The 143,777-nt window shown below is 46.8% G+C and overlaps 4 protein-coding genes across 9 annotated transcripts; 2 read left to right on the top strand and 2 right to left on the bottom strand.

Moving 5' to 3' along the window:
- Window positions 1-67,047: 67,047 nt before the first annotated feature.
- On the top strand, window positions 67,048-74,813 carry FICD (FIC domain protein adenylyltransferase). 3 transcript variants are annotated; one of them, XM_033098339.1, is made up of 3 exons: window positions 67,048-67,143; window positions 68,639-68,993; window positions 73,698-74,813. In XM_033098339.1, exons 2-3 carry the CDS (start codon window positions 68,693-68,695, stop codon window positions 74,771-74,773), a joined length of 1,377 nt encoding a protein of 458 aa, XP_032954230.1. In that variant the 5' UTR covers window positions 67,048-67,143; window positions 68,639-68,692; the 3' UTR covers window positions 74,774-74,813. The 3 variants fall into 3 exon arrangements, with proteins under 3 accessions (XP_032954230.1, XP_032954231.1, XP_032954233.1); XM_033098340.1 differs by lacking the exon at window positions 67,048-67,143 and adding an exon at window positions 67,168-67,639; XM_033098342.1 differs by lacking the exon at window positions 67,048-67,143 and adding an exon at window positions 67,968-68,398.
- A 3,135-nt stretch (window positions 74,814-77,948) lies between these two features.
- On the bottom strand, window positions 77,949-108,426 carry SART3 (spliceosome associated factor 3, U4/U6 recycling protein). Of its 3 annotated transcripts, XR_004422077.1 has the most exons (20): window positions 107,711-108,426; window positions 99,768-99,894; window positions 99,378-99,482; window positions 96,100-96,284; window positions 94,912-95,017; window positions 93,521-93,645; window positions 89,709-89,864; window positions 88,833-88,971; window positions 88,238-88,345; window positions 87,485-87,562; window positions 87,308-87,366; window positions 86,249-86,358; window positions 85,149-85,261; window positions 84,114-84,190; window positions 83,368-83,536; window positions 81,266-81,720; window positions 80,611-80,763; window positions 79,587-79,777; window positions 78,668-78,918; window positions 77,954-78,170 (listed from the first exon to the last, which is right to left on the bottom strand). XR_004422077.1 is itself a non-coding variant. In XM_033097558.1 (19 exons), the coding sequence occupies exons 1-19, from the start codon at window positions 108,020-108,022 to the stop codon at window positions 78,744-78,746; spliced, it is 2,943 nt and encodes a 980-aa protein (XP_032953449.1). In that variant the 5' UTR covers window positions 108,023-108,426; the 3' UTR covers window positions 77,949-78,743. The 3 variants fall into 3 exon arrangements, 2 of the variants coding, with proteins under 2 accessions (XP_032953449.1, XP_032953451.1); XM_033097558.1 differs by having other exon boundaries at window positions 77,949-78,918; XM_033097560.1 differs by having other exon boundaries at window positions 77,953-78,918; window positions 94,912-94,963; window positions 107,711-108,425.
- A 988-nt stretch (window positions 108,427-109,414) lies between these two features.
- On the top strand, window positions 109,415-117,218 carry ISCU (iron-sulfur cluster assembly enzyme). Its single transcript, XM_033097561.1, has 5 exons — window positions 109,415-109,618; window positions 111,206-111,319; window positions 112,229-112,339; window positions 114,144-114,222; window positions 116,689-117,218. Exons 1-5 carry the CDS (start codon window positions 109,505-109,507, stop codon window positions 116,769-116,771), a joined length of 501 nt encoding a protein of 166 aa, XP_032953452.1. The 5' UTR covers window positions 109,415-109,504; the 3' UTR covers window positions 116,772-117,218.
- Window positions 117,219-136,534: 19,316 nt separating this feature from the next.
- TMEM119 (transmembrane protein 119) lies at window positions 136,535-142,891 on the bottom strand. 2 transcript variants are annotated; one of them, XM_033097129.1, is made up of 2 exons: window positions 142,808-142,891; window positions 136,535-138,594 (listed from the first exon to the last, which is right to left on the bottom strand). In XM_033097129.1, exon 2 carries the CDS (start codon window positions 138,580-138,582, stop codon window positions 137,737-137,739), a length of 846 nt encoding a protein of 281 aa, XP_032953020.1. In that variant the 5' UTR covers window positions 138,583-138,594; window positions 142,808-142,891; the 3' UTR covers window positions 136,535-137,736. The 2 variants fall into 2 exon arrangements, with proteins under 2 accessions (XP_032953020.1, XP_032953021.1); XM_033097130.1 differs by lacking the exon at window positions 142,808-142,891 and adding an exon at window positions 138,943-138,961.
- Window positions 142,892-143,777: the final 886 nt, after the last annotated feature.

Raw genomic sequence — 143,777 nt, 5'->3', positions numbered from 1 at the left:
TTAGATCCTAACAGACTAGCCATGCCACATATAACAACTATGAACTCTGAACAAAATACAAACAGCAATTACCCGAGGTCTCTGGAGAGTGGGAAGGAAAGATAGATTTTTGGAGGAAAGTCAAATCTTGGAGAAAGGGACTAGTATGAGATGGGTTTCTCCTTTTTGCTTCTCTGGTCTGAGGGCAGGTCACAGGTACAGCCCAAGACAGGGCAGCTAAAACACCCAGAGAAATCTTGGCAACTTTCCAGCCTGAGGAACCCAAGGATGCAACCCAGGCCAAGCCTAGTCATAATGAAGGACAATCCCAGGGGGCACAGAGCAGACAGGGACCCCAAACTCTGGGTATAGGCTCAGTCCAAATCTCCAGCTGACCCCAAGATCGTGCATGCACAGGAGAGACTCAAAGTATCTTACAGCAAAAGAGTAATGATCTCAGCTAAGATATTAACTTCCGTGCGCGCAGGGGAGACAGACTTTGCAGTCTAACAAATGTAATTGCCTGCTAAAACAAAAACATCAACACTCTTTGGAGCAATATAACAGAACCCATAATCTCCAAACCAAAACATTCACAACATCCAGAATAAAATCCAAAATTGCTCAACATGCAGAAAACCAGGGAGTTGTGACCCATTTTCAAGGGAAAACATATTCAACAGAAGCCAATCCTGAGATGACCCAGATATTGAAACTATGAGATAAAGATTTAAAGCAACCTTATGTCCAATTGTGTAAAGGAAAATACGCTTATCGTGAATGAAAAGATGAAAAATCTCAGCAGAAAAATAGAAAACATGAAAAAAAACCAAATGGAAATTTTAGAACTGGAATATACAATATATATAAATTTTATAAATTTATAAATATATAAATTTTAGAACTGGAGTATATAGAACAGAAAGCCAGGTAACTTGAAGATAGATCAATAGAAATTATCCATTTTTAAGATGACAAAAAAATTAATAATAAAATGAACAGAGCCTCAATATCCTGTGGAACAATATCCAAAGGCCTAAAATAAGGGTAATTGAAATCCCAGAAAGGAGAGAGAGAGAGAGAGAGAGAGAGAGAGAGAGAGAGAGAGAGAGAGAGAGAGAGAGAGAGAGAGAGAGAGAGAAATATATATTTGAAGGAATAATGTCCAAATACTTCCCCAGTTGGAGATTTGGTAGATCTTTCTACGAAGCTCCTAGGTGATACAGAGGGACCATATTTTGAGTGGATAGGGTCTAGTCCAGGACTGTCCCATAGAACCTTCTGCAAAGGCGAGAATGTTCTCTATCTTCACTGTCCAATACGGTAACCACTAGCCACATGTCGCTATCAAAAACTTGACCTTTAAATTAAACTTAACAGAACTTAAATTTAATTTTAGTTAATATAAACCTAAACGTTAAAAGCCACACGTGGCTAGTGGCTGCATATTGAGCGGTGCAGGTCTGAAGGATTCAGGGAAACGGTACTTAGGACGCCCAGCACAGAAGAGCTCTCGATATGAACCCACCATCATCGTCAACATCATCATCCATCCACTTCACCCCCTTGCTCAGGATTATCCCTGTTTTCCCCCATCAGCTGGGACAAAGCACTGTTTCTCATCGCCCCCCCGCCCCCCCGCCCCCCGCTCCTTCCACCACCTAATCATTATTGACAGTTTTTCTCAGCCTCTTCCACGCTCTCCTCTGGTGTGGGTTTTGCTTCTCTCTCACCTCCACTCCTTTAATTCCCCTGTGAGTCAAGTAATAGACCTTTCCCCTTTGGAGACGCCGAGACCACTCACTATGTGTTCCTTGTACCTGAAAGGACCCTTCAGCCCTTCCGCTGAAAATGGAATAAATATTCTTTGCTTCAAGAAAGATTGGTGAAAACTTGGCAGCCCTCAGGCTTTGGGAAGCACTTCTGTTCCATCTCTGCTAGTATGCTCTTGTCAGGTCACACACACACGCAGCCTGTGCACTCATAAGGATGAAGCCTGCATGTGAATATATATTAACTTTATGGGGAGGAGGGAATATCATCATAATCAAGCATTTCTGTACAGCAACATGGAGTGGCAGCTACTGGGAGTACCTCTAATGGATATGTCCCTTCTCCAGCTGGAAAAAGTATACCAGGATGCAAAGGGACCACACTCCCCTTTCCCTAGACTGGAAATAGGGAATTACCCAGAGGTTACTTCCTGGTTCCATGTAAATTAGAAGCAGAAGAGCCGGAGCCCTGGAGCAGGCTTCAAAGGACTCTGTTCTGTACAAGCTGTGTGACCTTAGGCAAGTTCCTTAACCTCTTTGAGTCTCAATTTAGCATATAAATGATAGTACCCTTCATACAGAGTTGTTCTTAGACTTTCAGTGTGACAGTGGGTGTAGTCTCATAGTGAGAAGTCGACGTGAACATCCCAGCAATCCTACAGAATGATTACTGAAGCTCTTATTTTAATCAGCAATAATCAGAAGCTCTTATTTTAATCAGACACTACCAGAGTGTCTGAAATTTCACTACGAATTACCTTGGTTTAAGGCTATAGTGGAGAATTACCCTGACGTGGGGCCCTAGGCTCAGACTATTCTAGTCCAAGGCTTCTCAAACGTTAAAATACATGCATGTTATCTGGGGACCATGTTAAAATGCAGATTTTGGTTCATAAGCCTGGGGTAGGGGCTGAGAGTCTGAATTTCTAACAAGCTCTAGGGCAATAACGATGCCGCTGATCCCCAGACCACACCTCAGGTAGTGAGGTCCTAGAGATTGTGCTGCATGTCAGAAAACCAGTTTCCCGCATGGGATTATCTCGTTCAGAGTGACATACCAAGTATCTAAGTATTCAGATAAAAACTTGGAAATGCCAGATAACAATAATGCCAACGACAGCTAACAGTGGTGGAGCGCTTAGTCTACACTAGGCATTGTGCCAAATGCTTTATATACAAAAGTTCATTGAATCCCAATGACACCATCATCAGGGAGGTTCTCTTATGAACCCAACTTTATAGACAAGGAAGCTACATCTCAGAGATGTTAAGACATTTACCCAAAGGCACACAGCAAGTGAGAGGAAGACCTGGGATTTGAACCCAGGGCTACCTGGCTCTCTATGCTTTGCTACCATAAAGGTACTTCGAAAGGTCCATGACAAGGCTACTATCCCAGAATCTTCCTTTTCTAGAGGAGGGACACCCAGCAACGTGGAGTACTGGCCTATAACCGGTCAGTGGTTCTCATTCCTGTCTGCATATTAGAATCACCTGGGGAGATTTTTAAACATACCAATGCCCAAACCTGACCACAGACTAATTAAATCGGAATATCTGGGTGTGGTACACCAGATCGCAGTATTTTAAGCTCCCCAATTTGCAACCAAGGAAGCAAAGTTTTGGCTTAGAGCCTGAGCTCTGACCCCTAAGGGGGAGGGGCAATTGAAGGAGCCAAAGGAGTCAGCAGAGAGGCAGCCGATGCAACAGAGGTTGGATGTGGTCCAGGAGGCAGTTCCCGCCTCAGCCTGATTCCAGAGGCCACTCTGCCCACTCCTCAACATTATTGTTTTATAATTCCAACATCTCTTTACCACCCGCGTGTAATTCAGGCTGGCCAGGATTAAGATGGATACAGAATAATGGGGGTGGGTGGGTGGGAAGAGGATTTCTACAGGCATACAATAACCATTACTAATGTCCAATGTGAAAGATCCTTTTCCCATATCCCATCAAGATGTTTGGCAAACAAAAGGAGAGGGGAAGATCGAGGTGACAGCGGCAGCCATGTTTCTCAGGACTGCACCCAAGCAGGAGTCTAGGAAACCAACACTCTTTGGTGGTGGTGCTCAGTGAAGGAACCAGGGGGTCTTAAGTGACAAGAAAGCAGGATGGGACAGAGACCCTCTAACATGGTCATTCTCCAGATGGAGAGAACCAGCCATCACTATCCCAGCTCCTAAAAGAGCTGCCCTAGACCCCGGGGCACCTGTCTATCTCTAGGAAGTCCTCTAGAGCGCACCTGGCTGACATCCTTTCCTCTTCATCTGCTACCAGCACCTTCATTTGTATACAGGGGACCTGTTCCCCCACACTCATCCCCATTGAATACAGATCTCCAGGAGCTGTCAATCAAATTGCCCCATCACCTCTTGGCTGAGGGGCAGGTACAAGAACTGATTGGAATGAATCACTCTCTTCTAGGAATTTGGATGTAAAGCCCAACGAAGATGGGTTAGAAGTAGGTGGAGCTGATACTTCATTACCACCCCACCTTGAAGCCATTGTTTTCTTTCACTGCCTGGATCCTCAGGATGCCAAAGCCCTTTCCATTCCTGGACTGTGGTTCAGCTATTCTTTGGTTCTAGGAGTTCTTCCTGTCTATTCTTTTTTGCCTAAGTTAGCCAGGAGCTCGATGATGCTGTGTCCAATGTGTCAGGAGCCAGAGCCTGGAATTGAAGCAATGGAAGCGAAAGGCTTTGCTTCTATTGTCACAGGACTTTGAACTCACAGAATATTAGAATGAGGGGATTTAAGTGACCAACTCCCTCCCTGCTGGGTAAATCCTCTGCCTACAAACTGAATCTGCTTCGGTGGGTTTTGACCAGCTCTGCCACTCACTCACTACTAGCGCTGTGATTTTAGACTAATCTCTTAACTCCTTTGAGCTTCCGTTTGTGTGTTATATTGTGTGGGCCAAACAAAACAATACATGTAAAATACTTTGTACATAGTAAGTGCACAATTAAAGGTGGCTCCCATAACTGAATGAAATCTACCCATAATGAAATGAAATCTACCCAGTCTCTGAGCCCCCACTTATTTCACAGAACCAAAGGTCTTTGACAAGGCAAATATTTCTGGTTCTTTATATTACTCAGGAAACAGGCCCAGAGAGCCTTAGGAAGTAACCCATAGTCACACAGCAAACACTGTGATGCAGGGTTTGAGTTTCATAGTCTCTTGGCAGCTGGCTGGTCTTTAAGCCACACCTTCAACATTGTTTCCAGCAACCAAAGAAAGAGTCGAATCCACCAAGACAGTCAACAGGATAGAAAATTGTTTCTTGTGGCAGGAGAAAGAAAAAAAGGAAATTATTTGGTCCAGTGCTCCCCGATCCTATCTTGAACATGTCCATCACCCATCACTTCACTGGGTAATTGCACACACAGTTACTAAGTTACAGCTCAAATTAGATGCTGCGGCCTACATTTGAGAAACAATTCACTCTGCTAAATTTGGCACTGGGATTCTGTATTGATAAATCCAGCCCAGCATGGGATCCAGGACAAATAAAACTCTCTTCCCTGGACAGATTCAGATGAGGCATCCATTCTTATTACCAACCCAATTAAAGCTCCCTAAAATTGCAAGACTTGTAAAGGGGTGATGAGGCATGTCAGAGATCTCAAACTCCCATCCCTGCAGAGGCCAGGCAAATAATATCACTTAATGAAGAGGGTCAGGCAGGTGCTGTGGTGAACTGAAGGGAATACATGCCCAGTCTCACGGAGGCAGCTACTATTCAGGCAATAATTGCCACGTGGGAGAATGGACCGCGGGTTGTCAGTCTCTGCTCCGTCACTTAGCAGCTGTGTAACCTCAGACTAGTCACTTAACCTCTCTGTGACTCAATTTTCTCCTTTACAAATGGAGATAATACTAATGTCTCCCTTTTAGGGTGATGGCGAAAATGAAATGCGTCAATATATTGAAGTACTGAGAGAACTGCCTATCTCGTAGTAAGAACTCGATAACGTTAGCGGCTATTGCTAAGTCGATGGTTTTAAACAAGGGATTTTTGGAGCCAATAATGGGAGAAGGGTATTCAAGGTACTTTCAACAGAGAGAGGCTAATGGTGTGAGATAAGACCAGTTTGATTAATGAATCATTTATTTTGGCTGGAATGCTGGCCACTCCGTGTGGTCAAGCCAGGACTCTCCTGCTGATCGTAACCTTAAGTGACCCTTGCTTACGTCTTTACTTTATTCAAATGTGGGCAACTAATTAATTCTTATTTTATGCAGTGGATTTGGTGAGCCAAATGTTTTCAATTAAGGCATCTAGTGACTAGGCTAGCCGGACTCTTGGTGAGAAGAAATTTGCGTACCATTGTTCGAAACCCAGAAGACAGATCTGTGTTTGACACAAATTATGCTTAAGTCCTTGACTTCATAATGATTCCAAATGAAACTCACTGGATATGGATGGCGGATGCCAGTAAACCAACTCTTTATTGTGCAAAATAGAAAGTAAAGGGGAAGGAGAAGCATCTGTCTTGCCTCTCCTGAAAGAACTGTTAGCCAAATAGCAGAGGACACTTTGTAGATATAGTCCACCTAATGAATAAACCCAGAATTATAGCATCCAAATATCACCCTTTTGCAACCCCTACAGAATCAATAGGTTTGGGTCCTGGGCATCTATAGGCAACTAATATTACAAAAAAATACAAAATACTTGCTCTGTAGTCTTACCAAAGGAAACGAACATAAATCTGATACTTCTAGATCCAACTACCAATTTACAGGAGAAAACAGAGAACAGAAGAACACTTTTGAAAAACCCCGAGGCTATAGCAAAGTCAAGACTGGGAGACTCCATAGGAAAAAGAACCTGGTTTCTTCAACAATGAATTGCAAAGACCAAAAAAGTTATAGAGGAGAGACTATAGATTTTAAAAGACTTAGGAGATATATCAATGAAACACAGTATATGGACTGTATTTGGATCCTGTGGTGGCAGAATAATGGCCTCCAAAGAGGACCATGTTCTAATCCCAGAACCCGTGACTATGTTACTTTATATGGCAAAAGAGACTTCGCAAACACATATGATCAAAGTTAAGGACTTTTAAGAAACCTCCTGCAGGACTCACAGATTTTATTTCACTTTTTTTTTTTTTTAAGGAGGGCGCAGCTCACGGTGGCCCATGAGGGAATCGAACCGGCAACCTTGGTGCTATTAGCACCAGGCTCCAACCAGCTGAGCTAACTGGCCGTCCTGAAGGCTGAGGACTTTGAGATGAGGACGTTGTTCCGGATTATCCAAGTGGGCCCAATCTAATCACTCGAGTCTTTAAAAGTGGAGTCCTTCCTGGCTATCGTCAGAAAGAGACGTGACACCAGAAGGGTCATAGAGATAGACAAGGAAACAGCCTCCCCAAGAGCCTCCAGAAAGGAATGAAGCCCTGCTGACACTTTGATTTTACCCCCATGAAATCCGTGTCTCACTTCCGACCTCCAGAACTATGAGATGATACATTTCTATTGTCAAACCACCACGTTTATGGTAATTTGTCACAGCAGGGACTCTAGTCCTGCTCCCGGCACAAGAACACAGGACATGGTGAGGTCAAAAAGGAACACCCACGGAGCCATGGATGGTGGGGGGAGGGTTCATACCACTATATTCTCGCTGGCGGCTGGGTTGAAGATACAAGAAGCAGGCTGAACAATCTGCCGTCCGCTTCTCTGCCGACCAACCAACCTTGCTAGCGACCCCTTGCTAGCTGCAATCCGCTTACTAGCTTAGCCATGGCAGTTGTATTAGAGGCTAATGGCTAACTGGTAACAGCTGATGGCCAACTAGTCACAGCTGACGGCCAGCACCTTTCCGTGTGAGGTCGAGAGCCTGGAAACCACTCTCTGGGACCCTGTCCCCACAAGCGACAATAGAAAATTAATACAAATACAAACAAGCAAACTCTAAAAATTAGAATCATCATCATTTGATGATTTTTAAGAAATAATATGTGATGAAGGAATTATTTGATAATACTAAAAAGTACCTGATGTCACGATCACCGTAGTTCACGTCTTTGGTTAGATTCATTCCCAGATTGTGTGTGGGTTTTGGTGCTATTCTTAGGTAAGTGATTTTCTTTTTTCCTTGCGTGAGTGAGTACTTGTAGAAGAAAGGGGTTAAAGGGGACTGTACAGCACAGGGAGTAAAAGCTAAGCGAGGATGTGGTCTCAGCTGGAGACCAGCCTCAGCCTGACCCCACAGGGTGCTGTGGAGAATGAATTACCTCGCAGAGATGGTCCCCTGGAGGCAAGGGGTCTAGATTTGATTCCCCTGTATCAGTCTGTCATTGGCTGCTGGCTATTCCGGGATGGATAGGGGCTTCCTGTTGGCTGGAGTAAATTCACCAGAGAACGAGGCAGCTGAGAACCGTGCACCAGCACCCACAGGACCTGGACGCTGGGTCCACCAGCCCCAAACAGGGATCACCAGGGACACAAACAGTGTCTACGACAAGTCCATCCCTTGAACTGCTCTCATTCATTGCTTCTCACATTAGGTTCACTCCACGCAGACACGGCTTCCATCGAACTCTGCTTGGTCACAATTTGGGGGAAATTTTAACAAGAGGAAGATGAACAGGATGAACCAGAATCTTCCACGGCAGCAGTCAGTCTCAAAGCCAAATGCATACTCACCATCTTCCTCCTCTACCATTCATTGTAGATTGCCGTCCCCTGTTAGTGCTTCTGCGGGGCTAAGTGCCCGGCCTGATGGGGTGACACAGCCTCTCAGCTTTCAGAATCCAAACCCATGGTTACCATGCCCCTATCAGGCAGTGGTTGTATTGCCCATTCTGGGGTACCTAGAGATCCCCCAGGTGATCCACCTGAGCGCCGAGATGATGTCTCACTGTTCTCACTGTGTAGCTACAGCCCCGCCTTCTTGCGGTGCTCAGGTCCGTTACCTCTGCTGGGATGGTGACTTTGCTTTCTGGTCTACCCAAAATGTCCAGGTGGCAGACGTTGTTTTATGTTAGTGAGACTCCTATTACGTCCCCGGATGGAAGCAGCACCTGCTCTGGAAACTAGGGCCTCTACATTCCCAGAGCCTGGGGACACCACAGAAATCTTCCAAATAACTCACAGGGCGTTATGGAGAGTGAGGCCATTCCTACTTTCAACTCTCGGTTCCCAGACCCAGTGACACTGCAACACATAATGGCCATTGATTTAAGGAATATTCTGTTTGCTTCCTTCAGGAGAGTATGCCAACCTCACAGGGTGTCATCGCCAAGCTAACACACCAGCTATTCCCTCAAGAGGCCATTCCACTGCTTTAACAGACACAACGTCCGGAGAGCATTGGATATGGTAGGACCAGTGGGTTCTATCTACGGTCATGTGCTCACAGCGGCAGCATTCCGCCCAAAGTTATATTGTGCAGTGTCACATGACGGTACATATATAGGAACCCTCAAATAGTGGCTCTAGCTGAGGCCCTGAGAGCAGCGAAGGCAAACACACCCCTGGAATACGACGTCTGACAAGTTCGTGAACTTGTCGCAATGATGTCGCTAACCTTTTTTGATATAACAGGGATTATTCATTATGAATTTGTACCAACTGGACAAACAGTTCACCAAGTTTACTATTTGGAAGTGCTGAAAAGGCTGAATGAAAAGTTAGACGACCTGAACTGTCTGCCAGCAATTCATGGCTCCTGCATCACGACAATGCACCAGCTCACACGGCACTGCCTGTGAGGGAGTTTTTAGCCAGTAAACAAATAACTGTATTGGAACACCCTCCCTACTCCCCTGATCTGGCCCCCAATGACTTCTCTCTTTACCTGAAGATAAAGGAAATATTGAAAGGAAGACATTTTGATGACATTCAAGACATCAAGGGTAATACGATGACAGCTCTGGTGGCCATTCCAGAGAAAGAGTTCCAAAACTGCTGTGAAGGGTGGACTAGGCGCTGGCGTCGGTGCATAGCTTCCCAAGGGGCGTCCTTCAAAGGTGACCGTAGTGATATTCAGCAATGAGGGATGTCGCACTTTTTCCAGGATGAGTTTGTGAACTTAATTGTCCAACCTCATATAAGTCAATCCCAACAAGGATGTCCATGGTGTAAGGGTCTGATATAGTCACTCTGTCACCAACGGATGTGCTTGGTGAACTCAAGGAATGATACTATACTGGGGACGTAGCATTGGAACCCCAGAGCATGCGTGATGCCACAGCCTTTGTCCCACCTCCATCCGTCAGTCATTGGCTGCCAGCTGCCTCTGTGGGAGAGGGCAACCTCTTGGAGGAGGCAGCTTTCTCCTAACAAAGGCAATTCAACAGAGGACAGGGTCGCTGTGAGCCATCAGCCACCAACACTAACTGCAGTGGGGATGAGTATACAGGGATGGTGAGGAAAAGGGATTCTCCAGGCAAAGAATAGATACCTTAGGCAGAAGGTAACTTAAGAATCATCCTGTATAACAACTACGTGGCTTTATCATTTAAAAAGTATTTTCCACACCTATTACCTTATTGGAGCCTCACAAAAGTAAAACCCGTGTAGGAGTCAGAGTTGGTATTATTATACACAACAGCATGGATGAATCTCAAAATAATTACGCGAGATGAAAGAAGACAAACAAAAGAAGCACATACTGTGTCATTCCAATTACCCAGAATTCTAGCAAATGCAAACGAGTCAATAGTGGCACAAAGCAAACCAGTGGTTCCTTGGGAAGAACTGGGACAGGGAGGGCAGGGAGAGATGATAAAAGGGCACAAGGACACTTTTGGAGGTGATGGATATGCTCCCTATCTTGACTGTGGTGACGGTTTCATGGGTGTAACCATGTGTCAAAATTCATGAAATCATACATACACTTTAAATATGGGCGATTAAATGTATGTCAATTATACCTCAATACAGCTAGGGAAATGTTTGTGTAAAAAAGAAAAAGCACATATTGCAACTATCACTTTATTAGAGCCTCAAAAAAAAAAGGAGAGTCAAAGCAGGCAAGCTCAAGGTCACCCAGCTAGGTCAACCCAGCTCTGCCTCCAAAGCTCTGCTCCTAACCGCAACCTCGTCCTGTGTCCTATGCACATACAGTCACTCTGTTCCAGGATGTCATGGGCCACAAGCCCACGGTGACTCCAAAGGCACCATTTTTCCATTTCCCTTTTGCTGCCTTCGGTGTCTGAGATAGAAAGGCATACCAGCCCCCACTTGAGGCCATGACAGGGGTCCAGGGGAAGGATTGCCCCCACCTCGCTTCTCTCCTGCTGTCGGGCCCAGACGTGGAGCCATCACTGACATCGTCTTCCCGAGCTGGCGTGTTCTAACAATTTTCTGGTAATTGGATGCCACTGGCAAATCATTAGCCCCCTCCGTGCCCACCACACATGGCCCAGCGTGGCTTGTCGCTGCTGAATGCCTGACACATGTCAGCTCTGGCTGGAAATTGGATCCAATCTGGAAAGTCCCTTGACCATTGTCGGGGTGTGCAGGGAATAAGCGAAACCCTTGCCCCCAACTCCTGCATTCTGTCCTTCCCTGGGGCTTTGAAGGGGTTCCAGGCATAGAGAGGTGAGGAGCAGAGAAGGCAGAACTGAAGGAAGCAGCTCGACTCCTCGTCCTGCTTTGGCTGTACCACTGTGTGCTGTGTGACTTTGGGCAAGATATTCACCTTCTCTGGGCAATGTGGTGTAGACCAGATGCTCAGACTTTGGTGTCCAACAAGCCTCGGGGAGAATCCCAGCTCTGACACAACCAGATGGATGATGTTGGGCAAGTTCTTTAACCTCTATAGGTCTCAGTTTACTCATCTATGAAATGGAAGTAAACAATAGCACTTATTCATAAGGCAACTTTGATCATCTCATGAGAATGCAGGCAATATGTTCGGCACAGTGCCTGACAGACACATAGTAAGTGCTCAATCAATAGCAGTTATTGTTACCTATATCAGCACCACTTGATGGACAAGCATATTTCTAATCCACCTGACACACCCCATCTCACGGAGCACGGACGTTTGGAATCAGCATGTTTTCAAGTGCTCATTGAATGAATGCAATCAATGGTCACATACCTAAAATGATACGTAATACCACCACTTATTGGAGACTTAGTAGGTACTAGACAAATAAAGACAACTATGACCCAGTATCTGCCCTTAAGGAGTTCCCTGAGCCTCAGTTTTCCCATCTATGAAATGGCACAGAGACCCTGCCTTGCCTTGCAGGCTTCTTGTGCAGATATAACGAGATAAGCAGCACGACATATGCCTTGCCTCATTTAATCTTTGTGGCACCACTGTGAGGTAGGTAGTTTTCATCCCCATTTTACAGACAAGGCGACTGAGGCTCAGAGAGATAGAGCAATTGTGCTGATGTCACACAGCTGGTTAAGGGAGTCAAACACAGGGAGTTCAACCCAGGCCTTCTGGCTCCAGAGCCCATGCTCATAGCCACTCCAAGATGGAATCACCCATAACCAGAGGACAATGCTCTCTTTTCCCAAATGTCCCCTGCATCCTTCCACCCTGGCCTGCCTATTTCAGTCACAGCCAAGGCGAAACTGGTAGGTCCTTGCTCCCACAGCTCTCTGAAAACAGTTCCCATTTTCCTGGCCCCAGAGAGCTGGATTCTCAGAAGTGAGGGGCCAGGGCTTGTTTTGCCCACCAAACTGAATGCATTTAAATATTTCATGGGGCTGCCGAAATCTTGCCAGGAAGAGCACCTGCCCCTTGCTGCCACAATAGCAGCCCTCAATGTCCCTGTGCATTTGGTGGCTCTTGCATTTTCCGGACAGAATCATGATTCCTACTCGTTCACCCATCTGAGTTCTTGCTCCCTTCCCACCTCCACGAGTCCAGGGGGTGCTGAAGGAAGAGAGAGCCCCGTTTCAAGGGCCCGGCACACAGATGCCTCTTTGCAGTCAAAGGTGACGCTCTCAGCCCCCAGGGAGGATGGCACATTCCTGTGCCTGTCAGGGTCACTGCTAAACCCCCAGAACCAAGCACAGGGCGTGGCTTCTAGAAGGCACGAGACAAATCATTGTTAAATGCAAAAGGAAACATCAGACTAGGAGAAGGAGTAGTAATATTAATTATAATTGTTCACGTTTACTAACTACTTACAACCTGCGGGATGTGTTACATGCAAGGTCCCATCTAATTATTTTCCCTCCTGACAGAGGAGGAAATAGAGGGGCACAATTCTCCTTCATCCTTCCCCCCATAAAGAATTGGGGGCAAGGACAGGAAGTAGTCACCAGGAAAATTCTTACGACACCAGCAGTAGCTGTCGTTTCTTGGGCATCTTCTACCTGCCAGGCTCTCTATTAATGACTTTACAGACATTATCGTCCATCGACACAATAACCTGAATAGGTATCATTATCCCCATTTTACAAATGAGCAAACAGAGTCATGGAGTTTAGGTAATGTGCTTCTACGTGGCAGAGCCAGGGTTCACACCTAGGTCAGTCCAAGTCAAGTCTCTGCTTAGCCATGTCATACTGCCTCCGCCCTCCCTTCCTGAGGCCAGCAGGAACATGAAGTGCAAAGGACCTTTGCTATGGTCAGCTTGTGCTGGGCACTTACTTAGGTCACTATGAGGCCGAGGATTCCCTGATCAGTCCTCAACGTCACCCCAGAGAGATAGCCCCGCTTCCACCCCACAGCCCTGTTTCTGCCCTCTCCACAGTCACTGACTCCCCTGGCCAAGCCTTTAGGGGTGACCGTCCATCCTCCGGGGCCTCAGGAATGAGCAGGGGAGGAGGGAGAAAGAAGTGGTCCTCTCCTGAAACCGAAGTCTTGCCTGAGGAAGAAAAATAAATAGTCTCTAACAAAGAAATGGAAGAAGACAAAGACACAATTGTCCTTGACAACTGGGTCAGAGAATGGATTGTTGCCAGGGCAACAGCAGAGAGCTGGGGGTACCAGACAATGGAAATCACTGGCTCTACCACCTATGCTGAGAGTCACGGTTCTATAGTGTGATGGATAAAATCATGCACTTCGTATGTGTATCGAAATAGAAAGACGGTCACAATATGTTAAGTGAATATCTTAGGTTGAAAACTGTTATGGATAGTCTTTGAGTTGAGACTCATGGAGAAATTCATTGGTTACCCTCCCAGTACCATTCCATCCCCTTCTTCCTTACTCACGGGGCTCTGAGTTTGCACTATTGAACATATGTGTTCAACCCCAGGGACAGAGGGAAGCTCAGAGCTCATCCATTTTCCCTTTTCCAGTGAACTGGGCACACACACCTGACCAACGAGACATAAGTGAATTCTGCTAAGAGGCTTTCAGGAAGTAATCATCCTCCCTTCCCCCCCATAAGTGAGAGATACATGCAGAGAAACCTCCTTTCCTGCTCTGTCTTCCCTTTCTTGTTTTGGATACCATCTTGTGAGGATGTGATGCTTGGAGCTGCAGCAGCCATTTTGTCACCAGGAGGAGAGCCACTGCCTACTCACAGGGCACTGATTTTGCACTATTGAACATATGTGTTCAACCCCAGGGAACGCGGGAAGGCAGGAAAAAGAGACAGTAAATACCTATGTCTTTAATGACATCCAACCACTCCAGAATTATCTTTCTCCAGCCATCTTGGTAAACAAACAAACAAACAAACATCTTTATGGTTTAAGCTACTTTTAGGGTGTGTTCTGTTTTGTTTTGTTTTGTTTTGCCACGTGTCACAGGCTTCTTGGTTGCAAGTAACAGAAACCTTTCCAATCCAGTGGATTTGGAAAAGGGAGTATTGTGGTAAGGATACTCAGAGAACTTAAGGGTAAGATGTGGCTGGATTATGGGAATCATCTCTGAATTCTCTTTCATTTGGCTTCCTTCCACTTTCTCCCTACAGCCCACTCTCCTCAGCTTCCAAGCCTACATCAAAGGTGCCCATTCCAGGGTCTCACCAGCTCCATCTCAGGGATCAGCAAGATGGAGGCTGGACCCTCGGGGTCTCCATTCCAAGGCACTGATACACTCAGTGTGGCTCAGCTGCCCCTGCCTGACTTAATCCACCATAGCCAGGACTGAGTCCTGCTGCCCTGACAAGGCTTCCAGGAGACCCGCCACGGAGCAACACGGATGGGAAGATGGCCATTTCCTAAAATGGCAACAGGGCAGATTAAAAAAAAAAAAAAATTGTACACTGTAAATTCCAGAGGGATTACATACCCAAATTTAACAGTGTTTACCTACGTGCGGTTAGATTATCATTTTCTGTCTTCTTTAAACTCATCTGCATTTTCTCACTTCCCGACAAGAAGCATGGAAAAAACGAAGCAGCAAGGCTTGGCCGTGCTGTCCCCCAGCTGTGTGACGTCCCCTTTCTGAACCTCCCTGTTCTCATCTCTAAAAAGGAGCATCCTCCTTCCAATTTCAGCAAGTTGCAGGAACAATTCCAGGGAATAAATCAGGTCTCCAGCGTGACATGCTGTAAACAGACAGGTGATTATATATGTGTGTGTATATTCGGAACACACGGCTTCTCTTATCTCCCCTGCTCTCCTGTTAGCCCCCGAGGGGCAGGCACCAATCTGTATTTTCCCCACAGTGCTTGTACTGGGTTGAAGTGTCCCCCCCAAAATGCACGCCCATCCAGAATCTGTGAATATGGCCTTATTTGGAAAAAGGGTCTTTGCAGGTGTTACCAAGTTAAAATGGGTTGGAATGGGCCCCCAATCCAATGACCGGTGTCCTTATAAGAAGAGGGAGATCCAGGGACATAGACACACAGGACAGATAGTCAGGCAAAGATGGAGGCAAAGACTGGAGCGACACTGCCACAAACCAAGGAATTCCCAGAGTCACCAGAAGCTGGAAGAGCCGGGGAAGGATTCTTCCTGAGAGCCTCCGGAGGGGGCCTGGCCCTGCCAACACTTGATTTTGGACATCTGGCCTCCAGAATGGTGAGAAATACATTTCTGCTGTTTTAAGCCACCTCGTTTGTAATAATTTGTCAGGAGGTCCCTAGGAAACCAATAGAGAGCGTAACAGAGTACTTTGCACGTGGGCGATTCACAATACGTGTTTGAGTGAGTGAGAGAATGAATGAACAAATGAATGAATAAAGGAGTGAAATGAATTGGAAACAGAGTCTGACAGGCCTGAGCTAAATAGCCGTGCCAGCCTCTTTGGCGACCACAGATAACGTTCCCTAGTGTCCCCGAATCCTGATCCAGTCACCCATTCATTCATTCATTCATTCATCTGTCAGTCATATTTATTGAGTTCCTGTTTGGGCCAGACACTAGGCACTGAATAGCAGTGCTCATTTTAACTACAGCAAGAATTTGGGACCTGGTCTCTTTTTGCAGTCCCCACCTCCGCACACACCTGTGTTTTGATCGATGCCTCCCCAGAAGCCACCCAACCATCTCACACAATAAAAGGAGAGAAGAAAATTTAATAAGATTCCAAATTGCCTTCCCTTGAATTCAAATTGCTTCATATATTATGTTCACTCTAACTACTGTAGTCTCTATTTTTTTCTCAAGGCCCCCTCCCTTCTTTTCTAATATCAGACAAGTTCTTGTGTTAATGAATTCTAGATTTTCATTTAATAAATGTTGCGTGGGAAGCTTCATTATTGGCAAGTTCATCAATCTGAAGCAGACACATAAATGCCCCCTGTCTAAGTACCTGGGATCAATAGAGCATGATTCTCACGTACTCGGGCCCTACACACTGCCACCAAGAAGAATTCAGTAATTGAAACGACCTTATAAATCAATACAGCCAAATTGAAAACTCCAAGAGAACTTCACATCATTCACTGAGGTGCTTGTTAAGACTTCTCTTTACTTTCAAAGGGTAAAAAACAACACTGGGAAAAGGTTGGAGTGGCGGGGGGCGGGGGGGGGGCGCGAAAGAAAAAACATCTTTGTATTTAGTTCTAATCACTTTGGAGAGCTGGTGGAGCTTCTTCTTAGCATGTGGTTTTAATTTAGTTTTGATTACTTGTCCTGATGATTATAAGGTCTCTCTACTCCAGACCACGTAGGGATGGTTTTCGAGTCTCTTCCAGGGAGGCAGAGAGAAAGACAGAATTCCAATGTACATCATTAAGCTTGCCATATAACAGGCCCTCGGTAAGTGTTGTGGATTTCACTGAAATTGCATTGAAACAAGTGACTGCTATCCTAGACTCTTTGAAGGATGGAAATAGAGCAGAACCTCTTTCTCTCTGTTTCCCTACACTCTTCCCTTGCCTGACAATTCTCTACCATGGCTACAAGAGTTTAACAAAATTTATGTTGCGTGTCCACAGTACAGTTGGGGTTGTTTTCTTCCTCCCCCCTCACATTTGCTTCCTGATTGCAATCATAAAATCAGCTTTAGGAAGTGTAAATTACCCACCCTGCAGGGAGAGGAGTGATCTGTCAGTTGATGGCAGGGCCTCCATGTTTGGATGTTTCAGAGATGCCTCAAATGAAACCTGCACAAACCTAAATTGATCACCTTCACCCCGACTCCGGACCTCCCTCCGCAATGTGCTTTCCTTCCTGTGTCCATGTATCCATGGAGTTGAGTCGCTCCTCTGCCTCCCTCTATATGCAATCCACAACCAAGTCCCCCTCTCCACTCTGCTTCCTAAATGTCTCTGGACTCCAGTCACCTCTTCCTGTCTCCATTAGCAGCTCTCCTCCTCGTGAGCCCAGGGGATCTCCCGAAACCGCAGATCTGATTATGTTGCAGGCCTATTTTAAAATCCTTCGGTGGCTTTCCATTGATTTTGAATTAAGGACAAATTCTTTACACTTCATAAAGTAGAAAGTGGTCTGGCCCCTGTCCATCTTTCCTGCCTCGTGTTGTTCCATCCCCCCAGCCCCTCAATCTTGCTCTCTGCACTGCAGACGCACTGGCCTTCTGTTTCTCAGACAGCTCTTTCCTGCCTCGGAGCCTTTGCACCTGTGTTCCCTCTGCCTGGAAAGCCCTTCCTCCCACACTTCTCCTTACCGTTTTTCCCCGAAAATAAGACCTCACTGGACCATCAGCTCTAATGCGTCTTTTGGAGCAAAAATTAATAAAAGGCCTGGTCTTATTTTAATATAAGACCGGATATAATATAATACAATATATGATATGATATGATATGATATGATATGATATGATACCAGGTATAATATAATATAATACCGGGTCTTATATTAATTTTTGCTCCAAAAGTCGCATTAGAGCTGATGGTCCGGTGAGGTCTTATTTTCGGGGAAACACAGTACTAAGTCTTACTCATCCTTCGAGTCTCTGTTTCATTGTCCCCTCCTCAGAGAGTTTGTTATATATTCTCCAAGGTCCATTTTTATTTTTCGTAACGCTTATCACAAGTAATTTTGTGCATGATCATCTGGGACCCCTTCTCCATTCCTTTATTCTAGCACCAGATTCTGCCTCCCGACCACTGTGATTGATGGCTCTTGAGAGGGGCTTTTGCTGCAAGCTGAGCCAATCAGAATCCTTCCTTGTGATTTTTGTCTCTGAAACTGGAGGAAAAGGGCCCTTCTCTCCTTGTGCAGCTACTCTTTCTAGAAATTTCTTTTCCACCCATTTCCACAAGACTGTGGAGGGAGCAGCCATGTTATAATATGACCCTGCCTCTGGTCACAGTTGATGAAAGTGGGTGAAAACCTGATCCAAAAAAGATTAATCAGTCCTGTAGGGGTTTCACTACATATCCACAAGTTCTTCGATACTCCTTCTTTCAAAAAGTGAAGCCTACTTTCTGTCCCCTTGAGTGCGCTAGACTTAGTGCCTTGTTTTAATGACTAGAATGATGGTATGTGACTTCCAAGACTAGTCATAAAAAGGATAGTTTCTGCCTCGTGCACGATCGTGTCTATATTGTGTGACTTTAGACAAGACACTTAATCTTTCTGTGCCTTAGTTTCTCTTCAATAGGGATTAGGAGGCCTTCTCAACAGAGTTGTTGTATTTATTAAATTAGATGATACCTGCAAAGCACAATGCTCAGCCACATGAAAGTTTATTAAGATCTTCACTGCTACAAGTAAACAAACCTCATCTCAAACGGGCATTTTTAAAAAGTAAGATATAATTGGAAAGTCTCATGGCCCGCTCTTTATTTCTAATCCACTTGGTCCTTACTTCCTCATTGTGGTTGACTTCATCCACAGAAAGGGTTTCCTCATAAAAGACCTCATGTTTGAAACCCACACAATCCACAAAAGAAGAATGTCTTCCTTCCAACATTACAAGCAAGAGTCCTGACATTCACTCTGATTGGATTGACTTAGGTTACATGCCCACCCCTGAACCAACCAGTGTCCAGGGAAACGGAACATGCTGATTGGCTTAAGCCAATCAAAATCCATCCCCAGTGGTTGAGGGTGGAGTCAGTCTCCCAGGAGCGCAAGGTAGGTGGAATGAAAATCAGATACTATAGGAAAGAGGGTAAGAAAGAATGGACACCGTAGGCCAGGGTTGGCTGGCCTGCCAAATGCAGCCCTCTGCCTGTTTTTATAAATAAAGTTTTATTGGAACACACCCACACTCATTGATCTATGTATCATCTAAGGCTGCTTTTATGTTACAACAGCAGGGTTGAACAGTTGCCACAGAAACCATATGGCCTGTAAAGTCTAAAATATTTACTCTCAGGTTCTTCACAGAGAACATTTTCAGACCCCTGCATGTAGGCAAACATAAGATTTCCATTGCAATAGTACTCAAAAAAATATTTCTTTCACTCCCCATTCCCTTCTCTGTTGAATGGCATCATGACAAACCAGCAGAGCAGGCATCTGCAGGCAGAAGAATCTTCCCAGGGTCCATCAACTCCTACTCCATACCCAATGACTAAACACGAAGCCTGTGAATTCACATTAGGCAGAGGCTGGCTTGGGAAGAGCTTTCACGGCTACTGGAGCATATGGGCTCGGACTCCATTACCCACCGCAGAACTTCACCATTCAAAGATCAATGACATGCAGCCTAGATGATGTGAGCAGCCCAGGGGCTGCGGGTCCCAGTTTTTCCTCTGTGATAAATGGGAAGCAATCTCCAGGAGCTCTAGCCTGGAAGACAGCCCTAGTTAAATTACTTTATCGCCCAGCTGAGAGATGGCCAGCTTGGAGAAATTGTACTCAGGCAGCATGCTAACAAAAGTGAGCCTCAGTACCAGCCCCCGCTCCTCAGAGCAATGCACTCTCCCTCCTACTTCCCACCAAAAAGCAGAACTCCATCCTGGGATTGGCCTACGGAAGCCACTCTCCCTGACACTTCCATTGAAAAGAAGACGGGGGCTCACCTAGAATACACTCACCTTACATGCACACGTCCAGTAGAATCATTCCTTGCAACCTTGTCGAGTGGCAGAGAACTTGCACATCACGGTATCCTTGCAGGCACTTGAAATGCTGGTATATCAAGCTTAAAAGAAAACTCGAGTGCAGCAGCTGAGAGAGGCAGCACAGGGTTCAAATCCTGCTCCTCCATTCACTCTTCACCATGGGCAAGTGCCTCAGTTTGAGATTCCTCAGAAACTTACTCTGAGACAAGGGTGCAAGTAACTGCTTTAGAAGGTGACCTCTCGAAGCACCAGCAGGAGACTGGGGAAGAGAAGGAACCCATGTGCGGTGTGTATAAGGAAGCTATCAAGGTAGCTGAATCCTGCCGGGGACTCCTGGGAGCCACTGTTGAACACTGCCTCAGTGGTAACTCATGCAAGGAGCGAGGGAGCTGGGGCATTTATAAACCAACTCCTGTAAGTGATTATTGAGGGCTGCCCAGAGAGGCATTAACTCCCGGGCATGTCTGGCCTGCTGAGCATGAGGACTCGGTGGTCAGAGAGAGCCCTCAGGCAAACAAATGCAGATTTGGGGGGGGTTGGGAGTTCAGTCCATGAACCGGGAAATGGTGAGACCCAAATGAGTAAGTGGGGAAGGGTACCAACAATAGATGCTATAGGGAGCAAATTAACCTCTCTGAGACTCAGTTTCCTCATCTATAAAATGGAATAATATCTAATATTATTGGACCAGCTGAGTAGTCATGTGACTTCCCTAAACCAATCATTGTGCTGGGCGACGCAATAAGTGCTCTGATTGGCCAGGCCTCATGTAGCCTATCCAGGGAGTTTTGAACGGCGCTAATCCAACCCCCATTGACTCAGAGCAGAGAGGGCTCCCCATGATAAATCAGAGTGACATTACCAGAAGAAGAGAAAGTATGCCAGGCAGTCGTGCACAACTGATGCCCCTGCAGAATCCCCAGCTACCATCTGATTCTCAAGGGGATCTATGATCCCAACAATAATCATTTGGGTTTTTTACTCTTTTTAATATTGAAGTCATACACACTCATTATAATAGTTACTTTCACTTTATAGACAAAGAAACGGAGGTTCAGAAGGATCAAGTAAGTAACACCCAAATTTTCAGACTGTCTGACTCCAAAGTGGGGAGGAGAGGTCCTCGAACTGCTGAGCAGATTTGCTCACTGTCTTTTCTTATAAAGTACATTTATAGGCCCAGGGGTCATTTTTAGGATCGTCTAAACTCTTCTACTGTACAACAGTCCCCCCTTATCCATGATTTCAGTTACCCACAGTCAAGCATGGTCAGAAAATATTAAATGGAAAATTCCAGAAATAAACAATTCGTAAGTTTTAAATTGTGCACCATTCTGAGTAGCATGATGAAATCTCATGCTGTCCTGCTCTGTCACACCTGGGACATGAATCACCCCTTTGTCCAGCATAGCCACGCTATGTATGCCACCCACCTGTTAGTTACTTAGTCGCTGTTTCGGTTATCAGATCATTTACTAGGGAGAGAGAGACCATATTCACATAACTTTTATTACAGTATATTGTTGTAATTGTTTGATTTTATTATTAGTGTAGTTAATCTCTTACTGTGTCTAATTTATAAATTAAACTTTAGCATAGGTATGTATGTATAGGGAAAAACATAGTATATATAAGTTTCGGTACTATGCAGCTTTAGGCATCCACTGAGGGTCTTGGAATGTACCCCCCACAGATAAGGGGGACTACAGTATGTATAAACCAAAGGAACCAAACAGAGTTCCTCACCCCTCACTCCCACATCCCAAGGAAAGAAAATGCCAGGAGCCCATTTGCAGCCACCTGGAAGGGAAGTGATCACTGAGCCAGAAATTCTGTGTTGGGCTAACGCAACAGAGCATCTGGGCACTTGTGTAAAAGATGGATCCCCGAGTGCTTCTCCGCACACCTGTGAAATCAGACTCTGCCAGGCTGTGGCATCCAGCTTCCAGGATGGTCCCCAATGATTCCTGCCTCCCAGGGAATCCCCAGTACCCGCACTTTTGTCCCCTCCCACCTCGAATAGACCTGACCTGTTATCTTAGAATCTACTTCAACAAACATCCCATAGACTGGGTGACAAACAACAAGCATTTACTTCTCACAGTTCTGGAGGCTGGGAATTCCAACAGCAAGGAGCTAGGGCTCACTTCCTGGTTCATAGATGGCTGTGTCTTTTTGCTGTGTCCTCCCACGGAAGAAAAGGGCAAGGGAGCTCTCCAAGGTCCCTTTTATAAGGGCACTAGTCCCAATCATGATGGGGGGCTCCACCCTCATAACCTAAACACGTCCCAAAGGCCCCACCTCCTAATACCACCACCCTCTGGCCCTCAATCCCCAGTGAGCAAATGTTAGGATGAGAATACACACCCCATCCATCTCTCAAAAGCAAACAAACACAGTCAGGGCGGCAGCAACCTAACTCCAAGTCTGGAAACAGATTTCTCTCCAACCCTGCAGGGGCACGTTCCGCCAACACACATAGTTTGCATTAGGTTCTCTTTAGAATACTTAACAGCTCCATCTGCAGCTTTGGCATTCGGGCTTTCAGAGCTTCCCCAAGAACTGTGGGTAGGTCATTTTTCTTATTTACCACCCATCAGAATCAAGGGATGGTCTTTCTCAAAAGTATACTCCAATCTCCTTCCAGAAAGCAGAAAATGCATGTAATGCATTAAATGAGGGTTTTTCAAGCTTTGGGGGAAAAAAAAAGTGCAAGTTGACTGTACTCCAGGAACCCTACTAAATACGTATTTATATATTTTCATCTATTCAACAATATTTGCTAAGCACCTAGTCTTGTAGGTGCTGAGAACACGGGTGGAGAAAGCAAACCAGGACCCTCTAGGGATTATGTTCTAGTGCATATACGCATAGAAAAGAGCCTAAAACTATTTAAAGTGGTGATGGTTATCCTGAGGATTGTGATAATGGCAGATCTTTATATATATATATATATATATATATATATATATATATATATATATACACACACACACACACACACACATTGTGTTGACATTTTTCCATTTGGAAAAAAAATCATGGTTTAGAAGAATATTTATAGTTGTGGGGGTATGCTCACAATATATTGCTACATGTAAAGAACTGACTACAGAAAAATATGCAAAGTATGCTATTTTTGCTACATCTCTATGGAGTGTGTGTGTGTGTGTGTTGCTAGTGGTAATTTTTGCCTGGAGGAATTATAGAGAAATTTGTTATTTAATTTTCTTTGTGCTCTTCTGTTATGCATTGAGCACACACAACCTCTATAAATAGGGGGAAAATATGATTTATTAATAACAACCGGAACGGTTATCTAGCCCTAGTTATTCCACCCGTTGGTCTATCAGAATACCTGAAATTTCTCCATTAGGGTTACTCATCTGATTAAACATTGTGTTCACAGGGGCTCCTGTTAAAATACTGAAGAGAAATAGCACACTGGCCTCTCATCATCTGTGACATGGAAACGTGAACAGGGAACCTAAAACTGAACTGTCACATTGGAGAGCAGAGCCCTCGTGGCTCAGTGCACACACACACACAGACAGTGAAGGGGATGGAGGCACCAGGGAGGGAAAGTAGGGTGGAGGCAGCCACGCCCCTTCAACTACCCCATCGTCCCAACCCCCAAGGGTTATCCTGGAGGCCAAGTCCGAGCCGTTGAAGGCTAATGAAGAACCTGTTTGCTGAAAGGAAAAGGAAACCTGCTTGTAAGAGGTTTTCTCAGTAGAGAACGGCCCTTCCCACATTTCAGAAGCTCCATCTGGGGTAAATCACTCTCCCTGTCAGAGCTGAATACCCGAGGCTTCGCTCACCCCTCTCTCTCTCACTGTAACATCCGCATGGCTTCCAACATCGCCCTGTTTTGTACCATCTGACAGAGGAGCAAAGCGTCCTCGGAATCACAGGGAGACAGCACAGGGAGCGGACGGGCCAGCCGGCAGAGAGAGGAACACTTCCTGGTAGACGCCTACTACGCGCACTTCCATTTTACTGCTTTCTACCCTTTGGGTATTCGTGGTGCTTGAACTCAAGTTCTCCTCAAAGCCTTCCTCTGCCAGGATCCTGTTTTCGTGCAGATTTAGGGGTGTGGGTTGGATGTGTGATTTAGCCAACATCACTTAACAAGACAGTAGCAGACACAGGCCAACAGACCCAGATCTCTGACATTCCTTCACTCTGAGTCTCCATTACAGCTCGTTCTTCCTGCCCTCCGAGGAATCTGAGGCACAGTAATAGTAATCATCATAGGAAGGTTAATATTAAAATGGAACCGGACCCAAATTGAGACAGACAAGTTCAAGTCTATCACCCTTACCCCAATCCAACCCGTCAGCAAGTTCGATCAGCTCTTCCTTCAGAATATAGTGGAAATTCAGATCTTCCTTTCAACTGAGGCCACCCCAGTCCGAGGAGCCAGGTCTCTGTAGCCACCGCCTCCCAGCTCTCCTCCTGACGTCTACCCTTTCTCCTCCACTCCCACAAAGCAGCTGGAGCCCTCTCTTCAAAATATAAATTGGATTGTGTGTCTCTCCCCAGCTTGGAGCCTCCAGCAAATGACCTCTGGCTACACTTAAAATCTCTGTTTCTCACCCTGATCTACAACTGGCAAGACCTGATTTGTCTGCACGTCACACCTCGTCTCCTGTAGCACCCCCCTCACTCACCCTGACCTTCTTTCTATCACTGGAAAACCCCCAGCTCGCCCCTTAACCCACCCTGTGGCCTTTGCACTTGTCCCTCCTTCTCCCTGGAATTCTCAGCCCCCAGGTGTCTGCACAGCCGGCTCCTTCTCCCCCTGCAGGTCTCAGCTCAATGTCACCTCTTCCGAGAATTCCTCCCCGGGTCCATCCAAAATCCCCCAGTCATGGCCATCTCATCAGCTGGGTTACTCTTTCAAAGAATTTGTCACCATCTGAAATGAACCTGGTCACCTGTCTGTCTATTTGTTGATTATCCGTCTTCCTAGACCATGATACACACACGACCGGGCAAGAACCAGGTCTACTTTGTTCAAGCCCCAAGTACACAGTAGGTGCTCCATAAATATCTCAGAAGAAAAGAAAGGAAGGAGATGGGAGGGAGGAAGAGAGGGAAAAGGAGACCTGTGTGGGCTCCACAAGCTAACATCTATACCATGGCGCCAAATATGCAAGGGACAGTTAGCTAACCCACAGCCAGCATACCAGGAAGCTGGTCCCACCCCTCTCCCCACACCTCCACAGTGGGTACTATTTGTCCCCTGGCATGAGTCTGGTCATGGCATACTCTTCTAACAAGGTGTGTCGGGACTCAGCCACCAATTTCTCCTTGAAGCTTATCATCCCATTGTGAATGCTTCTCCTTGAGTCAGGTTGGTGGCTCTTTCTTGACTCTCATTCTACAGCATCATAAGAAGTCTGAGAGAAATAGCCGACACCTATAGAATTCTGTCTTCCAGGGCGTGGCCCAACACTAACACACTTCACATGTCCCATACTGATGGCTGACAGTGAGGGATGCACCGTTATCCTTCCCATGTTACAGATGGGGAAATCAAGGCTCAGAATGTCCAAGGTCCCAGGGCTGCTCGGCAACTGAGCTATGATTCAGACCCAGGGAGGCCGAGTGCAAAGTCGGTGCTTTTAATCACTGCACAGGACTTCCCCTGGCACTGAGGTGCCAGGGGGTGAGTGAAGTCTCTGAGAAGTCTCCCAGCTGGGAGGTTCTGGGGTACATGCATGGCCAGATCACAGGCTCAGCGGTCCACACTTAACTGGGGAGAAGGTCAGACCTGCTCTGTGCCAGAACCCCTCCCCCTTTCTCTTCAAGGAACAGAGGCCCAGATCAAACCAACCAGTGCTGATTCCCCCAAATCCCACTTTCTCCCTCAGGCAAAGAGAAAGCAATATTCATTCTGCAGGCTCTCGGAATGGTGAATTTGCCCATCAGGCCGGCTCTGCAGGCTGGGGAGAAAACAAAGCAGTCCAGCACCTCCACCTAATAAACCTGGGAGACGTGGCAGCAAGGATTGCTGCTGGGAGGGAGGGCAGGGGCCGGGAGATGTATGGGGCACCAGTGGGAGAGACATGCGGGTGGTGGAGCCCATTCTTCTGCCAACCTCAGAGTTATACACTTCAGGCCCAGTTCGTTGTCCCCACAGGACCTCAGGGACACGTGACCTCTCCTCCTAGCCTTAGGGAGATTAGTCACACACAGAGAGGAGGCAAGTGTTAGTGTATCATTGTGAGTATGTCTACATGTGCTTGGATATGTGTGTGAATTGTGTGTCTTTGTGCATGCATGCATTTGTGTCTTTGTCTCTGACTACACCTTTCAGGTATATGATATCAATATTCCTTTCAAATAGCCTTTGGAGAGTTGGCCACAAGGTCCGCATTCCCCTCCATTTCTGAGTGTCATCAAGCCTCATCTTCCTTTCCTGAATGTCAAGGTGCCTTCTCCATTGCTGACCACAGGGCAAATCTTGGAGGTGGGCTTGGGTTATATTCAGGGATAAATGAAGATCTGTGATTGCGATACATGAAGAAAATGAAATGGGTGGTCCCACGCCCCTCACTGATGAATACTCTCCATTCTTGCAAGTCAGCTCTTGTTTAGAGCAAAGATTTTAAAATTCTGTATTTATAATCGTTTTTTTTCTTTTTTTTGCAACATGTGTAGCCCTTCAATGTCCTTTGCCTCTGCTTCCATAACCTGGAAGCTATACAAGGAGATGGCAGCATCACAAAAATCAAAGCAGCCTGAGTCCTAGAACCATTGCATGGAGGAACACCTCCCTAGAGGGTCTGACCCTCGTCAGAATTTGCATAGGAGAAACAAAGCTTTGTGATGTGAAGCCACCAAGTCCCAGAAGGCTTTGCTTCTTACTGCAGCATTAGTGAACTTATCCTGGTTAATACAACACCTAAGTCATCTTACAAATCCCTGATGGTAGATACAAAAACACGTTGGGAGACACTGGACGTGAGTATTTCTAAGGTGCCATTCATCGCTGAGACATGCAGATCCTAACCTCTTATGATTGCATAACGCTAATACTTTCCCCAGATCACAGCGCTGGAGTCTCCGTAAAGATAAAATCTCATCCTGACATAGCCACTCCACCCTCTGGAGCATGAGGAAATACATCTGAAGATGCCGTCAGGCCCTCCCAGAATGGCAAAGCATGAAACAGAACGTTTTGCTGTGAGTTTCCTATCTTTACCACCTCCCTCGGGACTCAGACAACTGCATGTCACCCTGTGCTGGAGCAGTTCTGGCCAAGAAGTACGAGAAGCCCTAAGCACCGAAGAGGCAGCGTGAGAGGAATGCATGAATCACTTCTCCACTGGAGATCCCTGTTTCTTTCTGAGTAAAAGCCAAAGGCTGCATTGAGGGTCTAAAGAGGCTGTCACAAACTTTAAAGTGCAGTGGACCTGTGAGGTTTTATTGTTGCCCTTATTATTACAAAACCACCTCCTCCCTCAATGCTCCCCACACCTTCTCTTTTCTGGAGCCCCGCACTACATGGCTAGATAAATCAAAAACCAACACTCTCCAATTTCCAGGACTCTCCTGGAATCATTGTTTGTTTTCCAAGAGGGTGGCTTTTAATTCCTCGGTAGGTGAGACCCTGGCTTTTATTCCCTCTCTCTGCTGTCATGGAAACCAGCACACTGGCAACTTGGCACGGAAATAAGAACACGGTTTTCTTCTTGCACCAAGCAGAGGAAAGGCTGGGACAACTTCAGGGCAGGAGGAGAGACCTTACAGTTGTTTTGCTCTCCCTTTGTGACGACAACAAGGGGACATTTCTGCAGAGCCCTGGGACTGACTCCAGGACCACGGAAAGCTCCTTACGGAGTTCAAGGTCGAGCTCGGAGGCTCCACCTCATTCTTGACTTCTACAGGAGGCAGAGTACTTAAGGTAGGAACTGTGCTGTGTTTTTAAGAGTGCCAGAACCACAGAGAGGAAATTTCAAGTATCATTTTGTTCACAGTTCCTCCAAGTGTGCCTAGAGGGTCCGCATCAGAATCACCTAGAGCACCGTTCCTTCGGACATCTGAACCATTCTCTTCAGGGCAGAGCCCTGAATTGGGATGATGTATTTTAACGCATAACCCCAAATAATTCTGATGCACATTCAGGCTTGAGGCGAAGTGGATAGTGTCACACCCGCATTTTTCAGGTGGGAAAATGGGCGAGTAGAGGTAAAGTATATTTCCCAAGTTTAAACTCAAAGTTGGAACCAAAGCCCACATCTCCCAACTCCCAGATTTATCTAAACCACTCAGCACTGCTCTGGGTTGTACCCCAAAATCTTACCCCAAGGACCTGTGCTGGTGGCCCCTGGAAAGCACATGACATAATCATGCTTTGGATCATCTCTCTGAGGGTTCTCTCCTATGTTACCAATTCTTCCTGGGAGAGGCAAATCATCTTACCATCATATTCACATCCCCGGAACCTATCGCACACAGATACTCAATATATGTTGTTGAATTAACTGATCAGTTCACGTGCCAATGAACAAACGAACCGGTGCTGCTCAACAATGGAGAATGATGTCTCTTAATGGAGCTATAGGAAAAACTCACATTTATTGAGCAAGTACCATGTTTCCCCGAAAATAAAACCTAACTGGAAAATAAGCCTTAGCATGATTTTTCAGGATGACATCCCCTGAACATAAGCCCTAATGCATCTTTTGGAGCAAAACTTAATATAAGACCCCGTCTTATTTTTGGGGAAACACGGTACCATGTGCCAGTGACAGGACTAAGAAACTGACATTTACGGGTTCACTGAATTCGCACAACAATCAGGGGAAATAGAAACAATTATGACCCTCAATTCAAAGACGAAGAAATGCAGCTTGGAGAGGTTTAGTGACTTACCCAAGGGGCACACAGCGAGCGTGGCAGAGCCGGGATTCAAACCCACCCAGGTGTGCTCGGTACAAAGGCAGAGTTCCAACCCACCTTCTCTGGGTGTACTTGTCCTTATAAATGGCCAGGAAGAAGGTTGTGCACCAGGAAGAAGGTTAAACAAAAGGACAATCAAACCCCTCTGATGTGTTTGGTTACTAGCCATAGTCTCTGCGTGGGGTTTACCAAAGAAAGTTTCCATTCGCTCATTCATTCATTCATTCATTCTGCAAATATTTGTTGGCCACCTACTGTGTCAGGCCCTATTCTAGAGACTGGGGTGCAGTAACGAACAGACAGACAGACAAGGTCCCTGCTCTAGTTGACGGAGACAATCGATAAACAATGAACTAACCGTAGGTATTGCAATATTATATAGTGCTGTGTGCTAAGAAGAATACAGCAGGGTAAGGGGACAGAGAGCAATAGGACCTGTTAGGAAACAGAGACGAGAGCCAGATGCACAGCAGCTGTATCTTCAAGAACTCCTAAATGAAAAGTAACCTGTCAGGCAGCCCGCTGTTTGGCATCAAAACTACCAAAGCTTTTGAGTGATTTCCTCCATTGGACTGATCTTATGTAGTCTTTTTTTTTTTTTTTTTTTAAACAGAATTGTCCATGGACAGATGGAAGCTGAGAGCTGGAGGCTATGATGGATGCTCCAGTTCCTGGCCTGCCTGGGCCTTCTTCTGGTAGAGACAGCACTGCTGTGAACAGCGCCTGCTCAGGTCTCAGAAATAAGGACAGACGCTTGTCCGTTGACACTTGGGTTCGTTGGGACTCTGGATGCAGGTAACAGAAACCTTCTAAATCTAACACTAGGAATCAAACGGGACGCTGGTATAAGGACACAGAAGTGTTTCAAGGAACGGGGACTTGCCAGGTCTCGGGAGACCTGAATGAGCAGGCAGAAGGCCCTCAGGATGCCTGCTTCCTCTCTACCTCTGCTCCTCTGCTGGTTCTCTCTCCGCACACAGGCTACCCAGTGTATGTGACAGGGGATAAGACTGCTGCCTACAGCTGCTGAGTTTGATGGTTTTGCTCAAAGCCATCTCTCGGACACGGATCCTTCTAGTCCCAGTGCCAAATTCCCAGGGAAGTCTCTGATTGGTCCATTTGGGGTGAGGGGCTCCCCTTTTGGCCAATCAGTTCTGGGCAGGAAGATTGGAACTTCATTGCACATATATGGCCCCTAAGTGAGTGCATATTCCAGGGACCCTGTGCATAGAGGATAGGGGTGGGCGTGGTTGTAGTTTTCAGGAAAAAGGGAATCAGTGTGAACTGTGCAGAATCTCATAAACTTGCCATGACAGTGATACACCTTAGGCCCTAAAACCAAAACAAAAAATGTGTATACTCTGAGCACTGGACAATTTGGTCAGGGAGGAACTTGGGGTCCATCCTACATGGAAACAAGTGATGGATGTGAGGGAGTTAAGCCAAACCCATGAACTTTGAAAGCACCCAACTCTATTCAGTAGGTTATTGAAATGGTCTCCATACAGCTCTGAGGCAAAATTATAGATCATCATTTTAATTGAGCGAAATTGGCTATACATTAATATTCATGATTATTAGAGCAGCTAATTTTCCTCTTTATAGAAAGTGAGTGGGGGATCATTTCAGCTGCTACTTACTTTTCCTCTCTCATATTTCTGCAGGGGAAGTGAAAGAGAATAAAAGACATGGCACTCAGAATCAGCCATCAATTTCTAAACTCTGGGTAATAATTAAGGATTTTTAATTGCTTTGACCTCTTAGAGGGGGCTGGAGAGAAGAAGCGTTTTATGAATATAAAATATACAGCCATGAGCCTCTAGGATTGGCCCTTTTGGCTGGATACAAGCAGAGAAGTATCCATTCCACTGCCCCACCAATCTACCAGGGATGAGAATAACAACAAACAGAATAATAATAGTATCCATCAGAGCCCAGGCAGGGTGAGGAAGGTACAGCCAAGATGGGATAAGAGCACAGGCAGGGAGACAAGGGCATCCATGCAAGGGAAGGGTGGCAGCAACAACAGGAGAATTGTTTCAGTGGTTGAGCAATTAAATATATTAATGATAATGGGAGTCAGATTTCTCACCATTGAAGAAGGGAGTTGCAAATATCAAAGATGAAAAGAAGAAAAACCGGAATGAATTCTATGGTGATGGATTAGAATCAGAGGTATCGATGTAACTTTATGGTTTTCAATATATAGAAAAAATATAGAAATGAATAGAGATGTGTGTATGTGTGTATACACACCTGCATGCCAGGGCACACGTGTGCACACACACATACCCTGTGTGGTACTTGGAACTGTGATACTCAATAGCGATAAACACACTTACCACCCATATCTTTTGTTCTAGATGTCCTCCACGAAATTGAATGAGGGCTCCTTTGAGAAATGGTTGATTCCAGGGCTGGCTCAGGGAAAGTATAAGATAAACCCGGAAAGTCTTGTTCCAGAAAGTAAACAAGTAAAATGGGGGTCTTGTGGAAAGCAACTTACAGGGGCTCTCACGGGCCAAAAATGAGGCGACCTGAGCATCAAAATAGATGAGAATAGTAATGGATTGTAACCTACTAAGTAAAATATGAAATGAGTTCATATTGGTATAAGTAAAGGAATGACTAAATTAAATGTTGGATGATATTTACTTAGTTTCAAAGAACCTTCCCACAAAAAGACTTACTAACAAAGTATTTTACAAAGAGAAAAGGAGTAACTTCACCGCAGAGAAGCTTGACAGAAACCACCTTAGTCACATGATCAAAGTGAATGGCACGGGTAATGGGACAAATGGAAATCGCGCATCACCTGACGGGATTCAATGAGGACAGAGTATTACCCCTGTGCTATTCCTACCAAAGATGCACAACCTGAATCTATTCCTGAGGCAACGTCAGACAAACCCAAAGTGAGGCACATTATACAAAGTAACTGGCCTGTCCCTTTCAAAAGTGTCCAGGTCATGAGAGTCAATGAAAGACTGAGGAATGGCCCAGACTGAAGGAGACTCAAGAGACAGGACACTACGTGCAACAGGTGATCCTAAACCGAACCCTTCGCTGCAAAGGACATTGTTGGGACAAATGGCAGGTCTTGAGTGGGGTCTAAGAATTAGATGGTTAGTAATGTATCGGGGTTAATATCCTGATCCTAATCGTTTGATTGTGGTTATCTGGGAGCATTCCTTGTTTTAATGAAATTGTATCCTTGGGGGATTGGTTCCAGGACCCTTCTCCCCATCATGGATATCAAAATCCACAGATGCTCTAGTCTCTTACAGAAAATGGCATAATATTTGCATAAAATCTATGCACATCCTCCCATATGCTTTAAATCATCTCTAGGTTATTTATAACATCTGATACACTGTAACGTAAATAGTTGTTACAATGTATGTAAATAGTTGTTATACTGTATTATTTAGGGAATAATAACAAGAAAAAAAAAGTCTGTACATGTTCAGTACAGACGCAACCATTGTAGGCCTAACTACGTAGCACACGTCAGCAACAACGTAACTTATTTTTCCAAATATTTTTGATCCACGTTTGGTTGAATCCATGGATACAGAGGGCCAACTGTATTCAATTCGGGATGACGGGGCATCAGGTTGGCAACTCCCTTTGATGTGGCTCAAGAAAAAAAAAGTTACTTGTGTGGAACTTGCAACTTTTCAATAATAATAATATCTGCCAATTTGAGTGCTTCCTGTGCACTTTTCATAACTCTGTGTCTACCTTACAAATAACCTTACAAAGTATTTCTGATTTATTCCCATTTTACAGATGAGGAAACTGAGGCTTAAAGAGGTTAAACATTGAGGACAAGACCATTACTTCTTTTATCCTACAAGTACTTATTTCATCTCTGGGGACTGTGCCAGGCATTGGGCATACAGTGAGGAATAAAATAAGCACGCCTTCCCCTCCTGATGCTTCTAGTCTAGGAGGGGCTATCAGCAATGACCAGGAAGAAAAACAATGTTGGGGAACAGGGGGTGAGCCAGGTCATGTGGGCCTCTGGAGACCTTAGTAGAATATAGATTTGATTCTAAATCAATGGGAAATCATAGATATGATTAATACAGGAGAGTGACATGATCTGATTCATATCTCAAAGGAACTCCCTAATTGTGGAGAGAGACTTAATTGGGCCAAGAAGAGAAAGTGTGGGGGCCAAAGAGCTAGTAAGTGTTCCCCCATCTTGGGATCTACCTGGCCACTGTAGGAGCCACTCTGGGGGCCCTCCCCATCCCTCCACACTTTTACCATGTCTAGGAACCCTGGCCCGACTTCCAACTGCTGTGCCAGCTCTCCCATCCCTGCCTTGGGCTTTCTCTGGTTGCCCAGGGCAAGTCGCAGTGCCTGGAATTCATTCTACTTATGCCAGCGGGAAAGCACCCCTCACCCGATGACTTGTCAGTTAGTGGAAAAATTCCACAGCTCCCTCGCTCAAGAAATATTGAGCAAAATGAGCCATTGCAGAGCAGCCTCCAACAGTCCATGTTACATGTCAAAGTTGGGGGGCTCTGGAAGTAAATGAGGTCTGGGTTCTAACCCCAGTTCTGTCACTTAGTGGGAGACAGAGGTGAGGCGCATACAGGCTCCTTAAACCAGAGCCAGTAAAGACCCCTATTTTGTGTTTGAATATCTTCCACTTTAAGTCTCCCCAACAGTTGACACCAGCGTTGTCCAGGAGACCTGTCTGCAATGATGGAAAGTTCCATATCTATGCTGTCCAGTGTGGTCGCCACTAGACACAGGTGGCTACTGAGCACTTAAAATGTGGCTAGTGGGGCTGAGGAACTGAGTGCTTCCTTTGCTTTCATGTTCATCGATTTGAAGGTGAATAATCACGGGGCTAGCGGTTACCACACTGAACAGCGCCGGTCTCCATCCTGGGACACACACTAGGGCACAGCTCCCTGGGAGGGAGTGGGAGCCACAAACCACACATCCATAGCTGACCTGACCTTTGCCACATGACCCTTGCCTTCTGGTCCCCAGCACCAGCCGCAGGGCTTCTCTCACCTTGGTCCTGTGGAAACAGCTGCTGCTCCTTTACAAAGATGCACAATCATTTTAATGAGAACATACAGTGCTAAATTGCATCTCTCTCGGTCTTCCTTGTCTCCTGACACAATTCTCCCTCTAATAAGATTCTCCCCAGCTAACCCATTTTCACAGCAGCTATTCTAAATAGCCATCTTCTGGTTGAGCCGTGACTTAAGCGAGGTGTGGGGGATGGGAGAGCATGAGGCACAAAGCCAGAGGGATTTAGGTCTATTTTCTCACCTCCTTGGGGACAGGCAGGTAATATAATCAAGCCAAAGGCATTTCCCTCACGCCTGCGGCTGCCCGCTGCGAGGCCAGCTGACCAGCACCTGTCGAGTTCCGAGTTGACAGCAGAAAGTGCTTTGGCTGCGGGAGAGACAGGCCTAGGCGTCTCGCTTCTCCGGAGTGAACTTTCCTTTGCCCTTTTTGCAAAATGAAAACAGAGACCATTTCTTGAGAGAAGAGGAGCGGAATTTATTCTCCAACACGAGATTGTGGGAGGAGCTTTCAGCCCAATTTGTGGTCTGACAGCTAGCTCTTCAAGTGGTGAGACATACGAGTAGTTAAGCCTAACATGACTAATTGTTTCCCTTATCCGTTGTATCCACTCACACGTCATGGCCTCTTTAGCTCCATCAGTAACTGACGCCATCCTTTTCTCCCCACCTCCACAGATTCCTCCCGCCCAGCCAGCATCAGCTCTCACGGCGAAGGAGGAAACAGCCTTCTCAAAGGTCTCCTTGCTTGCTTCCTGCTCCCTGACTCCGTCTCACCCAGAGAAAATGTAGCAGGTGGGACAGGCCACGTTCTGACGCCGTTAACAATCGATCCCCAAAAAGTTCATTATGTAACAATCAGGGCTTATTTCCTGCTCACTCTCCATTCAGCTAGGACATCAGTCCATGTCCCCACTGGCAGGATTCAACCCCCCTAACACTGATGGTTGCTCCTGAACGAAAATGCTAAGCCAACCAGTGTCTCCCCCAGGCCAGCCACCCCACAACCCCCAGCACGCTGCTGGCAGGTGCTTATGTCCTCACTCTGGGCCCTGTCTCCTCCTGGGCCAGGTTGTGACACAGGTCAGGGGACTGCGGAATCTCTAAGGGGGACAAATTACCATTTCTGTCAACCGCCTTTCAGCAGTTTATGTCAGGAGAGGAAAAAAACCACACGGGGCCGTGGTCTATTCCCACTTCCCTTGGGCATCCACACCAAGAATGGCAAAATGGTGAGTTCTCAGCATGGATTAATTTGAGATTTTACTTCATGGCTCTCAGAATTATGAAAAGGCAGTGTATGCGGGATAGGCCATCCTGATTTTTTTATTGTTGAAATGATTGCATACCAGCAGCAGAGTCATCTGGTAAACAGGAAAGAGAAATATTTTCCTTGCATGGCCAGTGCCAATTTCACCCCTCATGGGCAATTTTCCTGGCCAGGAAGAAGGAGATTAAAAAGGAGGCTTTTTAGTTTTTTGTGTTTTTTTTTTTTTTTTTAAAGAGCCCGAGCAGAAGCCAGGGTCTGAAATCCTGAGTTCCTCTCTGGTGGGGGCAACAGGACAGGGGTGAGGGAAGCTGCAGCCAGGGGCCAGGGTTACCTGTGTAGGCACCAATCCCGGTTCAGCCAATTAACATCTGCAAGTGATTTAGCTGAGCCTCAGTCTCCCCATCTGTAAAATGGGGCTATAAATAAGGTTGTTTGAGGATTGAATGGGAGAGTGAAGGTGCCTACAGTTGGCACTTGATGTTATGAGGAGCTTTTACGTTTGGGGGTTGCTTTGGCTCCTCATGTCCGTGTCTTCCCTACAAGCCCACTGCTGCTCTTCTTTCAGGGCCAGCTCCCCTGGGAAGCCCTCCTGGACTTGATTTCCTCAGCCTCCGAGGGTGTCGGTCACCTCAGAATCTCTGTACATTATTTAGGCCTTAATTATGAACTCTGGATATGTCTTGTCTCCCCAGAAAGACCACAGTGTCCCTGGAATTGGCACCCAGCTCTGACGTCTTTGTGTCCCTTGCTGCACCTGGCAGGGTTTGGACACATGGTGCAACACCATCCCCTATGATCAGTCGTCAGACCACCCTGAGAGGGCTTCTAAGTGCCAGGCAGGCCCTGCCCCTACCCCTGCTAACACCTTCCGGGGACCCATGCGTCCCACCAGATACTGTCTAAGGTGTCACCTCTCAGACAAGCTCCACACCTCGGGGACCCCACCCCGCCCTCCCTACCTGCTCACCCATCCTCCAGTAGACACAGCACTCAACCCTTATGCATTTTCCAGACTCTAGCCCATCCCTGGCCACAAGCTGCCCCGCTTCCAAAACTCCCACCCTCCTCCCCTTACCTCACCTGCCGTTGCACGTTGCACCCTCTCCTCCTTTTGGTCACAACCTCCTTGAGAGCAAGGGCCTTGCCTGCCTCGTTTCTGTGCACACCCCAAGGGCCTGGAACAGTGCCTGGCACAACTGTAGGCACTCGATTATTATCCAGTGAATGAGAGAATGACTACGTGGACATCTCGACACTCCGTTTTACTGTTTCCCCGAAAATAAGACCTAGTCGGACCATCAGCTCTAATGGATCTTTTGGAGCAAAAATTAATATAAGATCTGGTCTTATTTTAATATAATATAAGACTCAATCTTTAATACAATATAATATGATATAATATAATATAATATAATATAATATAATATAATATAATATAATAAACAACTGAGTCTTAAATTAATTTTTGCTCCAAAAGATGCATGAGAGCTGATGGTCCAGCTAGGTCTTATTTTCGGGGAAACACAGTACCTAGAGAATGGGAAATCAAGCTCCCTGCGTGGCTAGCAGAAACAGGCGTGGCAGACAAGGAAACACCCTTACAGACATTCACTCCAGAAATTCACAAGAGGGAGGCATGGGGACACAGGAGTGACTGCTCAAGGCAGCCGCCAAGTACTTACTAAACATGTGCCGGACTGCTTGGCTTCAAATCCCAGCTCTACCTCTTACTACCATGTAACCTAACCTCTCTATGCCTCAGTTTTCCATCTGGAAAATGGGGATTTAACCTCCCCCCCACCACCACCAAATAACATTTGTCCCATAGAATTATTGTGGAGGTTAAATGAGATAATACATTTAAAGCAGATAGCACAGTGCCTAGGACATAGTATGGGCTACATCAATCTTAGCTGTTCTCATTACTATTATTTTTAATGCTATGAAAGGAACAAACTGCTTTAGGGGTGAAGAATGAGAGAGAGAATGTATTTAGTTAGGGTGATCACAAAATCCTTCACCAAAAATTCAGTTTGGCTGAGGACTAAAGGATGAAGAGAAGCCAGGAGGGAGAGCTGGAGGAAAGAGCAAGCCAGGCTGAGGGAACAGCAAGTGCAAAAGTCCTCAGGTGGGACAGAGCCTGATGCTTTCGAAACATCGAAAGGAGAAAGACTGAGAGGAGCTGTGGAGGAAGCAAGGTGAGCTGCCCCACCTCAGTGCCTTTGCTCATGCTGTTTCTTCATAAAACACTGCCCCCCGTCCTTACTCTTATCTCTAGCACAGCTCCTTTTGCCAACTTGACTCTTATTTATCCTACATTTGCCAGCTCAGAAGTTACTTCCTTACAGAAGCCTTCCTTGATTTCTCAGATGGGGTCATAACTTGTTATTCCACCTGTATTCGTTTCCTAGGGCTGCCGTAATAAATTACCACACACTTGTGGCTTTACTCTTTCACAGTTCTGGAGGGCAGATGTCTGAAATCAGAGTCAGTAGGGCCCTGGTCTCTCCGGACACTCTAGGAAAGAATCCTCCCTTGCCTCTTCCAGCTTCTGGTGGCTGCAAGTGCCCTTTCGCTTGTGCCTGCATCATTCCACTCGGTCTCTATCCTCACACGTCCTTCTCTTCTCTCTTACAAGGACACTTGTCATTGGACTGAGGACGCACCTAAATAATCAAGGATGATCTCATCTCAAGATCCTTAATTTAATTACGTCTGCAAAGACCTTTTTTCCAAATAAGGCTACATGTACAGGTTCCAAAGGTTAGCATGTGGACATAGCTTTTTTTTGGGGGGGGGCACCATTCAACCCACTCAATCTTTTCATATCATCTTGAACCTTTTCCTCACTCCCTTAACCACAGTTTGCAATGTCGTATTTATTTCTGAAATCATTTGGCAACAAGAAGGCAGATCCCACGTCTGCTCTACTCACCACCGCACCCCCAGCACCCAGCACATAGTAGGTGCCTGGCGTGTGTTTGTTGAACAAACAGACCGCTGAGCCCTGAGCTCCTGAAAGATGCCTCTTGTCAAGGACATGGGCCTCCAGCCAGAAGTGTGTTCCAGACTTTACAGCCCCATAAATCCATGGCTGACGGTGTGATTAAGACTGAGTCAAAAATGCAAGAAATTTAATGTCCCAGTGCTCAGCCTGCAGGACCTTGTAAACTCATCCCCCGTCCCCCAAACCGATAGCCATGACCGTTTGATAAAACACCATGTGGCTTCCTGTTTCCCAGAAATGGTTACTGGGCCCAGGGAAGAAGCCACACTCGGTCCCCTAGATGTCAAGTGAGCATTGTAATCAATGTTTGGTAGAGCTCTTTCTAACGGCCTGGGCTCTCTGTGGCCATGTCAGTAACAATGACAGTCACCCAGCCAGTCTGCTGATGAGTGCAGTTCAAGAGGAAAGGAGAGAGGAGAATCTCAGAAGCAACTTCACACACATTACAGGGTAAAGGAATGTGGCCGTGGATTTGTAGGATGCTTCAGGCTTTTCAGTGCACAGCCATCCTTGACCTCACGTGACTCTTGCGTTGGGTCTATGAGAAGAGTAAAGCAAGGATCACTCACTCTGTTTAATGGAAGAGAAAAGTGGAGCCCAGAAAGGGAACTTTCCAATTCATGCAGCTCACAAACGCTCCAGGACCTGACCCCACATCTCAGGGCCCCTGATGCCCTCTCACAACATTGATGGTGATGGTGAGAAGGCCAGTATGAGGGCAACTGTACCTAAGCAGTAGGGCATGTTGAGGAAGACCTTCTAGAGCATTCTACAGCACGTAACCATCTACGAGTTCTGCCAATTTAGTTGGCAAACTCATCCTAGAAAAAGTGCTACATATCTCATTGCTGAATATCACTAGGGTCACTTTCGAAGGACTCTCTTTGGGAAATTATGCACCGATGCCAGCGCCTAGTCCACCCTTCAAAGCAATGTTGGAACTCTTTTTCTGGAATGGCCATCAGAGCTGTCGTTGTATTACCCTTGATGTCCTGAATGTCAAAACATCTTCCTTTCAATATTTTCATTATCTTTGAGTAAAGAAAGAAGTCACTAGGGGCCAGATCAGGTGAGTAGGGAGGGTGTTCCAATACAGTTATTTGTTTACTGGCTAAAAACTCCCTCACAGACAGTGCCGTGGGAGCTGGTGCATTGTCGTGATGCAAGAGCCGTGAATTGTTGGTGAAAAGTTCAGATCGTCTAACTTTTTCACGCAGCCTTTTCAGCACTTCCAAATAGTAAACTTGGTGAACTGTTTGTCCAGTTGGTACAAGTTCATAATGAATAATCCCTCTGATATCAAAAACGGTTAGCAACATCATTGTGACAAGTTCGTGAACTTAATTGTCAGAACTTGTACAATGTCCTCCTCTTCTGCAAGGTCGTAAGAGAAGAGGGCCCTTTTCAGCGTGGACTGGAATTAGGTGTGACAGTGGAGCGTCTCACAGGCACCCAGAAACCTGTTGCGCACAATCACTGGGGACCTCGTTCACATGCAGATCGCAGTTCAGCCCGTCTGGGATGGGGCCTGGGATTTTGCATTTCTACCCAGCTCTGGCTGATGCTAATGCTGCTGATCTCTGGACCACATCTGAGTGACGGGTGGTAGACAATCTGTGCTAGGATGCTGCAGGCTTGCAAGGGCCATTGTTAAGTAAGGACCCTCCCATGGGGCATTGGATGTGAGCCACTCAGAGATGCGGAGATCAGCTGGAATGGTGGCCACTCGCCCTCTGAAGCTGTGAAGGATTTGGATGTTTCATACACAGGAACTTTTGGCAAATGGTCCCATCTCCTCCAGCCTCAGTTTCTCACCTGTGAAACGCAGGCTTGGGAGGAAGGGGGTCGAGACTCATAGTACCTGAGCTTTCATCTAGCTCCGACATCCCAGGACTCCAGGAATGAAAAATGCAAAGTAGCCTCTGAGGCTCCATCTATAATATCCCGGCGTGGCCCTGGCGAGGGGCATCCATTGCTTAGGTCTGCTCAGCGTCCATTCCCCATTTTTCTGGCTTCAAGTCTTCATTGTCCTATGGGGAACCCTAGCTTTCTCACTGGGTGGTGTTTAGATAGGCTGACCCTGTCTCCAGCTCCAAGGTGAACACATGGCCCACGTCTGTCCAATTAGAGTGGCTCATGAAGGACATGTGACTCAAGCTAAGCCAATGAAATTCAGCCATGGGACTTTTGCTAGAATGTCTAAAGAACAGGCTCTCCCCTTTCTATCAGGGTTACTAAACTAGTAAGATAAAGGTCTGGTATTACTGGTGGTCATCTTCACCACTGTGTGGAAAAAGCCTGCCTAAGAGCCCAGGTCACCCTAGGGGAAAGCAGAGATGACAGACACAGACTGAATCACAATGCCTTCTGGTGGATACCTGGATCCAGCCATGCCTGAAGCCAACATCTAAATTTTTCAGTCCCTTGAGCCAGCAAATTACCTGGCTTCAACCAATTTGAACTGAGTTTCTAAGGCTGTCAATCAGAAGAATCCTGATTCACACACTCTGGATTCAATTCCGAAGATGAAGGCAGTAAATTGGAAGAAAATCCCTTCTCACTCACACAGGGAGGGCCATTATTGGCTTCCACAAATTGCAGAATGTCAGAGCTGCAAGAGCCACCTCATTATACAGAGAAAGAAACTGAGGCCAAAAGAGTGGACTTGATTTTCCCAAGTCCACACAATACAGTTACCAAACCAGGACGCACGCCCGGTTCAGCGTTCCTTCCTTTCCATGCCAACAACGAATGAAGACAGCCAGCTACCCCACCTCACAGCAACCCCCAAACACACACATCAAATCAAAATGACCTTCCACTTCCCATCACACTGCCTGAACTGCCACCATTAGGGACCCATTCCTCACTGTCTTCTGTTTCCAAGATGTGTCTATAAAAAGCATAAACCTAGAGAAGGATGGCAGCTAGACTTATTAGTAGAGTGATGCAGGTAGAGAGGTTGCGAGTTGTCACTGGGTAACTTTCCAGACGGGGAAACTGGGACTAGGAATGGGACCATGACCTCTCCACTTTCACAAGGGCATTTGCCAACAGCAGGCTGAAAGCAGAGCTGACGTGTCTCTGGGAATGAAGGGAAGAAGGAGGTGGAAAACACCTGGGGTCAGATGGTACCAACTTCTCTAATTCACCTGAACTCAGATGGGCCAGCTGGAAGCATGAAGACCACACGCTGAACAGGACACAGGCTCTAGACCTGGCCCCCCTTCATTTAAGAGTTTAAAGAACCTAGCAAGTTCTAGTCATTCTTTCTCTGTGGGGAGAACCTCATATTTGACCCTGAAGAAACGGGTGTTGACATCTCTTTGCCTTATCAGAGAAAATGCCCAGCCAAGAAATAAACCGCCACTTTTATTTACAGTACATTTCTCAGAACTCCGAGAAATGCTGTGCTTTTCTGCATAGACCTCAGACCAAAGTGTAATTTGTCACAATACATCAAACTGTACAGTACATAAACCTTTCCCTACCTTATAAAAATATACGAAGAATTGCTCACTCTTTACATAAATTACTTAGGAATATCCAAGTTGTACACATCATTTTGAAAGGATTTCAATTACCGGGAAGAATTGTTTCTACCAGAGAGAATTTTTGCAGTGGCTGCAGGAACAATTAAAATAGGATAGAGCAGGGGTGTCCAAACTTTTTTCAACGGTTTCCACCAAGGGCCGTATGCAGTAAAATACACACACAGCCGGGCCACTCACTCGAGGTGAAGTACGTATTGCCTCACCTGGTTTATTTAAGTAAACTAAATATATTTTTGGAATTTGCTGCGGGCCAATAAAAAATGGATTGCGGGCCGCAGTTGGCCCGCGGGCTGCAGTTTGGACACCCCTGGGATAGAGACAAGTAGTACCAAAACGCTCTTGGGGGGAAGAAACCCATCCAGATGAGCAGAATGTGTTGTTCTAACCATGAAATGTCACTTTCATATTGAAGTTCAGTCTTTCAAAGTGTGTGATAGAAATAGAGTAATATTGCAAACAGCCTAAGGGCAAGGACTATATCTAGTTTTGTTCACCACTACATCCCTGGCACATAGTAGATGCTCAATAAATAACAGCTGAAGAGGAAGGGAGGGAGACTGGGAAGGAAGGAGGTAGGGAGTTGCTACAGAATGTAAATGTATCAGTTATGTACTGCTACAATAATGCTGTGTAACAAATGACCCCAAAACTCAATGACTTTACTATTTTTATTACTGCTCACAAGTCTGTAGGGTGGCTGGCAGTTCTTCTGGCCTCAGCTGAGTTCACCCACATGTCTGGCACTCAGCTGGCTGTTGGCTGATGGACATAATTGGGAAAACTGGGCTCTTTCCCACATGTCTTTCACACGCATGTGTCTTTCATGTTCTGGTCTGGACATGTTTTCTGGCTAGCCCACACACATTCTCGTGGTGACTGCTGAAGTCCAAGAATGCAAGTAGAAATATGCAAGTACTTTTTCCAGCCTCTCCTTGCAATGTTTGCTAACATCCCATTGGCCAAAGAAAGTCACATGGTCAAACCCAGGAGGAGGGGCTAGGAGGTATAGGACAAAGGGCATGAATACAAGAAGGACACTAACTGGGACCATCAATGCAACCAGCTTACTACAATCATGATACCCGATTCCCACCAGCCTCTACTCCACATTCAATGAGCTAAAGCCCATGGAAAAAGAATAGAAAATGAGATACTACAGGGGCGGCTGGATGGCTCAGTTGGTTTGAACGCGAGCTCTGACCAACAGGGTTGCCGGTTCGATTCCCACATGGGCCCGTGAGCTGCGCCCTCCACAACTAGATTGAAGACAGCGAGCTGCCACTGAGCTTCCAGAGGGGCAGCCGGATGGCTCAGTCGGCTAGAGCGCGAGCTCTCAACAAGGTTGCCGGTTCAATTCTCACATAGGATAGTGGGCTGCGTCCCCTGCAACTAAGATTGAAAACCCTGACCGGACATGGAGCTGAGCTGCGCCCTCCACAACTAGATTGAAGGACAATGACTTGGAGCAGATGGGTCCTGAAGAAACACTGTTCCCCAATATTCCCCAATAAAAAATAATAATAATAATAAAAAAGATTCTACTGACCCCATTCTTAATATGGGAAAAGTCAGGGCCCAAAGTCAGGCTCTTTAGTGAGAGTCATATTTTTTTAAACCAGCAGCTGCAAATCTACAGGAGACAGACAGATAATAATTACTGAACCAGACCAGGCAGGGCTGGGGGGAACCAGAAACCACTCCCCCTGCCTCCCCAGGGATGATGTGACAGCTTAAGCCAACAAAGGCCACACAATGTAGCCCCAAGGCCGCCAGCTAATTATTTCAAGAGAATCTGGAAATAGGCATTTTGAAGTGAAATCATATTTTCAAGTTAGGCACTATTTTTAAAGCCATTTACCCACATTCAGGACCCGACCTGACTATCGCCTGAGGGTCCTCGCCCTGATTGCAAACACTGCATTTGGGGGATCTCAATCCCAATCTTGAACTGAATGACATTGCTTCTCCATATGTGAGAGGTCAACTATTTTCAGAAGAAATGAAGGCTGGAACCGTGTCGGTCTTGTTTACTCCTCTGTTTCCCAGCCCAGAACAGGGCCTGGGATGTAACACTGGTTAGAAGGAAGGAAGGAGACAAGGGAGGGAGGGTGACGGGAAGAAGAAGGAGGCGGGAGGGAGAAATTCACGTTTATGGAGCATCTGCTGAACATTATGCAAGCATTTTATACACATTTTATGGACCGAGCTGTGTCCTCCTCAGATGCGTATGTTGAAGCCATGACCCCCAAAGTGACTGTATTTGGAGATGGGAACTTTAAGGAGCTAATTAAGGTTTAATGAGGTCATAAGAGTGAGGCCCTAATCAGATGGGACTTGAGTCCTTATAAGAAGAAACAGACCTCCCTCCCCCTCCCGCTTTCCCTCTCCCTCTCTCCTGATGTGTGCACAGAGGAGACGTCATGATGAGGGCACAGCTAGACGCTGCCAGCTGCAAACCAAGAAGAGAGGCTTCAACAGAAACCTACCTGTCGGCAGCGTCTTCCTCTTCAAGTTCCAGTCTCCAGAACTGGGAGTCAACATCTCTGCTCTTTAACGCCCCCTGTCTGCGATATTTTGTTATAGCACCTCAAGCTGACTAATGCAACGCACAATCCCATTCAATTTCAAATATAGAACAAAGACAGGACATCAATAAATCCCCAACCCAGAGAAAGGTAAACAAACACCTCACATTTGTGTATTATTTTACAATTTACAAGCCCTGGGGCGGAGAGACAAATCTTTGCCTCTATCTGTCAAACGAGAAGACTGGGGCTCAGAGAGGCTGAGAAACTTGCCCAAGGTCACGCAGGAAGAACACCAAGTCAATCCCGAACATTGAGAGCACTCTTCCCAGGGCATCCCAGCACGTCCCACCTTACACCAGGTCTGTCTTGGACAATACTCTGCCCAGATCCACTCAGCTCCACTCCAGCCTCTCTGTGTGGCCACCACCACCAGCCAGTCCCTGGGCCTCTTCTTTGGGGCACCGCCCTTGACTGCTGGAGGCTCTCTGCTGCCGCCCAGAGGGTCAGAAGTGCCTGCACATTTCTCCCAGGCATCCCTTCACTGGTGACTGTCAGGTGCTTGTGTCTGAAAGCCCAGCTTCCTTTCCTAGACTCTGGGATGTGACACACTGCAGGACACGTCCCCAGGATCAGGCTGAGGCTACTCTCTCTGAAATCGTGCTTTGTCTGGCTTTCTCCTTTTCCCTACCTTGCCTCCTCCACTTCCTTATGTGTCTCCCCGGGACACAGAAATCTGTGTCTCAGGGTCTTCTTCTGGGGAACCCAACCCAAGACCAAATCCCAATGCCCTATAACAAGCCTGCTTTTCTGCCCTGGGCCCCGGTACAGTGGGAGCCAGGCAGAGCCTGGGGCCTGAATGGAGAATCGCACCTCTGTGGACATCCCAAAGGTAGCAGCCACAGAGCTTTGGGGACAGCTGGGGGTGAGAGTGGAAATGGCGACAGGGATGAGGAGAAGAGAATGAGGCCCTTTGGCCTTGTTTGACTGTTAGTGTGTGTGTGTGTGTGTGTGTGTGTGTGTGTGTGTGTGTGTGTGTTTAGTGTATAAAAATGGTTGAAGGCAGATTTTTTTTTTTTTTTAAAGATCACCCAAACATAAAATAAGCAGTCAACATATTGGGGGTCTCTCCAGCCAGACTGTGTGCGTGTGCTTAAACAAAAATAGGGCCGTCCCATATACAGAGTAAGTGGCATGCTGAAGAGGCGTCAGGAGTATGGGTTCTAAAGCTGGACTGCCAGGATGTGGGTCTTGACTCCACACTTACTCGCTGTGTGACTTGAGGCAAATCACATCACTTCTCTGTGCCTCCATGTCCTCATCTGCGAAGTAGTGGGATAATAATGTCTACCTTGGAGAATCCAACAAGTTCATGCAGATAGGGCACTCAGCACAGACCCTGACATACACCAAGTTCTGTAGCAATATTTGCTGTCACCACCACCATCTCGCCATCAGCATCCTCAGAGATATTATAACTAGCGCAGCTTCTGGCAGGATCCAGCCTGCAGATGTGTTTTGTTTAGTCCAAGGAATGTTTTTTTTTTTTTTCAGATCTATTCTGTTGCCAACATTTCAAATTCCAGAGACTTCACATTAAAAGGCAGATTTCTGGCTTATTGAAAAGCAGGACAATTGGGCAACAGATAGCCCATATTGCCACAGGGTAAAAGCAGCTAGAGGTGGTCATGGCTGCCCCTGGCTGGAAGGCACGGGGTCCCCACTTGCTGCAACACCGACTCGGGTCGCTTCCCTTACACACAGGTTGCGTCTCACGGGCACACATGGCGTGAGCCCTGTGCTTCTCAATACACAGGGAACGTATCCTGTGCGTACATTTACACAGCACGGTTTTTTGCAAAATGATACTTTTAAAATTATTTATTGTTTTCAGTTATAGTTGACAGTCAATATTATTTCGTATTAGTTTCAGGTGTATAGCATAGTGGTTAGACATATAATTTATGCAGTGATCCCCGTGATTAGTCTAGTATCCACCTGGCACTATATATTATAGTTATTGCAACATGACTGACTGTATTCTCTATGCTGCATTTACATCCCATGATTATTTTGTAACTACCAATTTGTACTTCTTAATCCTTTCACATTTTTCACCCAACCCTCATCCCGTTGGCAACCATCAGTTTGTTCTCTGTATCTATGAGTCTTTCTGTTTTGTTTGTTCATTTATTTTGTTCTTAGGTTCCACATATAAATGAAATCACATGGCATCTGTCTTTCTCTGTCTGAATTATTTCCCTTATCATCATAACCTCTAGGTCCATCCATGTTGTCACAACTGGTAAGATTTCATTCTCTTTTATGGCTGAGTAATATTCCATCATATATATGTGTCACCTCTTCTTTCTCCAATCCTCTATTGATGGGCATTTGGGTTGCTTCCAGATCTTGGCTATTGTAAATAACGCTGCAGTGAACACAGGGGTGCAGATATCTTTCTGAATTAGTGTTTTGGATTTCTTCAGATAAATACCCAGGGGTGGAATTACTGGGTCATAAGGTAGTACCATTTTTAATTGTTTGAGGAACCTCTATACTGTTTACCATACTGGCTGCACCAATTTGCAATCCCACCAACAGTGCACGAGGGTTCCCTCTTTTCTCCACATCCTGCCAGCACTTGTTGTTTGTTGATTTATTGATGATGGCCGTTCTGACAGGTGTGAGGTGATACCTCACTGTGGTTTCAATTTTCATTTCTCTGATGATTAGTGACAGTGAGCATCTTTTCATATGTCTGTTGGCCACCTGTGTGTCCTCTTTGGAGACATGTCTATTCTGGTCTTCTGCTCATACATAGATTGGATTGTTTGGGGGGTTTTTGATGTTGAGTGGTATGAATTCTTTACAAATTTTGGATATTAACCCCTTATCAGATGTATCACTGGCAAATATCTTCTCCAATTCAGTAGGTTGTCTTTTCATTTTGTTGGTTTCCTTTGCTGTGCAAAAACTTTTTAGTTTGAGGTAGTCCCATTTGTTTATTTGTTTCTTCTGTTTCCCTTGCCCGAGGAGATAGATCAGAAAAAACATCCCGAAGAGCAGTGTCAGAGAGTGTACTTCCTCACTCAGACAGCATTTTGATGACTCTGCAATTCCAGCCCGTGGTTCCACCATCCCTTATTTCACAGGACTGTTACTATTGAACACGGGAAATATTTCAAGTTTCTCATGTTGATAAACAACTGCGACAAATGTCCTGGGACCTACAACTTTGGGCACTTAGAAGAAGGTTGTTGGGAGGGCAAGAGCTGAAACATCACAGACACCCACAGTTAAAAAGATTTAAGACAGGAAAGAGAGAGTAGATGACAAGAGAAGGAACGGCGCTGAAAAGGGGGCTGGGCATTTCAGGAGTCCTCAGGATAACTGTTGGGTCTCCTTTCTCTCTTCTGTACTAGCAGTGTGGTTATTAAGTCATCCAGGGAGGACGTAAAGAACCAAAATGCATTGCATGAACCCGAGATGCAGGGTCCTCAGATCCAGACACAAGCTGAGGCTCCAATACCCAAGTTTGAGTTCTCAACTCATCCAATACCCCAAGGCAAATCTCTTGACCTCTGTCCTCCAATAAATTGGGACAAAGGGCCAAAGTTCTTCCACCCCAACAGCAACAAAACCACTGGGCTGTGGTGAGGGTTGAAAAAAATAATATCCAAAATAAATCCCAGTTGAAATGTTAAAAAAAAAAAAAGTGAAGGTATAAACATCCTATAAGAAAGCCCCAAAGAATATTTTATAATCATTTAAAATTTAAACCCCTATGGAGCAAAAAAATAAATAAGTGAAACATAGTACCAAACAACAAACTGAGAAAAAATATCTGCCACATACATGACAAAGGGATTTTTTTTTTAAGTTTTTACAATCCATAAGAAAAATGACAAAAACCCAACAAAAATTACTGAGGAAGGGACGTAAACAGGCAATTTCAGAAGTATACAAATGGCTTCTCAACTCATAATCAAAGACCCATCAATTAAAAACTGTAAAGTGCTGTTTTCCCCTCTCACTTGTCAGAAATCTTAAAGGTTAATAATATTCAACATCTGGGAAGCTCTGGAATGCAAATTGCTACAGTAGCTTTGGAGGGTGATTTGGCAAGTGACCAGATGGGTAGAGTCATGGGAAGACCTTGTCATCCCAGCGGTTACCCTGCAGAGAACCTGTTCCCCAGAACTCTTTGCACGGCCTAAAATGTTTTAGGCACAAGGATGTTTATGCCGTGCTGTGCGTTAGAGTCCTGATGGTTCATTTTAGGTGTCCAATCAACTAGCCTTGGGTGTCCAGATTAGACGTGACTTCTGGGAGTGTCCGTGAGAGTTTCCTGATGAGATTAGCTGTGGATGGGGTGACTCAATAAAGCAGATGGGCCTCCCCCATGGGGGTGGGCAGCTTCCAATCTATTGAGGGCCTGAGTAGAACAAAAGGCCACGGAAGGGGGAAGTGGCCCCTTTATTCCTGCCTCTGACTGAACTGGAACCTCTCATCTCCTCTTCTTCTGCCTGGAACTGGATTTCTACCATCAGCTCCCCTGGTTCTCACTCAGGCATTGGACTCAGGCTGAATTGTATCACCTGCTCTCCTGGGTCTCCAGACGGCAGGTGGCAGATTATGGGGCTTCTCAGCCTCCATATTGTATGGCCAATTCTTCATGATAGATTAGATAGATGATAGATAGATAGATAGATAGATAGATAGATAGATAGATAGATAGATGATAAATAGATGACCGATAGATAGATAGATAGATACAGATGATAGATAGATAGATGATAAATAGATGATAGATAGATAGCTGGATAGATAGATAGATAGATGGTAGACAGACAGACAGATAGATAGCTCTACTGGTTCTGGTTTTGTTTCTCTGGAGCAGCACCCTAACACAATAGTGAAAGTTGGAAACGATTTCACCAAAAGCAGATTAGATGTGACTTCTGGGTGTGTCGCGGGTAGTTAATTGAGGACCGTGCTCTCCGGAGCAGGACCGAGGGGCCGGGGAGTGAATACGGAAGGAGGACGAGCCTGCACAGGGATGCGTTATCAAGTCGGCCACCACCACCTGTGATGAGGGGCTCACTCCACGACATCTTTAGAGCAGCCCTAGGAAATGCAGCTCAGAGCCGTCCTCCAAGGGGAAGAAGGGGGCACACGGCTGCATCAGCTCCCATTGGTCAAGGACCAGGGGCATGGACTCCCTGGCGCCTCCAGGTGGCACACTTAGAGGTTGCAAGCAGGATTCCGAGGGCGCGCGTCAGAGAAGCCCCCAGCAGGGTTGGCGGAAGCCTGCCCAGTGTGGCCATGGCTACAATAAGAATGATGGCGACATGGCCCTCTGTGCCAATTTGCTTTGAGGCAGGGGCTGGCTGTGTAGTTCAAGGTTGGCCTTACCTCTCTCCGATGGCTTGTCATGAAGATGTCACCTCCCATGGTCCACGCCCCCTTGAACTGTCACAGGGGGGCTGTGGATCCACTCAGCTGTGTATGGTCCTGCCAGTGGTGTCTCCTCTCCAAGGGGCAAGACCTCTCTCCCACAGTGAGGACCAGGCGTCATGCTGGATGGAATGACTAGAATTACAGCTCTGCAGCTGTGTCACCCCTTTTCTTCCCCTGAGCGGACCTCTTTGTCTGATGCTCTTCCGCCGGATCTTCTCGCATTTCCTTGGACCGCTGCAGAATGAGCTGTCGTCTTAGGGATTTCCCCTCTGCTCCCCCTCCAACAAGCACGAAGTCCTCTCAGGCTTCATAAGGCCTCGTGCTTGCTAGTAACCCTGGGAGGGACTGCAGCGGACACCGTGGCCATGCCTTCTCAGGACGCTCTGTCCTCGGGAACTGCCCTCTGTTCTGTGAGCTTCTAGTAGAGCTGTCAATCATAGCTCTCCTGGCAACAGGTGTGGCTATTAGAGAAGCCAACCCCCAAGGCCTGCCCGGTTCAGGGCTATGCATGCAACTCAAGCACAACCAATCAGAAGTCTTCCCTGGGAATGTCCCTCTAGAGCCCTGGAAAAGAATACATATTAACCCTGGGGTCGAGATGCTGGAAGGACGAAAATTTGGATTTGCCAGCCACATGTTCCTGCCACTCAAAAAGAAACCTGAAAGAATAACATCAACACATAAAAAGAAACAGAGCCAAGACAGGGAGAGAGGCCCAATGGCATTGCTTGATCCCTGGCTTCAGTTGTACCTATCGATCTCGCCACTCCTATCTTTCCCAGATACACGAGCCACTGAAACACTTTGGAGCTCTAGCTGGTTTGGCCGAGATTTTGTCGTCTGCAACCAAAAGGGTTCTGAGTTCATCAGAAATCGCAGTGGGGTGGGGCAATGAAAAGGAGGTGAACACGGTTTCAGGACTCAGAGTCATCTTTATAAGAGGAAATTGAATTGTGTCACTCCTGCTTAAAATGCTCCAATGGCGTCCATCACCCTGAGAACAAAATCCAGATTCCTCACCATTGTCTGGAAGATCTGTCAAGGTCTGTCCCCTCACTCTGCCTGCACTCCAGCACCTCCGGCCTTCCCTCAGTCCTCTAGCATGCCTCAGGGCCTTTGCACGTGCTGTTTCTTCACCTGCCAAGCTCCTTTCCCTGCTGTCTACCTGGCTCACTCCTTTTCCTCTTTTAGGTACCAACATAAATGTCCCCTTTTCAGAGAGGTCCTCCCCTCCCCCAGTCATCCAACAGAAAGCCTGTCAGCACATTTAGTCTCTCTCATAGCACCCTGGTTTGTTGTCATCATAGGACATCCTCTAAGTTTATTACTTAGTGTCTGTCACCCTTGCCATGGCAGATCCATACCATGTACACTCGTGGACCCTGCCCTGGACCTGGCACAAATTAGATTTGTTGAATGAATGAATAAATCAGTGAGATTATCTAGCTCAGAGGTCAACAATAGTCCCCTGGGGCTGCCCTGGGTTGGATTATCTGGAAGCAGGCCCTAAGAATTTGGGTAAAAGTGATCTATTAGGGAATGTTCCCATGACAAACCAGCAGGCAATCGCACAGACAGTAGCCTCTACTCAATCCCCAGGGAGCTCTGGGGACAGTGTCAGTCCCATGTTAGAGGTGACCAGGTCAGAGGCAGGGAGCTGGAACATTTATTATTATTATCACTGATGGCGATTGCTACAGAAGCGTTAGGAAGTGTGTGGAGGTGGTTTTGGTTGGCAGTGATTCAGGGGATGCTGGCATGTCATGCCTAAGGACCAGGGATGCCAAACACTGAACAGTATCACGCAGTCCTGCACAATAAAAAATTGTCCCATTACAGATGTCAAAAAGCACCCCTATAGATGAACACTCATCTACTACCGATCCCTTCTCTGACAGATGAGGAAATTGAGGCCCAGAGAAGGAAAATGACTTGCCTGAAGCAACACAGCAAAAATGACACAAAGCTAGGGACTAGAACACTAGTCTCTTCACAGTAGGCCTTGAGTCTTAATTCCTCTTGAAACCTAAAAGAGAATATTCTAAGCCCCAAGTGCAAAATCCCTTCCAGGATTCTCGAGGGGACAGCCAAACCCCTGTCCTTCTCTGGGTGAAGTGGGGAGAAATCAGACTTTCAGACATTAGAGGCCAGTGCCGAAAGCAGATGAGCAAACGAAGAAGAGGGAGACAGTTTTCACCAGACAAATTCGCACCCTGCTCAGTTTCGACATTAAAATGAACTAACTTAATTTCATGCCATATGCAAATCCTTACCAGCTGTCGGCTCTGTAATCACAGGAGACAATGTAATAACTAAACAAGAACAAAAACGCAGCAAATACAGGCTCTGGGCAAGTCCATTGACAGTGGGTTGTATGTCCCTGGGAACTCAGCAAGTACAGAGCATTTAGGGGGACATCTGGAAGAAGCTCTGTGCCCAAACGCCTCCCATCTCCTTCACAAAAACGCCTGCAGCGATAATAAATAACGGCTAAGGACTGATCTGGTCCTTGCATACCCTGAGCCCCCATGAACTGTGAACATCTCTCTCTAGACCCCACAGCTTCTCTCCAACTGTCAAGGTGCAGCTCAGTCCAGCCATCTGGACCAAGCGCTCAGAAGTAGCCAAAAGATGTCTCCGGCTCACTGGGTTTGGATTCCCCTACCCGGAACCAAAAGGGTGGAAGGATGGCTGCTGGCAGCGGTGGAGGGGGGAGCCAGTCTTCCAACCTGAAGACACCACGTTCCTCTGCCCAAGCTAAAAATCATAGCAAACATTTATCAAGTGCTTACCATGGGCCAGGAGCAAAGCACACCACGTTCTGTGAATTATCTCAGTGTTTGCCAAAGCATGGAGGATGATTTCCGGTCACCTGTTCATTCATTTATTCATTTATTCACTCATTCAACGAACATTTATTAAGCATCTATTATGGGCCAGGCACTAGGCTGGGGATATAGCAGCAAACAAAACACACAAAGATCCCTGTCCTTGTTAAGCTTAATTTCTGGTGAGACAAACATTTTTAAAAATACAGTTACGATGTATATTAGTACTTTCCACCTATGATGGCACCAACATTCGGACCTTAGGGGGAAGCTCTATGTCTAAAAATTGATTTAGAGACAAATGTCAAGTAAATATTATAATAAAACAGGTGATGCAGACAGATGGGTTAAAGGCACTGTTGTTTGTCACATTTTACAGCTAGAAAAACAGGCTCAGGGAGATGGAGTCATTTGCCTGAGATCACATAGCTAGGACGTCATGGAGTTCAGATGTGAACCCAGGTCAGTCTTCAGATCTGGCGTTTTAACCACCAGACTGAGCCAAAGGGATACATCAGGTGGCCCATTTCAGTCGAACACTTGGCTTTCTGCCCCCAGCTACCAAACATCATTTTGCACATGGCTTATAGACCCTCTATGAAAATCCCACCAAGAGGCTATGAAACTTCGCCTTGCACATGTTTTAGGGTTGAGGAGGATTCAGGCTATCTCATATCCTTCTTTAATTTTGCGGGCCAGGCCCCGCATTCACACAGCAGCCTGACGCTGGGCCTATGGAAATGACCAGGTTTCCGCTACAGGGAACAACCCCCGATTACTCATAGCTAATCCCCCAGCCCCACAGGGCCAGATCTCAAGTGCAGTGTTTGTGACCATGTCTCTTACTGGCATACAAGCCTGCCAGCACCCCAGCCAGGAAAGCCGCTCAGAACATTTTCTTTTCCAACCCCAGTGGGGCCAGCTGCCCAGAGGAGCAATGACACCTCCCATGTATTGCATGCCAAGAGCTCACTCACTCCTCCCTCCCTAACCCATGTGGTAACCACCATGATCATTCCCATTTCACAGATGAGAAAACTGAGGGAGAGAGAGCTAAGGAACTTGCCAAAAGTCACACAGTGGCTCAATGGCAGAGATGTGTTTCCAACCCCAGACAGTCTGGCCCCAGAGCACTTCTGTAAAGAGCCCAATAGTAAATATTTTAGGCTTTGTGGGCTATACGGTCTCTACTACAATTAGTCAATTCTCCTGTTGTAGACTTAAGCCACTGTAGACAATATGAAAACAAATGGGCATAGCGGTGTTCCAATAAAACTTTATTTATAAAAACAGGTGGTGGGCCGGATTTGGCCTACAGGCCGTAGTTTGTCATCCCCAACTTCAAACCTCTGCACATGACCGCCTCTAGTCATTTCTAAAGTACACACCCCTGTCACCCTCTGGGAGTTTGATCTTTAAGTCAGGAGGCAAATCCTGTGGGGCCCTGAGATTGTGTCACTTCCCGGTTCTGTCTCTTCCACTCTAAAAAGGAAACAATATCTGCATGGTACACAGAGGCAGACAACGTACATGCACACACACATACTCTGAGAGTTATTATTAGACAATCCAGTGGGACAATGCGTGCAAAAGGGATTTATGACATCGTCCCCGCATAAACGCTATTATTGTGATTACTATTATTGCCAGTGTTACTATTATTGGGGCTTCCAGCTACTCCGAGAGCCACAGGCAATACTGAGCTTCGTTGTGACGAGGCTCTGTCCACAATTTCTGAGGTTGCCTCCATCCCTGCCCCTCACACTGGAAACTGTCACTTGCCCTCCGTTCCCGTTCCAGTTGAGCCTCTTCATTCCCTCCCTGTTGAAAGTTGTAAGGGCCAACACAACACTCCACTCCCTGCAGAATTCAATCCAGCCACCTAAAGGGAAATGTTGAACAACTTTTCTGCAGGGCTCTGAGGTGATATGGCAACAGCAGGAGCAACTCCAGCCAGTAACCACTCGTTTGTTCTCACCCGGAAATTTCTCTCAGTTGACTCCTCATTTTCAGTTGGAAGAACTCTTGAGGGGCGGGGGTGTGCAATCAACATCCCCCCCCCAAAAAAAAAACGCGTCAAGAACAGTGAAGGAAAGCCTCAGGGAAGACTTTTATAAATGGAAGTTGTAAGGTTCAATAAGCATCTAATCAGCTCTAAAACAAGGTGAGCTCTCCATACTTACAAGAATGTTCCATTCGTTCATGCTGGAAATATTTGGGGGGGTGTGCATGTGTAGGCATTGTACTGGGGGCTGCAGACAAGGGCAGCCCCTCATGAGTCCATGGCCTGCAGAAAGACAGTAGACAAATAATTTGGTACAAGAAGGATGGACGCCCAGGAAGGGGGCAGGGAGTCCTGACCACACAGGGGACGCCCTAAAATCAGGAAACAAACACTGATACATCATTAGCATTTAATCCGCAGGTCCTCCATTTACATTTCACCAGTCGTCCCAATAAAGTCCTTTTTTTTTCTTTTTTTTTTTTTTCCGTTACAGTTGACATTCAAGATTATTTTATATTAGTTTCAGGAGTACAGTAAAGTCCTTTTTAATAAAAGGATACAATTCAGAATCAATCACACATTCAGTTGTCACATTTCCTCGGTGTCTTGCAATATGTAACAATTCCTCAGTCTTTCTTTGGCTTTTATGATCTGGGTATTGTGACAAGTGCTGGCCTGATAGTTTGTACACTTTTGCTCAATTTGGATTTGTCTGATATTTTCTTTTAATTAAATAAAGCCATGGCTCACCCAACACCAGAGACCAGTAAACCACTTACTGTCACCAACTGAGCAGTATGCTTACCAGACTTAGCTGTTTGCCCCCAAACATGTCTGTGCCAGTTGCACTTGCTTCTGAAATTACATCTTTTAGTTACATGCTGTGTAGTAGGCTAAAAGTTGAGGGAAAAAGAAAGTTGTTTCTATGAAAACGAAGATAAATCTTTTGGAAAGCCCTGAGAAAATCAAGTTCCCTAATAGATGTTGATGTAGAATTAGTTGTAGGGGTAGACAAGTATAAAAGATGCAAGGGATTATAAAAATCTGGAAGGGCACTATACTCTGTTTTGCAGGTGTCTAAATTTTCATTACATTTAAAATAAACCAAGAGAGACAATCTTTTGATTTGTACAGAAAAGACGCTATGAGGCCTTAATGAACACATTTTACTTAATTAAGCCAATTTTAGTTAATTAGGTTCATCAATTGACCCAATCGTAATTGAATAATGAACCCAATATTAATATTGGAAAATTAATATACACAATGCAAATTCATACACAAAATAAAAGAACAGATACATATTCTAAGATATAAAACTTTCTGTTTCTCTGCTCCAAGCTAATCCACCAGATACCTGTCAATGGGAAAATGATGTTGGGTTCTATATTATATGTCAACGGGGAAATGCAAGTTAAAATAACAACAAGATACTACTACGTATCTATTAGAAGAGCCAAAATCTGGAACGCTGACAACAGCAAATGCCGGTGAGGATGTGGAGCCACAGGAACTCTCATTCACTGCTGGTGGGAATGAAAAATGGTACAGACACCTTGGAAGCTAGTTTGGTGGTTTCTTACAAAGGTAAATATACTCTTACCATGGGATCCAGCGATCGCGCTCCTTGGTATTTACGCAAAGGAGCTGAACACTTCTGTCCACACAAAAACCTGCCCACAGAGGTTAATAACAACTTTATTCACAATTGCCAAAACTTGGAAACAACCAAGATGTCCTTCAGTAGGTGATGGATAAATAAACTGTGGGGCACACAATAAATATCCACACAATGAAGTATTATTCAGCAGTAAAATAAAATGAGCTATCAAGCCATGAAAAGACACGGAGGAACCAGAAATGCATATATCTAAGTGAAAGAAGCCGATCTGAAAAAGCTACACACTGTGTGACTCCAACTGTATGGCATTCTGGAAAAGGCAAAACTATGGAGACAGTAAAAAAATCAGTGGTTGCCGGGTGTTGTGGGAGAGAAAGGGATCCACAGACAGAGCACAGAGGACAATGAAAATACTCTGTATGATCCTGTCATGGGTCATACATGTCATTACACATTTGCCCAAACCCATGGAATGGACAACACCCATTGTGAACCCCGATGTAAACCATGGACTTGGGGTGACTACACTCTGGTGAGGGATGTTGAAGGTGGGGGAGGATGTGCCTCTGTGGGGGCAGGAAATCTCTGTGCCTACCTCTCAATTTTGCTGTGAATTTAAAACTGCTCTAAAAAACATAAAATCTTAAAAAAAAAAAAAAAATTATATCAGAGACCCAAGCTGGTGGGGTAGATAAACACTGTGCTTGCCTCATCCCGTGAACACATAAAAATTACAACTAAATTATAGAACAATCAACCTAGAGAATCATCTGAAGTCTAGCTGAACAGAAATTTTATAATTAAGGATATAAAGAAGCCACATCGAGACTGGTAGGAGTTGGCAGAGATGCAAAACGGGCTGGTCCCACACCGACGTGTGGCAGTTGAAAATCAGGAGAGCTATCTTTGCCACAGAGGTTCCCCATGAAGGAGACAGGGATCCCAGCTCCCCTCCCACACCCGGCTCCCCAGCAGAGATACTGGTGCCGGGAAGAGGAGCCCCCACAACTTCTGGCTGTGAAAAAGAGTGGGGATTCCAACCATCCAGGTGAGATAGAAGGCTGCAGGAAACACAGATTCCCTTTTAAAGGGCCTGCACAGGTACTCACCCTGGGCTCCGGTGGAGGGACGGTGACTCTGGGGGCATTGGAGACAAATGGGGAGTGCCTGAGTGGTGTAACTTCAGAGCAAGGACTGCAGGGACAGCCTCCATTTTTCCTGTGTAAGGCCTTCCTTCTGGGCAGCCAGCAGGCAGGTGCCATTTCCTGTGTTGAGCCTGCCCCCACAGGCCAAATCTGCATCTGATTGGCCTGGTGAGCTCTGCTGATCCACCCTGATGACTCATTGAGACCCTGCCTCACCCAGTTTGCATATCCCAGCAGGCGGTGTCAGCAGCTGAATCTTCTGGGAGCCGGCAGGTGGCAGCAGGCCTCCGTGTATCCTGGCTTTTTTGCGGAGCTATGCTGGTACTGGTAGCAGCCATCGTCAGTTCACAGCATGGCCTCATGGTCCAGCACAGGCAGTGACCAACCATGGATCGCTTTATAGCTCCTACCAGGTACTACCCAGCTGGTCACAGGCAGTGGCTGACCTGGGCCTGCCCTGGAGCCAATCAACATACTTGGAGGTTGGCTTCAGACCACAGCAGAGCACCACCCATTTAGCTCCACCAGCAGTACACACAAAGGGTGGTCTCAGCAGGCACCAGAACCCACTGGGGCAAATCCTACTCCATGGGGTAAGCCTCCCGCACAGCAGCCCATAAACTGTGGATGTGGCCAAACCCCACCACAAGTCAGCGTGAGGGTCAGTCCCACCCACTGATGTGCCAACAGCAATCAGGGTTCAACTATAACGTGAAGGCACACTCCTGGAACACCCGGAGCAGGTGACCAGGGAGACTGTGCCACTGGACCCCACAGGACGAGTACTACATAAGCCACCTGGCAAGCCTGGGAGACATAGCAGCCCTACCTAATACATAGAAAAAAACACAGAGAGGCAGCCAAAATGAGGAAACAATAGACATGTCCCAAAAGAAAGAACTGGAGAAAACTCCAGAAACAGAACTAAACAAAATGGAGACAAGCAATCTACCAGATACAGAGTTCAAAACACTTGTTATAAGAATGCTTAAGGAACTTAGAATTTGACAAAGAAATAGCAAGCATAAAAAAAGTCATAGAAACCATAAAAAAAGAATCAGTCCGAAGTGAATACAATAACTGAAATGGAGAATGCAGCAGAAGGAATCACCAGCAGACTAGAAGAAGCAGAGGATCGAATCAGCGATTTGGAAGGCAAGGTAGCAGAAAACACCCAATCAGAACAACAAAAAGAAAAAAGACTCCAAAAAATGAGGATAGTTTAATCCTCATTTTGATGACCTCTGGGACAACATCAAGCGTAACAACATTCACATCGGAGGGGTACCAGAAGGAGAAGAGAGAGAGCAAAGGACTGAGAATCTATTTGAAGAAATAATAACTGAAAACTTTCCTAACCTGGTGAAGGAAGGAGACATACAAGCACAGGAAGAGCAGAGAGTTCAAAAAAAGATGAACCCAAAAGGCCCATTTTAATTTGTAATTAAAATAGCAAAGGTTAAAGACAAAGAGAGAATCTTAAAAGCAGCAAAAGAAAAGCAGTTAGTTACCTACAACAGAGTTCCCAGAAGACTGTCAGCTGATTTCTCATCAGAAACTTTGCAGGCTAAAAATTGGCACAAAATATGCAAAGTGATGAAATGCAAGGACCTACAATCCAGATTACTCTACCCAGCAAGGCTATCATTTAAAATCAAAGGACAGATAAAGAGCTTCCCAGACAAGAAAAAAACTAAAGGAGTTCATCACCACGAAACCAGTACTACAAGGAATGTTGGAGAGACTTCTTTAAGATTTGGGGGAGCTGAGAGGGAAAGAAAAGATAAACAACATGAATAATAAAATGGCAATAACTACGTATCTACCAATAACTGCTTTTAATGTAAGTGCATTAAATGCTCCAATCAAAAACATAGGGTGGCTGAGTGGCTAAGAAAACAAAATCTTTGCATATGCTGCCTACAAGAGACTCACTTCACATTGAAAGACACACACCGACTGAAAGTAAAGGGGTGGAAAAAGTTATTTCCTGAAAATGGAAACAGACAAACAAACAAAAAAGCTGGGGTAGCAATACTTATACAAAATAGACTTTAAACCAAAGGCTATAACAAGAGACAATGAAGGACCCAGTAATTCCACTTCCTGGTACTTACCTAAGAAATCCAAAGCACTGCTTCAAGGGGACTTGTGCATCCATCTGTTCATTGCAGCATTGCTTACAATGGCCAAGGTGTGGAGGCAGCCTGGGTGTCTGTCGATGGGGGAATGGATAAAGAGGAGGTGGTACAATGGAATATTGCTCGGCCATGGAAGGGAATGGGTTCTTGCCATCTGAGGTGGCATGGATGGACCTGGAGGGTATTGTGCTGAGTGGAGTGTCAGACAGAGAAAGACAGATGCAATGAGATTTCACTTATATGTGGAATCTAAGAACAAAATTAACAAACAAAACAGAAACAGACTCACAGATACAGAGAACATTTTGATGGTTGCCAGATGGGAGGGGGGTTGGGGTCTTGGGAGAAAAAGGGGAAGGGGTTAAGAAGTACAAACTGGTCGTTACAAAGTAGCCATGGGGATGTAGCATATAGCATAAGGAATATAGTCAATAATATTGTAATAACTATGTGTGGTGTCAGACGGGTACTAGATTTATCAGGGTGATAGATGGGAGGAGGTCGGGCGACAGGGTGAAAGAGGTGAAGGGATTAAGAAGTGCAAGTTGGTAGTTACAAAATAATCATGGGGATGCAAAGTAAAGCATAGGGAATATAGTCAATCATATGATAATAACTATATATAGTGCCAGGTGAGTACTAGATTAGTCGGGATCACTTCTTAAATTACACAACTGTCTAACCATATGCTGTACACCTGAAATTAAAATAATATTGAATGTCAACTGTAACTGAAAACTTTAAAAGGTGGGCGGGGGGGAAGGTGAAGGGCAATAAGTGGCCCAAATGTCCAGGTATAAAACAATAAGTCCTGGGGATGTAACGTATAGCATGGGGAATATAGTCAATAATATTATGATAGCGTGGTATACACACAGCTGCTGGACTTATCACGGGGATCACGTCTTTAGGTTTAGAAATGTCGATTAACTATTGTGTGCACCTGAAGCTGATATAATATTGTATGCTAACTATATTTGTAATAAAAATCTTTTAGCAAATGGTATCAGGCTGGCCTCTCAGCTGTACCCAGGCTATGTTAAAAGTGAACACTGGGTGGTGGGGGGAGGGTGGCCGGTTAGCTCAGTGGGTTAGAGCACAGTGCTCTTAACACCAAGGTCGCTGGTTCGATCCTCACATGGGCCACGACTAGATTGAAACAACTACTTGACTTGGAGCTGATGGGTCCTGGAAAAACACACTTAAAATAAATAAAAGTTAAAAAAAAAAAGTGAACACTAGGAATGTTATTCAAGCTTTAAAAAGAAAGGACATTCTGACACATGCTCCCACATAGATGACCCCTGAGGACGTTGCGCTTCCTCAGCCTTTGTGGCTGAAATAAGCCAGCCACAGAGGCACATACGGTACTGCGTGGCTCCACTTAGAGTAGTCGGAGAGACAGGAAGTAGAAGGGCGGTTGCCCAGGCTGAGGGAAGGACAGGATGGGAGCCTCCTGTTTAATGAGGACAGAGTTTCTGTTCGGGAAATGCGAAGAGTTCTGCGGTTGGATGGCAGTGATGGCAGCACAACACCGTGAATGCACTTAACGCCACCGAACTGTCCACTTCAGAACGATTAAGATGCTCAGTTCTATGTATGTGTATCTCACCACAATAAAATCGTAATAGTAAAATAAATAAACAAACAAGCAAAATATCTAGACTAGCAGAGGGTAAAAAGTGAGGTTATTTCTTCATGCATCGTTGATAGCTGAAAAATAGAAAACTGACCCAGATTTATATCCTCAGCAAGTATCTTCATGAAGTAAAAGAGGTGGCTTTTAAGTGAATCCCATAAAAAGAAAAGGAAAAAAAAAATAAAAAGATCTATAACAATGAGACAGTCTTACCCCGTGTGCTGTCTGGTGCCTGGCACCTGGTAAGCAATTGCTGGTTGTGATCATAACTCTCCCACCCCAGCCTCAGAAAGCGGGAGTTGTGGAAAGCAGGTCAGCTCATGCTCCAAAGGAGCCACTTTCCCCACTACAGTCTCAGAGCAGCTGGGAAGGCTAAGATGGAAGAGGGAAGGCCAAGGTGGGGGGTCCTGGAGGAACCTGCTCCTTTCCATCCATCTCAATCAAGCTGCACTCCCAGCCAATGAACTGATCTCAGATTGGAGACACCTTTATCGGAGAAACTATGGGGAACCCTAAGGAGGTAGAGAACAAAAAAGCTGAAAGATGCCAGTCACAAAAGACCACCTATTGTATGATTGCATTTATAGGAAATGTCCAGAACAGAGAAATCTATACAGGCAGAAAATAGATTGCCAGGGGCTAAGGGAGGACATTGGTGGAGAAACGGGGAATGAGAGCTAAAGGGTATGGGGTTTCTTTTTGGAGTGATGAAAATGTTCTAAAATTGATTGTGGTGATGCTTGCCCAACTCTGTGAATGTACTAAAAACCACTGAATTGTACACTTTAAATGAAGGAGTTGTGTACTGTGCGAATTATATCTCAAGGAAGGTGTTAGTAACAACAACAAAAAGTTGCCTTGGCTCTACACTTATATTCCAGCTGCTCTAAGAACTCCAAAGCTGCCACCGTCTCTGACTAGTGCTGCCCTCATCTCACAATAATTTTTTAAAGAGCATTTCCTCAGCACCTGAACAAAGACCCTTTGATGTCCATCCAAAGCCCTCCTAGGAATTCTTATCTATTTAAAAGGAGGGAACGCTGATTAAAAGCTTGGATTTCTTGGCTAGCCAAGCACCCATCTTAATTTCCTTGTCTGCAAGTTACTATGGCAACAGAAAGCTCCACTGAGAGCTTCTGGGGTGTGTCCAAAGGGACTGCAATCTGGACCCAGGGTGAACTGCATCCCCTCTGCACAGCAGCCCCCAAGCCCTGTCTATGTGGCTGATGGACGCTGCAGGAAGGGGCAGCCTGCAGTCCAGCAGAGCAGGGAACCCTGAGAAGGGGAAGGATGCAGACAGTGGCTCCTCTGAGCCCGAACGCCATGCTGGCCAATTGCCACCCTGAGTCACCATCCCATGCAGGTAGAGGAGAGGGTGCTAGTCACAGCATTTAGAGGCTGTGATCTAAAATGGCATCTTGAGCACCTGAGCCAGTCTCCATGTCAACACGACCACATTTCTAGGCAGGAGTAGGTGGCATCTCGGGCCAATGAGAATAATGCGGCCTGAAAGCTTTCATTAAACAGCTGGGGCAAAGGCAGTCGGCAACTGGGACCCCACCATTCTCACAGGTAAGTCTCATACCTGCACAAGCTCCTTGCCTCCAGGCCCTGAAGACTCAGCCACAGAAAGCCAAAGGGGCCTGAAGTGTACGCTGTCGGGCCATTGGGCAGAACTACTGGGACTAAGAAGGGGCAGGCACAGGGGGTGTGAGGCAGGCAGCCTCCAACATGGCCCCCAATGACCTTCCCCTCCTGGTGAACCTTACGTAGTCCCCTCCGACACTGTACCAAGGTTGGTCTATGTCGTGACCCATAGAGTTCAGCAGAGGGGACAGTGTGTGACTTCTGAAGCTAGGTCATAGGTGACATTATGTCCTTGGATCACGCACACTGAGGGAAGTGGGCTGCCGTGTTGTGAGAACGCTGAAGCAGCCCTATGGAGCAACCCACATGGAGTAGAACTGAAGCCCCGTGCCACCAGCTAACCTGCCAGCCACCTGGGTGAGTCACCTTGGAAATGGGCCCTGACGAGATTTCAGATGACTGCAGCCCCAGCCTCACCACCCCTCGTGACTGCAGTCTCAAGAGAGACCTGGAGCCAGAACTACCAGGCTAAGCTGCTCCAGGATACAGAGTGTACGACGTGTAAAAATATGCAGAATGTTGCTACATATTATTTAGGAATATATACACATGGGTAACAGCAAGAGGCCATGCATGGATGTAATAAGCATCAAATTCAAGGTGATGGTGGTGGTGACCTCTGGGAGGGAGAGAGGGAATATGATAGGGGGAGGGGATGCCCTAGGGCTTTGGTGCGTTGGTAATGTCATATGGTATTTCTTAAACTGGGTGGCAGGCACACAGGTACCCATTGTATTAGCTATGCCTTCTGGATGTCTGAAATATTGCATAATTTAAAAAATAGATGTGGATAGCAAAATATCTAGGACAGTCGTGCATGGGTATTTTTCCTTCTTGTTGTTTATTTGTGCCTTCTACTATATCTATAATGATCCCGTCTTGCTTTTAAGAAACAGAGTAGTTGGTTATTTAACAAGAAAAAAAAGCAGTTATGTTTAATTTTTTTGAAAGAAATATCACTTCCCCACACGACTTGCTGTGAAAAGAACTTATTTGCATGTGTGAGATCGCAATAGATTGGTGACAATCAATTCGACACTGTATGACATGTGCATCCTGAGTCCAGAGCACATCAGCTCAGTGATAACCACACGAGGCCCCAAAAACTCTGTTTCTTGGGGGTGCCTCAGAAACTGGGATGGACCCCACTGGGTATGCATAATAAGGAGGATTAATAGGTAGTTAGGGAGAAGAGCTGCTGGGGCCTCTTCTTCTGTAGCAGCTTTAAGTTAGAAGGAGAAAAATATATATATCCAAGCAGGCTGGGAAATGAGGGGAACCTGGGAGTGAAGGGAGAGAGAACTGGTGTGTTTTCTTTAAATGAAGTTCAGCCATTCAGGAGCCATCCCAGTGCAATATAGCCTCAAGTTGGGGAGTTTTGTGTTTCCTAAGCTATTGAATCCGACTCCGCCAGCAAGAAGTGCTTGAATGCTGTTTCTTAAAGATGCATAAGGGTTTTTTGTTTTGTTTTGTTTTGTTTTGTTTTGCATAATGGACACATTTCCCATGCAGCCACTTTCCAGGTTCTTTGTCAAGTGTCAAGGTAAGCTTTTAGAAAACTCCTCTGTGGGCCATGGGGAGGCAATTTCCACCGATGCAGAATACTTAGGACGGAGAAAGCCAACTTTTCAATATCACTTCAGGGACCATATTTTGTGCATTTAACACAGCTGAATGCAGACAAAGTCGAGAAAGAAAATTGAGTGTGCTCTCCTGACAAATGGGGATTGAATGGAGGAAGTGATGCCAGGCGAATTACTGCCCCCTGGTGTCCACAGACAGTAGTGCCATTATTTGCTGAGAGTCATGTGTGGTACTGCTTCCTGCGACCCCAGCCACCATCTCCTGCCCATTTTAAAAGACTTTAAGCAGAGAACCGGCAGCCCTCTGTCGCCGGCTGAAAGACCTGCCAACTGTTTAAAAGTCTGGAGATTTTGCTTAAAAATCCAGGCCTGACATTTCTTTTGAAAAACTGGAAACTCTGTCAACTGCTCCCCAGCGTCATAAATGGAGGCTACAGTCGAGAAGCTGCTGCCCACTTTGGACAAGCCAGGTACCGTCACATGCTCCACCCTCCCCAGCTGTCCCTATTGGCTCTTGCCCAGGCAGTCTTACTCAGTAACGGTTCTTGTGTAGCTTCTGGATTTGTTCCCATGGCCTAAACTCATTCAGGAGTTTACACTGGAATCCCAAGAAGTAGAGATGGGATGGCGCCTTTAAAGGTAGATGGTTCCATCACCTTCTGCCTGGGAGGGGACAGAGGTCCACAAGCCCCCTGGTACCCAGTGAGGTAAGTGGCCTGCTCAAGGTCACACAGCTGGTAAGAAGTGGGCCCTGCATTTGAACACACATCTGTGTGACCCCAGAGCCTCACTGCGTTCCTCTCCACCAACCGTCTCCCTGGTTGCATAGCAGGCTCTCCTCTGGGGAGGGTTTTTACATTACTGCTTGGGCCATCAGCAGAGAGATTCAGGGGACTCTGAGAGACCAATGTTCAAGACCTCTGGTCAAAGATAGAAACAAGAAGGCCCAGAAATAACTACCACCCTGATTTTGTTTCTTAAAAACTCCATGGTTGGTGATGCTTCAGATATTTCTTATTCGAGTCAAAATTTCTCAAGCACCTACCACATGCCATTCTCCACGCCAAGGGCTGGAAGTTCAGGAAAGCGAGGCGTTACAAGATATAAACAGGGAGCCCAACCAGCAAGCGCCAAAGCTGTTTGGTCCCTCACCTCGCAACACCTCCCCGTGGTATCTTTCATTGACAGCACACCTCTGCTGGCCTGGCCTGGACACTTCCCTTCGTGCTGTGGGTCAGTGGCTTCCCTAAACTGGAGTCTGACTGAGACCTACAAAACGGTAGTAAGGTGTCTCCCCAGTGGTTGGAGTGAGCGTTTCTTCTGCAGATAACAAAGAAAACAGCAATGACTTGGCATCTTTTCTAGGATAGTTGCAACCGCGAACAGTTATCAAGTGCTTGCTCTGTGCCAGACGCATGGGACCTCACTTTGCCCTCACACAAAACACTTTGAAAATGTATTGTCATCACATTACCCCATCTTACAGAAACGCAAAAGGGATCAGCGAGGTTAAGTCAATTGCTGAATGTACTCATGCAAGTGGCAGAGCTAGGATTTGGCCCCACGACTGTGTGGCTCCAATGGTGACACCCACTACCACTGACCAGGAGTGGTTCCCAAGGGGAACGTGGGTCATGGAGGTCAGATATGAAGCATCAGGTCTTCTGCAGCCAGGCAGGAGCTGAGCTGTAACACTGAAGGCGGCTCACCAAAGGGAAGCGGAGCTGCCACACCGGGGCTGCCTCTATGAGGCTGCCTCACAGCCTGCTGTTCTACAGCTGTGCTGTTTCACCACTGAGCTGTTTTCACGGAATAGCCTCCCTCTTCACCACAGCCCAAACCGGGGACTCCTGTTGGCCGTTGAATTTACGCCAACGACCATCAATTGACCTAACATCTTAATGCTTAGCATCTTTGGGCACCTCCTGGATGTTTAATTTCAATATTTGTGAATTAAGGTGGAGTCTTCATCTCTCTGCATCAAGAAACAATCCTCTATCTCTCTGGGAAGCCAAAAGCAGCAGCCAGGCCCTTCTCTGGAGGATCCAAATTAAGTCAGGGAGGCAAAGAGGGCAGGTGAAAGGCGAAAGAACGCAATCCCCGTAGCATAGGGTGGAGGATAACGAGGCTGTGAGGTCAGACTAACTGGGTGGAGGGGTGCAAGCCATCAGCATCCTCATTTTACACCTAAGGAAACTGAGGCTAGGAGAGATGACCCCGGATGAGACCTGAGGGAAGGGCAGCAGCTCCAAGCGAGCGGAATTACGAGTTTCTAGCTCCAGCGAGAGGAACATCGAGTTTCCGTCCTTGCACGTAGCGCGTCCCCAAACCGCATTCCGCGTGGGGTTTTCCGCCCCCGTTACTCCCGCCTGTCGCCCAGGCCCCGCCCCTCCTGTTGTTTATTGGCTACTGGGGGCACGAGACAAACGCAGGAGCCAACCAATGGGAGTGGCCCACGGTGAGCCTTTCCCGGGAAAGCCGACGCGGACGCTAGAACCCGGAAATGCGAGAGGCGGAACAGTGAGGAAAGCCAATCCGCCAAGACGAGGAGGGCGGGCCAACCAATGGCGAGTCGCCCGGGGCGGGGCTAGAAGGCGGCGGCGGAGGAGGTCCTGGGAGCCGGCGCCGCGGACCCTGCGAATGCTCGGAAGGCCGCCCCGGGGCTTGGCAGCGGCGCGCGGTGAGGAGGGGGCGAGCCCGAGGGTCTCGGAAGGAGCGAGCCGGGGAGGGTGCGACAGAGCAGCGAGCCCTGGGCGGGGTCGGAAAGGGTCGGCTCCCCAGAGTGACCTTATCCAGTCCCCTCGCCTCTCTGGGCCTCAGTTTCCCTCTTCCTAGCGTAGAGGGGTGAGAGGTTCGCGCCTAGAGGAACGCACTTCTTCCTCCCCGGTGCACAGCAGCATCACCGCCTAAACCCGGCTCCTCCAAGAAGTCTGTCCCTCGGGGAGCGCGTCCAGACCAGCTGGACGAAACAGTGGCCCACACCTCCCGTGACCCACGGCACGCCAAGCGCACCCCCTTAGCGAGTATACCAAGCCATTCCGGTGTCAACGAGCCAGCCTCCCGCATTAGACTCTCAGCCCTGAGCGATCAGAAAGCTAATCGACCGTTTCTGGGACCCGGAGGCCTAGCACCAGGAGCAGCCCGGAGCAGGTGCACAGGCCCCGGTTATGAATAAGGTAGAGGTGACGACCGGGCACTCTGGACTCACACGGGAGATTTCCGACGCCTCTGTCAGCTCCCTGTGGGCCTTCTGGGGATTGCCTCAGCCTGTGCGTGCCTTGTTTCTCTCCGTCAGTGGAGCTGGGTAACTCCTTAGGTCAGTGAGGATTAAGTGAGATAACGCAGGGCTAGCACTCCGCGCAGTGCCTAGCACACCCTAGTCGCCCACTAAATGCTTGTTGTTAGCATAATGGCTTGCAGACCTGACCAGCCCCAAGCACATGCGTGCTGTCACAGAGGACCAGGGGTCACTGCTCTGGCCCACACCCTGATTTCTTTTTTAGATGCTCAGACTGTCCAAACTCTAGGCAGCATCCGTGCTGGACAGCAGTGTGGCTAATACAAGGGTGAGGGCATGCCGAGGGGGCCACCCATATGGCCATAAATCAGGCCACCAAACAGTTGTGTTTGCCAAAGGATGGGCCTCAGCACTACCTCAGCCAGTCTGGGTATGTGTGTATGTTGTGTCCCAGACACCCAGTGTCAGAAGCCACAGAATTTGTGGTGAAAGTGGAGTATTTTAGAGTGATGGGGTCCTGAATTCAAGTCCTAAGGCTGTCGCCTGTTCACTGGGTGACTTGAGCCAAGGGACTTCGCCTCTCTGAGCTTGTTTCTTCATCTGGAGCGTGGGGTGATGATAGCGTCAGCTCCTGTTGGAAGACTGCAGGAGACAGGATGCGCAGGTCCTTAGCGCTTCGCACAGGGCCTGGCACACAGTAAGTGCTTAATGTGTGGGGCAGCGGTGGCATTACTTTTCAGTCACACCACCCTGGAGGTGGCACCAGTTCTTCCAGGCTCACCCCTCCCCGTTTATATACACTTCTTGCTTGCCCCCACCACCTGGTCATAGTGAGTTAACAGGCGGGGGGGTCTCCAGGCTCTAGCTGGACACAGAAACGCATCCTAAGCGTATCACTTCCCCTGCCTCACCTCCTACAACTCCTGGTACCTTGCAGATCCAGCTCTCTCTGGCGACTGGGTATGTGCAAGGGGCCTACCCCTGAGTCCAGATGACACTCCTGCCGATGGCTTCAGTAATGGCAGTGACTGAACCAAAATGGGTCTCCGTCTGGGGCCGCTTCCTGTGGGTGATGCTGCTGAGTATGGTACTGGGGTCCCTGCTGGCCCTGCTGCTGCCGCTGGGGCCCATGGAGGAGCAGTGTTGGGCCTGGCTCAAAGGCTTCTACCTGCTCAGGAGCAAGCTGGACAGGGCACAGTATGCCATCACCAAGTGCACCAGACCATCCACGGAGCTCAGTGTCACCTCCAAGGACGCAGCACTGCTGGTGGTCAAGACCAAGGCCTCTCCGGGTAAGACAGCAGCGGTCTCTCAGTGCCTTTTTTTTTGGGGGGGGGGGGGGGTTATGCCATTTATTTACCTGTTCATAATTTGTGTTATTTACACTTTTTAAAATTATTGGAGTAACATTAGTTTATAACATTATATAAATTTTCGGTCTATAACTTTATAATACATCTATGTACTCTATTGTAGGCTCACCACCCAAAGTCTAGTCTCCTTCTGTCACCATATATTTGACCCCCTTTACCCTTTGTCCTCCCGCCAGCCCCCTCCTCTCTAGTAATCACCATTCTGTTGTTTGTATCTTGTGTGCTTGTTTTTTTGTTTTGTTTGTTGCTTTCAGTTTTACATCCCACATAGTGAAATCATCCAGGTCTTGTCCTTTAACATCTGACTTATTTCACTTAGCATGATACTCTCAAGATCCATCCATGTTGTTGCAAATGGCACTATTTCATCTTTTTTATGGTAAAGTAATATTCCATTATATATAAGTACCACATCTTCTTTATCAAATCATCTGTTGAAGGACACGGTTGTTTACATGCCTTGACTACTGTAAATAATGCTGCTGTGAACATAGAGGTATATATATAGAGAGGGAGCCAAAAAATGTATACATACACATTTTAAGAAAGGAAAAAACTGTATTAAAATTGTAATACTCGATATACCAATAATAAAAGATGACTACAAGTCATGTGTATACATTTTTTTGGCACCCCCGGTATCTGTATGAATAAATGTTTTCAAAATTTTCTGGTAGATACCTAGGAGAGAGGTTGCTGGGTCCTATGGTAGTTCTGTTCTTAATTTTTTGAGGAACCTCTATACTGTTTTCCAAAGTGGCAGCACCGATTTACATTCCCACCAGCTGTGTGCAAGGGTTCCCTCTTCTCCACATCCTCTCCAACACTTATTACTTGTCTTATTGATACCACCCATTCTAACAGACGTGAGGTGGTATATCAAGGTTTTGATTTGCATTTTCCTTATAACAAAGGGTAAAGGGGGTCAAATATACGGTGACAGAAGGAGACTAGACTTGGGGTGGTAAGCACACAATAGAGTACATAGATGCTGGGCATCTTTTCATACATCTGTTGGCCATCTGTATGTCATCCTTGGAAAAGTGTCTATTCAGGTCCTCTGCCCGTTTTTTAAGTTGGGTTGTTGTTTTCCTTGTTGAGTTGTATGACTTCTTTATATGGGATATTGGCCCCTTATCAGAGGTATCATTTGCAAACATCTCCCATTCAGTTGGTTGCCTTTTTGTTTTGTTGGTCTTTTGCTGTGCAGAAGGTGTTTAGTTTGATGTAGTCTCATTCATTTTTGCTTTTACTTCCTTTGCCTTTGGGGTCAAGTTCACAAAAACCCCTCTAAAACCAAAGTCAGTAAGTTTTAGTGCCTGTGTCGTCTTCTATGTATTTTATTGGTTCAGGTCTTATATTCAAGTCTTTCATCCATTTTGAGTTAATATTTGTGTATGGTGTCAGCAGTCTAGTTTCATTCTTTTGCACGTGGCTTTCTAGTTTTCCTAACACCATTTATTGAAGAGGCCTTCCTTTCTCCATTGTATGTTTTTGGCTCCTTTATTGAGAATTAGTTGGCCATATATGTGTGGGTTTATTTCTGGGCTCTAAGTTTTGTTCCATTGGTCCGTGCCTTTTTTTCTGCCAATACCATACATACTGTTTTGATTACTGTAGCTCTGTAATATAGTTTGAAGTCAGGGGGTTGTGGTGCCTCTGGGTTGTTTTTTTCTCCGGATTGCTTTGGCTATTCAGGGTCTTTTGTGGTTTCATACAAATTTGAGGATTTTTTTTGTTGTTGTACTATTTCTGTGGAAAATGCCATTTGGATTTTGATAGGAATTGCATTAAATCTGTGTATCACCTTAGGTAATATGGGCATTTTAAATATGTTGATTCTTCCAATCCATGAAAGATAGAATATCTATTTGTCTTCTTTAATTTCTTTAAACAACGTTCTATTTGTCTTCTTTAATTTCTTTAAACAACGTCGTGTAGTTTTCAGTGTATAGGTCTTTAACACCCTTTGTTAAAGTTTTTTCCTAGGTATTTTATCCTTTTTGTTGCAATTGTATTCTGCAACTTTATTTATTTACTTTTAAGTTTTTTGGTAGAGTCTTCAGGGTTTTTAATATATAGAATCCTATCATCTGCAAATAGTGAATTTACTTCTTCACCCCCAATTTGGATGCCTTGTCTTTCTTTTTCTCATCTAATTGCTCTAAGACTTCCAGTATTACGTTGAGTAACAGTGGCAAGAATGGACATCGTTGTCTTGTTCCTAATCCTGGAGGAAAAGTTTTCCACTTTTCACCAGAGTATATTAGCTGAGAATTTGTCACATATGGCCTTTTATCATGTTGCGGTGCTTTCCTTCTATACCCATTTTATTGTTTTAATCATAAAGTGGATGTTGTAACTTGTCAAATGCTTTTTCTGCATCTATCAATATAATCGTGATTTTTATCTTTATTTTGTTAATATTGTGTCAGTGTGATCATTGACTTGTATTATACCATCCTTGCATCCCTGGAATGAACCCCACTTGATGACATATGATCCTTTTAATGCCTTGTTGTATTCAGTTTGCTAGTATCTTGTTCAGAATTGTTGCATCTGTATTCATCAGAGATATAGGCCTGTAATTTTTTTGTGTGCTGTCCTTGCCTGGTTTGGTATCAGGGCAATGCTGGCTTCGTAAAATGAGATAGCAAGTATTTGCAACTCTTCAGTATTTTGGAAGAGGTTGAGAAGGATTGGTATTAAATCTTCTTTGAATGTTTGATAGAATTTACCAGGGAAGCCATCTAGCCCTGGACTTTCATTTTATAGATTATTGATTACTGTTTCAATTCCCTTACTAGTGATGGGTCTTTTTAGGTTTTCCCAGTTTTCGTGATTCAGCCTAGGAAGATTGTATATTTCTTAGAACTTGTCCATTTCTCCTAGGTTATTGAATCTGGTGGCATATAGCTTCTCATAATATTCTTGTATAATCCTTTGTGTTTTTGTGGTGTCCATTTTAATTTCTCATCTTTCATTTCTGATTTTGAGTCTTATCTTTTTTTCCTTAGTAAGTGTGGCCAGAGGTTGGTCAGTTTTGTTTGTCTCTTTTCAAAGAAACAGCTCTTTATTTTTTTCTATTGTCTTTTTGTTCTCTATTTCATTTATTTCCACTGATGTTTATTATTTCCTTTCTATCGACTTTGAGGTTCATTTTTTCTTTTTCTAGTTAAGGTGTGATATTAGATTGTTTGAGATTTTTCTTGTTTCTTGAGGTAGGCCATAATGCTTGCTATAAGCTTCCCTTTTAGTTGTGTTTTTGCTGCATCCCCAAAATTTTGATATGTTTTATTTTCATTTCCCAGCTTTCTTTACCCGAGCTCTGCTGGGGTGTTTGGGGCAGAGAAGGCAAGTTCATGATCTCATGACTCCACCCCCCCCAACCCCCCCCATTATCAGCAGAGGCAGTCAGCATTGCTGTCTTGTTTAAGACTTCCCAGCCACCTCTATCTGCCTGTGCCTCAATGGGGATCTGGGAAGGGAGATGCCTTTTCCAGGAGAGAAAATGCTCTGCCCCTCTTACAATCCAGGCTGTAGTGTGAAGACTGCAACCCAGCTTCTCCACTGCTCCCAGGGGACACCAAGCCTTATCTGTGGCCACCATCCCTGTCCTTACCCAATTCTGACTCGCCTACTCGTTCCTGTATACCCACCTTCGGATGTTCCAAAGGTGGATCTTTCGGGTGTGGTTGTGTCGAGCAGGGAATCCTTTGTTGACTTAGAGTTGTCTGACTTGTAGATTTAAGGGGAGAAACAGTGGAGTCTTCTCACTCTGCCATGATGAGGACGTCACTCTCAACACTTGTTCATGTGATAGACATTTAGACTGTCCTGTATGCAGGGCACAGGGTATTAGAGTGAAAAAGTCAGCACTGAGCTCCCAGCCTAGACAAACTGACAGGTGACAGATACAGTGCCACCCGTGTAGTGCTGGAGGAGCAGAGGGGGCTGCAGGCACACAACAGGAAGGCTCCCTGGGAAGGCATGCCTGAGACCCAAGTGTAAGCAGGAGTGACCCAAGGGGACAGGCACAGGGGAGAGTGCTCCAGGCAGAGCCGAAAGGGTGAGAGAGCCTGGGGCACTGCAAGTAAAAGAAGCCGATTAGGCGTGGCTGACACTGACTGGTGGGGCCAGTGGAAGAAGCCAGATATCGAGCAGGGTCTAGCTGAGAACCACCAGGTGAAAATTATTAAAGGGCCCAGGGACAGAGAGGCTAGTCCAGCGGGGAGCTCCTCACAGCCTGGTCTCCAGGGGCAGAGCACGTACTGTCAGGATGGAGCAGAAGATGCAGGGAGGGCCGTGTGATGGGAGCTGTGGCCACGGAGGAACACAGCCATTCACCAGGGCAGGGCAGTAGACGGCGGGGGCCAGGTGATGCCTCCCAGGGTACGGAGAATGGCTTTGGGGACAAGAGGACAAGGAACAGCCTATTGCCCCATGGGGCTGTGGGGAACCATACGTGGAGTGGTAGGGGCACACTGAAGAGCATGAAAGAATGGCTGGAACGAGCCCCCCAAGGCCATGCTTCCCCTGGGGGCCCTGCAGTTGACATCTTACCTCAGTGTCCTTTGCCACTCCTTGCTCTCCCTGCCAGTGCTTTTTTTGGCTCTTTTCTAGGTGGTACGTTGGAAGCCAAAGCGGCTTTGAACCAAGCCCTGGAAATGAAACGCCTGGGCAAGCGGGAGAAAGCCCACAAGCTCTTCTTGCACGCCCTCAGAATGGATCCGGACTTTGCGGACGCCCTCACTGAGTTTGGCATCTTCTCCGAAGAAGAAAAGGACATCATCCAGGCAGATTACTTGTACACCAGAGCGTTGACCATCTCTCCCTACCACGAGAAAGCGCTGATCAACCGGGACCGGACGCTGCCGCTGGTAGAGGAGATCGACCAGCGGTACTTCAGCATCATCGACAGCAAAGTGAAGAAGGTCATGTCCATCCCCAAGGGCAGCTCCGCGCTGCGCAGGGTCATGGAGGAAACGTACTACCATCACATCTACCACACGGTTGCGATCGAGGGCAACACCCTAACCCTCTCGGAAATCAGGCACATCCTGGAGACCCGCTACGCCGTGCCAGGGAAAAGCCTGGAGGAGCAGAACGAGGTCATTGGCATGCACGCGGCAATGAAGTACGTCAACACGACGCTGGTGTCCCGCATCGGCTCGGTCTCCATCAGCGACGTCCTGGAGATCCACCGGCGGGTGCTGGGTTACGTGGATCCGGTGGAAGCTGGCAGGTTTCGGACGACACAGGTCCTCGTGGGACACCACATCCCACCGCATCCTCAAGATGTGGAAAAGCAGATGCACGAGTTCATACAGTGGCTCAACTCCGAGGACGCCATGAACCTGCACCCAGTGGAGTTTGCAGCCTTGGCCCATTATAAACTCGTTTACATCCATCCTTTCATCGACGGCAATGGACGGACCTCGCGCCTGCTGATGAATCTCATCCTGATGCAGGCGGGCTACCCCCCCATCACCATCCGCAAGGAGCAGAGGTCGGAGTACTACCACGTACTGGAAGTCGCCAATGAAGGCGACGTGAGGCCGTTCATTCGTTTCATTGCCAAGTGTACGGAGACCACCCTGGACACCCTGCTCTTCGCCACAACAGAGTACCCGGTGGCGCTGCCAGAGGCCAAACCCAACCATTCTGGGTTCAAGGAGACGCTGCCTGTGAAACCTTAACCTTCTAAATCCTCCCTTGGAGACGGGATGTCCGGGAGGAGAAAAAAAGAAAAATCAAAGAAACTGAGCATTTCTAGAAACCTTGTCATCTCCCAAAGCAAAAGGAGATAGATAAGGAACTTAAACATTCTTTACCTCCAAATGCTTTTTTAGTTAAAGAAAAAAAACTAAATTATTAAGCCTTGTCTCTAAGATAACTTATAATTCAGCCAAGTTATTTATTTTGTTCTTTTGAACTAGTAAATGTTGTGTCTGCTGTCCGTGCTGATGGCCTGTCCTTGTGGTGGTCCCAGCAGGCTTTGGGGCACCAGTGCTTCTGGAGGGACCAGAGTAGCTTCTGGAGCAGAATTTGCACTAAGGTGGGGAGAGGCCACGAGCTGTGGGACGAGGTCCAGAGCCACAGGACTAACTCCTCCAAGTTTTTCTCTGAAACTGGCCGAAAGGTTCTGTGATTCTACTTGGGAGGTCAGAACCCAGTCCCAGTTTTGAGAAATGACTGAACACTTGCTTTTTTAGAGGTTTTTGCTCCCCTACAAAGAGGTTAGTGTTATAACTAATTCTTACTGGTAGAGCAAACTTCTGAGATGTGAAATAAAATGAATGTTGACATTTCTAGTTCGATACCTTGCTTATTTCAAGAAGAGTCTTTGAGCCATAGTTAGTTTGCAAACTCTAGTGCCAGAGGCTATTTTTCCATATCAAGACTATTTTTCTAATAAAGACTAGGGGAGTGGCCAGCCTAGCTTTTTCTATCAATGTTTTTCTCACTTCATTTGCAGCAACTCAGACCAGATGTTTTAGTCTAGAAGTTCTCTGGGGTTTCACTGAACCACCCAATCATGCTGCAGATGAGGTAGGTATTGTGCAAGTGAGTGAGTGTGCCCTCACCCCCATTCTGAGTTTAACGTCTTCTATCGGTAGATGTTAAGGAACAGAGCTGAGAAAACAGATGCCACACCAACACCAAAAAAGCACTTTTGATACTGAATTAGAGCACCAGTTTCTACTGAACCACGAAAACCCTTTAACTACAGCCAAGACATGTCTCTTTTGTCATACAGTTTTATCCCCTTACTGACCTGACCCCACCTCCCACAGCCACCGTACTGTCCAGCGTCCTCTTGGGGAAGCAGAATGGTTTGCCTTGGAGTGGCCTTAGTTTTCAAGCAACTTATAAAGTGTTACATGGAATACAGCCAAGTTGTTATTCTATAGAAATAGAAAGAACCTTCTCTTCCCATCATACATGGCACAGGTGCCAATATGACTGCTGCTATTTAGTCAGAATTGTCAGAAATCTTTGCGTTCCCCTTCCAGGGATAGAGCCCGTGATGTCTAACACTGGACATCACTGTGTCATTGTCTGAATGGTGGTGAATATGTACAATGTTGTCTCTGATTTGAGAATTGAGATCCTGAGAGTAATGTGGTCACTATTATGTAGCAGATGTTTATACAGTTATTTAATTGTAGAATAAGCACACTGAGAGTGGTTTTCTGAAGGATTAAGGAAATTAAGTGTAAAGGTATATGAAATGGCCCCAAGTGATAGTTGTCCAAACCTTTATAGAAAAGAGTTTCCTATTCGTATGCTGCCATAAAGTATTTCTTAAACCCTGACTCTTCTATCATCTTGGTTTTATAAGCACATCAAGGAAGCCTGACACAAGTGCTTGCTTTGTACTATAGAAATTGGCACTTTAGCTGTATGTGAAGGATGTTATTTTAATGAATAACTAACTCTAATAAAGTATTTTATTACGTTAAATAAATGCCTCAGACTTTGCTGTCTTATTCACAAGACGGTCCCATTTGTCAGAGGGATGCAAAAGGGAATTTTTTCAGGACCTTAGCCCTGCTCTTTAGATTCTGGCAGTAAAACTGATCTAAGATCGTACTTTCAATAGGAAAATGAGACAGCTGGTTGGGTAAGCTGCCTACGTAGGCTGACAGGGATGGATCACTGACCTTTCACTAAGACTGAAGTTACTGAAATGATTTTTTCTGGGGAAAACCCATAAAGCCAGTCACATCTGGAAAATCCCTTTCTAGAACAGTCAACACCCCAAACCTAAACTGGGTCCTGTTTCAGTGCGAAACGGTTCACCTCTGTGATGAGCCTGTGCTAACATTTAAGACTATGAAGTGAGGTCAGAGGACTGGCCAACAAGAGGACAAAACAGTGAAATGTGAAGCAGCAAAGAGTAAAACCACCCAAACCTGGATCGATAAAGAAATACTCATGGCTCTTCGGTGTCGGTCTCCAACCGTCCCAAATCCTCACCCACCGAACGGGCTTCCTCAGGGAAGTGAGTGGCCATTCCAGAGAACAAGAGGCTACCACACAGCTTCTTCTGACTGCTTATGAGGTGAGAAATAGCCACTGCTCGAATTTAACTCAGATTACTCACAACAACCAATTTTTGTTCTGTGCAAAACAGAGAAAGACAAGGTAGAGGGGGAGGGACCTACCGAGTAAAAGACTTAAGAAGTTATTGACCAATCATAACTTATGGGAGGGAACTGATATTTATGAAACAATAGGAAATTGAATTTTGCTGACTAGTTGACATCAAGGTATTATTGCTAACGTTTCTAGGAATGATAATAAAATTATGGCCCTTATGTTCTTATCTCTTAGAGATACATGCTACAATGTTAGTGGGTGAGTGCTATGACGTCTAGGGTATCCTTCAACATAATATGGGAGAAGGGGGTGGCGGAAGAAATGAAGGAAGATGGGCTCCGGGGTGAGAAATGCTGACATTCAATGGTAGCTACCTAAGGAGTTTATCTCACTATTCTTTCCTTTATAAACATTTTTCCATGAAAAGTTAAAGTTAAGAAATGTAGTGAAGCCTGACTGATGCACAAAAACTTAAACAGATAAGAGAGCTGATTTCCATCACATCGGAAAGAATTCCACCTTTCTCCCAGACAGCCTTTATAAAGTAAGTTTCCCCTACTAAACTGCCAGTGTCACTTTCTAAGCAATAAATATTTGATAAATGAGAGCTAAAAAAAACTTAAAAGCTAAAGTGTCAAACTGCCATAAACTGAAGTTTTAAAACTGAAGACAAACTACACCTGAAATGATTTAAATCAAAGTGACAATAGGATTTGACTTACAAAAGTTCTATTTACACATCTACCAGGTAAAGCAAGGTACACCCATTTCAAAATACATCAGTATTTGAATGCACAGCTCAGCATCATTCCACAAGACGTTTTTAAGAGATCTTCAGTTTAATAAACAAAGCTAAATGGGGAAAATTTAAGTTTGTACTTGACATGGTATTTAAACAAAACCAAAGGGCTGAAACTCAATATTTAAACAACACAGTCCACTACTCACTAGGCAAAGAAAATGGTCCACAGCAGATGGCACACAGAATTCCTATACAAAACAAATGTCACAAATATTTTGCTTTTAGGAAACATAAAACAGTGGGTTGACATGTCATTTACAAATACATAATATAAAAACACACAGCCCCTTCAACAAAAACCCATCAAATATTTTTTATGTGACTTCTCCTATCCCCACCCCTTTACTAAAATAGGCCATTCTGGTGAATTACTAGCATCTGCCATTTTGTCTTTTAAAAATTAAAAGAGTGAGGGGCACATGTGCTATGCAGAGTGTAAGAGAAGTGTCTTATAAAAAGAGGCCAGAGTCTCAAAACGATGTGTTCAAGTTTCACTTCCGTTTCTAACTCTTAAAAACAAAACAAAAAAAAACCTCTTAGAAACTACACCCTGTGCCCACCCTATGGAGTGATTGTTTTCCTCCTGTCGCCCTCAATATGAGGGAGCACTAAAGCCTCCTTCCTTGGACCCCACTTCCCTTGGTCTAACCCAGAGGAAACTAGGTGGGTGCAGGCGCTTTCATACCCAGGGTACAGCTGGGTGACTGGTGGTCTTCCTGGCCAGCATGAAGTAAGGCATTTGCCTTCTCTCGGAGTCCCGTTCACTTTCTCAGAAGCAACTTGGCAAAATCAGCATTGGACATCTTGGGAGCTTCAGTGGCTGCTGAGGTGGCTGCTGGTTTGGGGGCAGGCCCATTCTCGGCTTGAGCTACTGCAGTGCTCGTTCGTTGCAGGGCGCGAGGCAGCAGAGAAAGCTGGGTCCTTCCCCTCCCCCGCCTGCAAGAGCAAACACTGAATGTACTCTTTCGAAGCAACAATTCATGGCCCCTGGTTTATTTGTGAAAATAAGCCAGGATAGTCTTAAACCACTCAAAGTTAAAAGATGAAAAATAAAAAACAAGAAGGATAAGATGATGCCTAAGTCTCTTTGACTTTGACTAGAAGGTAAAAATCACTTTAAATTGGCCTTTTTCCCAATTTTGGCATAGACCAAACCTGTGTCATGTAGTCACCCCAGGAAAGAGAAAAATGGCTATAATCTTTCAGACCTCACCAAATCACGTTGCAATTTTGCTGTCATTCCTATCAAGTATAGACGTGACTTTTCTAGGGTGACAGCCAGAGCTGTAGATTACCCTGGCAAGCATACGGTGGTCCGGCTTTGTTTTACACATATGGATTCAACCGGCAAAGAGGACTTTACAATAATCACAGCCCCCAAAACATGTGACCTTAAATAAATCACACGTGTAAACTGGTGAGTACCAGGAAGGGTTCCCCTTCTGGGCTTGCACTCTGCGTGGATGTGCTATGGACACCCTTCCCTGGGGACCACAGTGGACAGCGGCCCTGTCCTTGTCCTTGACACGCTGCACCACCAGAAACGAATTCATCGTGGTGCTGGCCAGGACAAAGTCCGCACCGGCGGCCGTGCAAACACTTACGCTCCATATATCTGCCGCGGTACCATGGGGCCACCTGGTCCTTTCCTTGCTTCAGGCTGCTCTGGAACTTTCCTCTGAGGGGGATTGCTGATGGCCACTTTGATGACGTTCTCTTTGATAGTCATGCCGTCCATCTTCATGACAGCCTGCGATGCCTGGGATTCGTTCTCGTACTCCACGTAGGCGAGGCCCTGAAAGAGCCAGGTCACAAGCTGTGGAGCCACGACGCACCTGCCTCCCTCGGGTCAGGTGGTCAGCCCATCAACAGGTGGCCTTCCCCACCTCCGCCATCCTTGCCTGTAGGTTCATCTCCCTGCTGTACTCTTCCTCCCCGTTTCTATAACTGACTGTAACGTCAGGTAACCTTAAGTTCAGTATCTCTTGTGTTTACTCCAGTAAAACAAACAACAGACGGATCAGTATAAATCCAGCAAATGGATGAGGTGCCTTGGACACAGGGGGAGCAGCCCAGGTGGGCCCTAATGTCTATGCCTTCACCCCCCCCATTTCATACTCTCTAACTCTCAATTAACCTGGATGGGAGGGGGAGGGGAGAGAGGTAACCCAAACTCTTGCTTAAAGAATACTCCTCAAAATGCAGTACAAAGAGGACTTAGCAAGAGGCTGAAGGGGGGGCTAAAGGGGATGACATGAAAATGGGGAGTCGGTGGAGGGACCTGAGGAAATGACTGGAGGCCTAGTGAAAAGGAGGAGTCTGGGCAAGAGTGAGGAGACTGCAGAGGATGGCCCTTTACCCCAAGACCCCACTGTGCCCCCCCCACAGTAATTTGTGGTAGCTTTTTCCCCAAACATCTGATTCTTTTTGTAGTACAATTAGCTACAAACAAGTTAAGCTGGCTCCAAACGGAAGCAGAGCCTAGTGTGCCTATCCTTCTGTCAACTTATCTTCTGTTTCTTAGCAGATTAACTAGGACCCCCTCAAGAACCACATAGTCTCTGAACGGACACCAAACGAGGCTGTCCGAGCCTCGGAAGGCTACGTGCTGTCGGCTCAGACGCTGACCTTTGGTTTCCCAGCTCGGTTGGTAACCAGCCTGATGTCCCTCACGGTGCCATGAGCCTTGCAGATCTCTTCGAGTTCCTCTTTAGTGCAGGAAAAAGGCAGACCCGAGATAAAGAGCTTGTGTTTCTCCAGGGCAGTGCTGTACCTGAACACCTACAGGAAGAAAGGAGGGGAAGAAATCAAGCACTCAGGGCCCAACCAGCACACCGACCAGCTCCAGCCAGGACCAGCCTGGCAGACCAGAGCCAACAGGGTGCTGGGAACTGTTGACTAGTCGCTCTGGACAAGTCCCTTAACCTCTCGAAGCCTCTACGTCCTCCTCTGTAAAACGGCAAGAATGAAAACAGCTGTTCTCCGAGTTTGGGTCAGGGTCCTCTGAGGTAACATACAAAGCATAAGCACTCAACGGAAAGAAGGCATGATTACAATTCCTAATTTTATGATCACCTGTCAACAAACACAAGCTCGAAGTGACCGAGCCCTGACTCAGAACTCAATTAACCAGCTTGGAACACACCCCAATTAATGCTGGAAGTTTAGTTCTTAACGGAGTATAGCTATTCCCTGCGTATTTTACATATAAGTTGCAGCGTGAAGAAAGCATTGTGTCTATAGCAACCCTTCATGAGAGGCGCTGTTTTCTCCACGAACATACCTTAAAATCGGGATTTTTGCTCTTGTCCACACAGGGGGAAACAAACATTGGCCTCCCTTCTACATTCTTCCGGTCCAACTCCAGTGCCTTCAGGGCCGACTTCTCCTCTTTAAACTCCACGTAGCAGTAACCTCGGAAGTCGCCCCGGTTGCTGAAGATGGGACGGACCTCAACCACGTCTCCACAGGCCTCAAAGAGCGGCCGCAGCTTGGCGTCCGGCTCGTCCATGCTGTAGGGCAGGTTGCTGACAAAGACGGTGACGCCGTCCTTGCTGCTGTCGTGCAGCACCTTGGGCACGTCCCTCTTCAGGGCAGCCGCCCTCTCCTTCTGCTTCGAGGGGGGCTCAATGGCTACAGGTGCGCTTCTCCCAAAGAGGCCTGTTTCCGCCTCCAGGGCTTGTGCCTCTCCAGCTGGGGGAACACTGTTCTCAACCTTTCTGCGTTTGGAAGCCGGCTCTACAGGTGGTCAGGAAAAAAGGCGGCAATGATTAACTGCTTCCTGTCAGGGAGCAGTTCCGTGTACATGCTCTTCCCACCACAAACAGCTGGTCTGCAACAGACGCCCGTGATGAACACGCCTCGCTCCAGACACCGCGGTGCACGCGCCCAGCCTGTCAAGTCTTTCCTGGCTCACTGGCTTTTTCCTGCTACTTTCTGGACCCTGACTACGTTCAGATACGTGGACTGAATCAAGAGGAACAGATAACATGCGTCCTCAGCGTCTACAATGACATAAAAGGTCAGGGGTCTCAGAGTTCAGACAGCAAGTTCCAGCGCCCCTCAGCCAGGGCAGGATGGGGCCTGGGATCCACCCTCGGTGAGTCGGAAGTGTGCGCTTCACCTGCAGGCTGCACTTTGGAACGCGCAACAAAGGGTCTGTAGTTCCTGAAAACAGACCATTGTCTTGTGTCCTTCAAGAGTGTAACAACATTCTATTCCAACCCATTCTCCTCACTGCCTCCAGAACCACAGCACTGAAACCCAACTGGCACTGGCCCCCTACTTGCAGACCCCTCCATCCGTTCCCCGCTGCTTCTTGATGAAGTCTGACCCCTGCGTGCTGCATTCAAGGGCAGCCCTGAGTGGGGCCCGGCCAGCTGGCCCGCCTGCAGCTCCAGCCTCATCACCTGCCCCTGGTGCCCCCCGCCCGCACCAGGGCTCAAATCCCGCTATCTGCAGCTGACAGCAAATGCCAGGCTGTTTTGTGCCTCACACTCTGCTGGCACCGGCTCTGTCTGGCTCCCCTTCTTTTTCACTTGACAGTCACTCCCTTCTCCCCCCAGATGTCCAGATGCATGTATCACTTCCCCACGAACTCTTTCTTGCAGGGAGCTGTCCCACTAGTGCCTTGGTTGGCTTCCACCATAATTCACACCTACATCTCCCCCGGTGCCGATTACACACCACTGCAATCACATTTGCCTTACCCTGCTAAACCAGGAGCGCTGAAGGGCAGTGAGCTACCACGACCATGTCTGAAGGCTCCAAAAAGTTGCACAAGAAAGGTCAACTGAATGATGACTCCATTACTATATCCCTCTGGCTGACAACTTTGTACTAGGAAAATGTAGGGTCCTTTCATGTCTAGAGACAATTCTTTACTATGACTAACTTTGCTGAAATAAATCTGATCCACACCCGCCCATTCCTGGAGTTGCAGGATTGACAGAAACACTGGTTGGCAAATTCTACCACGTCAAAACCATGGGTGGGGCTGAGCAAAGCAAGTGTGCGTGCAGGGTGGGGCTACAGCAGGGGTTGAGATACTGGAGGCTGAGTGGGATAAAGGCGTGTCCACACATAGGGCAGGACCAGGGACAGCTTGGGGTACCGGAGCCCAAGCGGGGAGAGGAGGGCACCACACAGGAGGGCAGTGGTGGCAAACAGCACAGTTTAGGGAATGGAGCCCAGGTGGATGGGCAAGGGTGTCTGTGCAGGGCAGGGCCTGGCAAAGGGCGTGGAGTAGGCAGGGACAGCAAGAGTGACAGCGTCATGCTGGCAACGTGTTCTCAAATGGTTCAAGAAAAAAAGTTCTCTGTACAGTTTTTGCAACGTCTCTGGAAGGCTGGGATGTCCCATAATAAAACTGCTGCAAAGCTTTACCTTCTTCATCGTCGCCCCACTCTTTCTCATCGTCCTCATCTGCTTTGCGCTTGTCTGTGCCTCTGGTCTTTTTCTTCTTTTTCAACGCTTTCTTCTCGGCCCGGGTCTTCTTCCGGTGTTCAGCCTTTTCTTCTTCTTGCTGGGCGAGGGCGGCTTCCTTCTCTGCAGCCTGGAAAATTGGGAATCTGATCCAATACTGGACACAGCAATGACATGAACTATACTGATTGTGATGAGAGAGACAGGGGGCAGGGAGTGGAACTGCATTACCCAAGTCAAAGGACGAGGCCATGAAAAACGAGAAAGATGTGCTCACAACTTTCCCCTGCCAGTGTTTCTCAGGCTTCCCAGGACGCTGTCTCTCAAGTCTACAGTATATTTTACAACATCCCCAGCAATTATTCACCCAGAGAAAGAAAGAATCAATCAAACTGGGGCCCTCATTAATTTGGGGGTGTTTATAATCCAATCACTAGACTAAGTGAGGCTCCTTTCTATTCTTTTTTATCTATTCTAGCAAATTTTAGGGTTAAAATTCCCCCACTACCCATTGTTTGGGCTAAAGTTTTAAGCAGATTTGAAAAATAATACAAGATAGATTTAGATACTGATTCAAGTATTTTGTAGTAAATACTAAGTAAAAGACACTTTTTAAGAACACCTCAAAGGTTCTGAAAAGAAATATTAGAAGAAACACAGAAGAGTTATCAGAGGTTCCTAAGACTTCAAATAAATGGCATAATTACCTTAATTCTCTGCTCATTAACACGAGCTAATCGAGTTTCGGTTTTCTGAACAGCTATATCCCAATCTTCTAAAGTACCTTGATAGAAAGAGAAGCAAACTTTCACTTTTTAGGTTTTTGAGGGATATCGTAAGATTTTCTTAATTTCCCCACACTCCAAGAGAGCCCTCTCCCATCAGACAATAAAAACTGGATGGACAATCAGCTCCCAATTTTAAGATGACTTTATTACGTATAGGCTTAAAGTTTTAGAATTCAAATAGTCCTGCCCGGAATGTTTAAAACGACCCTTCTCCTTTAAGAAAAAAGACTTCGGAAACTAGAATGTGATCTAATATGGGCTGTCCCTGGAAAAGATTATGAAAACATTCTAAAGCAAACGGTACAAGACGGAATAATTTATATGAAGACGGAATAATTTTAAGAGCACCTCAAATGATAAATGTGGGGTATTTTGTAATTTGTTGTTGTTTGGGTGTTTTATTTCAAGTTCTGAGGGCTTCACACCCAAAATCCAGACCAATGTCCATGGATAAATTCACATTTGCCTACTGGAAACTTAAGTGGGACTCTGAAATTCAGCAAGTGATGTACACATAACCAAAAAACTCATGTCGCCATCTGCCTCTCTGTGCTCCTCTGGAGTGTGTGACTTTGTGCTCGAGCAGAGGTTCTCAACTGGAGTGACCTCGGCCCACAGGGAACACTCAGCCATGTCGGAGACCTTTTTGGTTGTCGTGACTGGGGCTGGGGGGATTGTTACAGGTACTGGGTGGGTACAGAGAGGCCAGGCATGCTGCTACTGCTGCTACAGGCCCTGCAATGCCCAGGACAGCCCCACACCGAGGATTGTGAGAACCCCGAGCTAGAGCTGCATAATGGAGGGTCCTCCTGGTTTCTGGAGCATGAGAGGACTCGCTGTCACTGGTGAGCACGTGACAGCCTTGTCAGCGTGCGCCACGTGAGGGGTTGTAGCCATAGACATGGTCTGTCCTTACAGACTCCAAGCCCGAAGCAGCGAACCCAGGGTCCCCACCTTCTGTCCTCTCCAAGGTGAGCAACACTTCACAGACGTGCTCCGGGTAGTCACTCGTGCACTGAACTGCTCGGTGCAGGGCCTTCCTGCAGTGCTGGGTGTCACCATGTGCCCTAGGGCAGAAAACAAACAGTTGCTGCCACCAGGACACAAAGCAGAAGGTACACAAAGGGGGGGGGGTCTCCTCACAGACAGTGAGTGCCACAGGGGCACAAGCTCTGCCACAACTCTAGCTTCTGAGGAGACTCTGGCTTCCAGAACTATCCACACAAAGCACTTCTGCATAGCGAAGTACAAAGGCTGTCACAAAGGAAGTAATATGTCACTGTTTGGGGTGCAATCTAAAGTAGTTAGCTGTTTTCATGGAACACCCTTTTCACTTTCTAATATGGTAAATATTAACAGATAATTTACATCTACAAAAGCTTTTAGTGGTCCTCAAATTTTAAGAGTATAAAAGAGTCCCGAGACCAAAAAAGTATGAGAACCACTAATCTAGAGGAATAGTCAAGCATTAAGAGTGGTTATCTCTGGGAGTGGAATTTAAGAAACTTTCACTTTCTACTGAATAAAAAAGCTGGTCATATTCTTTATATCTTCTCATGTTATTAGGCGTATTTTACTTATTTAAAATAATTTTAGAGGTTTATAATATATACACTATAATTATACTTTCATTTTTTTTTTCAATTTAAGCATGGAAAAGTCTTAAATAATATACCTAAACCGTTAACTAATGGTGGTTACGTCTGGGTCCATGACTGCAGTTAATTTGGGTTTTTTTCCTCTGTGCTCTTCAGTATTTTACATTTTTATATACAAAGCAAATATACTAAAACAATAAATACCTTCAAAAAAGTCAAATAAAATGTTCATGTCCAAAAATCAACCCTTCCCCCCACCCCCCAAAAAAATGAAAAGAAATGCATCGCTACAAGAGCCCAGCACAAATATTACGTTTGGTCCTCTAGCACAGCCCACGAATGAGAAACAGGCTGAAGGAAGGCGGTGGCGGCCCACTGTAAAGAGCAAGACCAAGCCAGCAGGCGTTGGCCAAGACTGAAGAGACTGTCCTGCTGACAAAGCACCCAGCTCCTTACCTTTCCAGGTTGTAATACTCAAGCCACATGTTGGCATACTTGGCATTTCCTTTAGTCATGATGCTATCCCAGAGCTCCCGAGCTTTCTGCATATTATTACACAGTCGAGCCTAAGATGCATTAGAAGGCTCAGTTAGGAAAAGACCTGAACCTGATGACATCCACACCCATTACACAAAACATACGTCAAACAGACATGCCTAAAAAACCCACCCCTGACTCCGGAAATCCCTGGACATTCCCCAGGCTGCCCTCCATGGGAACAGGCCCAGCCCAACCACTCCAGCCTCTCTGCAGTGACAAGCCGCAAGCTCCCTGCCTACGCCTCTTTGTTGAGAACACAGAGTGGTAGCCCAGGGGCACTAAGACAGTGCTGGCTGGTCACTTGTTTATTTTTGTCAATGTTAACTTTAATTTGAGAGGCCGTGTAGATTTAGGAGCAAATGCCAGCTCCGCCACTTACTGAGTGACTTGGCCAAGTTACTTAACCTCTCTCAGCCTCAGCTGCCTCATCTTTAAAATGATGACACAAACATCCCATCTAGAAACTACCTGATAAATGTCTCTTTGATCTGACTCCCCCTCGGAGAATAAAACTGTCGAATTTCACAATTCTCTGAGCTGATCACCGGCAGCTCCCAGGTCTTAGCTGGAGGTCCTCGGCCCAGCAACAACATTCATCTCATTATATCCTCTAATTAGTCAGACGGTCTGTCTTCCGCGTTAGGTTAAAGCTTTCCCAGTGCAGGCGCCCTTTCTAGCTCATTTCCCCAGCACTTCAGAAAGCACCGGGCACAGTACCCACCTGATATGCTCTCATGAATGAGGCACTGAGGGAAGGAGAAGTAAATGAGGGACTGCCTGGCATGCAGACATTTGCTACACCTCTTCTCCCCGGGAGCTAATATTTTCACTAAGATAGAAACAAATGTGCACCGAGCTAGGCAAATGCCACGAGTCCTAACAGAGCCTAGACCATCAGCTGGGATTCTGCCTCAATTTTAACCACACCACGAGACAAAGGTGCATGAAACCAGCGGGTGTGTCAAGGCCATTTACCTCAATTCTAGCCCAGTTCTGCATGATCGTGCAGCTTGGATCCCCACTCTCGTTGAAACCTTTAAGAATAGAAGGTAAATTCTATTACAGAGACAAAAAACCTCTGCCTGAAAAGGCACATCAGCTGAGAACAGGAAATTCAACTGAACAAAAGCAGTAGGTTGGAACCACACTTACGTTCTTCCACCTCCTGTTTCAGATACTCCAAAGCACGAGTGAATGCAGACCTCAACTCTTCCAGCTCTTTACTGGAGTCTGGTAGAAAGTGCAAAAGAGGTTTGGCTTTATGAAACCACAGACCATGTTTTTTTTTAATCCTACACTGAAACTCCCGGGAGCCTATTATGTACCTGGCATCACGCTGGGGACACAGAAATAAAAGTGCCAGTCCCTGCCCTCACCACATAGTGGGGGAAAGAGACAGTGGAGCAGAGCACATTACAGGAAGTACGATGACAAAAGTGAGCACAGGGAACCCAGCGGAGGGGGTCTCCCGCAGCCTGTGAAATGACTGAAGGCCCCCGGCATGAGCAAGAACGAGTTCTGGTTGCTTTTTTTTTTGTTTGTTTGAGAGAGACGAGGAGAAAGGCAGGGGATCCTGCATACATTCAAAGATTTAAAAGAAACATGTCAAGTCTTATTTAGAGAACTATTTAGGATATATAAAAGAGAGAAGAGAGACACAAAATGAGACTGAAGCACTGGCAGAAGGCTGCCTAAAACATCAGGACCATTGCTCTCTTCCTTTACAATCCATAGCATGATGTGTCAAAAGACTTACACAGCAAAACTTTTTAGGGGAAAATAGTTACTAACGACTGGTCTACATCATTTGCCTAATCACAATGTATTTGGGCAACTAGAACATCTCACCAAAATATATGTTAAGAAAAAGTTCAGTTCTGATATGAAGCGCATGAACTTAAATACCTTGTTTGAAATCAACCCTTCTCCTCAGGTAATCAAGGTACGCTTGCCAAATCTCCACATAATCGGTGGCCTGAATGAAGCCAGCACTCAAAGCTTTCTCGAAGGTCACTGGAGTTAAAGAAAAAGCCAGAGTTTGTTGCCAATTCAAAATGAAACTAACAAAGTTATCAAGATTATCACGAAACACCTCTACTGACTATAAAATACTACATGATTTAAAGTAATAATAATAAGATGCAACAAAGTGAAATGAGCTAGAAAGAAATGTTCAAGAGAAAAGCGACTATAGCATTGCACAAACTGTTCTAGAGAGAGCACATTCCACAAGACACCCTGTAATAAAAGAGTTCCAGGTCAAGTAAGTTTGGAGAAAAGACCACGACTCTTGAAAAATCACAATAAATACCGGCATGTTAAAAAGCTCTAAGCCAAAAATACAACCAGTTTATCTCCCACTTAGAGCCCTTCTTTTCAATAATACCCAATATCCCAAAGTAACACTCTGGGGAATGCCGATGTAATGCCGTTGTCAGAACTCTACACTGCTAACTTGAGACAAAAAGCCTGTTAAGTCTTCCCACAAAAACGTTCGCACCAGCAATCACTTGATGATCAACTCCATGTCTTTCCATAGCTAAGAGGTACCGACTCCACAGGGCAACCGTCCAGGGGCAGTTTCTAACGGCACGATTATGTACAGATAAGACCAAATCCTTTACTTTCAGCTGCCGATCCTACAATAAAGAATTGTAGAGTTAGGAGATAAAATTTTATGGTTAAGACTTCACCATTGACGAGACATTTCCAGCACAACCAACTGACAAAAGGCATTTCCTTAGAAATGTCGTGACTGATTTCTTCCACAAAGAGATATCAGGGAGGAGTGGGGAGACAAGAGGTAGAGAAGAGAACGTATACAGTAAAAGAGCCTTGAGAGACGTCAGCCAATCCTAACGTATGGACCTTGTTTGGAACCTGATTCAAATCTTTTATACACATTTAAGTCTTTACCAAGAAACAGTGATTTCTGGATTTGCTTCAAAATAACGTGGAATGGGGAAAATGGGTAAGGACATAGCTGAAACTGGACTAGTGTCATTAGGTAATTGTTTAAGCTGGGTGATGGGTATGCGAAGTTTCATTTTACTAACCTGTCTACATTTATGTGATTACATTTTTCCATAATAAAAGGATAAAAGAAAAAAGTAATCTGTTATAAAATCCTTAATAGTAAGACTATGCAATTGTTTTTACACTTAGTGATCAGTTTAAAATAACTTAAAACACTAGGAAAACTTCCGAAGTGAGTTGACAAAGAGAAAAGGAAGATGAAGGGAAAAGAACAAAGAGCAGCATGCAAGTAACTCCAAGCACTCTTACTGATTTTCTTTAAATAGATCCCAAATTAGTAAACACACACACACACACACACACACACACACACACAATGAAATCAGAACAGTTATCTTACTAGGTACTGACTGTAACGGATCCATAAGTCTGGGACCAGGCAGTTCTCGACCAGGGCGCGCTCAAAGATTAACTGAATGCGAGCGGGATCGCCAACTTTCATCTCAAAATCGATGTACGCTTGATATTCGGCCAGCCGGGGTGCTTCTGCTTCCAACTGGGGCAAAGGAGAATCACAGTGAAGTTGAAATGAGCTACTCGGTACTGTCAGGAAGCACAACACATCTTCACATTCAACTTTGGTGAGACGGCTGCAGCAGGACGAGCTCCCCAAGCCCCACTCTCAGCACCTCTGCACATGGCAACTACAGTTCGATGGGCAGAATGAGCGTCCAAAGAGCCTCTTCATGGCAGTAGCTACCACGGCTCATAAACCTTTTTCTAAATCCCTCCCTAGACTGCAGGCGATTTAAATCTCCCATTAACCCGGAACTGAATAAAAAAGCAACAGCTTTGCCAATGACCACTGTTAGCCATCCTTCCAAAACAGAAGTCACTTTCACAGCCTATAGAGCGCAGCGAATGCTGCCACACAGGAGTAATTCAGTGCCTTGTGCTATTTCAGGCTTGTCATTCCAAATATCACTCCCGCCAGAGTTCAGTACATGCAGAAGACAGAAGACGCCATGCTGAATGTGTGCTGATCCAAAGTCATACAATCAAAACTCTTTTTTAGACAAAATCCTCTTATCACCTTGTTTTCTTTTCAGCCACACTCTGAGGATGGTCAAAACAAAACTGAACTGGCTGAGGAAAAGGGGTGAAAAGAGGTGAGGCAGCACATGCAGACCAACAAGAGAGCACCCAGGCCCCAACATAGAAAACCATGTTTTAGAGCCTCTGTTTCTAGTAGTAATAACAACAAATTAGTTACCCTGCCACACTGTGCCATTGAAAACAACCAAAACTGCTAGATTCCATATGAAAAAAACACCTTGAACATCACCAACAAACTGGTAAGGAAACAAGAAATACGAAGGACAAACACCTAGAGAAAGTGGTTAAGTGAAGGGTAAGCTCTTGCTGGCTTAAGATGTATTAAGACTTTGATCTTCACAACAATCCTCTGAGGCACGTATCGTTACTGTCCCCATCTTACAGCGAAGGCACCTGAAACACAAGGGGGCTGAGTCCTAACCCAAAGTCAGAAGGCTAGTAAGTAGCAGAGCTCAAGTTCCAACAGGAGGCAGCCTGGCTCTCAATATCTGTGTTCTTACTCACTATGCTACGAAAGAGACCAAAAACATAGCCAAGAAGCCCAACAAACTACAAGCAGGATAAACACAAAGACATCCACACATGGACCTACGATCTTGAAATTGCAGGACATCAAACCAAAACAATGACATCTTAAAGTCGCCGAGACAAAATAAGGATTACCTTCAAAGATAGCAAGAGTTAGACAGCTGACTTCTCAACAGCAACAACAGAAGCCAGAAGACAGAAAGATGTATTTAATTGCTCAGAGAACACAACTATCGATCTAGAATTCTATATCCTGAGAAGTTAAGTTTCAAATAAAACCTTTTCAAACAAACAAAAACTGAGAAAATCCGTTACCAGCAAGTGTCCAGTGTGGGAAACTCTAATGGGTGGACTTCAAGCAAAAGAAAAGTGATTCCATATTAAAAAAAACTAGGATGCACAAAGGAAGAGCAAAGAAAGCGGGACATGATGTACTGAATGTAAACAAACTAGGACTGGATGATACAAAATTAACGATGATGCCATGTGCCAAACAAAGAGACAAGAAATCCAAGATAACAAGGGCGTAAACCTGAGGCATAGCAAATGAAGTTAAAAGCATTCTACGACCAAGAAAGAGAACAAAATTGCCCCTTACAAACATTAGTGTTTAAAAAAAGTATGTATTATTGTCAATACAGAAAATCCAAAAGAATCCATAAATTATTAATAGCAAGAGTTCAGCAAGTTTGATAAAAATTAATATAAAAACAACTTACATTTTATATACCAGGAATAACTAGAAAATCTTGAAAAAGATACCCTTTCCAATAGCATCAAAAACCACGTAGAAATACATCTAAAAAATATGTTCAAGATTACCAGATGAATTTGTACATTTATAAAACTTTACAGAAAGACAAGGCCTATTTTAAACAGCAGAGGCCTCTATCATGTTCATAGATTGGAAGATTTGATATTTAAAAGGTGTAAATTCTTCTCCAAATCGATCTGCCGTGTTTCCCCGAAAATAAGACCTAACCAGAAAATAAGTCCTAGCATGATTTTTCAGGATGACATCCCCTGAACATAAGCCCTAATGCATCTTTTGGAGCAACATTTAATGTAAGACTCGGTCTTCTTTTTGGGGAAACACAGTACAGATTCAATGCAATTCCAGTAAAAAATTCAATAGCTTTTTTAATAGAACTTGAAAAGCTGATTCTAAATTCAGTGACAGCATTAAGAGCTAAAGAAAGCCAAGAACCTCTTGAAGAGTGACAGGTGTGTTGGAACTCGTCTACCTAACATCAAAACTTACAAAATTATCATCATTTCGACCATGTAATATAAACCAGCGGGCGGCACAGAGAGGCCAGGAAGAGTCCCACACATAACAGGACAGCTAGTCTATGACAGATGAGGGACTGCCATCAGTGAGAGAAGAACAGAATCATCACAATCAGTGCTGAAACAACTGGTTCTCCGTTATGAAAAAATGAAACGAGGCCCTGCCTCCTACCATACACAAAAATCAATTCCAGATGAAGACCTAAACATGAACTTCAAAACTATAAACTTTCAGAAGAAAACAGAGCAAAGTATATTAATGACTTTGGAGTATAGAGAGATTTCTTAGCATAACAAAAGCACAAACCCTACGGGAACGAATGATGAATCCTATTCAATTAACATTAAGAACTGGTCATCAAAAGATGCCATTTTGAAAAATGAGAAGACAAACCACAAACTTGGGTGAAAAAATTTGGATAAACCAAAAGGAAAATGAGTCAAAGACTTTAACAGGCACCTCACCAAAACAAGGAATCTGAATGGCCAATATATGGGGAAAGATGCTCACCTTCATTAGTAATCAGGGAAATGCAAATTAAAACAATAATCTCAGACTCATCAGATTGGCTAAGTTTAAGGAGGTTGACATCCACGGGCAGCAAAAGCAATGAGAAATCTCAGATGCTGCCGGGAGGAGCGTAAATTGATAACGGGGAAAACAGTTCCATTCCTAGATGTACACACAGAACAACTCTTCTCCGTGTGTACCAAGAGATACGGTTGGAGCCACGCTGCTGCTCCAAGCAACGCACGGGAAACAACCCAACTATCGAAGAACTTGGATAAATTGTTTATATACAGACAACTTTATAGCAAAACAAACGGACTGTAACTGTATCCTTATCGGTACAAGTAAAACCCCAAAACATGTTGAATGAAAGAAAATTACAGCTTGATTCCAAGTTCAAAACCAAGCAAAATTAAACAATATATTAATTAAGGATACATTCACAGGTTGTAAAACTACAAGGAAAAGCAAGGGAATGATTATCACAAAAGTCAGGAAAGTGATTACCTCTCGGGAGAGGGAAGAGGAGGCAATCGGAGAGGGGCACATAGGAGACGTCTAAGGTACTGGCAATGTTCTATTTCTTAACCTGGGTGGTGGGTACATGGATGTTCACTGTATCATTAGTGCGTAAAGTGTAGGTACACATTTATACATGCTATGTATTTCACAATAAAACAAGTTTTAAAGCTATTGTTTTACTTGCAACTATCGATTCAGGACAAGTTTGCAGAGAGAAGTTTACTGTAAAAGAAGCCAACACTTACCAGTGCGTCTTCATAGGGTTTGTATTTCTCCAACTGCTGTAGTGCTTTGTTATAGTTCTGAATGACCGACTCTGGTATCGGGTCTTCCGACCATTCTTCATACTCTGCAAATGTTGCCTCCATTTCTATTGAAAGATGGATTCAACCCCGTGGGTCTTGCCATTGGGTTTTTACCAATCCAGACATAGATTAAACCATGGACTCAGGTGCCCCTACCCCCTCCCACATCTGTGGCCATAGTAACTCGCACTGATCGAATCCCGAGCTCTTCCGCTGAAGCTCAGACTTGGCCTGAGACTCTATCTCAAAGTACTCTCCCAGGCAGCCCTGTCAATTAATTCATCAATCAGAGTTCACGAAACTAATTGCAGTGCTTTCACAACTCACTCAGTGCTTCTTAGGTTCTACCACTTCACATCTATCAACACATTTGATTCTCACAACTCCAGGAGGCGGGTTCTACCGTGATCCCCATTTTGCCATTGGGGAAGCACAAGCAAAGGGTTATATCAACTGTCTCCAATAAACGGTAGCGCAAGGTTTTGAACCCAGGTAGTCTAGCTCAAGTTCACTACGCCACGCTGCCTCATGCTGGTATAGGAGATGAAATCTACAAGCCAGCTCCGTTCTAGCCTTTTCTGCATGTCACCCAAGGATTTGACTGGAGAGCCACTTTATAGTTTGTTAAATCAAATTCAAATAAACCATGAAGTAAAAAGAGAAATAAGCCTGGGATCAAGTAAAAACTAATCGTGCCTGGGGAACAAGATGCCCAACTCTTGCGAGGCTGGGGAAAACCCTCTCAGCACTGCTCACACACAAGCTCCAGAACCGCAAAGGCTTGGCCTGCCAAAATATATTCACCCCAAAAGGAGACTCCTTACCAAACCCCCAAGAAATTCAAATAATGAATACTTCGCATCGACAATGCTTCTGAACCAAATCACCCCTCCACCCCGGAGAATGGTACAGACCCATGTAAAATCCCCACCCTGTCACGGAAGAGGTTACTCCTGAAGAGAAAATGCTCAGAATGGAACTCTGATTCAATATAGTTTTCCCAAAAAACACGGGGCGGGCGGGGAGGGGTCGGTTTCCCAATTCCTTTCAGAGACCCTATCTCTGCCTCTCCGACGATGTTGTAATACAGGAAACTAGGAGTCAGGACATCTGGCTTTCAGTCCTGCATGACCCTCATAACCCACCTGAGTATTAACAATTCAAGACACATTTCTACCCAGGGCCTCATCACATTGCCACTGTGCAGCGAGAGTAAGAATGCCGGCTCCACCTGCCTCACGGGACGCTGGGGAAGGCCTAATCACACGACATACCCCAAAGCGTTTTGAAAACCACGAAGGGCTGGCTGTTGATGTGTCAGTTTCTCTTACCATAGAGTGGGATCGCCAGCTGTCGCCGGAAGAGACTGTGCACTTTCTCCAGCTGTGAATCAAAGGTTTGGTCCCGGTCAAAAGGGGAAAGGAAGCCAGCTATGGGCTAAAGAAGCAAATTCGGAGTAAATGACAAACTTTGGTTCTTCCTACTTCAAAAATTATTTCAACACATTTTTAGTCCAAACTAAAAAAATGTTTAGTCCAAACTAAAAAAATGTTTATGACCTCTTATACATTGTGCCAAATTCTTCAAGAGGTACAAAAATAAATGTTATCTTTGCTACCGATGGTGAAGCGGAGAAAGCAAGAAGGAATATAAGAAACGTATGGAAAGCATTCTAATGAGGCAGAAGCTAAGTGTCATCAAAGCAAAGTATCAAAGTGTGGCTTGCTTTCGGCTGCTTTTCAGAGCCGAGTTTTATTGTTATGAAGGGAGGAAATCAGGAAAGACTCCTGGGGCAGCTGGTGTTTGGGGTGTGTCTGCAGGCTCTCCAGAGGTAGTGAGAGAAGGAAACTGACTCCCAGTTGAAGGAACATCATGACTTAAAAGTACGGTGGCCAAAAAGTACAAGAATATTGCGGGGAGTGTGGGACAGAGGCCATGCAGGTCACGTCTGCTCCGAGAGGGAGCCACAAATGTCACCAGCGGAGTCAGCCCTGATGCCTTAGGGCACACTGGAGGCACCACGGCCGACTTTCAACAGGGACATAATCCAAGAAGGGACGAGGGCACTTTAATAATAATCATGTAACTAGTAGAGGGCTTCGTATGTACCAATAATACCTTTGTGTGCACACATAGTGAAGAAGTGACACAAAGGAGACTATAAAATTCCATACATTGCAGTGTAAATAATGCAATTATTTTGGGGACAAATCTCTCGCAGTTACTACTAGACACGATTTGGGGGTGGGAGGTGACGGGGTTATGCTTATATATTATCCTGGAACCAGTAACTAAAACAGTATTTTTCACCATAAGGAACAAATTGTAGGGTCATCTGCTTTACAGTCAAAGACACATTCTTGCTACTCCACGAAGACTATTAACTTCACTTACTTTACTGGCCACACACTAAGGAATTGGTGAAGATCATTCTGTTAACTACGTTCCTCAAGGAACATGGACAAGGAGAGCCCCGACTATTTCTGGGGAAGCACTGGTCACAAGACAGGGTCACTCACCCGGGCAGCTTCCACAATCGCACTTTCAAACTCCCGATAAGCCTCCCAGATGGCCAGGCCTTTGGTCATGTGTAAACCGACGGACGAGAGAGCCCTTTCAAACACAGAGCGGACTTTCTCAAGGCCACCTTTCTGACCGATACCGCCGACTGAGTACTGGCCATACTCCAGCCAAATGTTTGGACCTAAAAATGAGAAGTGGTCTATTAGTTTGAGATATAAAACACCCAAATACAAAACTGATGCATAACAAAAGAAACGTGCCCACCAAAAAAGTACTCATTCATGCAAGAAGGACCAGAGCACCACCACCAAGCGTCCCAATTTACCTCTGCCAATACTGCAGCCTGAAACGGAAGGACAGCTAAACAACGTTCCTACTGGGTACAACTGTTGAGATTTTACTGCAACAACAGTATATTCCAGGTAGTAATATGTAAAACTATGATTATAAAGTTTATTAAAACTGAAGGAATCCAGTAATAGATTTCAATGAAAACAGTTACAAATCTGAGTCAATCTTCACAAAGATTTCAAAGCCTCCAATTTTTCAACTTTTGAATCTTGATTCATTTTTAAGCCTTCTGGTCAAAGTGAAAGAAAAAAATTAAAAGTACCAATCCTGTTACTACAAATCTATATTTTAAATGTCTATTTTTAATGATGTTTAAATGATAAAAAAGGATCTGGTTGCCTTATTTCTTTCACTGTTTTTTAAACGTTTTATATACTCACTTCCACAGCTTTAAGACCAGACTAAGGAATTAAATTCTTCATGCATGCGTCAATTCTTACTGCGCACATTTTGTCTATATTTTTCAAAGATCTGAAAATTATTTCAGAGGCCTATACGCTAACCTTGTCAAATAAAAATACTAAAAAAATAAAGAGGTCCATTTGACAGTTACTTTGTTTTCCTGACGCTTGCTTTATCGTTGAAGTAGGTTCATTTCAAGAACTTAAACAAAGCCACTCTGTTTTCACTCACCAACATAAAGCTGCTAGATGGGCTGCAAAATGAAAATGCAAATAATCTAGCTCTTGGAGCTGAAGCCCTTAGTGAACGTAAGTCAAGTTTCCAGATGGGCTATGACACAGCTGCTCCTCTAAGAGAGGGTCATTTTCAACAAATTAGATCGTGGCTTCTCCCAACATTTAAATCACCTAGAGACGGGCAAATATTCTGAATAGCGTTTTACCTTAGAAAACCTAAGGGTGCAGCGGCCACAATGACTATGACAGGCAAACAAAAGGATGTGTCACTAGATCCCAGGTTCCCAAACAGGCACAAAGCCTCTGCACAAGGTTCCTCCAAAGACAGAGGAGCCTGATTTTCACAATCTCTGAAGAGCCAGAGGAGTGTTGCCATATCCTGTTAGAGGCGCCATGACCACCTCCTGCACAGCCTGACGTCAGTACTGAGTCCATGCTGAGGAATAACAGACGGCTACACCTGGTATCTTCAAATGTACAAAAACATACTTCAAAACTAAGAAGCAGGGAAACGTGGCTTTTGAACGTTCAAAACAAGTGACACAATTTCCACACACGAAAGCTCCTGAAAATAACACGAGGACCCCGTGGGCTCCCATTCAAAACTCCTTATGAGACATAATCTATGAGGCATGGTTATCCGGCTTCCTGAGCCACAGCAGCCCTGACGCAGCTGCTGGGAAGGGAGGGCATACTGACATCAGCACCACGGGACAGCAGAGATGACTAGGCCTCCTGCACAACCATAAGGGACTGGAAACCATGACAGCCTGGGGAGGGACAAGAGATCCTTAGAGAAAGAGAACTGCTGCTGCTAATGACGACCCTGAGACATGAATAAAGGAGGAACAGGATCAGCAGAAAACATGGGCATATCATGCATTCGGAATTCTGTCAGACTCTAAGAGGCCACGTGGGCAGCAGAGGCCCAAGGAGAGCTTTTAAAAACACATTCGCTATAACTATATTCACAAAACACCTATTATTTTCATTATTCAAATTATGAAAAATAAAAACTTGATCAATTCTTGGCTGGTAAAGGCACAAGAACAATACCCTCCCTCGGAGCGGTCTGTCTATCTTCTACGTACCGATGCTTCCATGAGGGGGAAAATGCCCACAGTGTTGAGTGAGGAAAGTCAGGGAAGAAGGAAGTCGGATGTAAAAGGGGGGATTTTTTAAGGCTTTTTAAAAACAATTTGTCCATAGCGTTGCCTGATGTGGTGTCCAATGTATGTAGAGAAAATATTTAGAGAATTACACAATCCACAGGGGAGGGTAAAGGGACTTCAAGGAAAGTTAGGCATCTATACGTCACTTGCACGGGTAAAACGTCCGCACCAGCAGACCAGGGAGACCTCTGGGGTGACGGAGGGTTCTGTACCTCAATGACAGGGGTGGCTACCCGAATCTACACACAGGGCAAAACTTCACAGAACTACACACACACATTATACCAAGGTCAATTTCCTGGCTTTGATTTTCGACTCTAGCTACAAGATATGGGGAGAAACTGGATGAAGTGAGCACACAGGACTTCTCTGTGCTATGTGTGCGATTTCCTGTAAATTTATAATTATTTCAAAATAAAGGGTTTTTTAAGATTAAAAAAAACCCCATTCTGTCCAAAACTTTTAAAAAGCCCTGCAATGTGTGAAAGGTGATCTTCAGTCATGTGGAAATACCATGTAAGTTCTTCCTGTGAGTGTATTCGTTCACTTTACTACAAACATTTCTTCTGTTTATACAGGCGCCCCTCGGAGATACTTCAGGTTCGCTTCCAGACCACCGCAATAGAGCGAATATTGCAATAAAACAAGTGACACAAATTTTTTGGTTTCCCAGTGCATATACGTTATGCTTGCACTATACAGTCTATAAAGTGTGCAACAGCAGTATGTCTACGAAAACCATGTCCATACCTTAATTAAAAAATACTTTACTGCTACAAAAATCACCTGAGACTGTTGGAAAAATGGCGCCCATAGACTCGCTCGACACAGGGTTGCCACAAGCCTTCCATTTGTTTTTTTTAAAAAATGCAATTCTCTGTGAGGCGCAATAAAGCAAAGCACACTACCACGAGGTATGCCTGTATTTTAAACCCAAATATCCTGAATGAAAAATCACAGACGACGCTAATAACTGAACTCACACCTATCCGACTGCTAGGCTAACGCTCTCGTCTGGGCAGCAGCATGTCACAGTACGATCCGCGACAGCAGAGACTGAGGCCACATAGATGACACGGCCAGACACACTGGAAAAGGCCCCCGGGAACTTACAAATGTAGTCCTTCACGGCTTTCTCAAAGAGGTCGTACACGTGCTCTCTGTCCAGACCGTCCAGGGCCATGGTGATCTCGTCGTGTAGCCACTCCAGCCAGAGCTCTGCAAGACAACACCTCCCACGTGACCACCTCCCTCAGCAAAGGGCGGGCGGGAAGCAGGAATCTTCCTGCGCGTCCTCAGCACGCAAATGTTTCATCCGTCTTACATAAGCTAGCACAGTTCACAGAAACTCAATTCTTAACACCTGCACCGAGCACATCAAAGGTTGATACTGCTAAATAAGATCCAATCACAAAGATCATAACATCCTACACCTGTTGGGCATTTTATGTTTTGCAAATTCTGGGTTTGTCAAAGCAGTGAGGCTGCTGAAGTGTTACCTACCTTCGGTCAAGGGGAAGATCTCACTCATCTTCTGGCGGGCCATCCTCACTTTGGTGAGCTCCCCTTCCAGCCGGAGCAGCCGGATGAGGTCCACGTGGCAGTTGTAGTCGTAGACATTGATGGACAGCTAAAAGGAAAGGGCACAGAAGTTGAAAATTAAAACGCCACCATCAAAATGACTTAGTTTTTTCCACCACTGGTGAGAACGCACATGTCTGCCACAAACAAAAGACATGTGCTATGTGGGAGAGCTTCTGAAAAGAAAGGCAACATTTACCCTCCGGAAAAGGAAGGGGGGAAAAAAATCAATGAAAGAAGCTTTTTTTGTTTTCTTTTTTCTTTTAAACGTTTATTTAGTTAAGTGTTTTACCAGGACCCATCAGCTCCAAGTCAAGTAGTTGTTTCAATCTAGTTGTGGAGGGCGCAGCTCACAGTGGCCAGTGTGGGGGTCAAACCAGCGACCTGGTTGTTAAGAACACCGCACTCTAACCAACTGAGCTAACCGGCCGCCCCCAAAAGAAGCTTTTTATAAGAATCATAAAGCTCCCTCAAATCTCTTACAATTCCTGTCAGAACATACTTGGATTCTCTTTAAAATACAGGAAACATTCTAATGAAACAAATAAACACAAAGTTTGACCTCAGGCAAGTTATTAACTTTTCCAAGCCTTCATTTCATCTATAAAATAGGGATACCGCAGGTTCTAGCTCAGAAGACTAGTGAGGATTTTAAAGACAATTTAGTAACGTGCTTTAGCGCATGCCAGGTACATAGGTAATAGCTCTTTTCTTTCACCAAACAAAAAGGGAGGGAGGGGGAGAAGCAGGAGGGGGTGACCCATATTGGCAGAAACAAGAATGACAACAGATTGGTGTTTGTTGAAGCTGAGTGATCAGTACATAAAGGTTTATTTTTATACTTGAAACTTTTCAAACTAAGTTAAAATAGTAAAATAACTGCTTAAAAAACCTATCATATATCTGAGACAAAAGAAAACTAAAAGAATTTCTTACTGGCAGACTTACTCTTCTTCAAGACTAGCTCAAGGAAGTTCTGCAAACAGAAAGGAAGTGATAAATCTTGGAGCATCAGGAAGAAAGAACAACAAAAAGAGCAGAAAAGTGGGTAAATTCTCCTTATGAGTTTTCTAAATTGTATGTGATAACTGAAACAAAAATTTTATGACTAGCTGATACCCAAAACAATGATATTTAAAATAAGATTGGCAAAGGGGCATAAATGGAAGGGAGATTTTTCACACCTCACTTAGTGGTTAAAACACAAATACCACGTAAGTCAAATATACTGAAATACAAGCAACCATTAAGAAACTATACAAAGCAATACACTAAAAAATCACTATAAATAAACCAAAATGGAATCCTAAAAAATGTTGAAGTAACCCACAGGCAGCCAAGAAAAGAGAAACAGAAGAATAAAATATGAAAAGAAAAAAATAAAATAAAATGTCAGGCTTTAGACCTAACGTATCAATAATTACATTAAATGTATATGGTACAAATATACTTGCTAATTAATAGGAAGAGAATGCAGAGAGGATAAAAATACAACCCAACTACATGCTGATTACATAAAACTCACTTCATATTCAAGGATGTAGGTAGGTTGAAAGCAAAAGGATGGGAAAAGACAGACTATGCAAACATTAATCAAAAAGCAGCAAAAATGGTTACATTAATAACACATAAAGAGCAAAGAAAACTCTCAGATAAAAAGGGACATCATGTAATGATAAAAGAATCAACCCACTAGAAACACCAAACAATGCTAAATGTGTATGCACCAAACAACACAGCCTCAAAATAGATGAAGCAAAAACTGACAGAACTAAAACAAGAAACACACACATCTACAATTATACTGGGGACTTCAACATCCCCCATTTCAGCAACTAATACCAGATAGATAACCAGCAAAGATACAGAACTCAACACCACCACCAACATATTCTAATTGACATACATAGAATACTCTACTCAGTAATAACAGAATACTTTTTCCCCCCTCACGTGCCCACAGAACATTCACTGAGACCATATCCTGGATCATAAAACAAACCTCAACAAATTTAAAAGAAATGAAATCATACAGAGTACATCTTCTGATCACAATAGAATCAATGTAGAAATCAGTAACAGGAGGAAAATTTCTAAACACTTGGAAATTAAGCAATACACTTCTCAATAATCTATGGATCAAAGAGGAAGTCTCAAAGAAAATTTTATAATACATAGAACTGAAAGAAAATGAAAATACAGCAAATCAAAATAAGTGGGATACAGGTAGCACAGTGTGGAGAGGAAAACTTACGGAACTAAATTCACTGCATAAAAAGAATTATACACCATGACTAAGTGGGATTTGTTCCGGGTATGCAAAGCTGGTGAAATCTTTGAAAATCAATCACTGTAATCCACTATATCAACAGGCTAAAACACAAAAATCATGACATCTATAGACACAGGAAATGCATTTGACAAAATCCAACAACCATTCACTATAAAAACTCTCAGCAAATTAGGACCTTATCAAAATTAAAACGTTTTTCTCTGTAAAAAACTATTTAGAGGATGCAAAGAAAAGGTACTGACTGAAAAAAAATATTTACAAACCACATATCTGACAAAGGACTAATATCTAAAGGATATAACTCCAACTCAACAGTGAAAAACAAAGAACCCAATTAGAAAATGGGCAGAAGACATGAACCGACATATATATCCAAAGAGAACACACAGATGGCTGATAGGTCTGTATGAATGGTGTTCAACATCATTAGCTATCAGGGAAATACAAATTAAAACCAGAATGGGATATCATTATACACCTAATTGAATGGCTAAAATAAAAAATAGTGACAATACTAAATGCTGGAGAAACAAAACTGGCTCACTCATACATCGATGGGAGTGCAAAATGGGTATAGCAACTCTGGAAAACAGTTTAGCAATTTCTTGTAAAATTCAACATACAACTGCCTTATCACCCAACAAGGGCATTTTCCCAGAGAAATAAAACCTATGTTCACACAAACACCCCAAGTGAATATTCGTAACAGCCTTATTCCCCATAGCCGAACTGGAAACAACCAGAAGTCCTTCACTGGGTGAATGATTAACCATGGCACACCCACACCATGGAACACTACTCAGCCATTGAAAGGGGATGAACTAATATACACACAATGCAGATGGATCATGAGAGAAATTATACTGAGTGAAAAAAACGAATCCCAAAAGGTTACAAACTGTACGAATCCATGTAGGCAACATTCTGGAAATGACAAAATCCCAGAAGTGGAGAACGGACTGGCTGCCTGAGGTCAGGAAGTGTAGCCATTAAAGGGCGAAGGGAGGGGATTCTTGTGAGGGGACCCATCTGTGTGGTGACCGTATCCATGTCACTCTGGGTCATGATACTATAGTTTTACAAAAGATTATTATTGGGGGAAACTGAGTAAAGGGTACACAGGAACTGCAGGGAAATGCACCCTTATCTCAAAAGGAAAAGTTTAATTTCTTAAAAAAGCTTTCACACAAGCTGGGGTATGGGGTTACCATAAGTCGACGTGGAGACTAGACTAGTATCTACTCTTCCATCTGCCACAACATTTCAGCAATAAATATTTCCCTCTCCAAAGAGAGCAGATCACCTATACTTCTTCCAATCAACATCTGCCATTTAACAAGGTACTCTTAATAATCTAGACAGTGGCTATTGCATTAAAATACACAAAGGAAGATTTGTCTTACCAGATGGCAAGTCTCTGCAATAGAGTTAGACCAGGAAATTGACACAGAATAGACAAACTGACCAACTGAAGTGCTTAGAAACAAACCTAAGCAGACAAATATATAGATGACAGAGGTGGCACTGCTTGTATCCACTAAAATGAATTCATGACCCCTGATCGTGATCCCTATCTGAAAAACACTGACTTAGAGATGCTCTTCTATACAGAGGGTGCCAAAAAATTGTATACACATTTTAAGAAAGGAAAACTGTTAAAATTGTAATACTCAATATATACCGATAACAAAAGATGACTACAAGTCACATTTGACTTTTGCAATGACAAGAGGTGCTCAAAGTGGTTCCCATCAGCGTCCAGATACTTCTGATTATGGCAAACTATTGCTTGAGCAACGCTGACCAAAGTGTCCACTTGTATACATTTTTTTGGCACCCCCGTATGTTCAATAGTAGCACAGTTCAACAGTAACAATGCACCTGTATTTTGTTTGTAATGGGGGGGGAAACAAAAAACGGTAGCAATTCAAATGTCATAAGAACTGATAAACTGTGGGATAGCTCACACGGTGGTACACTAAATATACAGTAGTCAAAATGAATGAACTGCAGCCACAAGTAACATGAATGAATCTCAGAAACCCACTGCTGGGTGGAAAGCAGTCCCAGAAGATTATGGATAGCCTGATACGCTGTTTAAAAAGCTCAAAAACAAACAAAAGTGGACAATACATTGCTTACAGATACATACTTTGGTGATAAAACTATACATGTTTTCAAACAGAAGGAAGCACAGGAAATTCAAGAAAGTAGTTACCTAGGTTTTAGGAAGGACAAAGGAGGAGGGTAAAGACAGGACAATGGAATAGGGGAGAAGCCTACAGGTGCATGAAATGGCACAGAAGAAGTTCTAACTCTTAAGACAAGTGGTGGCGTAAGTGGTATCCCTTTGACTACCACACTTTATAATTCACAGATATGAACAGTGTTTGTATGTCTCAATTCACATACAGAAAGATAAAGAAGAATCGGGAACAGATAAGAGCATGACCTATGAATTCTTTTAAAAATCTTAAAACTTCCAGCAATGTTCTCCTGCTCGTGATTTATAAAACCTGACAAGCTGAACCCATCCCATGATTACGTGATGGGTTAAAAAAGGACTGGACTCAGTCAAGACACAAGTTCTAACCTCCTCCACTGGTTCTTGGTTTCCCCCCTTGTACCAGGCAGGCGCTGGAGGAAATCTTTGGCTCTCAAGTGGGTTGTCACAACATACTGATCTTTCAAAACTGACTGTCAAGTGTGTCACACAAGTAACAATAGTTTAGAAAGTTTGTGGAAGAAGTACTTTCCTCAATAAAGCACATTCTAGGTTCTCCCTGTCACCCCACCACTCGTAATTCACCTGGGTCTGACTGCGTTTTCTGAGAATGAAGAGGGGAGAGAGAGTCCTCACTAGTTAGTGTGAAGAATGTGTACGCAAGTGCCCCTCACGTGAGTACCATGTGTAGGTCAGAAGAAAAAGGTGTAAAAGTCACTGAAGTAGAGGAACTGGCTCTAAGATGATTTTTGGTCTAAACTTCTGACTTGTAGGCGCAAATAATGAAGATTCTCTATGTGGGGAGGTGGTCTGCAAGTGTGTGTATTAAATGCATAATGAGATGCATTTAGAAGAGGCATTTCCACAAAGTTCAATCAGCACTGACAAAGGGGTATACACGCCGGTCTTTTCTGGTCTCCGATCATTAACCTCAGAGGATGCTTTAGACAGAGGCAGCCGAGCCAGTGCACAAGGTGACTGCTAACTGATTTCCTAAGTCCCTGACAGCACACACCCTGGCCCTGGAATGGGGGTGGAGACATAATAGAGGCATGGTGAAAGAACGCACTGCTGCAATCACAGGAAAGGAGAATGGAGCAGGCCTTGGCACAGCACCTACCATGTGTCAAACGCTGCGAGGAACTTTACAGACACGTGAGGGAGGAAATACGGCAACATGGTTTTGCCCGCTGGGACACCACAGGCTCAGAGAGCTGAAATAACCTGTTTCAGAACACCAACACAAATAATGGGAAATCTCGGCTTTTGTTACAAGGGCAGGTACCACTGGCACTTCCTTGTGAGCCTCCATAAAATACACTCAGCAATGAGAACTGGAATTGGCAAACGTGGCAGCGGAGTTTTTCACAGGCCTATCTGGAAGTTATTCATCATTATGCTCCACCGTAATAGTTACAGCAGGAACTAGAAGCTGTGGGGTTAGGATGCAGTGGGAGAGAGGTTTGGAAAAATTGGGTCAATTTGTAGACCCCAGGACAAAGAGGATAAAGCCAGAGGCTCTTCAATTCACCATCCCTTGCCAGATCCCATCCTGTGTGGTTACCTCTGAGCTCCATGCCAACCTCAGTGGCCCGACGCGGGGGGCCAACTGCAAAACACCAGTACCCAGGAGACCTCTGCTCCGAGCCAGCCTCCTCTCTAGAAAACTGGGTACCTTCCAGCAAGGACTTCATCTCTCTGCTTCCAAACTTCCCCTGTCACTAAGACAGATAATCCCATTCCCCCTACCTCATGGAATGGTAAGATCCAAGTGAGCTAACGGTTCCCTGAAAGGCCCAAGGCCCGAAGTCTGAAAAAGAGATTTCCATCAGGACAGGGACACAGCCTGGCACCCCATATTACACTGCGTTTGCTGAATGAATAAAAGACTGAATGAATGTCGGCGTACTCGTTTATAAAAAGCATGGTAACCGCCTGCCTATCCCAACTGGCTCCTTTGCCATTTACACGTCATGATGAGTGGGACGAACTGTACTAAATGGAGGATGTTGCGCTTCCACAACTTAACAAAAATGGTACTGCTGGAGAGGACATTACAAGGAATCTCACACTCAGCGAGGTTAACAACTTCACATCACTAAGCGATTTCGTATCCAGTATAGCATTTGGTCCACAACCTTGAAAAGTTCAAAACCGCCCTTTTATGAGCGACTTTGAACAAGCCATCTCATCATTTGTTCCTCGCCTGCTTCCTCGCCTGTAACATGAAAATGTGCTCGATCCGCTTGCCCCTCCAAACCCCTCCACCCTCTCCTCCCTGTCCTGTGCCCCGCTGTGTGGACCACATAGATGGGGCGGCTGGCTCTCTTCCTCCCAGCTGCGTTTGCCCAGCAGAAGCCACTAGCAGATGTTTGGAGAGAGGAAGACAGGTAGCGCAGGGTATTTCTTCCTGCACCCCAATCGCTGAGGAAAACTGGGGCTGCATTCCTTGACCAAAGGACTCCTCAGCTCCTCTCAGGTGTCCTCTCCACACAATAATTCGGGAAACCAGCCATTCCCCTCACCTCTACCAAAAGGGACACCGAGCCCTGGCGTACTAAACCTTCACTCCTGATTTCCCTGCCCACATCTTTATAAACACTACAGTCTCTGTATCAACCTTTTCTCAAATTATCCTAATAGGAACGTGGATAATGTCCCATGTCCTGCTGGGACTCTGGATTATACAGGAGTTACAAATTAGAGATAATGTTACTAAAAGGTGCCAGGCACCTGGCTCTATAGGGTTACTGATACGACAATTATATGATGCAGAAATTGTTGCTCCCAATTTGCAGATAAGGACGCCGAGACTCACGGAAATTAAGAAATCCGACCAAGCATCCTCAGCCTCCAGTGCTGAAATCGAACCTTTCCATTTCCATTATCACCCCCAAGGTCAATCTACTTCCTACCACCCCGTACTTCACCAACGTCACCATTCCTACAGGAAAATAACTCCTACAAATGGAATCTCATTCCTACTGCCGGACACAGTTGAACAGAGTGGTTAGGGGTGGGAGCTGTGGAGTGGGTTCAAAGTTCAAAGCCCGACTCGCCACTGGCGGGAAGTGGAATCTTGAGCAAGAGCATTCCCCCTCCACGAGGAGCCACAGTTTCCTCCAGTAAAACGGGGAATGCACTGCTTCCTCCCTGGGTCGTTGCGAGGGTTCAATGCGCTAACGCTTGCAAAGCAGCAGGCCAGCAGTAAGCGCCCAAACGACGGTAGCTATGGTGACTAATAGCGGGTTTGCGGCCCTAGCGGCTTTCTTACCGCTCAGAACCGGGGAGGCGGGCCGGGGCCTGGGAACCGGAGGGAAGGAGCCCGCTGCCCACCCCCGAGCGCACCTGTTCCTCCAGCCTCTCGATCTCCAGCTGGTTCTTCTCCTCCTCTTCGTCGTACTCCCACTCGTACTCGCCGGGGGAGCTCTCCGCTGAAGAAGCCATGGCGTACTCATCTCCATCGCTCTCACTCACGCCTTCCTCCTGCTGCTCCCTCCCTGGCCCCGTGGTCTTGTACGTCGCAGCGGCCACAGCCCGCGATAACACCTTCCTTCTCGTCTTAGCCGCCTTAATCTCATCCTCTTCACCCTCAGCCTTGGGCCCCGCCTTGGGCTCCGTCTCCGGTTCTGTAGCCGATGTTGCGGCAGCCGTCGCCATCTTGCGCTTCCAGTCACTCCCGGGTTTTCACTCGGCCGCCGAAGACCCGCTGGAGTAGAAGCTGCCCGCGGCGCGCGCCTGATCAAAACCTAGCTCTCGTCCTACCTAAAGGGACAATGTGAGCCTCGGATGGTGGGGAAATCTCTAAATGCACTCAATTCATGTTATTTTATATATCTGTAAAAGTTCTCGTAAGAAAAACAACTCATTAACACGGCATGTGTTCCGCCGCAACTTCGGACAGAAGTTGGGACTTTGGACAGGAAGTGGAGGCCATTAGAGGAAGTCATTGAGTGAGCGTGATGACTGTGGGGAAGGGGTTGGCGCCATCTTGAGAAGGTCAAAAAATGATTCTGGGAATAAATGCTTACTGCCTACTCTCTGACCTGGAGCGTGGTTCAAGTCTCTCATCAACTGATACTGAAACGCAGAGTAAACTCCAAGCCCTCAGGGATCAATTGCCCCATTCTTGAGAAAAACCCATGTCCCAAAGAGATTCCTCCCCATCGTGTTACTTACTGCCTGGTGCCTAGTGGGCGTTAAATACACGTCTGCGTTTTCTCTTTTTATAAGATCATATTCTGCAAACCGATATTAATAAATTGCATTACGAAGCATTTAATTAGAAACTCTCAATTGCCAGGTATTGTCAAATAAGTTGGGAGTTTACTGTTTATATAGAAGTAGATACAGGCATAAACATAGATACATACGTTTTTTAAAAATCAGGACATGGTGTTCGTTTCCTTCTCAATTAAGATTCCCATTTTTGAGGTAGGGGAGTACTGGCGTGTTTATTTATTGTCTTTCTCCTTCATTAGCAAGCTTAATGAGGCAGGAAGTATGTCTTTTTCTTTCCGTTGGATCCCCAAAGCCTACTATATAGCGTCTTGACACATGATAGCTACTCAACACATATTTATTCATGAAAGAATTGTCCTTGAATTACGTAGTAAAAAGAGAAGATACAGGCTAAAAGAGCTGATGTCATTTGCCTAGGGTCACACAACCAGGAAGAAGCGGCACCGGGATTCTAACTCGCCATTGTCCGAATTCGAATCCCAAATGAATCTCTCTGAGCAACCTTGGACAAGTTGCTAAACCGCTCTGAACCTCAACGTCCTTAGCTGCAAATCAGGGGTAAGAAAGGTGGACTGGTTGATACTATGCGCCGCATTCAGGCAGCGGGCTCTATAAACGCAAACTTGGGTGCCGCACTACAGCCCAAGCTCTCTTAAATCCCAACGCTGCACGGAGAACAATTCCTCCTACGACTTCAGACCTTCCCGCTCCGAGCCCCGCCCGCCCCCAAAGGGCGTGGCCAAGGCGGGGCCAAAGCGCTGACACGTGCACGGAGAGGGAGGGCGCAGGCGCGAAGTTGCGGTGACGTAAGGGCGCGCGCGCTCATAGCGGGGAGCCGACTCACCCGAGCGCCTCTCCCCTTAGTTTCGCGTTTGACCTGCGCAGGCTCAAGCCCGCAAGATGGCGGCGGCTGGAGCAGGCCGTCTGAGGCGGGCGGCGTCAGCTCTATTGCTCCGGAGCCCCCGACTGCCGACCCGGGAGCTGTCAGCTCCGGCCCGGCTCTATCACAAGAAGGTAGGGGCGGGCGAGGGGGTGCGCGGACTCCGCACCGATCTGGGGGTGGGAGTGCGAGGACCACAGAAAGAACCCAAGGGTGCCGGCGCCCGACGGAGGTCCAGCCTGGGGAGGAGTGGCCGTGGGATTCTGCGCTGCCCCGGGAGCCCCCATTATGGGCCGGGGTAGTGACGGCGCCTGGCCCGGGATGGAGGACCCGCCCTCTCGCACGACTCTGCTTCAACTAACTTTCCCTCGCTGCGCAGTGACATTAACTGCGCAGGAAAACAAATAACTGCCCGTGGGCGGCGCCGCTGGCTGCGATGTCCCTCATCCCAGCCTTTAAACATGCCGACAGCCCAGGAACGAGGGTCCTGTTAGGACCTGCCAGCCTGACACACGCGCACACACAACCCACACCCTCTCCCCCACACCCGGCGGGTTCTGGCTTCAGCCAGGCCACCGCCCTGGCCAAGCGACCTTGGGCAAGTCACTGCTCTCCGCTGATCTTGTTTCCCCATTTGTAAAATAGCTATGTTAGCATCCCCCTATACGAAATAATGCTTGGGAGTCGTCTGCGTGGTGCCTAGCACACGGAGACCATTTACGGTGCCGCTGTTGTTACTCTTGTAGGAGTTCGTAGCCTCCAAGTGGAGTCAGACACGTGACCAACAATCATAATGTTTTTATTTTCGTTTTGTTTTGGGGGAGGGAGTTGAGATAGGTGCGTACTTTGCAGCCCCGGCCTTCCGGGGGCGGAAAGTCCTTTAGACGTGAGACTCTTGCACTCGAGACGACTAACTAAAGAATGCAGTAAATCCACATGGGGCAAAAAGTCCGGATGGGATATTATCTTGCAGGTCCTTGGGCTTGGAGCCAACATCTGCGGTTGGCTTGGTGGAGGGAGGGGACTGGAGGATCGGTATACGTACGGGTAACTGGTAAACAAATCTCAAGGTTATTAAAGACTTCGGTATGCCAGTTTGAATAGATCTTGATTCTGTCTGGCTTCAGCACAGTGCCAAGGACCTTGCTCCTCCCCCACCCAGGGGTGTGTCTTGTTGACGGTACATTCTGACTGAATTCGGGCCGGCAGCCCTTCCAGCCACCAGGGTGCGCTGCCGCACCGGGGCGATTTCAGGACCCTGAAACGGTGATGGAACTGATTTTTTATCGTCATACAGAAATGGACACGTTCCATAGCATTGTTCCCCTCTGACAGCCTTATTGAGGCTTCTGGGTAAACCTTCAATTTACGGGCCATAGTTATTTTTAGACTGTTTTAATAGTAATCATTGTCCACTGAGAATGGATTTTATTTGGAAACAATAAAAATATTTGAGCCCAAATCTGGCGACTTTGGTGGGTAAAGGTCAAGTAAGTATATGTGGTTAAAAACCCTATGGAACTAGGGCGTGATTTTGCTGATTTTTCTCAAATCCCTGGATCACAAATGGTTCTCACTGACATTTCACCTACCCAGGTGAAATTTGGCATTCAATGATCACCTGCCAAGTTCAGGTTGCTGACTTCATGGAGCTTCCTTTCCATCAAGTCAAATCAGCGCCAAAAAAGTGATCATGATTTCTCTTAACCCTCTCATTTCAGGTTGTTGATCATTATGAAAATCCTAGAAACGTGGGGTCTCTTGACAAGACATCTAAAAATGTTGGAACTGGATTAGTGGGGGCTCCAGCATGTGGTGATGTAATGAAATTGCAGGTAGAGCTGGTTTTCATTTTTAATGTTAATAATTGATAATCCCAGTGTTTATACAGTGCTTCATAGTTTGCAAGCATTTGCGCACACACCATTTCATCTGGTCAGCATTTTGATTCCTGTGAGATGGGATGAGTCAGTATTATAAATAATTAGAGCAGGATCCCGAATCATAGTTCTCCTGTTAGTATACTATGCTGACCCTTTCTGATATCATGAACTAATTTCACTTTTCTACTCACTGAATCAGCTTAAATTCCAAATTCAGTTAAGTAAAAAGTTTTGTGAATTTTACTGACCAAAGGAAAACCACAACCGTTCAGTTAGCAATCCCCAATGAGATAAGAAATGCAATAAATCAAACCTCCCCCAAATTGGAGACAACAGGAAGGGAGTGACTGGCACTCTGGGTAAACAGTACCTATATCCACAATCTGCTTCATCATGGTGGGTGGGCCGTTTGCCAAAGTCTTTATGTGTATTGTAGAAAACAGAAACAAGGCAGGAGGGAACCACTAAATAATGCAGCTGGGCTCTCAAGAAAAAAAGCATTAACCAGAGACCTTTAATGCAGACCCTCCCTGTATTTTAAGAGGCAAATTGACCCAGCAGCCACGAGTAGAACTTCATAGCCAAAAATCAGGCTAGGGTTGGAAACAAAAAAACAAAAAAACCAAAACGGGGTGAGAGGGCCTATTCTTCAGCTGATCTTTACCAGCTAGGCCTATATAATTCTGTATAATTGTTTCTACGTTTAACTTTTCATCACTGAATTCTTCGAAACAAAGCAAACTCAGTAATTAATGCCAAAACTTAAGTGTGGAAAGCAAGACCAGAGCTCCTGGGGACAGCCTTAGAGACCCTCCATGAGTTCCGAGTTCTACAGGGTGGCCTAACACCTGTCTTTTCTAGATTCAAGTGGATGAAAAGGGGAAGATCGTGGATGCCAGGTTTAAAACATTTGGTTGTGGTTCTGCAATTGCCTCCAGCTCCTTAGCCACTGAATGGGTGAAAGGGAAGACGGTAAGCTTGCTTGCAAATCTGACAGAATTAAATCACATTCTCCACAAACCTGGCTCTCAGTTAAGGGAAGTGTCTAGTGAGTGGGGGGAAAAAAGGGAACTGTGATTTTTTTGCTAAATATTCTAAAAATGTTTAACTTTCTCCTACCCAGATCTTGATTACATTTTTCTCCACCTTGGGAATTGTGGATAATTTTGTTAAATGTTTTTTAGTTTGAGAGTTTTGTTTATGTTGTTGTTGAGCATTTTTAATTGTTTAGGGGGTTTGGTGGTTTTGTTTTTAATTAAAAAGAAGAAAAGGTCCTCACCTCTCCATCTAACAAAATAAAGCTGAAAGGAAAACCTTGGTTTTCTCCAAGGTTGCTCACGTTGTTATAATTTCTTAGGAGTCTCAGTCAGGTCAGGAGGCGTTGAGAGTAGTTCTTCTTGTTTATTTCCATCATGTTTCAGGAAGGATTGCAGGTAGCTTATAAGGATTCATGAACTAATAAACTGGCCTGTGCAAAAAGAGCGATTGAAGAATTGAAAACACAGTGAGGGTAGGGGAAAAGCGAACAAACACATCAAAATAATGATCCAGATGGCTGGTCACAGGCCCTCTGAGAGTGGTGAGAAGATAGGGGGAACATCTTTTCCATCTTTTTTATCTGGCGAAGCTTTTTTCCCCAGCAGCTGCAGAAGTAGAAGGTCCTAAGCCCAGTGACGAGCTGGACTTTCTAAAATCTAGTCGTCATTAAAACCTCTTAGAAAAGCCAAACTGCACGGTACTCATCTTTGTGGCCCCAGGGGAGTAGAGTCATGGCGATACATGCTTGAGGAGCTGGACAGCTATACAGCAAAGCCGTACTCCACATGCCACCTGCTTCCTGTGGCCTGGGGCCTGCTGGCTGGCAAGCTTCTCCGGGCCAAGGAAGCAGAGACCTGACCACAGTTCTGGCAGGAGCTGGCTCTGACAGATTTGTCAAGAACTGGCCTCAGGGAAAGAGGAAATGAAGAGACAAAGCACCTGTGCTCCTAGGTCTCAATACTTAGGGGACTATGGGTTGTGATCAGAAAATGGGGGAAGAAAGTCTTTTCTTTGACCTTGAGATCCTCCCATCTGAGTTTCAAGGAACAGAACTTAAATCATAATTCAGTGGAGTAAGAGGAATTGGGAAATTGGGGGACAGATAGGGAAATTTGGCTTTCCTTCAGGCAGTGGGACCCGGTTCCACGTGGACAAGGAACTGCCTGCCTCATGTTAGGACTTCGGGCTCTTGGCCAAACCTCCGGCATCATTTTCAGTCTGGAGGAACGAGTCTCCTTTCAGCAGAGGATGAGCCTAAAGAGAGCTCTCATCCCAAGACCTATCTGTGCCACTGCTGGAGTGCCTGAGTGCCACCAGCCTGTCTGACACCGCTCCTGGTGCCATTCAGCACTTCTAGTGGACAGGACTTATTCTGAACATTTGCTATAAGGACATCGGAGAAGCTGATAGTCATAAAACCAGCATAGGAAATCACTGCTTTCAACAAAAATAAAAGCAGACCCCTAAGAGACTTCTCCCAGGTCCTCCCAGCTTATAGACGTGTCTTCACCAGCCTTGTTTACCCCAGCCAAGCAATGCAGGTGTGTATACTTCGTGCCTGAGAATCCAGGCTGCAGCCTTGACATGCAAGTGGGGTTCCTCAGAAGGTGCTCGGTCCTTTGCGTGGGGTTAGTAACAGAAAGCCTGTCCTGAGAGCCTCTTTGACCTTCCCTTGGTATTGCTGTCCCTCCAGAAAGAGCACCACTAACACTGCTTCTCTCTCCCATGTGCCTCTCAGGTAGAGGAAGCCTTGACCATCAAAAACACAGACATCGCCAAGGAACTCTGCCTTCCCCCTGTGAAACTGCACTGCTCCAGTAAGTCTCTGCTCTCCAGAATGCCAGCGAGCCTGGACAGTTGGGGAGAAGTTTGTAATGGCGTCAGCGTGCATTTGTGACAGAGTAGTGATGTGTCCCTTGTGGTCACGGAGTCTGCCTTATAACCGTCAGAGGGCTCAAGCCCTGTGGTCTCGCGGCCAGCTCCAGGCAAGTCCTGCAGGAGGTGGAGTGCGCCAGACGTCGTGCTGAGCACTTCCTGGCATCATTTCCAAACCTCAGAAACGCTCTCCAGGCTACAGAAGGTGTCATTACCTCTCCTTTACAGATGGGGAAACTGGGGTTCGTATTAAAGCACCCCAGTCAGATGGCTTCTAAGTGGGAGAGCCAGGATCTAAGCCCCAATCTTTGATTCCAGAATCTGCTGTTCTCACCCCATGGTAGTAAAGTTAAGAGCAGCAGAGGAGAAAATTCAGATTTCGCCATCACCTGATTCGTGGTGTGTTTCTGTTATTTCATCACTTGCTGTCCACATGCTGTTGCTGTTGGGGTCGCATCTGTGTATGTGGAATGACTAAGCCCAGCCATGCAGTCTTCCCCTCTGCACTGTCGGAGGAGAAAGCCCAGATGCCGTAAGACTGATACTTGGCTTTCCAGATCAGTCTGTCTTAAATCTAAAGCTATTTCTATCTTCTCTCAACTTTCTTGGGAAAGGAGGGAGTGACAAACAGCAGGCTTAACATATCGGTGGAGATTTACTGACCAAAGTAGTTAAAAATCAGCTGAGAGCCAGGCCTCTTGCCAAGGTAAGACTCACAGGAGAAGGGCGTGCTGCGACAGGGACGCGCTAACGCAATCCTCAAGAAGTCTGCTAGGACCCGAGTGCTTTGTACTAGCACTGGAATTTCACGTACCCATGAATAAAGGCCATAGCTTGTAAACATTTTCACAAAGCTTCAGAAAAACGCCAGCCGTTTCACTCGGCCTCTGGGTACTACGACCTTGAGCTGAGGCTCTCTGCTGTGTGCTTGCTTTCTGCGGTCATTCCAGCTCTCTCCGTTTTTATTTTCCCCCATAGCCTCCTTTTTAATACCGACTCCAAAGTAAATTTTCAAACTTGGGATTCTTAGAGGGTGATGTGGCAGACACCATCCCCTCAACAAATGACATGGCCCACGTTACGTCAGCAGCTTAATCGACATCCGCCACGAGGTGTGATCAGACAACACGGTGAATGTTTACTTTTAAAAAACTGTATTACAGTAAAAGGCATATTGCCATTAACCCCCCTCACTTCGAACACACTTATCCCATCGTTCTTGCCACTTTCTGAATCAGTTCTGAAGTCCTCTTTCGTGAGTGAGTTGCACCGTCATGGCTGCCTCGATGTCCTGAATCTATTCAACACATTTACCTTTCATGGTCATTTTGACTTTGGGGAAGAGCCAGAAGTCACACGGTGCCAAACCCGGTGACTCAGGTAGATAGGACATACCATGATGTTTTTATTTGACAGAAATTGGTATGCCAGAAGTGGTGTGTGACATGGAGCCTTTCCGTTGTGATCACAAAATATGATGAATGCTGCTGCCACGTGCTATGCAGCAGAATGGCAGGGATCTTCAGTACGGGAAGTGGCACATCGAACCTTAGTAACAGTGGGTGACAAGCTTCAATGTCTTTGGTGCAGTCAGTTGGCTGTGAACTATGGTTGAGAGAAGGTGTGTTTTAAAGTGTGCCATAAATCATCCATCATGACAATGCTCTGTGTTACATATCACTTCTGGTATTCAGCAATCTCTGTCAAATAAAAACATTACAGTGTGTCTTCATCCACCTTATTCACTGGATCTGGCACCGTGCGACTTCTGGCTCTTCCCCAAAGTCAAAATGACCATGAAAGGTAAACGTTTTGAATCGATGCAGGACATCGAAGCAGCCGCGATAGCACAACTAAAGACACTCACGAAAGAGGACTTCCAGAACTGCTTCAGAAAGTGGCAAGAACGATGGGGTAAGTGTGTTCGAAGCAAGGGGGGGTATTTTGAGGAGGATTAATGGCAATGTGGCTTTAGTAAGTTTTTTTATTTAAATATCCACCTTACTGTTTGATCACACCTCATACATTTACTCCAGACTTTCATGTGAGCAGATGAGAGTTAACAAACGTGTCCCTACTATGTGTCAGACACATTATGTAAGTCCTCATACAATCCCAGCAAGAAAAGCACGCTTGTCCAGTTTTACAGGAAAGAAAGTAGATTCCAAGAGGCTAAGGAAGTAGAGTCCCAGGTATTTAACCCCACTCTGTGTCCAAAGCCAGCACAGGAAGAATCTGGCTCAGGAAATGGCTGGCTGGTGTCCAGGCTTGCTGCTCACCCCAGCGCCCTGGCTGGGTGACTGTTAAGCCTGGCCCAGCACCGCTGCCCTCCAGCTCTTAAAGACTCCATTCCTAAGATTATTTCTGAGTCTAGAAACTTAGGCTGTCTTTCCTCCCCTGCCTTGCAGTGCTGGCTGAAGATGCGATCAAGGCTGCCCTGGCTGATTACAAACTGAAACAAGAACCTAAGAAGGGAGAGGCGGAGAAGTGAGCCCTTGGCGAAGCTTCCAGCTGGGCACATCGGCTGCTTGCCCACCCGCCGTGCAGTCACCGTAGATTTCCGAAGCCCCTCACACTACAGCGAAAGAGCTATGCGACTCTCACGTTTGCTGTTCACATTGTGGCCCTAATGCAAGCAAGATACACAGTGTCATTGTTGTGCATCCTGTGGTTTCTTTCAGCCCGCTTTTATCCCCTTAACCCAGTTATGTATATTCTGAATTGTGTGTATGGCCTCAAACTGAAATCGGTAATGAAGTCCCAAGTTTTGGTAGTCTGTGAAGGGCACAAAGATCTATTTTACCTGAATCTGTTTTGGGGAAGGTTACCAATAGCATGCCTTTGTAAGATTCTTTGCTAGAACCAAGCATTGTATATAAAACATACCTGCATATATACAGTAAATAAAAGAACGCAAGACAATGTTTTTCTCTGCTAAGCCTTGTCTCTTGGATCCCTCACTCACCCCAAAGTGCTGCCCAAAGCCCCTTGCTGTTCCCCCCTGCTGGACCAGGGGGACACATGCACCTTCCTGAGCAAACCGGGCAGTAAACACTACGGAGATTTTCACAAAGCCACGTGCATGTCATGTTTCGTGACATGAGTGAAGGTGAAAGTTGATGGCCATCACTTTTCGTTTCTCTTTGCAGAATAACAGACGGACAACTCTTCGTGAGAACGAAAATTCTTTTGTGATTCCACTGGTCTGTGAAATCCTAAAACCTGACGAATGCTGACTTAGATAATACCCTAAAGCTGTGGGCCAAAGGTAAAGAGCACCTGGGGGATGAGTTTAAAATACAGATTTCTAGGCCCAGGGGTCAGCGTTAGGTCTGGGCAGGTGATTCCAACCTGTGTGGTGGCGGATGAGCCAAGCCATAGGCAGAAGCTTCTTTGGGCCCCTTCTCTATCATGCACAGCTGTGACCTTTACACAGTTCATCCTGAGCTGTCTGTGGATGGTGGGCTAATGTCAGAAATACCCATCCCTGGCTCAGACACGAGTATCAGCCCTTCTAATCACTGTCCACCTCTGTACGTAGACTTCACTGCCCAGTGTGCTCCGAAAGGAGCATGTGTCCTCATCTTCTCTCCCCCACCAGGGTAGAGGGCAGGGTGTACCTTTCTGAGGTACCCACAGTCATGCACCAGCTAAAATCCCACCAAAGGAGGCCCACGTTTCTAGTGAAAACATAATACTGAAATAACAGTTACGTTTCAGATCTCTTTCAACTCTCCCAAAGTAAGACGTGTTTGTCTTTTTTTGATGATGGTTTTTGTTTGGGCATAGGCTGGCTGCCTCTTAACCATACCTCCTTTGTTAAAAAAAAGAAAAGAAAAGAAAAATTCTGTATATGTGTGTGTGTGTGTATTTAAAAATCCTCTGGGTTCTGGAGAAGAGCACAGAACTTCAAAGGCCATTCCCTCTGCAGGCAAGAAACCACAAGGCCTTTCTCATCTCCAATTAGAGCCCCCGGACGGAACCATGTCAAATTGTGCCGGGTGGCACGTTCTATCTAATTCACCGGGCCTCTAGGGTGTGCTGGTCTCTCTCCCTTCTTTATCAGCTGTGGTAACACTGCAATTCCCCATCACTCTTTGTGATTTTTTTAAAAAATGAGATGGTTTTGTACTTGTCAACATCCTCTGAAAGTTGAAGCTGAGTTCTATCTACACATCTAAAGCCAGAACAATATTACCAGAACAGCCCAAACCTCAAAATAGGTGGTTGTGCAGCTAAAAGAAATGAATTGGGTTTTTGGTTGTTTTGAATTTACATGAAAGACACTCCTTTTCCCAGACAAGTCTAGTTTTAACCACACGAGGGCACTGTGTACCCTTCAATGAGCTCAAGTCCAGGGTTTATAGGGTCTCCAAGGAGGTCTCGGCATCACCAAGTAAACTCTGCCATGGCGATCTCGACATAGGAGTTACGGCAGTCCATCAAGCGCCATGCCCTGTGCCAGGCCCTTCCATCTGTAATCCTGTGAGTTCTCATAACAGCCCACTGAGGTTTTTTTCAAATGAGGAACGTGGCTCAAGCGGTCAACTGACTCTCAAGCCCGCGCACTGGGGCTGCGTGAGGCCCGGGCTTCTCCCACCTCGTTTCCTCCAGGCGGAACATCCCACGGATGCTAACCTCACATCAGAGTCTCATCTGTTTGCTGAGCATCCGCATGAATCGCAGCCAACACAGAAGGAGCCCTGATTCATTCATTTGGCGCAGCACGGTCCTCACGCGGGCCGTGCATCAGAGACATCAGGGACCCCATTTCATCCTGACGTCCAATTAGATCCGATGCCCTAGGGGTGGGGCTGGGGCACTGGTGTTTTTGAAAATCTCCCCGGGAGCCTCCAATGTGCACCCATGGGTGGAAACCACCATGAAGTGCTTTGCAAAGCAGTTTGCTAAAGTTATCTCAGTGGCTGCTCACTGTCTTGTGAGAAGGTGTCATTCCCTGTCTCCAAAGAGCTCTCGAGTCCCTTCCTCTCCACTCCCCTCCCCCTGCCCAGTCTGCCTTGGTCTAGGCCCCATCATCTCCTGGCCTCCCATCAGTCTCCCCGCCGCCAGCCTCACTGCTGGGATCCATGTCCCACGTGGCTGCCAGAGGGACCGTTCTAAACCAAAGTATTACCCTGTCCCTTCTCTTCTTAAAACCCATTTATGACTTGCCGTTGCCCTTCCGACAAATTCTAAACCTCCTACCACATCGGTCGCTTTGGTCCAGCCACACTGAACCTTAACTGTAGGCCTTTGCTCATGCTGTTTCTCCTGCCAGGAATGCCCTCGCCAGGCACCTTCCCTTATCCTCCACTCAGCCTGGGGGCCTCCTGTCAGGCATCACTTCCTCCAGGAAGCCTTCCCTGATTCCCCCAGGCTAAGCCAGGTACCCCCTCAAATTCCACAGTCCCCTGTTCTTCCCTAATCACGTACATATCATGGACAGCATTGTACTATGCTGTTTTCCTATCTTTGTATGTCATTACCCAGAGACTGAGTCTTCTTTGTTTAATGTAATTTTTTTTTTCAATTTTAAACAGGTAACACACTATTAAGAAAAAAGTCAAACAGCCTAAAAGGGAACAGTGTGATATATAAGTTTCCTTGCCACCCCTACTCATTCCCCAATCTCCTTCCTCGCAGGCAATCTCTGATACTTGTTTCTCACATGTCCTTCCAGAGATTTTCTAGGCATATCCAAGTATACATATGTTTACATAGACTGTCCTTTTTCCTTTTTCCAAATGGTAGCATGTCTGATAATTAAGTTCATGAACTCATCCCAGAAAAAGTGCTACATACCTCATTGCTGAATATCACTATGGACACCTTCGAAGTCCTCCCCTTGGGAAGCTATGCACCGACTTGGTATGCTATGGTTCTCATAGCCAGCCTACGATTTGCCAGCACCTAGTCTACCCTTCAAAGCAATTTTGGAACTCTTTCTGGAATGGCCATCACAGCTGTTGTCATATTACCCTTGATGTCCTGAATGTCATTAAAATGTCTCCTTTCAATATTTCCTTTATCTTTGGGTAAAGAAAGAAGTCATTGGGGGCCAGATCAGGTGAGTAGGGAGGGTGTTCCAATACAGTTATTTGTTTACTGGCTAAAAACTCCCTCACAGACAGTGCCGTGTGAGCTGGTGCATTGTCGTGATGCAAGAGCTCCTTCGGGACCATTTCTGCACACACCTTTCTCATGCCAAGATTTTCAGTTAAGGTTTTCCTAACTGTTTCTCCATCGATGTTTACTTGGTATGCTGTGCTTCTCACAGTCAGCCTACGATTTTGACGCACAATTCTACGAATTTTTGCCATGTTTTCATCGATTCTGCTCGTTACCGACCGCCCTGACCTCTCTTCATCAGTGACGCATTCTCTCCCCTCAGAAAAACGTTTAATCCATTTGTACACTACCGTTTTCTTTATAACATTAACTCCCTAAACTTGGACTAACATGTCCCTGCTTTCACTTCCACTCTTGCCAAGTCTAACATGAAATTTAAGGTTTGTTCATTGCTCTTCTTCAAGCTCAGACATTCTCGCGACAACACACAAAAACACATGACAATAATGAACACCTCTCAGCAAGACCCCACCACACGTCGACACGAACGCAGCCGTGAGACACTGATATACCAAGGTTATGAAACCTTACCGAGTTGTTTGTACAGTGGTGCCCATGTAAGCGCACGGTGGCAAGTTCACAAACTGAATTCTCCGATCTCGTACTTCCCAGACTTCTGCATCTTTTTGTTTTCCTCTTGAACATATTTCTCCACATCAGTTCCTATTGACCTGTCTCTTTCTTATTAACAGCTACACAGTATTCCATGTATGATGGTCTATAATTTAGTCTTCTATTGATGACTGTGTATGTTGTTTTCACAGCAATATCATAACTGTGGAACCCAGCACCTGGTGTAGTTCTTGACTTACTAGGGGCGCTATGAATGCTTATTAGATGGATGGATGGATTTGTGGGTAAGGGGATAGATAGATGGTTGGGTGGGTCAATGGACGGGTGGGTGAATGAATAGAAGGGTGGATGGATGGAGGGGTGTGTGAGTGGATGGATGGGGTAGGTGGATGGACTGATATGTGGGTATATGGGTGGGTTTATGTATGGAGGGATACATAGACGGGAAGTGGATAGAGAGATGTGTGGGTGGGTGGGTAGGTGGATAGATGGATAGATGGATGGATGGATGGATGGATGCAAAGTAGAGTTATAGAGAGATGAAATGACTTGCCCCTGATGACACCCCTAGGAAGTGGTAGGTAAGGTCTGGCTGAGATGCTCTGCCCACCTCCCACCCCCTTCAAAGCACCACACCACAGCTCTGACCACGTCTCTAACCTTTCCTAGATGTGATTCCTGGATTTTGGCCACTTGGGGCCATACCCAAATGCACTGTTTTAGAACCTCACATTAAGCATTGTCCTGTCAAAACTAGCTGTCTCAATCATGGAGTATTCTTAAAAAGCCAAGCAAATGAGGGAGCACTTCTTTATGATTTAAGCCCCTGGAACTTGAGGCAATAGTGCAGACTCTGTATCCATCCTTGTGACAGGACAGAAGGTTTCTACGTCCCACTGAGTCTTGATAGAGTTAGGGGGTCCCAAGAGATGAGCACCAGCCCCAACCAGAAGATGGATGTGGAGCACCTCCCTCATCAATGGCTCTTTCTGGCCTGTCTGCTTGCTTTCTCCACCCTCCAAGATGACACCAGACAACCCCTCAAAAAGCTACCTCCCCAGAGAAAACTGTCCCCACACAGGGAAGCAGCATCAGGACAGAGCAGAGTGAGCTTGGAGAGCTGGAATCAGACAGGGTGGGTTCAAACTCTGGTCACTTTGTGTGACCTTGAACAAGAGCCTTTAACCACCCCAAGCCTCGGTTTATTCATCTGCAAAATGGGAATAATAATAGTGCTTGCCTGGTAGGGTTGATGTGAAGATTAAATGAGATAATGCACATAAAGCATGTGGCACATAAAAAGAACTTGTTGTTATGACTGTTGTCATGATTACGTATACACGTCAGCCTTGACTCTGCCAGGCATAGTTGAGCTCATTTACTCCTCATAGAAGCCCGACAATACTATGATTATCCCTTTTTACAGATGAAGAAATGACAAGGTAAAGTAATGTGTCCAAGATCACACAGCCAGGAAACGGTGGAGGCAGGATTCTAGGCCAAGGCTACTACTCTTTTCTCCCTATAATGATTACTGCCGTTATCATTATTACTATTAGCATTGGTATTATAATTCTTATTACTGTTACTTATAGTACCGATTGTTACTATTATTACTATTGTTACTACCACTAGTAGTAGTACTTTTATTACTATGTTTTCAATACCGTAACCTCTGGGCTTCCAACCTGTGGTGTCTGCCATGGGACCAGTCCTCACAGCAAGACCTCCAAAACCATACAAAGCTGTGGTCTCACTGCACCCATGCAGGAGACACACAGACATGACTTCTGTCACACATAACTTGACAGGCAAAGTCACTCCACAGTGCGTGGCCAACCACAGGGCACAGCTATTCCCCAGGCCCAGCCTCAAATACCACCAGTACCATCCCCACCCAGCTATCTTTGGAAATGTCATGTTAAATACTCCCACCCTTGGCTTCGCTTCAGAGAAGACCAGCTCTCAGAATAACTCCAAAAGGCACCCGGGGTGAGGACAACTCTTACTGCCCTGGTGCTGCTGGTACAAAAGAGGTCCGAGGGGCCTCCCTTCCTGCCCTTGAGGCCTCAGGAAATGGGTCAAAGGATTGCACTGGACCCCACTCCACCCAAATATCACACACAGCCCTGTGTCACTGGCCCCTTTTGAGCAGGACCTCAGGATATTAGGGAACAATCTTGGATGGGGACGTGGGGGCTTGGGCTCTGATCCCAGCTCTGCCATGGTCTCTGCATGTGACCTGAAGCAGATACTTAACTTCTCTGAGCCTCAATTTCCCTTCCTGAAAAATCAGCAGTGTACTAGCTCCTGAGTCATAGAATTGTTGTGAGGATTAAATGGATGATCAAATATGAAGTTAAAAAAAAATAGGACAGTGCCAGGCGTGTGGTAAGTACTCAATAAATGTTAGCTATCACCACCATCCCCATCCCCACTCTCCCCGCCATCGTCATTACCATCATCATCATAATCATCCTCAATACGGCCATAGTTCTCATCGTCATCACCATCACCACCACCATCACCACCACCATCACCACCACCACCACCATCACCACCATCACCACCACCATCACCATCACCACCACCACCACCACCACCATCACCACCATCACCACCACCACCACCATCACCACCACCATCATCACCATCACCACCACCACCACCATCATCATCACCACCATCACCATCACCACCACCACCACCATCACCACCATCACCACCACCATCACCACCACCACCACCACCACCATCACCACCATCACCACCACCATCACCATCACCACCACCACCACCACCACCACCACCACCACAATCACCACCACCATCACCATCACTACCACCACCACCATCACTGCCATTATCACAACCCTCACCATCACTGCCGCCATCGTGGTCATCACCATCATCCCTGCTACAGACGAAATTGTATCCGCCTAAAATCCCTATGTTGAAGCCCCACCTCTCAATGTAATCGTATCTGAAGACAGGGTGATTATGAGGGAATTAAAGTTAAGGAGGTAATTGAAGTCATAATTGTGGGACCTTCTAAGGAAAGGTCTCACAGCCTCATTCAGAGGAAAGGCCATGTAAGGGCAAAGCAAACATCCACAAGCCAGGAAGAGAGCCCTCACCAGAAACTGAACCCTATCAGAACCTGATCTTAGCCTTTCAGCCGCCAAAACTGTGAGAAAAGGAATTTCTATCGTTTAAGCCACACAGTCTGCGGTATTTTGTTATGGCAGCCCTTGAAAATACATCCACCACCATCATTACCAGCAACATCATCAGCATCGTGACAGGGCAGATTCCTCAGGAAGCCAACTCTCAGATGGAAATTAGCACACAGGGTGTTCATTCGGGAGCGTTTCTGGGGTCAACACGTGTGGAGGGGCAGTTAAGAAAGCAGGATAATGATGGACACTCGTCTCGTTGAGAAGACCACCTCAGGGATGCTGTAGATGCCTGATCACGGCGCTGTACTCCTGACGCTGAAGCTGAACGATAATGACTGTCAACTACACTTTTATATATATATATATATAGTTACAAGACGTGGAGTGCAGCGTGAGGAATAGAGACAGTGGAAATGCAATGGCTGTGTGCGATGTCAGAGGGGTAGTGGAGGGGGGAAGGGGGTCGTCACTGAGTGAGGGATATAAGTGATAAATGTCTAACTATTACAATGTTTTGTGCACCTGAGACTAATTTTTAAATGTTTTAAAAAATTAAATAAATAAATAAAACAGAACAAAAAAGCAAACAAAAAAAGAAAAGAAAGCAGGATAAGGCAAAGAGAGGCGACGGGCAGCAGTGTCGCCTCACCAACAAAAGTCGCTGGCAGTCCCATGGGGAGCTCTAAATCTGATGGCCCCTCAGACTTGTCCAGCATCGGGGCCCCTATCATTTACAATCTCTAAAATGTATCGCACTGTTAGGTTCGAGACTTCCTCTTCTCACTCTTTTTGCCAAAGGACATTTGCATCTTACAAAAAGAGGAGCCAAGAGCAACGCTCATCACCCATGAATAAATCACTGGTGGTGGAATCCCAGGCATCTGTCGGGCTATCGGGGCAAAGGAGCTTTGTGGGAGCTTCTCACACTCTCCCCTTTGCCGTGCAGCCCCAGAATCTTATTCAGTTTTTCCCACAACAGCAGGGCCCCTGAGGACCATCTCCCTTCAAGGGGGTGCTCATCCAGTCCAACCCCAAAGGCCCTGGACAGCGTGGCCCTGCTCCCTGGCAAGACTTCTTGGGGGGCTGCCAGGATCTGAGTCTTCTCTTGACCTTTCCCACTCTTTTTTCTATAGAGTTGAACCAAAAGACAATCTGCTCATGCGGGCGCATTCTTTTCTGGCCAAGCTCACGGAGCTGAAGGCCTCCAGGGAGAGAGCCTAGATCAGGGATGCTTGCACAGGGTGGTCCCGGGCAAGCGTGGGCCTCTCTCATTTGTCCTCCAAAGATGGACAACCAGAGAGGGGCTATTGTAGGATGAGATGAGATGATGTGGACGAAGTGCACAGGACAGCTGCGCACACCATAGATGCTTACTAAATGCTCGTTCAGCCACAGGACAGGCCCTCAGCGGTCGCCACAAAGCAGGAGGAGTCAAGAGGGAGATCATGCTTCTGCTATATGCAGAGCAAGAGCTTTCCATGGACTCTCTCTCTGGCCTCCAAAGCTCTGCCTCACCCAGGCTCTGCCCACCTTTTACCTCCCTCAGCCACTGGATTCCCTGCTGTCCCTCAAACTCACCAAGCTCACTCCTACCTCAGGGCCTTTGCACTTGCTGGCCCCTCTACCTGGAGCCCTCTTTCCGGAGCTTCCCAAGGCTGCCTTCTCCATTCAGGTCTCCGCTCACATGTCATCTCCCCAGACAGACCCCCTGGTCCAGCCTGGCTTAAGTAGAAACCCATAGCTACGCACTGGGTCATCACATTGTTGGTTTTCTTTGAAGCGCATAACACTCTGAATTTATCTTGCCCAGGGAGAGTGCATCTGAGGATTCACCATGAAATCTCTGATGCCTCGAACAGTCACCGCATACAATACAGGAAGCGTTCCTGAAGGCTTCTTGGGTCACGAGCCCACACCTGTAGTGAGGGCCTGGAAAAAGCCAGGAGGGAAGCGATCTATCCTCACTCCCTAGGCAAACCTTTCTCCCTTTCTGTATTTTCAGTTTATCTGCAAAATGAGGGATTGGACCCAATGAATCCATATTCCCTTCCAGCTCAAACAAAAATATTCCACAAACTTGGACAACTTTGCATTTTAGCCAATAACCAGCTCACGCCAGAACATGATTCATCTCTGCCGATTCTGCCTAGCAACCAGAACTTCTCCCCACACCCCGAGCCAACTCCCTCCCCAAGAAAAATTCCTCCCCCACCACACACTGGCCCAGCTTCCCCGCACCCCACCTCCACCGCCATCCTGGAGAGGAATGCAAGGCTTCAAGATACCCCCCTGCCTGTCTGCCACCGGCATTTTAACGCAACCTCAGAATGTCTCGGGCTATGTCTGGAACAAGAGGGGGGAGCTGCTCCCACCCCCCCACCCCCGGGATTAGTACAGGAAGCAGCAGCAGAAGTCAGGCAGGCGGAAAGCGCTGACCCAGCACAAGGAGATCATTTCTATTCTGATGCCTCGCCCTCCTCTAGTGTCCGGCTCCTCAGGCCTTGAAAAGTGTCTGTGTTTTAGGGAGAAAGAAGAGACAGGGGAAGTGAGCGAGAGGGAAGTTCTATGCTTGAGACAAAACCAGCTCGTTCAGATTTTGTAGAGAAGTTTTCATCCAGTTCCCCAAAGTGAGATAAAAATAACTATCTCATCTTAGTAGATATCGGAAATCATTTGATAAATGTCAATACCTACCGTGTTTCCCCCAAAATAAGACCTAGCCGGACAATCAGTTTCTCATGCGCCTTTTGGAGCAAAAATTAATATAAGACCTGGTCTTATTTTACTATAATATAAGACTGGGTCTTTAATATAATATAATATAATATAATATAATATAATATAATATAATATTGGGTCTTATAATTAATGTTTGTTCCAAGCATTAGAGCTGCTTGTCTGGCTACGCCTTATTTTCGGGGAAACACGGTATTTGCGACAAAATCTCGGCAATCCAAGAATAGAAAGTAATTTCCTTAACTTGTAAAAGGACATTTACCAGAAAACAACAGCAAACATCTGGAAAACTTTGGAAGCATTCCCATTCAGATCAGGAGCAAGGTAAGGGTGTCCACTCCCACCATCAGCTCCACCATCACCACCACCTCGACCACCTCCACCAGCATCTCCACGTCCACCTCCATCACCTCCACCACCTCTACCGCCACCATCATGACCACCTCGACCACCTCCACCATCATGGACCATCTCTACCACCACCACTTCCAACACAACTACCAATCATATTGAATTAGAAGGTCCAGCCGTTGCAATAAGACACACACACACACACACACACACACACACACACACACACACAAAGTAAAGAGAAGAGGATAGACAGGAAGCTATGAAACAGTCACCCATGGATGCTTTGATCACCTCTACCTAGAGATCCTTCTTGAATGAGCATTGACAAAGTGACCTGCAATGGAGAGGTGCCTTTGCCATTACCTTTCTGGGTGACTTTGGGTGTCAGTTTCCTCATTTGTAGCTCTGTGGTAGGACTATACCAATTGTTGGCAAATTATGCTCCACTGAGCTCTACAGGCCCCTGCAGGGGGCAAAGGGAGGCAAACATGTGCCCTCTGGGTATCCCATGCCCCTTCCAGAATGCAGCTTGATGTTCATTCAACTTATGTTAGCGTTCCTAGTAAGAATTTATTAGAACAAAGGATTCTGTGGCCCCCAAAAAAGTAGAAAATCAGCAGCTACACAACCAACACAAAAGGGGACTAAGGATAGAAACAGGCAATTCATAGGAGAGGAACTCCAGAAGGCAAAGCCCCTATCTCACCAGTAATCAGAGAACCATAACAATGGATACCCCTTCTCACCTATACAATTGGCAAAAAGACTGAAAACTAACAGTATTGTCAAGGATATGGGGAAATGGGAACACTCTTAGACCAACGTGGGAATGGAAATGGATGATGCATTTTAGAAAAGCCATTTGCCAGCATCTCTGAAAATATTACGCATGTCCCCTTGGACCTGGCAATCCCACCAGGATCCAGGAGCGTGCCACTGTCTACAAAGACACACATATGCAGAGTATCCTTGGAAATGTGTGATGACACCAAGACTGTCCAGCTCTGCCATCTGTGACCTCCCTTTGTGAGCTCTCCCAGAGCATGTTCTGACCCCTACACCTGATCAGGAAGAATCCTGAATTGGCTCCATTCCAGAGACACCCGAAGCCCAGGTGAGCTGAAGTCTGGGCTCACCCCTCAAACAGGTGCCTTCCATGTGTGAGACAGTCACGGTCAGGGCTGCCCCCTGGAGCTCAGAGCTCTTTCCCCCGCCCATAGGTAGACCACAAGCCACAAGGAGGTTGAACTCCCACACCAGACAAAAGACCTGAGGCCTCTACCCCACTCACCAGCTGGGACCTGGGACAAGTCACCTCACTTCTGTGGTACCTCATTTGTCGGCAGTTCACCGGGTTGGGTTGGTTTCCTCATCGGCTAAATGAAGCTGATCAAACCATCTTTGTAGCGATTTTTCACATGAAATCATTTATGTGAAAAAGTGAATTGGAAAATATTGACTTATATCTACGTTCCAGACCCTTGTTCCAAAGCGAATTCTCTCTGAATAGCCTCTCACTTGACAAGACCAATGCTTCAGTTCTTCTGCACTTATGAGCAGGTTGGTGGTTTCCTCTTTTTCACTTATTCGAAACAACGCTGGCCTGACCATCCTGGCACATCCATCTCAGGGTCCACATACCTATTTCTGTAGCCAGATTCCAGAAAAGAATTTCTGGAGCAAAAGGCAAGAACATTTACAACACTGGTAGATGCTGCCATCTGCCATCTGACCCTCCAAAAAGGCTGTTTCTCTCTCACTCCAGTCTGCTCAAAACCAGACAGTGCGAAGATCAGATCTGGACAAAGACAAGATGTTCTTATCTTATGAGAGGTCATGAGAAAAATTCAAAAGTGTTCTAACTGGTTCTCCAATGGCTGGCCCAGTCCTTCCAGCCAGAGCTCTGCTACAGGCCAAGCTGTGGGGAAATGGGCCTGTGGGCCCAGCCTGTCCACCTTAGGTTAGCTAGAAGAAAGGACTTCCGGATAGTGAGGGGGGGTGTTCAGATGCTGGAGAGACGACCAGAGGAGCTGAGAGATCTCTTCCAGGGGTCTCTTATAATGGGAAGCATTTGATCTCTCTGGGATGGATTAAAGGGGGGAAAAGAAGCCAGCTTCTCCCAAGGCCTTCTTATCCAAGAATCAAGTGAGTTTTTTTTATTTAGGCAAAAGTGGCGTCCTGCAGTTATTTTCCCCAGGTGCTGATAATAACGCCTCACACAGGAACACAGAGTTTGAGGCCCACCAGCTGGGGGAAAATCAGAGCAAGCCTCCTCCTTTCTTTTGTCAGAGATGGGACCCTTAGGCCCAGAGAGGGCAAGGAACTCGCCCCAGGCAGCACAGCCAGGAAAGGGCAGAGCCCCACCTCTACCCTGGGGCTCCAGATCCAAGGCCAGTACCTGCCCAGAGCCCCCCACTTCCAAGTTCACGCCTCCATAAAGCCCCAGGGCTGTGGCTTCGACTCCAGACCCTGTGGACTCCGCGTCTCTTGCATGCAGCATCTCGGGCAGGGCGAAGGGCGTTGGAGTCCAACAGACTGGCTTGGTTATTTACCAGCACTGTGACCTCTGGCTGGCCCCTTCAGCTCACTCTGTAAAATGGGGATAAAGGCCCCCCGTTGGGTCGTGCTGCCCACGACGACAACCACGATGCTGCGCTGGGTGAGCAGCCCGAGTTGCCTCCAGGGGCGGGGCGTGCGCATGCGCCGTTTGTGAATTAGGAAAGGCCTGACTCCACAGCCGATTGTGGTCAAAGCCCTCTTCGCTGCCTTTCCTCCTTGCAGATTGCGAGGCACGTAGCACCCAGCAGCTGTGAAGACACCTGAGCCAGCTGAGTTGTGCAGCCAGGCGGAAGTTTGGACACATTGGCCTTGGGCCCCTTCCTCCGACCCGTTACCTGCATTCATTCATACATTCACGAATAGGTTTGCAGGCAGTGTGGGGCCGTGACTGTGGGGACCAACAGCCCCAGCAAGTTCAAAGCCCAGTTCAGGCACTTTCTGGCTGTGTGACCTTGGGCAAGTCACTTCACCTCTCGGGTTCCGTATGCCTCCCTCAGCTTTGTGAGTACCCAATGTATAGAACGTGTGTAGTGCTCTGCCAGCTACACAGTGGGGGTATTCAAGAATTGGGGACCAAAGGAGGTGCCTGGAGCCCCTCACATCACACCCTCTCCCAGGGCAGGGGCAGAGGAGATGTCCAACTGTCCCAGTGTCACCTTTCCCCTCTGCTCTTCATTCAAGGAGCTCCTTGAAGGGAGCTCAGCACTCTCCGCTCAGCATTCATTGAGCATCTATTGGGTACCCAGCTCCATACTATGCTGGACCCACAGGGCTTGGAGAAATCACAGGATCTGAGATCAGATTCCAGCACCCTCTTTGGAGCTTCCTGATGGTAGAAACAACAAGGACAATCAGAAGAGCCGAGAGACACGGAGCTCCTCCAGCCTGGGCCCCGGGTCATGTGCTCAAGGTACACCTTCTCATCCGCGCCTTGCAACACGGCAGGACTTGTGGTTTCACAGGTGAAGCGCTGAGGTTCCTGAGAGGGGGCAGAAGCTGCTCAAGGTCACACAGCCTGGAGGTGGAGTTCAAGCTCTGAGATTTGAACCCAACTTTTGTGATGCAGACACCTTATGTCCTTCCCCCACTGTGCCTGGAGGAGTTTCCTGCCAGTGTCAGTGCTGATGAGAATTTGGTTTGTTTTATAGATGGGAACACAACAGAGAAAGGAGAGGATACATTCTAGGTCACTTGGCAACTAATCGCACTGGGTCCCCCTCACCTTTCCAGCCCCTGAGCCCCAGAAATAGTCCTAGCACCTGCCCCCTTGGGCCCAAGTCCCTGGGCTCCCCAACCCATATCGCCAGCCATGTCTCCAGCATGCTCCCCCAGACAATGTTTAAGCCCTGGCTGGGGTCACCACACCCCAGAGGGAGACAGGGAACAGCTGCGGCATGACCCCTGGCCCTCACTGGGCGCCAAGCCCCACCGAGGGGCACAGGGTTGGGGGGAGGTGCTTTTCAACACCCAAAGTGTAGTGTGAGACTTTCCTCTTTCACCACATCCTTTACCCCTCCCTGAAGTTCGCAGGACTTTCCCTGGTTGCTGGAACTGCTCTGGTCGCACCCACACTTCTAGGGCCCTCTACACCCAAGATGTTAAGACTCTAAAATGTTAAGCACCTAAGAATCACTGATCTCATGATTCTGAAGTTCTAAACCTAGACCTGGAGAGAAGAGGCAACTCACAGAGCAGCCAGACATTTAGAGACAGAGGTTTCCTCCTTTACTCTTTGCACACAGCACTTCACAGTTTACAGCTAACAGAACCTCACATTCATTGAGCAACTGTGTGTGTGTGGGGGGGGTGGCTGTCCTCAGCACTTTAAGTGAATGAATTCTGCTTCCACCAACCCTCCAGGGTAGGTACCACCATGATTCCCATTTCACAGATGAGGAATCTGAGGCCCAGAGAGATTAAGTGAATTACCCAAGGTCACACAGCTGGGAAATGGCAGAGTTGGGATTCCAACCCAGGTCCTCTGAAGCCTGCACCCTTAACCATCATGCTACACTGCCCTGCACATTGTAAAGTGCTTTTACATCTATTAACCTCTCAGTATTGGGGGGAGGGGAAAGGGCACAAGGAAAAGGCTGTGGCCCCAGCTTTACAAGGAAGGAACCCAGCGCTCAAAGAGGTATGCTGACTTGCCCCAAGTCACACAGCTAGGGGGGCCTAATTGGGTCTCCTGGTTCCTTATTTCCGGGTCCCACTACCTCCCCTTCCCCTTGCTGTTCCTAGTCATGGACCCCTTTGCCACCCCAGTCTCTCCTTTTCCCCCTCCAGACCCTCGAGCTGAGTCCAGCTCCTCAAACCCTAAGGGAGAGGCCCCAAGTGGCCACTCCTAGACCTGGACCCTGCCGGCTTCCAGGGTAACCCCAGGAGTCCCTCCCTGCAGGGGCCCAGTGGGTGGTGGGATGCCCTGCTGGGCATCGCAGAGGCCTCTGGCATCAAGACTCTGGCAAGAGCGGATTTACAGGCAGGGTTATTTTATACTTTGCAGCTGCTGCCATAAACCCTGGACCCGCCTGGGGAGGGGGAGCAGCTGCGGGGGAACCTCCCAGGCCCTGGAGCCGGCGCCAAATCCTTCCTGCTATTTCTGAGCAGCCGGAGGAATCCCGAAATGAAAACCTCCTGAAAAAATGGCAAATCTCTGTCCCACTCCCGACAGCCTCATCCTTCCGCCACACTAGATGAAAAGCCAGGATGCAGCAGAGCTGAGCTAGACACAGCGCCAGACTGTCCACCAGAGACCCGGATTCTCAGCAGCTCTGGACAGGTCCCAGCTCCTGTCTGGTCCTCCGATGCCCACGTATAAAATGAGGGGCTGGTCTCAGTCAGGGGTTCTGGGACCCTCTGAACTTTAGAGGTCCCCTAAGGTCACTTAGCTCAATCAGTCCCACTGTTGAAGTTTGTATGCTCTAACTACTGGCTGTATGACCTTAGACAAGTTACTTGACCTTGCTGGGTCTCCTTTTTTCTCATCTGTAAAATGGGGAGAAATAATGACCATCTCATGAAGAAGGTTGTGAGGAAGAAATAAAATAACATCAGTAGTTCACAGCAGATTTATTTGTAATAGCCCCAAACTGGAAACCACCCAAACGTCCATCAGCAGGTGAATGGATAAACAAATTGTAATACATCCTTGCAAGGGAATACTACACAGCAATTAAAAGGAGTGAAATATTGATACACACAATAGCATGAATAAATCTCAAAATATGTATGCTGAGTGAGAGAAGCCAGACCAAAATAAGAGTGCATACTGCATGGTTCCATTTATATAAAATTCCAGAGAATAAAAATGAATCACAATGACAGAAGGCAGATCAACAGTTGCCTCTGGACTGGGGACAGCGGGTGGAGAGGAGCAGTAAGAAGTGTTTACAAGCGGTACAAAGAATGTTTCAGAGGTGATGGATGTATCCATTATCTTGATTGTGACGATGGCTTTTGAGTATACACATATGTCAAAATTATCAAATTGTGCACTTTAAATATGTGCATTTATTGTGTGTCCATTATGCCTCAGTAAAGCTGCAAAAAGTAAAGCGCCAGACATGCATAAGAGTCCATTTATCTGATGTTAGCAATCATTGTGGTTGTATCCGGATGATTCTTTGTTGAATTTTCATCTCCTCCACTAGAATATAGCCTCAGATCTGTTTTGCTAACGGTGTGTCTCCAATACCTGGCACATAGTAGGTGCTCATTAAATAGTTGTGATTGGAAAACAAAGGGTTTATGACCCTGCAACTTGCTTCTGGGCCACCTGGGAACCCAGGGCAGACTCAAGGATTCCAAGCCTCTGTATGAGAACCAAGGCCAGACCCACAGTGCCCTGCAGTCGCTCTCAACATCCCAGGGAGCCAGGTGAGGCTGAAACAGGACCCATGATCAAACGCAGTGGACACAAAATGCACGTGCCCCCACCTCACTCTCAGCAGAGAGACTCAGCCTTGAGACCACAGACAAGTTCAAAAATAAGTCGGGAGGCTCAGCCCTGAAGAGCTCAGGCTGAGGAGCCAGACAGACCTGGGTTTGAATCCCAGTTATGCCAGGCAAATCACTGCACCCCTCTGAGCCTCAGTTTCCTCATCTGTAAAAAGGAGGTAATGATCTTGCTCATCTCACTGTGGAGAACGTGGAGAGAGTTAAATGTGGTTCTGTATGTGCTGGCACCTGTGCCTTCCTCCAGCCTCACAGGCACGTGCTCCCACATCTGGAGTATCCACCATTTGCCAGGCACTGAGCCGAGAGCTGGGGAGACATTAGTGACATAGGCCCCTCTCCTCATGGGCTTTGCACTTGGTGGTGACACCCTTGAACACTGTGATTTAACTGGTCTGGGTAGGGGTTCCTGAGTCAGGATTTTTCAAAGCTCATTGTGCAGGTGGAAACCCCTGCCAGGTGGGGTAGGATCATCCCGTCTTTACACACATGGAATTGGCGGCCCAGAGAGGTGAGGTGACTTGCCCAAGGCCACACAGCCAGGAAACGGTGAAGCTGACATTGACCCAGGCAGTCTCACCTCAAGGCCCAAACCATCCCAGAGGGTTAAAGAGGATGTATGTGCCCAGGGCAGAGCGGCCCAGGAGACGTGAGTTCGTGACTCCTGCTCTCGCCCTGGACATGACTCCCAGCCAGCAAACGTCCAGCCTGTCGCACTGATCAGAGAAGAGCAGGGCATGGGGAAGGGGCTCTTCAGCACCCCCACCCCCATTCCCACACTGAGCTGGGGTTCATGTCTTGGGGCTGGTTTTGCTCTCTCTCCCTCTCCCTTTAGGGTGACAGCAGGCCTGGGGCCCCAGGACAGACGCCAGGCTGAGGGCCCCTGTGCGGTTTCACAAGCCCTGGGACAGTGGGGGCCTCTCTGTTCAGGCCCTCGCAGATTCCCGGATCCTTGGGAACAGTGGAACCCCCACCCCCTCCCCTGAGCCCCACTCTCCCCTCAACCCTAGCCCAGCCACACATGCTCCGAACCACTGTCTCCCTCTGTGGCTCACTCCCCACTGGTGCCCACCCAGATGTGTGCCCATAAAAGACCCCCGCCTGGAAACTCCATCGCAGAGGGGGGGAATGATGGAAGGGACTCTAAGCAAGAATAGGGCCCTGCTGTCCTCTCCCCCAAGGACTTCTTTCATTTATTCACTCATTCATTCATCAAAAAAGCAATAGAGCCCAGTGGAGAAATCAGCCTCTGGAATCAGACTAAAGGGCCAGAATCCTGGCTGTGTGACCTGGGCAACTGACTTCACCTCTCTGGGCCTCAGTTTTCTCTTCTGAGACATAGGACTAATAACAGTACCCACCTCGTAGGGTTGCAAGTTTCAATGAGGTAATAACATCCAGTGCTTAGAGCAGTGCCTGGCACACAACAGACGCTCATTAATTGTGAGGAATCACTGTCACAGAGCCCAGGGGACTGTGGAAGAGGCTGGGTTGGGGCTGTCAGGGAAGGCTCCCAGGAGGGAGGGACATCTAGGCCAGAAGCTAAAGGATGAGAGGGCTTTAGCAAGGCAAGGAAAGGTGTGGAAGGATGTCATAGGCAGAGGGAATAGTAGCTGTAAAAGCTCAGAGGTGAGGAAGACATTGGTTGACTCCTGCACTGGGGCTCAGACCACCTCCTTAATCCCCCCCACACACACCAGTCCCAGTGGACACAGCTAAGGCTAAGGCCCACACCCCAGCCCTCTGGAAGGCCAAGTTGAGTATTCATGGGGAACCACTGACCAGGAAGCTGTTGACTGGGAAACTCACCCCTGCCCACTCCCAGGGATCTCCAACGGCCTGCTTCTCTCACCTTGTTTTTGCCTGTCATGGGGAAGCTTAATGCATTTCCCAGCCACACTCCAGTGCCTAGGACCCCACAGGAGCGCAGGAACAAGGAGGGAGCCTGTCACACCCAGAGAGGTTGAGTGACTTGGTCAGAGCCACACAGCATCCGGGTATTCAGTATTTGTATTCAATTCTCCCCATGTTCTTGGGCAGGAGCTAGTCTGCTGAGAAAGGGAGGGCCCTTCCCCACTGAGCGAGACAGAGGCCATTGTGTGTTATGAAACCCAAACCCGGCCCCCTCCGGATAGACGTGGGGGGATGTGGGGTTGGTAGAGGAGAGGGGCAACAGAGGGATGGCCTCCCTGCCCCCATAACCCCGGGGACCCAGCACGTGCTCCTAGCCCAGCCACATCTGGATTCCAGCTGGCAGCTCCAGGGCGGAGGGGAGCAGTGGCCACAGGAACTTGCCATCAAAAACGAGGAGGAGACTTGTGGTGACGAGACAAAGGCCAGGGCTGCTTCCAACCCCAGGCGCCAGCAAGGGTGCGGTGAGGGTGGCATCATCCGAGACCCGTCCCATCCGCAGCCATTCTGCAGGGGTATGGGACACTGAAGGCTCGGCTGGGAGCACCTCCAATCCCTGTCTCCTCAGGGAAACAGAGAGGCGGGTGGCTCCCCTGTGGTCACAGTGAGTCGCGGAGACGTGCACGGAAACTGGCTATGTGGCCATAAGTCCAGGGCTGGGGCTCAGCCTTGAGAGCATGAGTTGTCACCCCCAAACACCTGGGACACCCTTTCTTTCCTCTTTCTCGCGTCATTCAGCCCCCAGGGCCCAGCTGACATGTCTCCCCCAGGAAGTTGCCCCACCCCCACAGAACAGCCCAGGGGAAATGCACCCCATCTCCCATCGGACTCATTCCCACCCTCAGAAAAACAGCAAGACTCAGGCCAGAATAAAGGTTTATTGTGCTGGTTTGTTATGTCTCAGCACCTGGAGAGTTGTGCAGAGGTTGAGGGGCCCAGACGGAAGCATGGGGAAGAGGACCCCCCACAACCTCCCCAGATTAAGACGGAGCTCAGGCTCCCTGGTCAAGGACTAAAGAAGGCTATGGACACAGGCTGCCAGACAACGTGCATCATCTAAGGGCTGGGGGCCAGGGCCCCCCTGCCCAGGCCGGGCGTCAGAAACCATCCCCCCACCCCCGCCCCAAGTTTCAAAAAAGGTTCAATTCATTTGCTCCATCCCCACACACATACCTGGATGAGACACAGCACTTGAGAGGGTCCAAACCCCCACACCTACACCCCACACCCCAGAACAACCATAGACTGCGTGTATGGGGGTGAGGGGTGTGCCTTAGAGAACATTTAGAGCAGTAATTTCCACAGTGGGCTCTGCCACATTTTACTCTGCAGCTGCAAAACAAAAAGGCACTTCACGGTCAAAAGCAGTTTGGGAAAGGCTAAGTGAAGCAGGGGTCTTTAACTGCGGGACTGGTCTGAGCCCTGGGGTGCTCTAAGCGGAGTAGGGGGAATAGAGACGCAGTGTTTCTGCAACTCATTGGACTCTCAAATCTTTTTTCCACAGGGTACCTCAGGGAACCCAGTTTGGGAAATGCTCAGTTACGGCCCCGTCAGAACCCTGAGCAAGGGCTGCTCCGGGAAGTTTCCTGATTAATCAGGCCCCTTTCAGCGGTAGCTCTAACCGCACCAACCCCAGGCACTTCTGCACCTCCCTTTCAACCTCTTCCAAAACTCCCGGTTGTTTTGTTTTTCTTTTCTACCTCAATGGAAAAGCAGCAACGTTGGCACTGTCACAAGAGACCTGCAAAGTATGTTTCCCAACTGACGTGGCGTGGCGGTAAGAGGACACAGCCCCAGCCCCGCCCTCCCAGGGAAGCTGCGCTTTGGAATGTAGCCCTTTGGGACGGCAGCAGCGGCAAAGGTTCTAGAACTTGGTGAGATTCCTGGGGTCGACTGGAGACCAGTATCTCTGCCCACTGTAGGATCAGGACACGCTGGGATTTGCAGCTGGGAGTGGTCGAAGAGGGGACATCGGGGCGCATTAAGGACCAAGAGCCTTTCTACGCCCGAGGAAGGGACCACGAGGGTTCCGACAGTCAGGGCCACAGCCCTGGAAGCTTGTTAGACGCTGGGGGTGATACTGCCGCAAGCACAGGGGCTTTCGGGGGGGCCAGCTGGACCCTCAGCTTCCTGGGCTAATGAGGGAGCCGCTTCTGGCTCCCCTGGGCCTTCACCGGCCACCACAGCCCCCTCTGCCACTGCTGAGCAGGGCTCCTTCGGCACTTCTGGTTTCTCCACGGGGTCACCACACCCCTGGGCTTCCTGGTCCACCTCCTGGCTGCCCTTCTCCTCTTCCTCTGACTTGCCCTCCGTCATCCTGGCTCCATTTCCACTGGCCTGGGCCACTCTGGCAGGAGACTTGAGGTTCTGGGTGGCGGCAAGGATGTCAGCCTGCAACTGCTGAGAGGAATCCAGGGCGTCCTCCGGCCGGCCATCGGGAGCCCTGTCTGGGACCTCGCTGAAGGCCTGGGGACCCCCGGCCTGGTCACTCTGGTCCACGTACTTCTTCTTGGGGAAAGACGACGGGTAATAGGCCGAGGCCTTATGCTTCTGGCGGGTGATGACAGCGGCACATACGATGAACATGAGCAGGAAGGTCAGGGAGCCCACCACGGAGATGAGCAGCACGTACTGGCGGAAAAAGTCCACGATGCCGTCCAGGAAGTTGGTGGGGGGCTTGGGGCCCGCCAGGAGCGTGGGCTGGGGCCCCACCGACGTGGGGCTGAGGGCGGGGGTCTGGGATGGTGGGAGGCTCGGGGAGGAGGCCGATGAGCCCTCGGCCTCCCCGCTGCCCCCCATGTCCTCCAGGAAGGCGACCTTCAGGGCCACGGAGTGGGCAGCCAAGGGCAGCGCCCTCAGGAGCAGCAGCAGAGACACGATGAGGCCGGGGGCCACCGCAGAAACCATGTTGTCCAGGAGCTGTGGGGAAGCAAGGCAGGAGAGAGCTCAGGGTGGGCTCCAGGGTCTCAGGGGACCCTGAGGTGGTCCAGGAAACATGGCTGACAGTCTAGCAAGTTGCTTCCGTCCCCCAGGTCCCCAGGAATGGAGCCCATTCCTTTAAATGCGGAGTTCACACCTGCCCCCCACTTCACTCTCAAGTCCTTGAGGGACCCATAGAGAGTCACCGCACGTCACCCTGAGGTCCTGGGAGGCAGGGGCTGAATCTTACTTATCTTGGCACCCTCAGGGTTTCGCACCATATCTGATATACAGTAAGTACTCCATAAACGTATCCCGACTGACTTGACTGAATTCGTAATAACTTACCCTTTTACTGCTTGCCAGGTGCCAGGTACTATTTTAACTTGCTTACGTGGAATTTCTCACTGAAGCTTGGGACCCACCTGATGAAGGAGGCACTATTATTGGCCCCATTTTCCAGGTGTGGAAACTGAGACTTAGAGGGATTCAGTGACTTGCCAAGGGCTGGGGTTTGGATCCAGGCACCAAGGGAGAGACTGAGGGGGTCTCTGAGTAGGGCTGAGTATGTGAGAAACTGAGTAACTGTAAGCTGACAGCCCCCCTCCTGTAGGGAGCCCTCCCCAGCAGCCCCCAGCCCCTCAATGGTCCCATTCCCTTCTCCAGAAGATTCATAGGTTTTGAAGCCTGCAGACTGCGCTCCGCAGAGGGCCTGCATGCCAGGAGCATGCTGGGAGCATCTGCCTCACAGCTAACCTTCACCTACAGGCTCAAAGAAGGATGTGGAGGCCGCAGGGGGAAACCCCGTCTGTCTGAGGCAAAGCTGGAGCCTGCTGGAGCGTGAGTCCTATGGCCACCACTAAATGGGAACCAGACGAACCCTGCATCTCCCTCCCCCGTTGGAAGGCCGCTCCCCACATGAATCCCCAGGCCCTATCTGGCCCAGACAGCCCAGGTAACGAATACATTCCTCATGGTCCAGGTTTACAGAGGAGCCCAGCTTCTCAAACACTAACTCTCCCAGCCAGCCTGAGTAGGGCTGGGAGCTCAGATAAACCCAGGGACCCCTTTCTGTGACCAACCCCCCATCACCCGCTGAGAATCCCACCCTGACCCGGTGGAGGGCCCAGGATTCTTACACCGGGTGGGGTTAGATGTTCCAAGATGGAAACACCTTAGGATCACCTGCCTGAGGCCCTGTCTCAAGGGACTGAGATGGGGAGACAGAGGCCCAGAGAAGGCCATGGGAAGGCAAAGCCACACGGTAAGTTCCTGGGCTGAAGGGGGAAGTCAGGTTCTCAACACCTTGACTGCAGGGCCCCTTGCGTGCCCAGGCCTCAAGCCCTGCTCCATACAACAAATGACCAGACCTACCTCACGGTCACGTGGGGATTCGGGAGAGGAGCTAAGAATGTTGCTGAGCCATTGAGTGCTTGTTTTAAGTGACCTAGGGCTTCCCAACTGTCATTAACTGAAATTAATGGCACTCATGTGCATTTGGACAAACGGGCTCCGACAGCAAACTAATAATAATAATAATAATAATAATAATTCCAGGACATAAAAAGAGGCAACACTACTCAGGGCTTCATTTGAAATCAGCTGCTTCTTCTTACTTTCATCATGGGTCACTCATCTGAGCCCTTCTGTGGGTGCAATCCTGCAGAAGCCCTGTGGGCAGGCCCTGTCGTTGTCTCCATATTTCAGATAAGGAAACTAAGGTTCAGAGAGGGACAATGCTTGCTCAAGGACACACAGACGGGACGTGTCAGAGCTGGGATTTGAACCTTGTTCTGTGTGACTCTAAGAATCATGTTCTTTCTCTCTCTCTCTCTCTCTCTCTCTCTCTCTCTCACCCGGCGATGGCCTAACACCCCCTGGTTGACATCACTTGTCAGGTGGATCAAGGCTTGGAGATGCTACATGAAATTCGGGAGCTTTCCTGGGCCCTTGCCTCTCTGGCACTAGTTGGCAAAGGTTCCTACAGACAGCTTTGATCTTGGGGTCTTTGTCTCACCAATCCCCACCCTGCTTTCTGCCTCCAGTCAAGTTCCAGGAGAGACTTCCACGGTGGCAGCTGAAGCTTCTCACCACAGACCGTAACTAGGTCCAGCGGTGGCTGAAGACCAGGAGGCCTTTCCCGGGGGCTGACTGTGGGGTCCCCTCACTGAAGTTCTGAAGGCGGCAGAGTGGTGTCAGGCCGGTTAGGCAGGGATTTGAATCCTGGCTCCATCTCCGTCTAGCTCTGTTGTTTGGCCCTTCTGGGCCTCATCTGTAAACTAGGGGCGTGCAGGGTGGGGAGGTGACCACAGGTCCTGCCTGGCACAGAGTCACTGCTTACCGAGGAAAGGGGGCATTCAGGAGGGGCCGAATTTCTACCCCGGCAGAACTCCAGCAACAGCGGACATTTTCACACCCAAAGTCAACAAATGATTACCCTCACCTGACGTGTACCTTTGCTCATTGTCTCCCCCAACCTCCAGAAGAAGACCCACTTTTTTACCTTGTTGGGGGAAGTCTCCTCAGCTCTGGCCAGTGAGGAATCCAGGACCAGACACACACACACACACACACACACACACACACACACACACACGCATGTATGCATGCACACATGCAAACATGCACACACTCACAGCAGGGAGCTGGACAGAGGAAAAGGCTTCCTCTCCCTGAAGCTTTAGGGTCAGGGGACAGAGGATAAAGAAAGAGGACACACAAACTATCTCTGGCTCTTAACAGCCAAGATCCCAACTCTCAGAGTCCCCCATATCCTCACAACCCTTCCTGGTTCCCCAGGAAAGGTGCAGGCAAAATGTGGGGAGCCAGCCAGGCCTCAAAGGGGATGGCTGTGTGACCCGGCATGACAAGCCCCCTGCCTTCTCTGGGCCTCAGTTTCCCATCTGTAGAATGGGCACACTGGACAGCTCTGAAATGGTCGTTCTGCCCATCAGCTGCCCCATCTCCTTCCTGGGTCCTAATTTTTTTCCAGGACACAGGAACTCACAGGCCTTTAGGAGCTTTAGAGGGGTCAGTCAGCCTCTCTCGTTTTACTCAGCCGAGACTGGCAATAGCCTGCATAAGGCTGCATGGCCAGTCAGCGTGGAGCCCTGAACGGAACCCGGAAGGGAGAGGCCACTCAGAATACCCCGTAGGTGTGTGTCCCAGCTGTGTGTCCTGGAGCTGGGCATGTCACCTCTCTGGGCCTCAGTTTCCACATCTGTACAATGGGGATAAGGGCCACCTTCCCGAACTATTGTCAGGACAAGAAATAGCAGTGCTTAGTGCATAGTAGGTGTCAATTAGTGGGTGCCACGTGATTGGCCAGGACTCCCAGCTTGGAGCAGGGCCTCTCTTTAGAGCTCATCGCACCCAGGTTTTATTCTTTTAAATGTGATGGCCCCAATTGAGGTCAGGAATATGCAGGTGATGCAAATCCACCCCTAAGGTCTAGGTACCCCAAGACCCAAGGCTGAGGGGCCAGAGCAGCTGCTGCACCCCCACCCAGAGACTGGCAGACAGAGATGGAAGGGCGGCCCACAAAAAACCTGGCTTCAATTAATGGCTTTTGGGGGAGGGGGATCTGGCTGCAGCACTGCACCCCCTGCTCTGGGGCAGCCAAGGACAGGGGCCTGGGCCTCTTGGAGGGGAGGCCTGGGGAGGGACAGGGCACTTGAGGGGTCAAAATCCATACACACAACATACAGAAAGCAGCAGCAGCGTGGATCCACAAAAAAACATCTAAGGACACACAACACTCAGGCCCCCGGACGGCTCATGCGGCCCACCAGTACAGATACACAGAGAACACACACGGACACAAAATGGGCTCATTCTCTGACAACACGTGCACATACACGACCCCCTGTGGCACCGTGGATCCCCCCAGACGGGACAGTTCCAGTCCACACCACCCTGCTGCTGAGCCTGGGGGCAACCACCCCAGCGTCCTCTTTGAAGAACAGCACAACCCCCATAGGCAGGCCACAACTGCACACACACAACACTCTGGCCGAGCCAGCAGGCACACGGGGCGCAGAGAAGGAGCACACACATTCCGACCCCTTCACCCTTAGCACAGATCACCCGCGTACCCAGCATCCAGCACACCCTGAAAATTCACACACGCCACACACTCGGAGACGCCTCCAAAGTCTCTAAACTCCAAGACACCCCAGGCTCCGCAGACAGAGGAGGGGACCCCAGGACTCACCAATCCCTCCGCACACAGGCCTGGTGCTCCCGCCAGGTGGAGCGAGAGAGAGTCGGTGCCGGTGCCCGGGCGCTGCTCAGGGCTGGCCGCCCCGCCCTCCTCCCGCCCCCTCCCTCCCTCCCTGGCTGCGGGGCCAGCTTGATTTCATTAAGGGGCTTGGGGTGGGGGTAGGGGAGGGGCGGGGCTGCACTGGGCCACACACATCCCCCCTCACTCATACTCCCGCAGGCGCCCCCTCCAGCTCCGGAGAAGCCCAGATGGGGCATTTCCTCCCTGACCGTGAGTCCCCAGGACAGGCTGGGGCAGACAGACAGACAGACAGACAGACAGACAAGGCTATCCTGGAGTGCCTCCCCCAGAACAGGGAGCTGGGGTCCTTCTCTCCTTCCAAAGAAGACAGGTCAGGGAGGTCCAGAGGCCCCTGGAAGAGAGGAGGAAAATCCCCATCCTTGGTTCCAGCTGTGACTCAGGTTTTCCGAGGCTCAGGGTGCAGAGTGGGAGCCAGGGTGTGTGTAAGGGAGAGCATGGGCGAAGGCCTGATGGAAGGTCCAGGGATGGTGCAGGGAGTGACTTCTGGCACCCAGTTGGGCCCTTCCCTCCTCCAGGCCTCAGTTTCTTCATTTGCAGAGGTGGAGGGAAAGCTTTCTGGGCTCCCTCTGGCTTTGACATTCTAAGGTCGGTGGCTTCACAACACTCCAAATACAGTGACTAGAGCAGGAGTCGTGGCCCCATTTCACAGATGGGGAAAGTAAGGCAGGGTGAGTTTAAGTGGCTCAACCAGGGAACTGAAGTAAGTCAGTAGTAGCCCTGGAACCAGCACCTCTGTCTGACCTGAGGAATGCAACGGGTCAGTGGATCCTTGCATTCATTCATTCATGCTCTCATTCATTCATTCATCAAATGAATGTTATAGATGTTATTAATGAACTCCCATCGTGTACCGGGCGCTGTGCCAAGCAGATTTCAGAGG

Source organism: Rhinolophus ferrumequinum, chromosome 25, assembly GCF_004115265.2.
Source record: "Rhinolophus ferrumequinum isolate MPI-CBG mRhiFer1 chromosome 25, mRhiFer1_v1.p, whole genome shotgun sequence".
NCBI classification, from domain to species: domain Eukaryota; kingdom Metazoa; phylum Chordata; class Mammalia; order Chiroptera; family Rhinolophidae; genus Rhinolophus; species Rhinolophus ferrumequinum.
Note: the sequence above shows the minus strand (reverse complement) of the source record. Positions and strands in the feature narration are given on the sequence as shown.

Coding starts and splice junctions, on each gene's coding strand:
- TMEM119 (XM_033097129.1), bottom strand. CDS start 138,582: ATGGTTTCTGCGGTGGCCCCCGGCCTCATCGTGTCTCTGCTGCTGCTC.
- ISCU (XM_033097561.1), top strand. CDS start 109,505: ATGGCGGCGGCTGGAGCAGGCCGTCTGAGGCGGGCGGCGTCAGCTCTA. Junction 109,619..111,205: donor CCCGGCTCTATCACAAGAAG/GTAGGGGCGGGC, acceptor CTCTCATTTCAG/GTTGTTGATCATTATGAAAA. Junction 111,320..112,228: donor GTGATGTAATGAAATTGCAG/GTAGAGCTGGTT, acceptor TGTCTTTTCTAG/ATTCAAGTGGATGAAAAGGG.
- SART3 (XM_033097558.1), bottom strand. CDS start 108,022: ATGGCGACGGCTGCCGCAACATCGGCTACAGAACCGGAGACGGAGCCC. Junction 88,972..89,708: donor TCCGTTACAGTCAGTACCTA/GTAAGATAACTG, acceptor TCTTTATTGTAG/GATCGGCAGCTGAAAGTAAA. Junction 85,262..86,248: donor GAGTATTACAACCTGGAAAG/GTAAGGAGCTGG, acceptor TTTCTGCCCTAG/GGCACATGGTGACACCCAGC.
- FICD (XM_033098339.1), top strand. CDS start 68,693: ATGACACTCCTGCCGATGGCTTCAGTAATGGCAGTGACTGAACCAAAA. Junction 68,994..73,697: donor CAAGACCAAGGCCTCTCCGG/GTAAGACAGCAG, acceptor GCTCTTTTCTAG/GTGGTACGTTGGAAGCCAAA.